We start from the raw sequence: 144,179 nt of genomic DNA, 5'->3' as shown, positions 1-144,179 counted from the left end.
TTGTGGACCTCAGATAAGGAACAAAGAGAAATCACACATTGCTTTTCTAAGAACATGGAACTAGTGACGTGTTCCTAGAGACTCTACTATGAGTTCCACCGGAGATGGGTCCAGGCCTAGAGTCAGACAGCTACATTTTTGGAGAAGAGAGAGAATTCACAAGGCACACTAGGATTAGGTTGGGTAAAAAAAGGACTCAATACATCAGTACTTTGTATTAACTTAATCATTTGTTTACCTGTCTATCCATAACCATTCTTGTTCTCAGGCTGTCCAGGCGGTTTCAACAGGCTCCCACTATCAAGGAGCTGAGGCTAGCAGCAGTTCTTAGAGTGCCCACAAAAACTGTGGCTGCACAGGACGGGGCCTGACACGATGGAGCAGCCAGGAAAGGGAGCTCATATTTGAGCTTTGTGATATACACTCACAGATATCCATTCATGAGGTCTCTGTGTAAAAAGACGGACTGCGTCTTCTGGAAGCTGATATGTCTTCCCCATAAACTCTGCAGAGCAGCCTACGACGTGTGTGCGAGCCGCTCCTAACTTCTACACCAGACAGGGAAAAGCAGTTACAGTCTCTTCTAGAAGGACTCAGAGAGAAGATCCTGATGCAATCGGCATGAGATGCCATGGAAAACGTAGGATAGGTCAAAGCTGGATTTGAGCTCATTACGCTGCCCTTCCCTCCAAATGCCTTTCATTGAGCAAGTCAGAACCTGCAAGCCTGTGAATCCTATCTCTATAAAGAACACTTTTTGGAAGGCATTTCCCATGCTTAGGGGAAAATACTATGGCTTAAGGAAACCACATGACTGTAAATCCACATATTTCAAATTGATTTGGAAGACTCAAGTTGTAAAAATTTACTCTTTTATAAATGACAATAGCTTGGAATGCGTTGGCAAAGGGGGGTTGTACTGGAATGAATCATGGGGTTTATTGGGGGAAAAAAGTCATGTCATGAGTAAAAGCAAGACATCTGTCTGATCATGGAACATGTGTAGAATGGAACTGATGTGTAGAGTTGACGTGAGGGTGTGGGGGGGGGGGGCGGGGGTTGAGGAGGAGGAGAAAATTCCCATCGTATTAGAAAGTTATTAAAACAGAGGACCAGTTCTTCCTGAAGGAGAACTAAGCATGACCCAGGTGGTGTATACCCATGATCCCAGCACATGAAAAGTAGTGGCGGGATCATCAAAGTTATCTGAAGCTACAGAGTAAATTCAACCCTGGGCTATGACACCTTTTCTCAAAAAAGAAAATGGAAAACTGTTGTCTTTTAAGATACAGAGATACCTTTCTTAAAGAATAAGTTCTGGGCTAGAGAGATGGCTCAGTGGTTAAAAGCATGTGTTACTCTTACAGAAGAACCAGGTTCGGTTCCCAGCATCTACATGGTGGCTCACAACCATCCCTTCCTCCCTACAGTTCCAGGGGATCTGATGCCCTCTTCTGAACTCTCAAGGCACCAGGTGTTTTAATCGGAGCAGCGGGCCGCTTTCCCCGGCACCCAGCCGCCCGCACGGCTAGCTTTACCCAAAATAATTACACGGAAACTGTATTCTTTTAAATACTGCTTGGCCCACTTCTATCTAGCCTCTTCTAGGCTAACTCTCGCACCTGGACTAGCCCATTTCTAATAATCTGCTGTAGCCCACGAGCTGTCTTACCAGGAATGATCTTAACCTGCGTCTGCCTGGAGTGGGAGAGTCATGGCGACTCCTTGACTCAGCTTCTTTCTCCCAGAATTCTGTTCTGTTTACTCCACACACCTATATTTTAACCTATGAGGGCCAAGCAGTTTCTTTATTGCTTAACCAATGAAATCAACAGATAGAAAGATGACCCTCCTCCATCATTTCCCCTTTTTCTGTTTAAACAAAAAAGAAAGGCTTTAACTTTAACATAGTAAAATTACATATAACAAAACAGTTTTCAAGTAAGAATTACAGTTACAATATTTATATCTACTTTATCTTTTATCATAACAATGGAAAACTATAACTACCTATCCATTCTTCAACTCCATCAAAGACTCCAGAAGGATATAATATTACCTAAGTAAACAAGAAATAAGAAAACTCTAGAAATGACAGAAACATCTCGCTGCCTGGACAGTCACCCAAAGTTCCTCTGTACAGTTGGGGCATCCATCTTCGGCCTTCAGGCCCATAGTATCCAGCAGACATTTTCATCAAGCAGGAAATTCCAAAGACAGTTCAGTCACTTTCTGCTGTATCCTGCAGAATGTCTCGCAGACTCTTTCATGAGTCAGGAACCCCGAAAGACCATCTCAGCTTTAGGCAAGTTCAGCAGTCCTCTCTCTGCGGGTTCTTTGTGTTCAGTTTATGCATCAGTCCGGGCAAGAGGAGTTTTTTGCCCAAATGGCTATCAAACTCCATAAGGATCCTCTTCGATGCCCATCTTCCTCTCGAAGTAGATTGGTGCCTCCAGGAGCAGACATGTCTCATTGTCATGAAAAGCCCTAATTTATTAAAACAGTAAATGCCATATTCTGCAGTCTTTGAAAGATATGAAGAATGCCTATCTAACTGAAATATATCTCGATATATATAGAAACTCTAACTAACATGACTACAAGCTTGATTATTATCAACGATTATCCATCAACAACCTATATTTCCTAATTATACATTACATTTTAAAAATGAACTACACAATCACAATACCTTAATCAAGATTAGAAATATATATATACATACAACAAAATTGACCTTAAAATCCACACCAATGCAAATTATTCAAATCTATATCATATCCCCCTTTAAATGTTAAAGAACGTTTATAAACCATATTTGGGAACATGGGCGTAGTTTTTTCTCTCCAAACTGCTTCCTGCTGAATGGGGGCGTCGTTAATTAGGTCTTTCATGGTATAACCTGTGTGCTAGTTTCATCTCAGTTGGCAGTTGAGCGAAGCAATTTTCTGAAGATGTTCACAGCAACCCTTCAGGAGGGCGTGGTCCATCATACCATATCGGGATAGAAGAAATGAACAGGGGCTCATCCTCTGTGAAAACAAAAGAAGACCCTCTCCAAAGCATCATATCCTTAGACCCAAATTTTGAAATCGTAATACCCTTATATCCATTCTGGTTTAGCTTGGCAACCCATGTAATGAAGTGTCTCTCTGTACTTAGCTCCTTTACAGTCAAAAATTTTAAAGAAAACACAATGTACATAATCCAGACTCTCTGTGAATTTTTCATTTTTACGTGGCTTATTTTTCTTTATTTTTTTTAATCTCTTAACTATCTGTACTCTGTCTCTTTAAAGACTTTACCCTTTTTTTTTAAAAACCATTAACTTTATTCTCTATATTCTTTTTCTTCTCTCTCTCAAGCCTACGTACATTCATCCAACAGCGTGGTCTTTTATGTCTGAATCTGTTTTATTGTGAATCTGTAACATTTTTTTACTATCTCAGAGCACTCTCCTTCCGGTCCCAAGCGGGAACACAAACATCCAGTCCCATAAAATCCACAGAAATGCTTTAAAATGACGCAGCTTTTTTTCTGCTGCTGTTGCTGAATTAGGAAATCTCTCTATGGCATGCCACCAACAAAGAGCAAAAATCTGTGTTAAACTCTCTCTCCCTTATTTTTAAGCCTTCTCAGGTTTTTAAGTGGATTTAGTCCATCACATCTGGGCGCCACTCTGTAGTAGTATGAGCGGTGGGCTACGTTCAGGCACCCGGCCGCCCACACAGCTAGCTTTACCCGAAATAATTACACGGAAACTGTATTCTTTTAAACACCACTTGGCCCATTATATCTAGTCTTTTCTCGGCTAACTCTTGCACCTGGACTAGCCCATTTCTTATAATCTATGTAGCCCACGAGCTGGCTTACCAGGAATGATCTTAACCTGCGTCTGCCTGGAGTGGGAGAATCATGGTGACTCCTTGACTCAGCTTCTTTCTCCCAGCATTCTGTTCTGTTTACTCCACCTACCTATGTTTTAACCTATGAGGGCCAAGCAGTTTCTTTATTGCTTAACCAATGAAATCAACAGATAGAAAGATGACCCTCCTCCATCAACCAGGCACTTGAGTGGTACACTAGTATACATGCAGGCAAAACACTCAAACACATCCATCAAAATACATGAATCTAAAAAGATTTCAATCCAAAAGAATAAGGAAATTCCAAAGCTCTCCAGGAATTGACTTATTTTCACGTTTCCCAACACAGACACTGAGAAGCAAAAGCAAAGAATCTGGAATAAAATTAAAGTGAAAAGTAAAATCACAAAGTGATTTGTAACCGAGCTTTGGTTAAGTTGTCACGAAGATCCAACAAGACTCCATGGTTTTTTTCTCACAGAATGTTCTAGATTGCATACATTCAGAGATTATGATTGCTGAAGTGATATTATATATTTTAAGATTTTTATTTCTCAAAAAAAGTTATTTTAGGAGACAGGCACTCACTATGTAATACTGGCTGGTTGGAATTCATTATATAGACCAGGATGGCCTCAGGTTCACAGAAATATGCCTGCCTCTATTTCCCAGTGCTGGAACTACAGGCATGTGTCATGGCATCCAACCAGTGATAAAGTTCTTGATGATAATGCCCCCAAAGACTGCACAGAGACGTCTTGAGAACCTTCTACCTGCAGATTATATTTACCAGATCATTGACTTTAAACTGACTCTACACAGATAAGGGCATTGCCAAAGCCCTGTTAGTACTGGTCAGGAGGCAAAGCTGAGGCCACATGGCCATCTCCACATCCCAACATCTTACCATCACTCCACAGCCATCTTTTAAACGTTTCTGGTCAGTTCCAGGGTCCTGATTAGAGTTATGGAAGTATATGTGACTAAGGGAGAGTGTCTACTCTGTGTCAGGGCAGGAAGCTTTGTTGCCAGGTCTTATTTTGTGTGTGTGTGTGTGTGTGTGTGTGTGTGTGTGTCTTGTCTGTTTTCAGCAGTTTAAGAAGGAAGTTGAAGTTATAAGATGTATAGACTATGCTGCCAAGCACAAGAGACTAGATTCAGTTTCCCAGGTCACCCCAGACTAGTTCTGTGACATCACTAAGCCTCAATGGCTTAGCCTGTAAAACAAGAATAAATTAAGAAGATACAGTGGGGTCACATATAAAGCCCTTAGCACGGCAGCTGGCACAGAGAGAGTTCGTTCACTTCACCCCTCTCTCAGGTAAATGGGGCAGCAGTGACATCAGTGTGGCCCTGCCCAGTTCAGGTAACAAGGTGTTGCCAGGCTGGAATGAATACTTCGGTAAAGAATAAAACTGATGGCAGCTTGTACTCTGGAATGTAAGCTCAAAAGATTTTCAGAAACCCCCTACAAAGGGCACCATGCTTACGTGAGGCGCAGAGCTGTTCTACAGCTGATATGGAAGTGTCGCTGTCACTTATGTATCACACGTTAGTTAGATAAAGTTGACCTGAAGCTCCAGAGTCACTTCCCCAGAGAAGGAAGCAAGAAGGAGCAACAGCTCTGATTGTAGCCGGCTGGGCGAAGCTGTGGGGTGCCAGGGAGGCCAAGCGAGGATTCACACAAGAACACTGAGAGTTTTATCACGTGGGAAGAGGAAAAAGGAGATCTGATCAGCTTCGCCAATGAAGTTTAGCTTCTCCGGGAAGCAGAAATGGGAACATACTTGAAAGTGTAAACTAGTTGAGAAGAGAAGAAGGCAGAGTAGAAGGAGGGGAAAAGAAACAGATGGGGTGGTGAAAACAGACATTTAGATTTTTTTTTAAATTATTATTTGTAGTGTGTGTGTGTGTGTGTGTGTGTGTGTGTGTGAGCGCACACCATACGCTCATGCCAAGAGTGTTCAGGTATCAACGGAAGCCAGAAGGCAGCTCTGCTTCCTCTGGAGTTGGAGTCACAGGGGCTGTGAGTTGCCTGACATCAGGGAGAGCACTCTTAACTGTGGAGCCATCTTTTCAACTGACATTTGGGTTTGCAAGAAAGTGATAAAGAGCTCTTTGGAAAACTTTTTGCAAGCCCCAGTCTCTGGCCTCTATCTTTGGAGGCCCGGTCCCTATGTTGGTCACATTTGCGGCTTCTCGGTTTCTCCTCGGTGCCACCCGAGAGTGCAGGAATCCCATTAAACCTGGATATTTTTTAATTTGGCTTGTTGTGATTTGGCTTGTTTGGGATTTTTGCATCAGCAGAGAGTTCATGTTAAGAAAATTCCTAACACTTTAGTTATGGGTAAAAATTGGCAAACATGTGGCATGGCATATTGTTTATGATTGTTTAAGTTTAGTTTCTGTTGCTGTGATAAACACTGGGGAGGGAAGGTTTTATTTGGCTTAAGGGTTACAGTCTGTTGTCAAGGAAAACCAGGGCAGGAACTAGAGCAGAGACAACAGAAGGGTGCTTCTTACTGGCTTGTGTCCCTAAGGTGTGCTCAGCCAGCTTTCTTCTCCTTCCCATGACCACCAGCCCAGGGGTGACACCCCACAGTGGCCTGGACCCTCCCACATCAATCATTAATCAAGAAACTTCTGTATAGACATGATTACAGGACAATCTGATGGAGGCAATTCCTCAGTTAAGGTTCCCTCTCTCCTGGTGACTCCAGTTGGTGTCAAATTGACAAAAAGTAACCAGTACAGTTATTGAACATCTAGCCAACACTGGGGAAAGTCTAAAAGACCTGGGGGACAGAAAAGTACAAAAGATTATAGTCTTCTAAAATAGTCCATTACAGAAGTCCATAGTAATGGCCATTAATGTGGGGAATGATGAGGTGGGGAGACAGATGGGAGTCCAGAGAACTAGCCAACAGCTAGGTGCAAACAGGAGCATGAGCACATGAGAAAGTTATTGTACCAAATGGGTGGGTTGGCATGGACCAAATATAAGTTTACATTATACATATTTAAATTATAGTTTCCCCATTGAGGAGGGATCTCTCTCTCTCTCTCTCTCTCTCTCTCTCTTTCTCTCTCTCTCCCTCTCTCTCTCTTTCCTTCTCAGTTTCTCAGTTTTTGAAGCAGTACTAATCATGACCACCCCTGGATCTAGAGGGAAGGCTCATTCACACAGGGACATTAGGCATGTCCTTGAGAAGTGAGGGACCATACGCAAAAAACAGATTCCTCCCCTTCAACCTAGATATTGTAAAGAGTAAAGAAAGGCTGGGAGTCTCTACACACCACTGACATGGAAGGGGAACTCTTAGCTGTAAAGAAAAGGCCCATTTTATGATGTGTTTCCTTGCAGCTAGCCCTAGAACTGTAGGCTCAATTCCACCAAGTTCAGGCGCACCCAGCTCCTGTGAGGCTTAGGCATTTTGGCAAAGGGATGGCTCTGCCTTGAATCTGATTAGGCTACTTGGTCAATTGACTTGATCCTCTGAAGCATCATCCGTGACAAAGCCAGCCCTAACTACATTAGCAGGATTGCAAAGGTAGTGCCCATCTGTCACGGAAACCTTCCTGTGTTACTTCATACCCAAATTGAACCCCTACAGCGTGATGAACACATCTGCTAACCTCTGACCCGATCTGTATATGTATGCATTGATAGGAAATGAGGCAGAAGATGTCTTGGGAAAGGCTTGATAGCAGAAGTGGGGCTTTAGTTCCATCGGCTGGACAGGGAGGGGATAAAGGGAAGAGAGGCCACAGAGGGAGGAAAGGTGATGGAGAACTGGCCTTCAGAGGTAGCAGGGTTTCTTTCCTTAGGGTAGGGTAGCCATTGTATACTCACAGGAGTTCACTGCAGGCTCTGCCTGAGCTAGTTGGCCTCCAACTGGAGCCCATTCTTCCTCTACATCATGAACCTATAATCCTGTGGCCAGACCTGTTAACTATCTTCATTTCTTGGTTCTGGGCTGACCTCAGAGAGGAAAAGGCCAATGCACAACCCTTCTTCTCCCTCTCCTCTGGGGTGACCCATCTCCCCAGTCTAGAGAAGACCGTATCAGCAAGCAGTCTCAGGACTCGCATTTCTCTGAGTCTCCCAGGGAACACCCCCCAAGTTAGGAGCATGTGGTTTCTGCTGGATGGGCTCAGAAGGTTTGCATAGGAACATTTTCTATACTGGCCCCTTCCTCTACTGTGGGTTCCCTGGTTGTAACCCCCACACAACATCCCTTCTCTGATCACATGGCCATGCTATTTCTCATTTTCCTGAACTCGTACCCAACCTTAGGATCAGTCTCTCTTTGCTTTGCAATGGTAGAACCCAGGACCAAACAGCGATCAATACAGACTCTGATACATCAGTCATCCACTCATGGTCAACTCCCAGCTCTTCTTAGCAACTGTTGAGAGAAAGGAAGGTCTAAAGGGGTTTGATCTGCCAATGAAGATGGTAAGCCACTCTTCCACCTTTGTACCATAAATTACAGCTACAAAGAATTGCCATAATCACCTTTTCAACTCATTTTTCACAATGACCCCTTAAGTTATAAAGGCTGGAGATTATTGAATGAAGTGACAAGAACCGTCATTTCTCATAAGGCCTAAAGCTAGCAAGCCATAGGGCCAAATCATAAGTGAACCACTCTGACTCCTGGTTAGGGTCTTTCTCAGAAGTTGGGGATATGGCTCAGTAAACTACTTACCACACAACATGAGGACCCGAGTTTCAAAATTAAATCCAGAGCTGGTGGCACATGCTTGTACTCCCAGTACTAGGGTGATGAAGACAGGCTGATCCTTGGGCATGCTGGCTAGCCAGCCTAACTGAATTTTCTGAGGCTACCCCAGGCTAATAAGAGGCCTTGCCTGTCTCAAACAACAAGGTCTGATAGCTCCTGAGGAATGATACCTAAGGATTCCCTCACATTTGTGTACGTGTATGTGTTCATGTACCGCACCAACACACATGTTTACTTGAATACACGTGTAAACATACACAAAATAACAAACATCTTTCCCTGGGACCCAGTCTTTCAGAAGTTCAAGCAGTTTAGCTTCTTGGTCACCCCTTACTCTTCTTTTCCAACCTTTATTCTCTTTGGGGAAAGCCAGTAAGTACCTTTCTCCGTGGCTCCTGCTATATTTCTTTGACTGCGAGTGAATTCCTTGGTCAGAGGTAATGCTATGTGGAATAGCAAGCTGACCTGCCTTAAATCCCTGCCTTGAATTCCCCCAGTGATGTACTGCGACTCAGAACTGTAAGTTCAACAAACCCCTTCCTCCCTTCAGTTGCCCTTCGGTCAGGGAATTGGACACAGTAACAGAGATGACATGAGCAAAGAAATTCTTCTGTTCTCATTTCTGGGGTGCAGGGCCTGTTTCTTGCTCTTCGGTAGAGTCTGCCCTGGGTTAGACGAGGAGTTACAGGAGGGAGGGCCGCGGAGGGGCTCCTCGTCCATCAGTCTTCAAACCACAGCAGCATTGAGGGGAAAGAAAATAAACTACCACCCCTCAACATAACTGAGTTATTTTTAATATGGAGCTCTAAACAAAGGCCTCATCTCTGAGGCCCCCTCTTCTCCCCACAGCTGCTCCATACCTCAACCACACAGCCTCAACTAAGCCTTGACTCCCTCCTAGCAGAAACACAGCAAAGCCAGCATGGTGCCATTTCATGGAAATTTGTGTGTTTTTCTAAGCTGGGCTCATGAATTCTGAGTCCTGAAGAATGTGACAAAATTGTGGGGTCACTGCGTTATTACAAGACAGGGAAACCAGACCACTTCCCACATGCCTGTGTAGGCTACACATAGTCTATACTTTGCTTCTTTAATAGACCAAGAATTTCCCCAAAGTGAGTATATTGGCTGACTTAACTTTTGTGGCACTTCCACGACATGTTTTGTCTTTTAAAATATGCAATAAAATTGCTAAAATTGCCTTAGTTTATATATAGAGGACTGGTTCTGGGACTGTCTACCCCGAGATACCGAAATACGATGATGATGATAATGTGCTATATATAAAATGGTATTGGGTGTGTATATAATTTAAGTGTGTCTCCTGTATTTTTGCTTTAGGTTTTTGAAGGCAGGGACTTACTATGTAGCTACAGCTGCCTTGAAACTCACTGTGTAGATCAAGCTGGCTTCAGACTTGTAGGTCCTCCTGCTTCCCCCTCAAAAGTGTGCCTATCACACCAGATATGACACTCCTATATGCTTTAAATTATTTCATATTTACTTACTATACATAATACAACATAAAATGTACTAAGGGAACCAGCTGTGTGTAGTTGGGAAATAAGAACAAGGGAAACCATCTCTAAGTGTTCAGTACAGATGTAAGTTTTAAAGAAATATTTCTTGGCCAGGGGAGGAGGTGAGGATAAAAGACGTCTCGTTCAGGGCTGAGCACTCAATCTTTTAACACTGCGGCCGCTCTGTGTCTGTGTTGACTATTGTCCACAGCTTCTTACAAGGAACTAGAGCTAGTGGCATTGATAGCTGCTGGGCCAAGGAGAAAACTCATTCTTCTTAAAATGTGTTCCCCCTGGCAGTTCCTGTGCTCAGTCTATGGCCCCACACCCATGCATGCATGGACAGCGCTATCTAGACTTAGTAGGTTGTAAGTATTTTTTCAAACACACATACACACACACCCAAAAATATGAATTTAGAAAGGAAACCTGTTGGGGAGGATATTGAGGAACGTGGAGGACTGGAATGGGGGTGGTAGATATAGTCATATTTCGTTGTGAATATATATATAGGAAATTCTCAAGAGTAAGGAAAAAATATAATTAAGAAATATTTCCTCTCTGTTGTTACTTGACTTGGTGATCATAGAAGCCACGGGTGAGATGAGTCAATTAAGTAGGGGCAGATATTGTAACCTTTGCTTTATAACTCCTGGGTTTCTAATTAAATCTATTCCCTGCTTACACGTGACTGTAGGAGTCTGCCTACTTGCACCAAAGGACCTTTGTGCTTATGTCACAGTAACCAGTATGATGTGGGCATCCCCATTTTCATCCAGTGTGCTGGTCCATGGCAATCTCCATGTTTCTGAACACGATCCTGAACCCGTGATCTGTTCCTAGATGAAAGTAGCTGATTTTCAAACCGTTGACCGGAACTTTCGGTTATGCTTTGAGTTCTGGCACTCAAAGAACCCAAGAACACAAGGCTCACTGAGAGAAGACCATGGAAAAGGTGCAGGTGGCAACAGTCCCCTGGAAAAGGGCAGCAGACTAGGACTGCTCCAGGTGTGGCCGACAGACCCCACAGAAGTCTGTGCATGATGTGGTGTGGCAGAACTGAGCATGCTTGGCTACTGGGATGCTGATGCACCTGACTCCCTATAAATGACAAGGAGTGAAGCGCATGACCTACCCCAGAGAGTTAATCTATATGATTAGATAAAATAGCTATCAGGAGGACGCTTCACTCGGGACTGGGAGTGTGGCTCTGTTGATAGAGTATTTGCCTAGCTGTCATGAGTTCCTGACTTCAATCCTCAGCACTGGACAAACCAGATCTGGTGGTGCAGACCTAAGACTAATATTTGGACAGCAGAGGCAGGGGGATGAGAGATTCAGTGTCATCCTAAGCGAGTTTGAGGCTACCCTGAGTACAAAGGCTCCTGTGTCAAATAAGTAAAATTATATCAATGTACCATCAAATAAATATATATTTTAAAGATCTCTCCAAAAGTTTCTCATAGAAGTCTTTGTGACTAGGGACTGTGTCTGTGGGAAAGGAGCCCATACATGAACCCTGGGTTGGGGACACAAAGCAGTGTGTGTTCTGCCAGGTTCCCAGGTATGTCACTGATGGGTAAGAGCAGGAAGGGCTGCTCTTACCAACTAACCCAACAAGTTCAGGCAGACCTCAAGCACGGAATAAATAGCAGCTCTGACCAGCCCAAGGCTTCTCCTCACCTCAGAACCCTTGGCTTAAGCTCCGTGAGAGCAGGGCCTCAGCACCCTTCCCAGGGACTCTAGGTGACACCAACAATGCAGCAGGGAACCAAACGTCTGATTCTTCACCCTGAGATCGCTTTCTGTCATCTCTCCAATCCATTCAACACACACACACATGTGGCAGACGCTGTGAAGCAGGAACCACCACCCTTAATAGCTGTAAAATCGGTGCTTGATGGTGCTGACGGTGATTGAGCTAAGAAAGCTGTGCCCCGTTCTCTCCCATAGATCACGTCCCAGAGTGATGAGGTGACCCCACCCAGACTCCTTAGTTCCCTGGGGGACAGACAGCCTGTTGTGTCCACACCATGAAGGCTCAGGTGTGAGGAGAGTGAAATCAGGTTCCTGCAAGTCCCAGGTCACAGAGGAGTCTCTGCCATGGTCTGTCTTTCCCAGCCTGTTAGACCGGTTTCTTTGGGAGTATTTCACATACAGAAGCCAAACGGTCATGGACGGATTGGGTATTTTGTGTGACTGCTCCTCGATAAAGCCCTGTGGATGCAGGAGTCGACTTTAACCATTTGTCCCTAACACCTGAGCAGGAATATCGCTATTCACACACCTCCTCCCAACACCTGTACACACAACCACACAAAACCCGCAAACACATATGTTCATGTGTACGTATGCACACATACATATACAAGGCACACACATGAATACATTGTATATATACTGTTCTGGTTTGCTTTTTCCTTCTATGATAAAGACTGTGACCAAAAACAACTTGGGAAGGAAAAGATTTATTTCAATGTATAGTTTGGAGATCATCTTGGAGGGAAGTCACGGTGGTATCAAGGCAGGAACCGAAGCAGAGATCATGGATGATAGCTGCTTACCGGCTTGCTCCCAGTGGCTTGCTCAGTTTGCATTCTTATACCTCCCAGGACCTCCTGCCCAAGGGTAGAACTGCCCCCAGTGTGCTGGAACCTCTGACATCAATCATTAATTAAGAAGGTTCACCTACCCCTCCCCCCAGATTTACCTGCAGGTCAATCTAGTGGGGGCAACATTGGGCAGGTTTTTATCGCTCCTCTGCCACATGCAGAAGCCTTCAACTGGCCTTAATGAAGGGCTCGCACTATTTAGCCAGGGCCTTAGTCATTCTCCCTAGGAAGGGTCCATATGTTCTTGAGGATATAAACCGAGGGGACATGAGCTAGGACACACCCTAGGCCAGAGTCCTCCTCTACTACCCAAGCCCAAAGGCTCAAGCCTGCCTGCACACCTGCTGGATCCAGTCTCTCCTTCTGCTAACCACAGACTTACCTCCTTCCTCACTGGTTTTCAGATGTTCCTTATCAACAAATCTTCCTTGCTCAGTTTAGGTTCTCTCCCTCTGAACACATAGCCTGTGTCGCTCACGAGGCAGCCACCTGTGTCAGTCGTCGGCTCCAGGGTCAAAAACCATACCTGGAATAGAGCTGGTGCTATTTTCTCTTCTCGTGATGGTCGGTCAGAGTTTCCTTCTCACGTGTTTCCCCGCTTTGTGACAAGGAGCAAGCCCTATAGCCTTCAGCTACACATGAAGGAATAATTTCGATTGTTTCTTTATTACCTGGGAGCCTCATGTGAGGGGCAGGTGTCATAGCTACAGGCCACCATGAAACAGTGACATTTCTAGTCCCCATTGCTCTCCTTCCTACACAGTCCCACACCGAACCACACTGGCACATTAATTCAGCTAATGAAGAATGGCGGGATTGAAGTGGGTTCGGGCAGCACATGACACATTGTCTCCTTTCTCAACCTATAGTTTGACTCTCTGAGGTTCTTTGAAATGGCCGTCATCACTGATGACTTCCACCCTTGGAAGTTAAGCCATGCAGTTGACAACTCACTTACTGAGGCGGGAGACTTGGTGGGAAGGAATAAAGAAACCATTTCCATGCCTATCAGAGGAAGCAGCGCCCATGTGGCAGGAGGCGGGAGAAGCCTTTCCTATGACTCCTAGTTATAGGTCTTTCCTTCTGAAGATACCATTTCTTCATCTGGAATATGGAATGTGGGCATCACATGATTGCCTTTTCTGTGCTATGACATCGCTCAACAAGATCTTTTGTTTTTGGTTGGTAGTGGGGATGAGGGTCAGGGCCTTACACATGCTAGCTTTATCCTCAGCTTTATCCACCCCTGAACTTTATCCCCAGCCCAGTTCAATTCCTTCCTTCCTTCTGCTCTGGCCGCTCTTTCTGTGTATGTTGTTTGTGTGTGTGTCGTGTGTAGTCATTCATGTGACATCCAGAGGTTGATGCCAGGTGTCTTCCTCTATCGCTCTATTGCTTCCTCTATTGTCTTATTGTTCAAGGCAGTGTCTCGTTATGAACCTGGTGCTCGTGGATTTAGCTCTAGCTGTTCAGAAAGCCCTAGTGATCCTTTTATCTCTACCGCTCCGGTGGTGGGACTATAAACATGTACCTGACTTTTTACAAGGATCCTCTGCTTTCATAGTAAACACTTTGACAACAAAGCCATCTTTATAGATGGCTTTCTATGAAGTTTCATAGATTCCTTTCTAAATAGAGTTGACATTTTAAATGAAATGGCATTTTTTAGCCGAGTGGTGATAGCTCACTACTTTAATCTCAGCACTCAGGAAGCAGAGGCAGGCAGATCTCTGAGTTTGAGGCAAGCCTGGTCTACAAAGCAAGTTCCAGGACAGCCAGAGCTACACAGAGAGACCCTGTCTTGAAACACACACACACACACACACACACACACACACACACACAAACAAACACAAAAAAAGGAATGACATTGGTTGATGTTCAAAATCTGCTAACATTCAGAGACTTGGCCTATTTGATTTATCTACAACCTCAAAGTAGATGTGATTTTTGGTGTTTCTGTTGTTGTTCAAATAAGAAAGGTATGATAATGAAAAAAAATGAGCTCTCCATTCATGTAGATACTGTTTGAGGCTTCCACCAAAGGCAAACCAGCTTGTCCTTGAGTGTGGGGCTTATCATACAGTAGCCATGTTTTCTGTTGGTCTGAACTTTTTACTTTGGCCTTAATTAATCTCCTTAGATATTATAGGTGTATCATCTTTGCTTATGGATGAAAACATTGGGACATATCTGGCCGGATTAGCAATGAATCCAGAAGCAGAATGAGAAAATCTCCTAACATTGAATGATAAGTATTACTTAACCAAAGGAGCATAATAATACAGCGATTATTAAGTATTTGCTTTAATCACAGGCTCAACTAAGATGAGAGAAAAAAGACTTTTCAAGTATAGATGTATATCTTCAAATATTCTTTAAAAATAAACAAAGGAGCTGTGTTGAAGCTTGTCATTAAAGGCCCCACCTTTCCTGTATCTCTCACCAAGCAGGATGCTGCCTTACTCTGTTATCCGGGTTGGAATGACATTCTCCACCCAGAACTGGTTGTCAGCTTCATTGAGAAATTGGTGACTTAATATTTATTGAGGCCGCTGTATTTTTCCAGCACGGAGATGAGACAGCACTCCTTCTTGAAGAGGTTTTTGGGAAATAAACTATCTAACTGGAGCTTTTCTCTTTTCCTCTCCCTCTGCATCTGAGGCTCCCTGGACACAGTGGGGAGTCGAAGTGGAGTGCCAAAGGAGTCTGAAGTGAAGTCTGGCTTCAGTGCAGAGATAAGGGGAATGCTTGGTCCATTTACCTGGTTGAAGCAGAAAAGGTGGAGTTTGTTAAGTTTCTCAGAAAGAGAATGATTAAGTTTCTTCCTATGGTTCGGGCAAGAGTGGAGGATAAAAACCCAAAGGGGCTGACTTGAAATTCATCTTGGGCACTCCATGACAAACGTCCACTCACATGTCCACCCCCCATTGAAAACTCTTAGGGACTATCCCATGGTGTTGAGGTCTTAGTCTAAATCCTACTGCTCCAGGTTGTGTAGGGATGGGTTTCCTTCCAGCAGGCAGACCACACACAGAAGGCTGTGGGTAAGGGTGTCCCTAGTGGATCAGTATGCTTAGGGTAGACACAAAAAAATCCCCAGGGGGTCAAATTACTATTACAGCTGGACTTTGCGGGCCACACATTGCCTTCCAGTGCCCAAGCAGCACCCAGGCAAGATGCTTCAATCTCAGCTGTTTCCCACCCTAAGCATGGAGTGAATGTCTCTCATCTCCAATGGAGAACAGTCTGGAGAACACTGGACTTGGCTGCAGAATTGTAGGTCTCACTAGGGGAGATAAAAAGCCTTTCCTCTCGCCTCTAAAATCACACTTCACATACATGTTTGTTTTTTTATAAATGATGCCTCTGCAGCAGAATGCAACCCAGATCTTTCCTTTCTGGGTGCTAAAGACAGTCCTAGCCTCTCTTCTTGCCCTGGGCAGCAAGTGGAATGAAGACCATGGTTATATCAGAAAGCCTTGGTGCTTTTTCCTCCCTTTTTCCATCAACCTCACCCTTAGGACAAGCTTGAGAGGAGAAATCCTAATTTGAATCCCCATCAGGACTGCTGAGGAGAACCCCCAAGGCAGCTTCTTCAATACCTGTGCCTGCCTCACTCTAGTGAATCTCTGTAAAGCTGGGGAAGCACTCTTGAAACCACCAACTTGGTCAAAGCTTCTATGAAAATCAGTCACAGGGGAAGTATGTCTCAGGTAGATGTTTCTGCAGTGGGGTGGTCTGCCATCAGGGCTAGAACAGGCTGGTAGTCTCTGTCCCATTGCCCCCATACCACTTCCCATCAGTTTCCCCATGGATCTTCCCATCCATCCCAATTACTTCATTTCTTGTCTGCAGCTGGTCCGTCCCTCCCTGGGAGGAGCATCTTGCCTGGGGGCAGATAGAGGGTGGAGAGCCTCCTCCCTTTGCTCCAATTGCAGAAAAGGAGGGGATTCCCATGCCAGGGCAAGGCTACCTATAGCTCAGTCCTCCAACAGACACGGCCTCAGAACCCAGCAGCAGCCCTGTACGCTGGACCACAAACCCCAGGAGCAGTAGACTGACATCTGGTTGACAGCACACTTCAGAAGCTCTGCGAGGTACAGAGAACACAGCCATGTCTCACGGGTTTCCTAAAGAGCAGGTGGAAGAGTTCCACGCAGCCTTTGATAGGTTTGACAAGAATAAGGACGGCCACATCAGTGTCCAGGAACTGGGCGATGTGATGAAGCAGCTCGGCAAGAACCTCTCAGAGGAAGAGCTGAAGGCGCTCATCTCCAGGGTGGACACAGACAATGATGGCACCATCAGCTTCGACGAATTCTTGGCAGCCATGGCCAAGTACAAGAGAGGGAGCACGGAGCAGGAGATGCGGGCGGTGTTCAGTGTCTTTGACAAGGATGGTGACGGGCACATCACTGTGGACGAGCTCAAGCAGGCCATGGCGCAGCTGGGAGAGGAGATTTCGCAGGAGGAGCTGGACAGCATGATCCGTGAGGCTGATGTGGACCAGGATGGGAAGGTGGACTATAACGAGTTTGTGCGCATGCTCCAGGAGAAGTGAGACTGCCGGGGCGCAAGCCCCACCCCATCTCTATCTGCCTGACTCAGGCTCAACAGGCACTGTGCCTTCTTTCAGGGTTCCGCTTTCGTGTTGGGGTTATAAAGGAAAAGTCTTTGTTGGTGTATGGGAAACTACCTCATGAATGAGGAAGACTCTACTGGTCCTGGATGCGGTACCATCCGGAGCTGCTCACTAGTCCCCTCTCTGCCTGCTGAGACTCTGGGCAAAGGATGGTGTCTTTGGGCTGGTCCCTCCTCTTCCTCCTGCTGTGGATTGGGTGCTTCCTACCTCTCAGGGCTCTCATAATGGTTTAAATAAAAGGAATGCAAATTCTGTGTGCTTGGTGTTTGATTAAATAGGGAATTTCCAAGGGCTTCCAAAAATATACTCTTTGGAGCGGCAATCCCTTTCTCAGAACTGGTGGAAGAGCTGATCGAGAGGCCCTTTGGTCTAGCTCCTGCCTTCCCTGGTTTCCAAGGAGGAAAGGTGAGTAGTGGCATGTGATGGGGGATGTCAGCTGGAGGAATCAGGTATTTTGAGGTTTAAGGTCTGCCTGAGCCACTGGGTACCAGTGACTGGGCTGGGCTGGGCAGAACCAACTGCATTCCCACCCAGGAAGGACACTAGCCTTCTCACATAACCTGTTGTGCATTAACCTTGAATAAAAAGGTGGTGAGAAATGTCTATATTTGTGCTCTGTGCATGTCTATGTCCATCTGCACAAGCCTGTGTGTGTGAATTGTGCATGGATGCGTTTGTCTATATTATCCACGTATGTGCACAAGGGTTTATACATGTGTGCCTGTATGTGTGTAAGTATATATGTAGATGCATGCATGTGTCCCAGTGTGCATCTGTATATGTGCATGTGATTTTGTGTGTGCATGTATTCTGTATCTGAAATATATCAGCCTAGAGATTTTTTTTTTAAAGATGGGGCCTTAGTGATGGGATCTCCTTTACAAAAACTACAGTCATGCAGCTGAATGAGAATTGATCGGGCCATACATGATGGACAGAGGATGGAGAGTGGTCCTGGAAGGAGCGGGGCAGTGACAGTTCCCTGGTGAAGGCAGAAAAAGCAGGGAGGGGTTCCCAAAACCACTAGTAGGACATTCATGTTCCCACAGGATAGAACTCTATTGGCCAAGACTGGGCTCCCTCTTGGCCGTGTTTGTGAGAATCTGATGTCCCTTTCCAGGATTCAGTCTGAGGGGTTCATCCAGATCAAAGGTGAAGAAGAAAGACTGAGGGCTGAAAGGGCTCCTCATCCGCGACCAAGACAGACAAGGTCACTATGTGAACTTGGGTGGGGATTCTGCTGCCTAGTTTGGAACACTACGCTGAGACTTGCTTGTTGTTTAATAAACTGGGCTCTTATTTCTTCCTCCATGAAATGGGACTTCTCTCTCTCTCTCTCTCTCTCTCTCTCTCTCTCTTTCTTCCTTTATTTTTCTCTCCTCTTTTCCTCCCTCGCTCCTTCCCTCTCTCCCTCCTTCCTTCCTTCTCTTTCTCTCTCTCTTACTTCATTTCTCTCTCCTCTTTTCCTCCCTCCCTACCTCTCTCCCTTCTTCCTTCCCTCCCTCCTCCTTCCCTCCTTCCTTCCCTCCCTCCCTTTTTCCTTCCTTCCTTCCTTCCTTCCTTTCCTCTCTTTCTCTCTCTTTCATTGTTTATCTAGTGGAACTTAAGCTCAAGTCATCTGTGATAATTGCTCTTATCTTGTCCCAGCTGTGCCAACTCAATGGCTCTCACCCAGCGTGGGGAGAGAGACAGAACCGGCTTCTCTGAAGAGCTATTGCAAAACACTTCAGCCCAGTCAGTCCCTCCCCGCCCTCATTCTGGCACACCTGTGGTGGGTGGGCACCTGTGGAGATATACACCTGTGGGGTGAGTGGACCAGCTTGTCTTGTCTTCTTTTTCCTGGCTTGAGCACAGAGCCTAATGGAGTGAGGAACTGGTCAAGTTCACTAAAGGAAGTCTGCCGTATCTTTGAGATAACTTTTTATCTTCCCGGGGGGGGGGGGGGGGGGGGGGCTCACTCCAGTCTCTCTGGTCCTTACACATTGCTATCTTGTCCCTCACCTCTCTCTCATCAGATATCTGGGCCCTTTGGATACTTTCTAGCCTGCTGGGTGGAGCCTGGTTGGCAGAGGAGGGAAAGACACAAGGCTGGAGTGTGATGGTGCCCCGTGGGTAGAGTGAGCAGGAGAGATCCAGAAGCAGACTCCAGGCTTGCTCACCTGTGCTTCGCGTATGGGAAGGAAACACCATGGGCAGAAGGGCTGGCAGAAACTCTGATGGGAGGATGCAGAGATGGGGCAGGGCTAGCCACAGGCTGAGGATCTAAAGTGGGATTGCTCCACGGTCAGAGAGGAAATAGTACAAGGTTTCTAGGGAAATAAATATATATAGATAGACAAAATAGGCTGCAGACGTACTTGTCAGGAAAGTACATTGTGCTGTCTGTAGGAAGCACTGGTTTCGATTCCCAGCGTTCAGTAAAATCCTGTGTGGTGATATAGGCCTGACGCTTGGGAGGCAGATGTAGGATTAGAAATTCAGTCTTCCCTGGCTACATAGTGAGTTCGAGGCCAGCTTGGGCTATATGAGACTCTGTGTCAAAATAAACACAAGAAGCCAGGGAAAGGCTTTGACTCATTCAGCTTTTGTCTAAAACTGAGAATCTGCTATTCCTGAGTTTGCAGTGTTGGATGTCTTTGCTGTTAGGATAGTAGAGGGTCATTTGGGGTTTGGGGTGTGTTCCCCGTGTCTCCAAGTCTATTTTGAATGTTACTGATCCATGAAATCTAAATATCTGATAACTGCTTAAATCTAAGGAGGACAAAAATTGATTTTCTAAGAATCAAAGCTCCTCTTTATCGCTTAAATATGAATGATTTTGTCTAGTGGGGACAATGCACACAAAATTCAGTTGTCCTTTCTAGTGGGAGTGAGTGCCTTAGAGAAGGAATAAGAGAAGCTTCAAGGTTCTCCTTAATGTTTCTTTTTTTTCCCCTGGTTGGGGTGTAGGCTACATGGATGTCAGCTATTTTATTCTCTATACTTTTGTCTATTTTAAACTAAAAACAATACCTGCAGATCATAGAAGATTAGAAGTTACAGAGGGGCACTTAGAAGGAAATAGCCCTCCAGCCTAAACCACAGCTAGAGAGAATTAGGTGTTTTTTTTTTTTCTAACTGTCCAAGGTCTCCCTGACCCTCACAGTGGGAAAGCTAAATTAATTCTCCTTCTCTGAATCTATGACCTGTTGGATTCCTGGGGATAAAAGAGCTTGGATTTAACCAACTAGGCATCTAATCTTTGAGAACTTTGTCACAAAGGAGCTGAAGACCCAGAAATCAAGGCATTTTCTATAGCACCGTACCAACAACAAGGCATGTGCTCCCCAGATTAAATCTAGTTTTCCTTTCCCATAGTGACCCAAGGGCCAAACATTTTAACATGAAAACACATTGGAACGGAAATTCTTGGGTCTTGCAAGGGAAAGTCTGTCCCAGAGCCTACTCCATGCTGGAACTGTACCTGTACACCCAGCACACACCATCCCTACAATGTTGTGATCAAACCCTGAGACCTGTGCATGTTCACCAGACACCCTAACAACAGAGCTATGTCCCCAGCCTTTGTACATTGAGACCTGTGCATACGTGCCAGACACCCTACCAACGGAGCTCTGCCCCCAGCCTTTCTCCATTTTATCATGAAATCTGTGGTATGTAGAAGAAAACCTTCCGCTTCTCAGCTTCAGCGACTGGCCTTTACAAATTAAACTGACAGAAGACAGATTGTTGGAAAGGAAATTTACTTTGCGTCTATGCAAAAGAGTCACAGAAAAGAAGTAAAAACCCAAAGAAATGCTTAGGCTTGAGAGTTCATATATCGTTTTTTAAAAATTAATTAATTAATAGTTTTTTTAAAAAACTGTTTTTTTTTCCTTTTACATGCCAAATCCAATTTCCACTCCCTCCCCTTCTCCCGCTCCTTCCACGTTCCCCCTCCATCCCACTCCTCATTCACTCCTCAGAGAGGAGTCAACAAGTCCAGCACATTGTTTTGAGGCAGGGCCAAGGCCCTCCCCAGTATATCTAGGTTGAACAAGGTGTCCCTCCAGAGAGAATGGGTTCCGAAAAGCCAGAACAGGCAGTAGGGATAAATCCTGGTCTCACTGCCAGTGGCCCCACAGTCTGCCCTACCCATATACCAAAGGGCTGTATGTGGTGGTAAAATAAGACAAAGGAAACCAAGTTTGGGCTTCTGGGGACAGTAGAGAGTGGGAAGGTGTATAGACGGGAGAGTTATGTAAGATATATTATGTCATTCAAAGCCCACTCTTAGACAGTCTGACCTGATCTGGAGTTGGATTAGCCCACAGATGAGCAATGGTGAGTGTTCCCTCATAAGCCTGGAGGGGCACAGAGTGATCTCACACCATCCCTGCCTTGCAGTAAGTAGGTGTTAAGTGAGTGTTGCAGACAAGGCCCTCAATTACAACACTATCTTGGGTATGGTTAGTCAGTGTTCATGACTGTAACAAAAGGCCTGTGACAGTTTGATGGAGAGAGTCAAATGAAAAGAGGAACGGTTTATTTTGGTGTATAGATTCAGAGTTCTCAGTCCATGCTCTTTGGGCCACATCTCTGTGAGTCTGGAGCTGCAGATTATGGTACTTACTCCAGCCAGGGAGCAATCAAGGAACTAGAGGAAGAGGTGAGGGTTCAGATATCCCCACCAGGGGCACATTTCCAATGATCTAACTTCCTTTCACTAAGCCCCACCTCTTAAAGAGGCAACCACCCTTAGGCAATGCCTTTAGTGCATGGATTTTTGGGGAAGTCATTTAAGTTCTAAACCATAAGAGTGGAAGTGGAGTGTGCATAAATCCCTATCAGAACGTGAAGCCTTCCTTCTTTCCTTCCTTCCTCCTTCCTTCCTTTCTTTCTCTCTTTCTTTTATTGTTTTTATTAAGCTATGTATTTTTCTCTACTTCCCTTCCTTCCTCTTCCCTCTCCTTCTACCCTCTCACATGATTCCCCATGCTCCCAATTTACTCAGGAGAACTTGTCTTTTTCTACTTTCCATGTAGATTATATCCATGTATGTCTTTCTTAGGGTCCTCGTTGTTTAGGTTCTCTGGGATTGTGAATTGTAGGCTGGAATTTTTTTTCTTTGTCTAAAAGCCACTTATAAGTGAGTACATATGATATTTGTCTTTCTGGGTCTGGGTTGCCTCACTCAATATGATGTTTTCTAGATCCATCCATTTACCTGGAAATTTCAGGATGTCATTATTTTTTCGACTATATAGTACTCCATTGTGTAAATGTACCACATTTTCCTTATTCATTTTTCATTTGAGGGGCATTTAGGTTGTTTCCAGGTTCTGGCTATGACAATGTTACTTTGAACATAGTTGAGTACATGTCCTTGTGGTATAATTGAGCATCCTTGGGTTCTGGCTATGACTATGTTACTTTGAACATAGTTGAGTACATGTCCTTGTGGTATAATTGAGCATCCTTTGGGTATATACCCAAAAGTGGTATTGCTGGGTTTTGAGGAAGGTTGTTTCCTAATTTTCTGAGAAATCACCATATTGAAATCCAAAGGGACTGTACCAGTTTGCACTCCCACCATCAATGGAGGAGTGTTCCCTTTACCCCAGAACCTCTCCAGCATAAGTTGTCATCAGTGTTTTTGATCTTGGCCATTCTTACAGGTGTAAAATGGAATCTCAGAATTGTTTTGATTTGCTTTTCTCCAATAGCTAAGGATGTTGAACATTTCTTAAGTGTCTTTCAGCCATTTTAGACTCCTCTGTTGAGAGTTCTCTGTTTAGGTCTGTACCTCATTTTTTTTTATTGGTTTATTTGTTCTTTTGATGACCAATTTCTTGAGTTCTTTGTATATTTTGGAGATCAGACCTCTGTCTGATGTGGGGGTGGTGAAGATCTTTTTCCATTCTGTAGGCTGCTATTTTGTTTTGTCAACTATGCCTTTGCTTTACAGAAGCTTCTCAGTTTCATGAGGTTTCATTAATTAATTATTTCTCTCAGTGTCTGTGCTACTGTGGTTATATTTAGAAAATGGTCTCTGAGGCAGGATTTCTTTGTGTAGCACTGGCTGTCCTGGAACTCGCTCTGTAGAACAGGCTCACCTTGAACTCACAGAGATTCTCCTGCCTCTGGCTCCTAAGTCCTGGTACTAAAGGTGTGTGCCATCATCACCCATCTCACATGGATCATTTCTTTGGAGTTAATTTGAATTCCCAGTGCCCCAGCCTTCTCCAGCCCTCTGGTATAAAGAGGCCCAAAGGCCACATCAAGGCTGTGACCTTGCAGATGGAGGAACCCCGTGATCCCAGCAGTCAGAATGTGGAGGGAGGAGAATCAGAAGGTTGATGCAATTTTTATCTATGCAGTGACTTAAAGGCCAGAAAAATAAAATCCTAAACTAGGCAGTGGTGGTACATGCCCTTAATCCCAGCACTTGGGAGGCAGAGGTGGGTAGATGTTCAAGTTCGAGATCAGTCTGGTCTACAGAGGGAGTTCCAGGATAGCCAGGGCTTCACACAAAAGCCCTACCTCAGAGGAAAAAAAACAACCTGTCTCAAAAAAAAAAAAGGAAAGAAAGAAAAGAAAAAGAAAAAGAAAAGAATGACGAAATTAATCTTAGAGGAGTAATTTTGACAGTGTTTGTAAATTTCTTTGAAGTTTTATTTATTCGGTTTAAATTTTGGGGGTGAGCTTAGTAAATTATTTTAACTGTAGTCAACTTACATAACCATTGTAGCTCCACCTGACTGAAATTAACGTTCTCTGGGGTTTTATTTGTTTTTGTGGTTTGGATCTATGATTTCGGGAAAGAAGAGTTGCTGGTTCATTTCGGTTGACTTGTAACCTTCCTGTCTTCGACTCCCGAATGCCGAATTGCAGGTGTATACAGCCTACCTGACTCTTAGTGCCCCTCTTAATTGGCAGGTGTGTGTTTTTTTTTTCCTCTTTGATCAGTAGGCACTTTTCATGCATTTTAATTATTTGGTAGGTTCTCCGTGTCTGAGACAGTGAATCATACACGCACCGCTGACATTTAGCTGAGCAGAGCTGACCTGAGCCTTCTACTGGAATTGTCTCTGGCGAAACAGCTGTGGCGAAATTGAAAGTATTAAACTGAAACAGAATTTCCCCCAGTGTTCCAAGCCACTAATCAGTCAACTGATTTGAGAGAATTGTTCTGCGTGTTTTGAATTCTGTGTATGGAACAGAATTCTGTGTTTCCATTGGATTACCCTGAAATTCATATCTTTATTTTTCTGTTTTTCCTTTCTTTATTTCCAGGCTGTTATGTAGCCCAGGCTGGTTTCTAATGCAGTTTAATCCTCCTGCCTCTAGCTCCCAAAGCTAGGATTATAGATGTACTCCACCACCACACCAAGTTTATGCCATGTCGCCACGCCTCCGGGGCTTTGTGCATGCCAGGCAAGTGCTCTACCAATTAACTGAGCTACACCCCTAGTGTCTGTATCCATTATTGACAGGCCTGGTGACTCAGTCCCCATCCAAAGTCCCTGTGTCACATCTCCTGGCAGCCTTTCCAAGGTGGGCCTGGCACACTTTCAGTGCTGAGTGAGGCCTCTCTGAATGGACTCTCTTGTTCTTCCTACACTCCTTAGCCAAATAAAGAAAAAGCTCCTCAGACCTAACCTAGACTGTGAAGTCTCTGGCATGTTTGCTGTAAAACAGCCTTCTCCATGCACGTACTGTTACAACAGGTCCCCCCTGGGCTCCAGTACCTGTAGGCACGCTCTCTTGTCTGATGGGGATGGATTTCAGAATATTGTCAAGGTTAAAAGGGGTTGTAAGACAGATGAACTCAACAAGGAGGTGAGTTTTGAGACGAGAGTGGAGAAAGGGGTTTCATTCTTGTTTCCTAGGGTTTAAGAGCCATGACTATCACCATCCTTGTGTAAACCTCCATTCCCAGCAGGTCACTCCTTGGTTTAGAATGTGGAGATTCTACACTACGTGGGATAGATAAAACTTAGACGTCACACCAGCGGGGTGTGGTTGTGCAAGCCTGGATTGCAGCACACTGGTAGTTGAGGCAGGAGGACCGAGAGTCTGAGGTTAGCCTAAGACTACACAGAGGGAATATCTAAGAAAATATTAAAGGAGGGGGCAGTCCGATGACTGGGAGGCTAGAGATGCTTGCCAGCAAGCCTGGAGACCCGAGTCAGAGCCCTGGGATCTACAGTGTGAAGTGGGTGCTGTAAGCTGTCCTCTGTCCTTCGCGAGCACACGCTGTGACCCTGGGGCACCCTCCCGATAAACATGTGAAATACAAACAGACATAATAAATCATACAGATCGGACTGCTTGGGCCCATTCATAGAGTTTCAGGCTGTTGTTTTCACTCCCCACCCCTGAACTTCTTTGCGTGTGTGTATATGATCTATATGTTTGGCATATATGTGAATGAATCTGAGTGCCTGTGGCTCTTGCAGAGGCCAGAGGAGGGTAGCAGGAACCCTCTTCTATCGTGTCCGTCCTGTCCCTCTGAGGTGGAGTCCCTCACTGAATGTGGCGCTTTCTTCCTTTACCTAAGCTGGCAGCCAGCAAGTCCTGGTGATCTTGTCTCCACCGCTCTCAATGCGAAGGTTGCAGGCACGAGGGGGATGATATTCAGATTTTGTGTTGACGCTGGGATCGAAACTCACACGTGGGCAGCAAGCATTATTAACTACTGAGGCATCTCTCCAGTCTCTGAATTATTTTTAAATATTTTATTTTTTATTTTATGTGTGTGTGTGTGTGTGTGCGCGTGCGCGCGCACACACCCAGATGTATGCAGGTGCTGTGGGGGCCAGAAGAGGATGATGAACCCCCTGAAGATGAAGTTATAAGCCATTGTGAGCGACCGCTGTGGATGCTGGGAATTCAGTTGCATTTCTCTGGAAGAGCACCAGGCGGTCTAACACTGAGTAATCGGTCCAGTCCCTCACCTCCAGCAGATGTTCCAGATTCTCAGGAACACCAAAATAAAATATTCTCTTTTGTTTCCTCTGAAATTGTAAGGTCATTAAATGTGGCTGTCATATCCTGCGTTCCCTAAGAGCAGATACAGTCGTCCTGTAGGGGGCGAAGATGAAGTCTTTCCTTGCGTCTCCACCCTGCTCAGTCCACAGATGACGTCACCTTGCCCCTCCCTGGGTTTCTCTCTGTGTTGACAAAGATCTGGGAAAGGGTCCAAAGGCCACTTCTGCAAGCAAGTTCTTGCTTATCTACAGGTGTTTACTATCTCCAGGGATGTACAGCTGCTCCCTCACCCCAGGTGCTCCCGCCTCTACACTGGGGGGTGCTTACTATCTCTAGGGACGCATAGCTGCTCCCTCACCCCCGGTGCTCCCAACCGCTCCCCGTTTCAGCTCAGGCTTTCCCAGTGCCCCTGTCATTATGCTATGCTGACTTAAAAACATCACAACAACTTGGTGGTTAGGGGAAGAAATCAGAAATCCTCAAATCTTGGTGAAGCTATTCGCTGGCTGACAGCTTCGAGTAAGTCTGCGAGACTCCTGTGCCTCAGTTTACTCATCTGTTAAACAGGATAAATGTCATAGGCGTTAGTGTTGTGAGGACAGCCGCCTGTCATTATTGAGTACATGGAAACACCCAGAAGCCTTTAAAAATTGCCACCCGTGTGCCCACCACTACGCTGATCCCCCCCAACAGTGGGTATGGGAGAGGCCTGGGTGTGGTTGTCTTTTTTAACCTCCCCAGGTGCTTGCTCAGCCAAGATTAAGAAGCCAAGATTGAAATGTGCTGCTCTAACTTGCCCCTGGAAACTATGACTATACTAGGCACTCCCCCACAGCCAGCCTCTCTTTCGGTTCCCTGGGCAGGTTGCTTCCAAGAGGATGGAAAGAATCTATGGGGCAAGCGTTCAGCCACATAGCTCTCTAGTAGTGGGAGGCCTGTGGGTTGGCCAAACAACTGTTTGAATCGCTTTGGGAGTATGCGGTGTTGTATTGGTGACCTGTACCCGATGCCCATCCACCAACCCCCTGACGACAAGTTTGTGCCTGGCGTTTTCAGGAATCCCAGAGTTCTGTCTTCATATCCCAGCTGACTTCCTACCGGAACCGGCATCGACGCTCAGTGCTCTCGAAGAGCCGTATTTAGCGCTACCTTTCTTCATTATTGTAGCCTGGCTCATGGTAGTGTAGCGGAGGTGTTGGTGACCTCCATTCACTTCTTTGGTCACCCCACAAGTGACTTCTTGGGTGCTGTGCGTTCTTCTGGGACTTGGAGGAAGGCACTACACAAGCCCGTTCCCTTTGAGGGAGGTGAGATGCTTTGTAGCTATGAACGACCACATACGGGACATGGGGGGGGTGGGGGGTGCGCACAGGTTTGTAGCTAGGAACAACCACATGGTGGAGGCAGGGGGCATGGCAGGTATCTAGTTACAAAGTCCGGGGCTAGGACTGAAAGCAAACAATTTTCTGAGGGGGTTACAGATGAGGCCCAGGGTGGAAACTACTACAGAGAGTCTCAACGGTCAGACGCGTGGAATTCTCAACTCTTGATAAAGCCATTGACCAGCTGTGTAGCCTTGGGCAGGTCAGTGGTGCTCATGTGCCTCAGTTTACTCAAATCTTGACCTTATGCAGAGGCGATAAGCAAAGAGAGGGGTAAGGGTGGTGTGGACCTGTAGTATGTACTCTGCCATTTCTGCGTACTGTGAGAAGAGACGGTTCAGCTGGCAAAGTGCTTGCTGCCAAGCCTGAAGATCTGATGTTCAATCCTTAAGACTCATATGGTGGGAGGAAAACACTGACTCCTGCAGGCTGTCCTATGGCACAGTGCGCGCCCCCTTCCTCCACACTGTGCACCCAAAATCAATAAATAAGCATGCAATGAAAATCTATAGACTGATCAAATAAGAAGCATATCGATTACATTTCTTGTCCTTCTGACAAAATGTCCCCCAAAAGCAATGTAAGTGACCAAGGATGGGTTTGGGCTCACGCAGTCCATCATGGAGGGGAAGGTAAGAGAAGGCTCTGTCGTGTGGTGTGTGAGCATCTGAAGCCGAGAATGCAGACGCAGGCGGGAAGCCTGGCTGTGTGACTCTCCACAACCTTCAGAATAATGCTAGGAATTGAAGACCAGGGTTCAGAACATTAGTTTTGGTGGGAAGTCTAAATTCAAGCTACAGTGAAACTCAGAGCCTCCTGCATGCTAGGTACATGTGCCTGCATCTGAGCCGACGGACACCTCCTGGAGGCTAGAGGAAGTGAAATAGCATGAAGCTAGCCTGGGTGGGTGGGGGGGGGCTGCTTTAGTAACCTGTGGCTATGAGAGCTGAGAATGAGTCAGAGGTAGGGCTTCTAGGAATGGGCTGATTTAGTAATCAGCTGAGCCCAGGGGAGCCTCTGGAGTTTGGGAGGAGGTGAGTGGGTCTAGACATTGAGGGACCAGGCTGAGCCCCACCCCAGCACCCACAGCTCAGGTCAGGTGTTACTGCCACTGTTTGCTGTCCTGGCTAACAGGACACGTGGCCTCTTGCCTCATCCGATGGTGAAAGCTCACCAGAGTTCTCAGAAGCCTGTAGCCACTGAGCAGCCAATGGGTCTCTTGTCCAGTTTTTTGATAGAAACAGGGCAGAACGTACTGTTTCTAAGCCTTTGAGTCAAGCCCAGGATTTCCCTGGTGCCTGGACAATGTTGGCCAAGAGCTGGGAGCGTGGGAGGCACATGTTCCTCATACTCAGTTCAGGGGAGCTGGCTCTCAGGCAAGCCTGTCTCATCTCTCCCCACAAACCCAGGGTTTTCCAGCTCTCCATCACATCCTACCCAAGACAAGTTCCGAATCCCTTACTCTCCCCTTCCCCCAACCGAACATCCTTAGACGTCAAGGGGAGTTTCTGAGATATTACAGGCAACTGGTCTGTGGCAGGCTGACCAAGGAGAGCTAAGATTCAGGAGTTTTCCCAAACACCAGGACAGAAAGCAATGCCCAGCCCAGAGAGGTGAGCCGGTGTGGGAGGGGCAGTGAGCCCCCCCCACCTTCCTCCCCCCTCTGTCCCTTTGTTCTACTTCTTTGCTTTTCTTCCCTCAGCAAAGACTCCTGCAGCCATTAAAGACAGCCACCTGGGTTGGCTAGGCCCCAGGGATTCAGGAAGAACTCCCTTCGGGGGAGCTGGACACAGTACAATCGACTGGAGCTGGGCAAAACTACCAAGATAAAAGTTGCAAATCGATACTGTTGTTGGACTTTTGGAGACTTCTGGTGGTCCCACGCTGGCCTCAAACTTGCCATGTATCCCCGGATGACTTGGAGCTCCCCACCTCTACTTCTTAAGTGCTGGGGTGAAGGTGCCACCATGCCCAGTTTCTAGGGTCCTGGGGACTGAACCCAGAACCTCACATTTGCTAGACGAACACTCTAACTGTACTTACTATACATCTCCAGCCCCCCCCCCCCCCTCCGCCCCGGCTAGGTCTCAAAGCATCTAATTGCTTTCGAGACCAGGGGGGCACTGCTGGCTTAGGGGAGTCAGAGTCTGGGGATTTGGGGCTGCACTGCACTTTGTTTCTATCCCGTCCCTCAGAGAAGATGACCAAGTAGAATGGTGTGACTTTGAGAAGAGTCTCTGGCTGTGTGTAGGTGGGAATGGGGTCACAAGGCCTTTAAGCTACCTAATCCTTTTTTCAAGCGCATTGACATCCTAGTCTGAAATAACTGCCATTAATGGTATCCAGAGGGCTTGTAAAAGACGAGTCTCCTTTCCAGGGTGATTATCAGGGCAGGTTTGTACCTAGTTCAGCCACACCCTTGAGGGTTGGTCTCCTTGGGAAGAGGCCAGGCAGCCTGACAATCTGGAGGACTCTTATCCAGGCTGGCCCAGAGGGTGAGCTAAATCATCAGGAGGGGCGAGGGTGGGGTGTTCCCTGATGCCTCAGGTTCTCTGTTTTAACTGGCCTCACCACCAGGCTCCTTCTTACCTCCCAGATCTCAGCATAAATGCCAGCCCCTCTAAGAAGAGCTATTATCTTGTCATTCTTTACCACAACGCCTTCCTTAACTCTTTCTCACTCTGCTGTTCTTCTTGTTCCTCACTGACTTTCTCACTTCCAGCAGCACGTGAGGGATCGCAGCATTGGGACAACTGGTCTGGCTGACTCAGTTTATCCCAACACCAAAGGTTCTGCTCTGTGTGACAAAGAACTCGGAGATCTTCTTTGCTCTCAGTTCTGGGCACAAGTGAGTCTCCCGAGCCTGTCCAGTCAAGAATGACAAGAAGACCTACTGTGTGTGCAGCAGCGTAGATCTGAGAGGCCATTCCGCCAACACCTTTTGAGAAGACCTGCATCACAATAATGGAACGGATTGAAGAGCAGCTAGCTGCCTTTGAGAGCTATGCCTACCTGCTCCCAGGAGCCTGAAGGCTAAAATTAGGGCTTTGTGTGGAAGCTTCAGAATACTGCATTCTAAGTGAGCAGGAGGTCAAGGGTGTGTGGTCCCTTAGAAGATGGACAGGTGGGAGGGACATGCAGAAAAGATTTCAGCTGTGCCACTGATTCAACCATCCTTCCTTCTTCTGAGATTTGTAGACTATTTCAAGAGCCTTGTTTTATTGGAAATAAAAATTTTGCTCTAATTCTCAACCTTGGGCAGCCGAGTATTTACATCCATTTTAGTGTCTCAACCGTGGCCCTCCTTATGATTAATGTATGTTAGAATGGGATTTTTGTAACTGAATGCAATGGGTTCACACCTCTCAATGGATACAAAACCAAAGTTAGGCACAGTTAAGAAAAGCAGAGAGTAATTTATTACCTGCAGCAGGTGAGGAAAGCATGGGGCTCATTTCCAAAACACTTTCTCCCTCCCCCTCTGTTCAGTATCATGAAGGTCAGGCTGTCCTTAAACAGTCTACTTACCTGAAGACGACCTTGCATGGTGATCTAACCACCTCTACCTTCCTAGGAGTACAGGCACAAGTCACCATGCCTGGTTCATGTGATGGTGAGGACGGAGCCCAGCCAGGGCTTTGTGCATGCTAGGCAAGCACTCTACCAACGGAGCGATATCCCCAACTTGTATTCTTATTTTATAAATGAAATATCTTAGATTACACAACGATACACTGTGTACTCTCCACTGGGACTGAGAAGTCCACATCAACCTTGAGAAATATCGAGATGCCTATGAATGGAATTCTCATACTTGAGAATTTAACAAAACAAAACAAACAAAAATCAGGAAGAGTTTTAAATTTGCAGGGAAGCTTTATAAAAGTCATGTGTTTGTAGAAAACGATGCTTGTTATTTTTCATGCTGTTTTGGATGTTTTTCTCTTTCCTAACATCCACTCTTCCCCTATCTAGCTGAGAATTGAGCTAGACCTGCACCATGAACCCCTTGCTAATGCTTAAAACCAATCATATAGTCTGACCTGTTGCTCTACAGGTTCAATCTCCTGGCCGGGCGATGGTGGCGCACGCCTTTAATCCCAGCACTCGGGAGGCAGAGGCAGGCGGATCTCTGTGAGTTCGAGACCAGCCTGGTCTACAAGAGCGAGTTCCAGGATAGGCTCCAAAGCCACAGAGAAACCCTGTCTCGAAAAACCAATCTCCTGTAAGCAGGAAGGTGACAGAAGTGAAGAGAAAGGGAAGTGTTGGATAGGGGATGGAATGGGATGAGGTGTCACCAGCAAGCTTCAGTACAGGAGCGAGCTGCCCCGTGTGCTCAGGGCTTGATTGGCTCCAATAAACATTTCGAATGCAAAGATGTCCAACTGCAAGTATTCCAAGAAGAGGGAAGAAGAAGCATGTATGCGGTGTATTATGTATGATATGCAATTCAGGGTGAAGTTTTGGGAGAGAGAAACAGAAGGCCAGAATGCGTGCTCTTTCTCCAGCTAGAAGACAGTTGGATCACCGCCATTACTAACATGAACACACTGGTCTTGTCATGCTAGGTCTTGTTGCCTGGACCCACTCATCCAGATGAGGTGGATGTTGATAGTCTCATCTGCTATGATCCATCATTCCTCTATTCTTCATGGTGAGGTCATGGATGCCAGGATAGATGTTTATTCTGAGTCCCTTTAAAAACAACCTTGGTATTCTCATCTTTCTGGTACTGACACTCCCAGGGATATAATCAGCTATGATTTAGAGAGCCTCTTTGTCCATCTGCTGTTGCCATCATAAAATACATGAGTGGGTTCTTTATAAGGAAGAGAGCTTTCTTCCATTTATGGATTTGATGGTTGAAAAGGCCAAAGCCAGGCAGCCACTTCTGCTGAAGGTCTTACGCTGCATCATAGCATGGTAGATGGTAGCGTGTGGTGGGATCATGTGCGAAAGCATTAGTGATGCCTAAGGAAGATGCTGAACATTTTGTGGCAACCCACTCTCAGCCCCTAATCCAATCCCAAGAGACATAACCCACTCCCTTAGGATGTGCATTAAGTCCTACTGAGCATGGTACCAAGTCAGGCCTTAGGGAATTTTGTTTGTTTTGCTTTTTTTATATGCACATGTGTACACTGTATATGCATATTGTACATGTGTATATGCATGTTGACATGTACGCAAGCCCACGTGTATGCAGAGGCCTGGAGTTGATGTTAGGTGTCTTCTCCATCACTCTCTACTGCATTTATTGAAGTAGACCTCTCACTAAACCTGGACCAGTGGTTAGCCTGCTTACCTGGGAACCCTTTGTCTCTCTGTTTTCCAAGTGCTGGGATGACAGGATGTCCCCGAGCCTCCCTGGCTTTGTGCAGATGGTGGGGATCCAAATTCTGGTCCTCACATTTCCACTGTAAGAACTCTATTTACTAATCCTTTTCCCCCATCTTTTAAAGGGCCCATCACCTCTCCATATTGTTACATCGGGGGCCTTGCTTCTACCATAGGAGCTCTGGGCTGTAAACTACATTCAAACCATAGTAGAAGGCACAGCAGCAACTTCCTGCATCCAAACAGAATTCTAGCCTGCACTGATGGAAAATTTTCACATATGGGAGCCTGGGTGGAAACTGGTCACCTCCATTGGGGCTGCTTTGCTTCTTTCTCTGCTTTTCCATGAGGCAGAAGGGGATTTCCTATCAGGAACTACTATGGTATCTGTCTCAGCCAGCAGGAGGGGATTTTGGAAACAGGGTCCTTTATCTCTCTCAAAACACAATGCTGGTCTCTTGTTCTGTGCGCTGGCTGTGGAAAAAAATAAAGGTTATTTAAAGCATGCACTTTCAGACCAGGGAATTGTGTTTTTGCATGTGTTATAATTATTGCAGAAAGTGTCGAGAGCAGCTGGGAAGGAGACATGGGGTGCACAGCCAAGATGGCAGCCCCGAAAAAGACTGCAGAGATGTTCAAATGCAGTGTTATCCTAAACTGGAGACACGTTCTCCTTGTGGTATCTGAGATGATCTTAGGACTTTCGTGGGCAAACAGAAAGAGGAGCACAGACCTTCCCTAGGAAGTCAACAAATGCAGGCTCAGGTCCCATTAACACGATTTTACTTGCAGTAGCTTATTGTTACTCTTTCCTTCTATTTTCAGCAAAGGAAGCTGGTTTCCCACTTATAACAATGACGTAAAGTGCTCATTTAAAATCCACTTCTTAAACAAGGGAAGTGTAGATTAAAAATGTCAAGGAGATAATGTATTTTAAATGTGAAAGTGTGATTATGCTACTTCAATAAATGAGCTTTTGAAAATCTCTCGTGCTACTGAGAAAGGTCAAGGCCACGGTCACAGCGGTGACTGACCAGGGTCTCCTGCAGAGATCATAGCAGAGACAGGATGTCCACGAACTGGAACAGCTAAGGTCACAAGTTCCCCGTTTCTGTTCCTGGTCCTGCACACTGTACTCCGGCTTGGCTTCTGCCACACCTCCAGTGAGGAGGTCGCTCAGAGGGGACAGAACACCACTTGCTTTCCATCCATTGCTCAAATCCAGATAAGAGGTCATGGTCTGTGTCAGGGGTGCAAGACTGGCCCCAGCCACACAAGGGACTTCCTCAAGTTTCTGTTGCAAATTTTCTGATTCATTTTACCAAAGCTTTCCCAGGATTCCTTGAGGTCTTAGAACTGCTTTGTTTGCTCATCAAAAAAGTACGGGGAGTCACTTCTTATCTGTGACCTACAGATTTTCAGTACAGCCAAGGGGAACCAGGGACAGAGGGAGACTTTTGGGGCTTGACACTATTTGACTTAACTTTAAAAAGGAGAGAAAACTTTCTGTTCTTGAGGTCCAGGGAAATTTGACTTGAAGTTTAGCTTAACTGAAAGAAGAAGCTGGGGCCCATGTCCAATAAAACTCAATAGCTAATCGGGTCATCCGGCAACGTGTAGACTCTGAAGCCAGGTGACTGGATGAAAGGCCTCCTAGGAGTCTTACTATGCCCTAGAAGTCTCTCAAGAGATAAATGTCTGACAGAAGTGGCTGGAGAGATATGTTAGTCAACAGAGTGCTGGCCATGGGCATAAGGACCTGAGTTCAGTCCCCAGCCATTGTGTGGAAGGCTGGTTGTGATGCTGGGCACAAGTAACCCACGCTGGTGAGGTAGACAAGTGAACAAGTGAATGCCTGGGACTCTCTCACAAAACAAGGTGGGTGGTACTAAGGAACGACACCTATGACTGGTTGGTTGAACACACACACACACACACACTCACACACACCTTCCTGTGGGAGGATGTGATTTTCTCCAAGGCCAGTCCTTCTCTCCTCTTCCCATTTTCTGCAGGGGGAGGGGGAGGACCAATAGCCACTCAAGGTGTGAGGCCTAGTATGTGGTGGCTAAGACAGTATATCTAAATTCACAGGTTTGCCAGGTGCCTCAAGGTAACATTTGTGGAGGACTAATAATCTCTCAAGGTATGAAGCTGACACCCCTTTGAAATCTGAGCCTTGGATAGTGTTTCTCAACCTTCTTAATGCTGCGACCCTTTAATATAGTTCCTCATGTTGGGGTAACCTCCCAACAATAAAATTATTTTGTTGCTACTTCATAACTGTAATTTTGCTACTGTTATGAATCATAATATAAATATGCAGGATATCTGAGATGTGACCTGTGTGAAAGGGTCGTTTCACCCCCAAAGGGGTCATGACCTCAGCCTAGGGCCAAGTGAACTGCAGACTTTCCCAGAGGGATCCTGAAGGACAGGCAAGCACAGGGACCATGACCATCCCTCGGGGCCTAGGATCTTCAGATGATAGGAGTCCATAGCTGAGCCAGTGTTTCAGGCCCATATTTAGTTGTTTGGATTTCCCTCTAGGTTAGGGAGGTGGGAGCAGAAAGGGTTTGTGAGGTAGAGGGGAATCAGTGAGTCCTCTAATCAGAGAACAGAAGAAACTGAACACACCTCGGGTGAACTGGAGGGGCAAATGGACAGGAAAAGGAGATCTTGACTGAAATTCTTGCAATCCCATCAGCTCTCATATGTGACCCAAGAAGCCAAAGAATTTTGCTTAAATTTTCATAAATTCCCTTAATTTTCTACATACAACGCCCTCCTTCAGATAGTAAGCATTTTAATAGTGGTGAACCTTAAAAAAGGTCAAATAAGGTCTGGTGAGATTGCTCAGAGTAGAGGCACCCATTGCCAACCCTGGTGACCTCAGTTCGATTTCCAGAACCTCCATGGTGGGAGGAGAGAAGCAATTCCTGCAGGCTGACCACTCACTGCTGAGCATGGTCACCCTGCCAATCCACAAGAAATAAAATATGTTAAAAAAAAAAAACCAAACCATGTGTAGAAGGACCCAGGAAGAAATGGTTAGGGATCAGCTTAAATTTGTTCCTAAAATGAACACGAACTTGGAATGAGCTGGCTTCGCTGGCCTTTTCCATGCTAATCATTGGATGAGGTTAAAGGATAGCTTTCAACCTGAAGTACTAGAGGGAATTCAAAGTCACCCTGGCCATCCAGAGATGAGCTCGCAGCAATGGGAATTCAAACTGAAGCTTAGATTGGAAGCCCCACTTTGCTATCTCTGTCTGTGGTATCTTGACATGTAAGTCACGTGTGTCTCCATCACAGACCCTTGAGGGGAGTGAGGTATGGAGAGTCCCTTGTCAATCCCTTTGACATGTCCTTTAGGCACCCTCCTGGCTTCCCAAAGTGCATGTCCAGACTATTTCATCCGTAAGTTTAGGTCACATTATTCCAACACTGATTTCAAAGTTCGGAGAAAATACCAGTTTTATAATAAAAACAATTATACTTAGGGCCACAAGTTAGCATTTGGGCAGTGCAGAGACCTAAAATAAAAAATAATGAAAATGATCATAGGCTCCCACTCGTCACCACATCCCCAGCTTGGCACCTACACTCCCCCGCTACAACAAGTTTGTGTGTGTGTGTGTGTGTGTGTGTGTGTGTGTATGTGTGTGGTGTGGTGATGTCCTGGCAAGCAGACACCATATGGTGGACTCTCTGAAGACTTGGAGTTGAGAGAGTTTTGGGGGTTTGGCTGCAGTAGCCACTGACCATCTCAGGCCAAGACTAGAGCAAGCAGGGCCTTGAAGAGTCTGAGATGCTGTTGGGCCACATTTAGGGAAACTTAAGTAAATGTAGTTAACTTCCTGTGTAAACACACAGTGGGGTGGTTAGTTTCAATTATCAACTTCTCACAGCCTAGAATCACCAGGGATGAGTCTCCAGAGACAAAGTCCAGGGCAGGGTGGCTTGTGGGCTTGTGGGCGTGTCTGGGGGGGGGGGCGACGAAACTGCCCTGATGACTGTAATTGATGTGGGCAGACCATTCTGCAAATCGAAAGCACTAGTCCCCAAACTGATTGTATAAGAGAAGAGACAGTCAGTGGAGTACTAAGAATGCATACGCTTATTTATCTCTGTGTTTGGATGTGACGTGACTGGATTCCTTGAGTTCCCCACAATTACAGAGTATAAGCTGGAATTGTAAGTCAAATAAACCTTTCTCCCCAGAGTTGCTTTTTGTTAGGGTATTTTATCACCGCCACAGAAATGAGACTAAGACACATGGCTTAGTCAGCAGGGAGCAGTGGTGGACAACTGGGGATTTCAGGACCTGAAGGTGAATGTCAAGGATGTCTCTGAGAAGAGCCTCTTCAGTCTTCCCATGTGGCTATGTGGCTGCCATTTACATGATAAGAACAACTTTGTATTGTTGCTGTATATTGAGGGTTAGGATGACCAGACGACTCTACTTTTGGAGAGAGACAGGCAGCAAAGAAACAGAGAGGGAGACAGAAAAATGGGGAGGCAAGGGGGAAGGAAGGTGGAGAAAAAAAAAGCTCATTGTAATAAGTACCTTCAGTCATTAACTTGACACACAACTGAGAAGTCACCTCCTTCAGATTGGCCTTCAGGTGTATCTGGGAGGCATTTCTTTCAATTGCTAATTGTGTGGGAGGTCCTAGCACACTACTGGAGGTATCATTCCTGGGCAGGTGGGCCTGGAGTGGATAAGAAAGGTAGCTGAACAAGCCAGAGGGAGCAAGTCAGTAAGTAATGTTCTTCCAGGTCCTCTGCTTCAGCTCCTGTTTCTAGGTTCCTGTCTTAAGTTCCTGTCCCGACTTCTTTTCCTGATGGATTGTAAACTGTATACTGAAATAGACCTGCCTCCCCAAGTTTTCCTTGGTCATTGTGTGTAACACAGCAACAGAACACAGACTAGGACATGCTTTCAGCAGGGACCAGAGGCAGGTCCACTGTCTCTCAGGAGCCATATGTCCAGGGACAAACTGACTCCCTTTAAGGTCTGCTCACTGTTACAAAAATGTAGACAGATTGAGTACAGTTGGGAAATTTTAGGTCAGGTCAGTTGCCTGTTGGGACATAGGATTTGGCTCCCAAGGATTTAGGCCATGAACAACACCTAATAGATGCCTATGCAGCCTGTTCCTTTGTTTCGGGCCTCAGGAGACAAGGCCTCTGCGTCTTGTCCTGACATTTACTTCTTATTCATTTCCTCTGGTTTGACCGGTATAGTAGGGGACTGATGCGTGGCTTTCTGTAGTTCTGCCACCACAGGTACAACCTGGTATAGTCTTTAGGATATGAATTGTCAGCCCACACACATATATTATAATCAACATTACATTCATGGCTTAAAGCAATAATAAACACACTCTTTCTCTAACATAGTGTGGAACGGTTCCATCTTAACAGTTTTCATGAGCAGCAACTGAGACCCCAGAGGGTGGGACAATACTGAAGGCTTGACTGGGCCTCCTCACAGTAGCATCTACTGGCTGGCTGCTGCAGGCCTTGGTTTCTCCTGACACAGACTTGTGCACAGGGCAGCTTAATGTCTTCATGACATTAATGGCTTGCTTCAGAGTAGAGAATTAAAGCCAGAGTGGCAGCATTTCTTTGTGACTTGGACTCAGAAATCGCACTGTCACTTCCCCATGTGCTGTTGGTCTTATTCTAATGCGTTAGCCCCAGTGCATTGCGGGGATGCACAAGTCTCTGGAGTTGGGATCCTTGGGGGCCATTGTGAAGGCTGGCTACACAGGGTCATCAGGTTTGGAGGGCTGAGTCTTTGATCCGCTGGCTCTTTATGATATAAACTCCTGTTAAGGCATAGCTAAAATCATGCAGCCTCTGTGGTTCGTTCAGGGAAGAACTCGAAACGTATTCTCCCAGTCAGGAAAAATGCTAAGGTGGAGATTCAGAAAGACCTATACACTTGCAGGCTAGTAGAAGCAATGCCTTGCCTGAAAAATAGGATCACAGCAGTAGCAATGGAGACCTTGGCAGGGCGAGAAGGGGCCAGTATAGGCATTGACCAAAGAGCAAGGGTCAGCTGGGTGCTGTGGGATGGGCAGATCACTGGACAGTGGGACGGAGAGATCGGGCATGGATGACTTTCCTGGCTGGAGCCACAGAATGAGAAAAAACTCTGTGACCATCACCGCCCTGAGCCTGACTGGAGTTACCAATCTCTGCTTCTAGAATCATCTCACGCAATACATTTATCATCCTGTAAACCCAGCAGCTGCTCTAGTCTGTTGTTGCAAACGAGAAACTCATCAGAAAGCTCTGGAGTGTTTCCACCATGGCGGACCAGCCTGTCAAGTTAGAACAAAAGGGAATGACACAAACAGTTTCCATTGTGGAAACGACAGCCCGTGCTCCTTGGCTGGAGACAAATGTGATTCCATAAATCCGGACCCCTTCCGGCTTGCTCTCAGGGAGGGAGTGTATATGTGTGTATTTATAGGCCTCAACATTATTTTCCTTTGTTTTGGAAGAGGCCAGTACCTGCTGGGACCAGCGGAGGTCTGCGAAGAGCACGTGGGGCTCACAGGCCTGCTGGGACCGGAAAGTTTGAAAGCTGTTTTGGGTTTCGGCCACCTCAGAAGTGCACTTCTACAAGCCTTTGATTGGATAGAATATATCATGTGCTCTCATTCCAGTGTCCAATATGCGAGCCAGCTCAAGGCTTGCCCTCTGGCCTGCTTTGTGTCTCTCTTAGCTTGTATATTCCTCCAGGGCAGTGGCTCCACTAAACCTCTTCCCTCAGTCTTGTGCACCGAGAGCCCTTAACACACTTCTGAAAGAGATAGAAAAGGGGAAGCAAGTGCAGGCCACCCCCCATGCCTACTTCCCTACTGGCTGGAGTCAGCGGGGCCTCACCTGCTTCCCTCTCCCTCCTGGCTTATTTACTTTACTCTCCTCCTCCTTATTCTCCACAGAATCTCCATGGCCCCCAGGGTGGGGAGCTGGGGAGCTGGGGAGCTGAGCTCACACCTGGCAGTCCCCCAGGATAGAGACTTGCTCGGGCCTGAGCCTTGGGTGGGGAGATGTGGAGACCAGCGGGCTTGCACTCTGTGGTTGGCAGAGGTAAACAATGCCAGATAACAGACAGCCTTTTCCAGCCCTGCAGCACTTTCAGCGTGTGCAGAGAGGCCTAGTCCTGATGCCAATCTCCCCAGTCACATTCAACTGACAAGCAAGGTTTGACGTGCCTGGCGGGAAGAGAGATGCCTTCAACCACAGATGGCAGCCTGCTGGCTCATGGCCTCTCCATGCATGCCTTCTACTGTGGGACAGGGGTGTGCTACTGATATAGTCCAGTCCCAAAGGGTGTCCTTGACCTCAGAGGTGACGTGGCTGCCTCCCTCTCCCTTCGTAGGCAGGGAAGAGAAGGGAGACACAAAAGCAGACATAAATGCTGCCAGATTGGGTCAGCCAGAAACAGAAACAGCCCAACTCCTGTTCGACTCCACTGGAGGAGGATGAAAAGGGCCACGAAATCTCCTCACCCAGATGGGATGCTGTTCTGAGACTCCCACGAAACCTCTCTCCTCCCTCTCCCCTGGTTGCTCTGTCCTCTGCCTTGAAGAACAAGTCCAGTCAGCTTTCTGCACATGGAAGGATGACCAGGGCCTACTGGTTGTTCTTTCAAAAGCTTCGCCTGGCTTAGGTCCTGGTCTTATGGACAGAATTCCGCTGGGAGCCACGGAAGAATGAAGGCTGAGACCCAGACTACCAGGACAGGCTCAGATCACGGTACTGAGCGCTGACATTCGGTTTCTGCCTATAGAGTTTATACAGCGTTATCACAGCTGGGGAGTTAGTAAACAGAAATTCAGACATGGCTTCTGAATCTGAATAGTTTCTATTTGTTAAAAAGAGACTGTCTTTTGGGGGCTGAGGAGGTGGCTCAGTGGGTAAAATGCTCTTTGTGCATGCATGAAGACATGAGTTTAATCCCCAACACGCATGTAAAAGAGTGGTGGTCACGTCTATAATCCCAGAGCTGGAGGGGCATAGACGGGTGATACACGGGGCTCTCTGGCCAGCCACACCAAGTCAGTGAGCTTCAGCTTCAATGAAAGACCATTTCTCAGAAAATCACAAAATGGAGTGATGGAGGAAGATACTTAGCATTGATCTCTGAACACACACACACACACACACACACACACACACACACACACCACACGGTCATGTTTCAAGAAACATGAACAGGTTTATAAGCACATCTGAGTTGTGTGCCTAGTACAGGGAACTCCCATATGCCCCTGTCCACATACATGCACAGCCTCCTTGGCACTGTGAAAGTGTTTGCTTTCACACACAGACTGATCCTACTTCATTACTGTCACCTAGAATCCATGATTTACATGAGGGTCTCCTTGGTGAAGAGCATTCCATGTGCTTTGATCAGTGCTAGAAGTTCTGTATCGACCACAGCAAGCGAATCATGTTGAACACTGTCACTGCTCCATAAACCTCCCTTTCTCTAGTCGCCCTCCCTTTCCACATCTGCTGATCTACTGTCTCCATGGTTTTGCCTCGTCTGCTGTGTGATATAATTGCAATTTATCAGTAACCTTTTCCAATTGACTTTGGGCCCCTGATAGATCACACAACTTATGTTTCTTCGTGTGCTTTCTCATCTTGCTAGCTCGTCTCTTTTTAGGGTGGAATAATATTGTCTGATACATTTACTTAACTCATTTGCACTGCAGTTACAAAATTCCAGAGGCTGGATAATTTATAAAGAACACAAATTTGTTTCTTCTCATTCTGGAGGCTGTTGACAAAATGCAAATAGATCTGATGTTCTAGAGGGGGTTGCTGTTCGCTTTCAAGATGCCTCTGCATGGGAGTAACTACAGGGCAGGAGTGAGCCTTCAAACTGTGTGTGTGTGTGTGTGTAGGTTAAAAGTCAACTGCAAGTGTTGTCTCTTAGGAATGCTTTTACAAGGTAGAATTTTTTTTTTATTGGCCTCTGAGGATCACAGTGAAACTAGGCTGGCTGGTTAGTGAGCACCATGGATCCTCCTGTCTCCTCCTCCCCCGTGCTCAGTGTTCACTACCACCTACAGCCTTTTTACATGGGCTCTGGTGACATGAACTCAGGTCTTCATGCTTGCATGACAAGCACTTTTCTGTCTGAGCTATCTTCCCAAACTCTTATTACAAGCTTTATTTATTTATTTATTTATTTTTTGAGACAGTGTTTCCCTGTGTAACAGTCCTAGCTGACCTGGGACTAGCTCTTGTAGACCAGGCTGGCCTCAAACTCACAGGGATTCACCTTCCTCTGCCTCCCGAGTGCTGGGATTAAAGGTGTGCACCACCATGGCCCGACACAAGCTTCTTTTAATTGGAAACTTTAAAAGCGCTCACAAGTGTCTCTCTCTTTGTGTGTGTGTGTATATGTGTGTGTATGCGTGCCTACCTCTTGTGGGAGTGGGTTCTTTTCTTCCACCATGATGGTCTTAGGGATCAAACTTGGGTAAAGCTTGGTAGCAAGAGCTTTTGCCTATTGAGCCAGCTGACTGGCTCACAAACTTTGAAGACCTGAATCACCTTGTAAAGGCCTTTTTTTCCTTAAGGCTATCAAACTGGCCGTTAAGTTTCATCAAATGAATAACAAGAGATAAGCTCACAAAAGGGGCTGTTCAAGAAAAGGCTCAGGGGAGGAAGGAGAACTTGGAGAATACCAAGGCAGGCACAAAAGACAAGAAGAAAATTCCCACAAAGGAGTCAGGCCCCTGCTGTTGGGAGGCAGGAGTCAAGGAAGTGTCTTTAGAAGGTTGTAGGCTTCTGGAGTGGGAGGCACAGTGAGTTTCCACTAAGTGTAGGGGTAGCTGGAGTATGGGGCGCTTGGACACAGTGAGATGCAAGTGTAGTTGTGAAAGCTCAAGCTAGTGGGGCTGAGGGAGACACAGATTTAGGAGGCTGAGCCTCAAGTCCTGAGCAGTGGCAGCAGAGATCCCGGGTGGGAGGCATGCTGGTCCCTCGAGCATGTGCCAGGATGGGGCTCACCTAACAGGCCATTTGCCAGCTACCTATCTGGACACAGTAGAGCAGGGTTGGGAGGACTATTTACAATGAAAACTTGCTAGACTCTACACAGCAGGACAGGTTGGGGTGAGGGTCTGGAGGGGCAACCAGGCAGCAGGACTTTGGGATCTGAATCTCAAGACAGTTTGGTCTCCACTGGTGGCCAGTGTGTAATGGGACCAGGAAACCAGCTAGCCAGCCTTGCTGACTGACAGCGAAAGACTCAGAACCAGTCAAATGGAGAGTACAGGGTTATACGGAAACCCCTCAATATTTCAAGAATTTGATTTAGCTCCAAATAAGGCTGATGCATTGTAGTTGTTTGATGTTCCTAAAGTCTTCGATTTACTGCCCACTTCCCCCTCTTACCCATGCACTCCATCTCTGTTTTGTTGAAGAAACTCTGATTTATTTTTCTTGGGACTCAATCAGGCTCGGCCTCAGCAGGACTGCTTAGATGCTGCGCCCTGTTTACCTGTGTCAGGCCCTTTATAAGTTACACTGAGATCCATTATTCACGAAGGTACTAGACAGGGATATTACTTCTTCCCTTAGCCAACTAGGCTCCTGCCGTGCAGACCTTCTCTTCCTTACCCATTGGTTAAGTGATAGTTTGCATAGGAAAAGGCAGGAGAGATGCTCCTTTCTTTTCTTTTCCTAAACATAACTGTTTAGGAAATATTAGGTGCATTGAAATATTCAACATGGAGTAAAATGTTTAACTAAAACACATTTATTTTCATTTTGTGTGTATGTACATGTCTATATATTTGAGCACACATATACCATGTTGCATGTGTAGAAGCCAGAGGATAACTTGTGGGAATTGGTTCTCTTCTTTGCCTCTATAGATCTTGGGGATCAAACTCAGGTTGTCAGGCTTGGTGGCAGGTGCCTTTGCTCACCGTGGCCCCACATTCGTTTTTTAAAGAATCATCCTATCTGATGCTCAGCTGTATTTAGATCTTTGAAATCAGTTCCTGCTCTTGTGGTTGCCAGACTGTGGCTCGTCGTGCCCAGGGAGAGATTGGTATTTATCACCCTCTGAGCAGTCCATCTTCCGCAAAAGCTGAGGACATTGGTATCAAATTCAGTTTTACAAAATAAGAAAAATGTACTTCTATTTTTATGTTATCTTGGAGGAAATCATATCTGGACCAGTCAAATGTGTCACAGATGACTTAGAAGACCAGGTTCAAGCATGGAAGATTATAGATTTCAAACAATTATTTACAAAGTGAGGGTAGGGCAATGCTTTGAGAAACTATGGGAAAGACAAATCCTCACTCTATAGGGTTCCCAGAGTCCTACCAGGAAAGACATGGGCAGATTTGAACATGAGTTTAGAGGGATTGTGGGAAATACCCAAGGCTCTTAAGCTGTATGTACGGCTACACGCTTTCCTGGAAACGGTCAAGATTAACAGGTCCTTAGTGATTTTAAGTTATCGCTTCATGAGTAACCATGGACTGGTTAGCTTCTGTCCATTTGACACAAACTAGAGTCACTGGGGAAGAGGGAACCTCAGCTGAAGAACTGCCTCCATCAGATGAGCCTGCCAGGTACTTCTTGACTAATGATAGTGGTGGGAAGCCCCAGCCCATTGTGGGTGGAGCTACCTGAGCAGGTGGCCTGGGTTACGTAAGAAAGCAGAATGAGCAAGCCATGGAGGCAAGCCAGAAAGCAAGCAGTATTTCTTCACATCTGCTTTAGCACCTGCCTCTAGATGTGGGCTCCTGACCTGGCTTCCCATGATGGCGGATTGGGACTTGTAAGGAGCCCCAAGGTGCTTTTGATCACGGTGCTGATCATACTGACAGAGAAGCAAACTAGAATACCATATGCGCATGAGGTCTGTGTCTTGTGGTTGGTTGGAGGTGGCATAGATGTGTGGAAATTAAAACTCCGTATTCAGAAGCTCTAGCTTCCCTCCAGTTCTAGGGAGATTCATATTCTAGTACATTCCTCTCATGGGAACAAGGTGCTCTGGACAAAGGGACGTTAGGTTTGTAGGCTGAGCTATCACCTTGCTTATACATCTGAAATAAGTCTTGTGTTGGATTTGCATATTCACAATATTAAACACAAAATAGACTTAGCTAGCACAGAAGTTGCCCATCAGGTCAGTTGGAAAGTCTCCATTGATTCCAGCGTGACCTGGGGATGCTGTGATCACAACTGCTGTTAGATAACTGGTTTCTCATCATCACTTTGTGTGCACACACCCTGACAGAGTGCTGAGCACCTAGGAAGAGATTATCCTTAGAGTAAGTGAACTCACTGGGGGGAGCTAAGAAAGAAACCTCAGCTTCAACTCTAAACGAGTTAAGGCAATGTAAGAGGACAGATACATTAAGATATGATTTATCATTCATGTACAGAGATCGGCTAGGTCATCATAGTATCGGCATTACCAGAAGGAAACAATGGAAAACATACATGATCAGAGCTGCGTATGGTGGCATGTACCTGCAATCCCAGCACTTGGGAAGCAAAGGCAAGAGGACCATCGTATCTTAAAAGCAGCATGGGCTACATAGTGAGTTCTTGGCCAGTCAGGGATCCCCAGAAAGACTATCTCGGAAAACCATCACTATACTTGAATGAAAATGCCCTTATATAACCAAAAAATCCACGGCCAGCTCCCTCTTCCAGCATCTGGATCTACTGAAATGATGCGAACGAGGCCTAGTCACTCTTATTTCTTAAAGCATCCCTGACTGCTGGTGATGCTCAGACAAGTCTGAGGACTGAGCCGAGGTCACTGAATGTCACCCAACAGAGGAGCCGCTCCTGAAGAATCCTCAGCTCCTGTTATTACTGTTTATTTTCTCCCGTGAGAGAAGCAAAGCAAGACACCTTTAGATAAAACATCACTCCATTTACACCATCTGAACCACTTGCTTCTCTAACTCCGGAAGCTGAACAAGGCGCAACTGTGACAGGAATTAAACTCCAGATACTCTAGATGGGACCAGTGCCTTGCTTTTGGGTGTTGCTGATCCCACACAGGTGTAAGAGACGTATCTGAATTTGAATTTCCACAGTGAGGAAGCTGAGAAACTAGACATCAGAATCTGGGCTTAATCAAATTAATGAAGACATTGCTCTTTGCTTTACTACTATATCCGGAAGATGTCAGCTGTCTGCAATACAATGGTGACTTCTGATTCCACTGTGTCCTTTAAGATCACAGGGCTCACAAGATTTCAGACTATTGTCCTTTCTTATCAATGAATTTCAAAAGGGTAAATTATTTAGGATTTCCTTAACCATTCTAAGGTTTGCATGACCTACCCCCCCAAGCTCTAGAGGATCAAGTTCTAGAGGATGCCCCACCCCACAAATATCAACCAGGCAAGAAATGTTTTGGGTTATTATGTGTGTGCTTTTTTTAATTGTATAATTCATTTATACAAAGAAATCATTTGATTGTTCTATTTACAGCCTTTTCCAATTTTCATTTTCACTGGAGATATATTTCACAGAATGGTTAACAATGACTTGAACTGATCGCCAGTTTAAATCTGGGCTTACATGGGACCTCAGTCCTCCTCCCTCAAAAGCATGACCACATTTCTAATACAAACATTTTGCAGTGAAGAATCACCACCTTCTTTTTGAAACGAAGAAATCCAACCAGAATTAACCTAACATAGTCAAATTTCCAACACATTTTACGGTTTCTTTTCAAATTCAGTATTTGCAGGTATGAGAAACCAAAGCAAATACAGTTCGCACCCCCTCTGGCCTTCTACAACTTCCTACACACCCTCAGGTCAGACTTTTCCTGTCACCCTCTGCTCCTCTGGCCCAGCCAGACATTTACTTTAGACGACTCCTCTTTCCCTTCCCTTCTCTTCACTATTCCAGTCTCCTGCCTTCTCCTGCTTTCCACACAACACGAAAACTTTCACCAAAGTCCTTCTTGTGGTTCCTCTCAGTAGTCTAGAGTACACTAAGTCATCCCATGGGTCTTTACTACCCTGACATGATACATTGTAAAAACTGCAGTTTTCTTAATTGGCTCAACATTATGGCTTGGTTTCACTTAGTAAAATTAATACGATCACACACACACACACACACACACACACACACACACACACACTTACTTTAATCAGAAAGAAAAACTTTAAGGACATGCCAATTTTTAAAAAGGCATCAACGTAAAAAAATAAAAGCAAATACTAAAAACTACTTTACAATAAAAAAATTAAATAGTTGGCAGAATAAATGAATGAGAACTGAGGAATGTGAGGTGAGAACCTGACACAAGGCATTCCAGTTGACAAAACGGAAAACACACCAAGCTTGGTGACTGCTTTCCAAGGAAGCAGTGCTTCACTGTAAATGTGGAAATATTTCAAACTCAAAAATCTTCTATGTAGATTGTAGGTGTCATTATTAAAGTTTCATTCATCATTTGAGGTTTAACAAGGAACACTGATAGAATTTCAGCATTTACAAAACTAAGTTTGGCAAACACTGTAAATATCACATTTGGTTGCAATTGGGAAGTCAAGGTGAACCCAGAGTCAGGACAACACTGGTTTCATATATATTTCTTCTGATAAAAAATACCAGGTTGGTATGTTCCAAATAATCCATGAAAATACCTCTTTAAAGTCTGCAATTTAACAGTAATCTGTATATCTTTAGCTGCCATTAACAACAACGACAATGACAATAACAAGGGGGAGGGAGGGGGAGAGAGTAAGAGAGAGAGAGAATCCCAAACCATGAACACATTACAGCTGGTACAGAGTAACCCTAGGATGCTCCCATTACAAGAAAAAACTGTACAAATTTATAAATAAACAGCCTTCCGCCAGAGAACACACATTTACACCAGAGTCTCTTTCCTGTTGCCACCTGACTGGGCTTTGTCCCTTGCTCTCCGCAAGCCAGGCTGTGCTCGGTGTGCCTTCCCGCTCTTGGTGTCTTCTGTCTGCACGCTGGAGCCACATTCCAGCGCACTTTCACTGTCTACCTGCATGAGCCCCGGAACCATGGACGACCTTCGCTGGGCTTGGAGATTCCCAGCTGGGGGGTTGTTCTCCTCACACTCTTCATGCAGCTCTGGCAAGCCCTGCAGCTCTAGGGGGCTGGCAGCCCGCTGGAAAGGGGCCATGGCAGAGCGAATACAGTTGAACCATTGCTGCTTATGGAACACGTCATTGGCCTGTAGTGTGTGGGACTGGCCTGGACAGGGGTCTTGGAAGCGGACTCTAAAGATATTTTTAGCTGAAGGGAGAAAAAAGGAATCAAGATTAAAAAAGTGGTCATATAATTTAAGCAAAGTTCTAGTATTTATGTGACACACACTCTTAAGATGGCCACTAGCCAGAGGTCCCTGACCAAGTTCAATTTTGTGTCAGTACATAACTGGGGAACGAGTTTATTCTTATACTTAAGGGTCAAGACTAACTTCATTTGGGTACATTCATTTCTTCTCATTACTGTTGTTTTCGAGATGGGGCTCTCTGTAGCCCAGAATGGCTTCAAATGGGCGCTAATTCTACTTCAGCCCTTTTCTCCCCACCCAATCTGGGTCCTTTGTGAACTTTCTAGAACTTATATCTTACCTTTGTCTGAGTTGCCAAAAGCCCCTCGGAAGGAACCACCCATGCGCACATCTCCATCCTGCAGGTCTTCCAGCACCAGCTCCTGCACAGGGATTGGCTGCCGGTAAACCTGGTAAGAGTGACGCTCATTTCGTGTGACGGGCCGAGTCAAAACCAAGATGTCTTGAAACAGGAAAATGTACAGTTTCTGCAGAAATGAAGAAAAAACCCAAACTTCCTAAGTAAGGAACTTGATTGTTAAAGAACTGGATTTGACATTTAGAGTTCTGATTTTCCTTTATAAATGGCATCATAAAATAGTGGTCTCAAGGCCATGTGGGTTTTGCTTGGAGCATTAAACTTCAGGCTACCTGACGTTCTTTTCTTTCATTGGGCCCCACTGACCAGGTTAGGCAACAGCTGAGTAAACACGATGTATTGCCAAGACCTGCAAATCAGCAGGAACAGGTTTGAAACTCCAGTACTGTCTGCACGCTGCTACAGTGTTCATGGTTCATCTGTCTACACAAGCCTAAGTCTGTTGAGAACAATTGGGCCCTAGGATAGAAATCAGATAGGCTGGATTTCAACTTGTTCTTGTTCTTAAACAGCCCCAATTTATACATACAACACTGGGAAGTACATATAAAACAAAAATACCATTCCTGACTCCTATCCAGAAGATTCTTTTGTAATTAATATTTAAAAAATAAAATTGCTTTATTTAATTTGATGCAGAATTTCAGAGTTAAAACCACTAACATCACTATAAAAGATCCATTTTCTGAGGTGTGTGTTTATGAAACATTAACAGGAGACCCCAGCCACACACATTGGTTTACAGTTCACAACTGGATATGAATGACTACTTGCCGAGGTGTTTAAGTATTATTTTATTTTTATTTATTCAGAAACCAAATGCTTGCTTTACCAAAGCTGGTCACATAAACAAGCAGCAACCTTCTTGCGAGCAGTGGGCTTATCTTTACACACTTGCCTCATAATTTTGTGCGGGAAATTAAGCAGGCTGGGAAAAGGGAAGTAATGGCTTCCTTCTGGTTCGTATTCTAAGCACTCACATGGCCACTTTTATTCTTCAGCTCCCCATGGCACAGCAGCACTTTGCTCGCTTCGATCCTGGGGTCCTTCTGCTTCTCGTCCAGGTATTCCAGCTTGTCGATGTAATACTGACACTCGGATTCACCTTTCTTCAAGTTGATGTCAGAAAGAACTCCTTGTATTATCAATACCTAAAAATGATAAGAAAACAAAGCAGATGGAACAGCTGCTGCATGTCAACCTCCCTCCCTCCAGAGAAAATATTCACAAAGGACGGAATCTAAGGCCTGAATGGATCCTAGAAATCAGCCCAGCCAGTCTCTACATTATACACGCAAGGACTCAGTCCCAGCCACACTGAGGGACTACTTCACGGCCTCCGGACAGTGGAAGGAACAAGATTCAAGCCCAGTCTCTTGATGACATGAGAACTGAGAGGATCACGCTATGTTTTTCTAAGGTGATTGATGCCAAACTTGGAATACTTGTTTATTACTTACTGCTTCCTCCAGCAGCTGAACATCTGGGTGGTCTTTTGCCGTGTGTCTAAGGATTTCTTTTAACAGTAAAGGGTATTTGACAAGGCGACTTCGAGGGATATCCAGGAAACTCCAAAGGTCTAGTTTTCGACTGAAGGGAGACTCCAGACAGCGCTGGAGGAAGTCCTGGACTCTTGGGTCTTGTTTCTTCTGATCCAGAAGAGCCTTGGCTGCCAGCTGGTTACTACAGTAGCCTTTGTAGGCATTCAGGCCTGGTAACTAGAGATTAAAAACAAAGCACAACACAACGCTGCTATGACTGGTGCATGAGCAAACGATGAGCACAAACCACAACAGACAGCACAGCTACACGTGTGTTTCACAGGTCAACTGAAGACTCATGACTCTACTTCCCCGCCTCACTAAGATGTCAGCTATTTGTGCTCCCAGACACCCGAGCTGCTTCTATCACAAGCCTCACAATCCTGACACCCCATGCCTGCTCCTTCTCCTGTGCAGTCATAAACATAGAAACAGCTTTCATTTCTGAGTCCCCAGGAATTCTCCTTCAACAGCAGGCACTCAGGCATGTACATGAGAGACTGTAACAGCTGACGCATAGCATTAGGGAATTCTGCTTAATCAAGGACGTTATTTGTAAGCAGGTCTGTAACACAATCAAGCTCTGTATTTTTTACAAGATTATAAGTTCGTATCATCACAACTTTGCTGGAGTCTGGTGTTTCATAGTTTTTAGAATCTAGTGGAGTAACATCCCAGGCTGCAGCATGTCCTGTTACATATGATGACCTGCTGACATACCCAGTTCACGAGGATGTGACCGATCTGTTCCACTGTCCCATCAGGCTTGGTTGCTTCTCCTATTCTTGCCAACAAATCTGAAAAGTGTACAAGAGCAAAAAGAGCAATGATATGCTTACTGAAAAAGAACTGGTAAGTACCACATTATTATTAACTTAAAATAACATGTGTTTAGTTCTAGTCAGAGACAAATGGAAGCTAAGAGCAAAGCTGACCTTCATGCAGAGGTATGTAAGCGTCCAAATCACCAAATATATGTGTGAGTTCCTCTTCTGACATGATAGACAACTTTAACATGGGATCATGGTAGGCCTATTAGAGGGGAAGAAAGCATCACGTAAAGAATGGGCATAGAAAACACTTGAGCAACCTGTCCTTGAGTACACCCTAGTAACTACATAGCAATGACACAGTTTTGGAGAGACTTCAGTTATGTTCATCCCTAAAGGCTTACTAGAGGTCACATTTGAAAAGCTGTGTTTCAATCTCAAGTCAGAGATGTATTCAGCAGTAAAATGCTTTTACTTTCCACTTTAAGGGTTAAGAAGCTGTGAAATGTCTTTTGTAAGACTGGCACATGTCAAATGCCTACTGACCTTCCTAGCAAGCTTGAGGTCCTCGATTAAGTCCTGTTCGCCTCGGGACAATTCATATATTGCCTAAAAACATCCAGAAACACAAGAAGTCAGAAATGAAAATGATGCAATTAATATTTACAGTGCTTGATGTTTTAAACAGCTCTTTTAAAGAGACCTGGTCTGAAAATTCTAGTTCAAGATGGACTCTCAAGTAAATTTGCAATTTTTTCTATCATTTACCCATCAGAGTTGCTGTTACAAACTGTTACAGACTGGGTGGCTATGAACAGTTGCTTAAATAAGAAAATTAGCTTCTATTTCTTCTGGCAAGACATTAATTTAAAAACTCTTTTCTTTCTTGGTGTAACTCAGTAAACACGGTTTGGGTACTGAGTGCCAGCATACCTCCTGACGTTTGATCTCTCGAGTGGTCAGGGACTCCTTCATACTGATGTCTAGCATCTCCGACCATAGCACACTACTTCTTCTCTTGGTGGGTGTTGGGACCGTAGACCTGCTGAATGACTTCTGGGCAGAGGCTGGGGATCTATGGTCACCACGAAGGGTAAATGACTTAAAAGAGGCAAATGAAAAAGAAAATGAGATTTGGAGGCTACAACAATTATCCTATATTAAATAAAAAACACATTATAACAAATTAAAACACATTTTTTGAGAATATTTCAGTATGTAAAGCAATCATTTAAGTTTTAATCTAACAGGCAAAACTACTTATCAACTCCAGTTAGTTTTGGGGAATTAAAATGGTCTAAGAGGAGCCTTTGACAAAGGATCCAAGTGAACAGAGCTTATACAAACACTGCTCTGGTAAGATGTATAACAACGCAAACATGTTTGTACAGCTCAAAGGAAAACAAATTGTAGGCGTCTATAAAAAGCGTCCTAAGTACACTCTTCCTTCTCTCCTTTTTACCTGTATGGTTTGACCAAAGCGCCTGACTGCTCCATTTCTGACGGGAGAGATTAAGTTTGCCAAGGATGTGACCCGAGCTAGAGGCCGAACTCTTTTATTGCTTGGTTCCTGGGAAAACAAAACAGATTACAATAAATATGTGTTGAGGTGTAATGATTTCATACAAGCCCAGACAAAATTAAACCCTCTTACAAAACAGTGTTTGTATAAGACAGGGAGACAGGGAACTACAAAAATGACTGTTGTTCTTCATGTTAAACTAGAACAATACCAAATAACAACAGCTTAAGAAAACCAATGTCTCATCCCTGTCCCAGTATTGTATGATTCCATTCTTAACTACTTTAGCTGGAGGATCGATCACCTTTAAACATGTCTGACACTGAATTAGGTCAAAGAATGCTCACGCCCAGGCAGAGGGGAGGTTCAAAGGACTCCTAGGTTTGGACAGGCCTAGAATCCTGGCTCCAGCTCTTGTAATGGCCCAGCCAGAGCCTCGCTTGTCTGGGCTAAGAACCAGCAAAGCCTTTAAAATATCGCATAGCAAATATGCATTAATATTCATAGATTTCTAAACTTCACAAAGTTAGTGTGAGACACACGGGGGACATATCATCAGATGACTTTAGACTGTCACCGAAATAAGGAACTCCCAATAAGGGGATCTGCAGGGGGAGCATACATTGTTTGCATATGGGACCTTTTAAGTGTCACACATGATAAAATAATTTTGATGAGAGTTCAGAAAGATAATTTAAAATTATATTAAGATCACCAAGGCCAGGCATGGTGGTGTACACCTTTAACTCTAACACTTGGGAGGTAGACTCAGGTAGATCTCTTTGAGTTCAAGGCAAATTTGGTTTACAAAGAGAGTTGTAGGCTAGCAGGGTTAGAGACCCTGCCTCAAAAAGAGACCATCATTAAATTAAAAAGTATAAAAATAACCTTATAATGTAAGAACAAATTGGGAGAAAAGTTTGAAAGTAGGTAGGAGCTTGAATGACTCAAACAGCCCAAGCGGCATGTGGGCACACACACAAAAAGCAACGCCAACGACCGAAGAGACTTCAAAGGGAATTCAACTTTGGAGGCTTTAAGAGACAGAGTTGGAAACCACTCCCTCCCTCCTCCAAATACTAACTGCGAAGCAAAATGTAAACTATAAAACCACGATGAGCTGAGAAAGAAGCCTTTGAGACGTGTAGTGAAATGGCACACGCTGCATGACGGAGGACATGTGTGAATGTCTGCAGCACACATCTGCGCTGACTGAGTGACACACGCGTGTGCAGGGGCAGCTTGAGGCATTCCTTTCCATTTAGTAAAGACAGCACAAAGAGTCTCCTGTTTGAATGGAGATAGAATTACCTCACAAAGCAAGATATGCCAACATTAACCAGACACAAAGCAGCTGCCACGACTCTCTTGTGCTTTGGGAAGCAGAGGTTAGCACCTCTTCCCTGTTCAAAGCATAAAAATTTCACTTCCCAGTAAATCACCAAATCTTTAATTTCCAGTGGAAGGTCCTTAGAAAGGTGCACCTCCCAGGGAGTCAGAAAGTAAAAGTCAATGTGGGATTTTTGATATTATAGTACTAAATAAAATTACTGATAGATTCTTGTCTTTATAAGACTAGTTATTGTAAAACTACTAATTTCTTAGTAATGAAAAGTTCTATCATGTTTAAAGTGAAGGAGGCATAATTATGATTATTACTGTGCTGAGGACTAACCCAGGCCCCTGTGAGTGTCAGGCAGGCATCCTCTCACTAGAGACCTAGAGCATTTAGACTTAGGTAACAATATGTTGATTGATGTAAAAGCACATTTATAGTTTATAATTTATACAGATTTCGCTCATGCATTTCTTTAGGCTAAACATATTCATAGTTCTTTAAAACTAGGTACAATCTCTCTTCTTTATAAAGGATGTCATTATTCAGTCTGTAAAGTCCAAAATGATTTATAAGGAAGTATATTACACTTGGTGGGTTTGGACAGATTGCCAAGAGTTCTAGAAAACCTGGCCTAGCCTGGGTGACCTGAGAAAAAACAAAACAAAATAAAACATGCAAACAAAAATGGCAAACATGGTGGAACAACCACTTGGGGACTCCTACTCAAATAAAAAAAAACTTTAAAGAAAGGTAAAGTGTAACACTGGAAATGGCCTACTGTTAAGTTTTAGGATACAGATACTGTTTGAAGAAAAGAGCATACATAAGAGTTTTTGTGGAGAAGTGGAATGGATTAGGCACTCAAGAGTCACCACAACAGCAGGGACAAAAATCCCTATCTTTAGGAACATGGGTTATAACGTGAACTGTGTAAATCACAAGCAAAAGTAGTTTTTCTTCTACAGGTCCAAGAGAACCACTTTAGTTATATGCATTTATTAAGGACATGAACATCTGTATTATAAGTGTTGTTAAACCCACATTCACTTCTCCCTATAGACAGGACCCAGCAGGGACATTTGGAGGTGATAAAAGTGCACACCCACAGGCACCCACACATAGGGACACACAGACACAGACACACCCACACCCACAACTCCAAAGGCAAGGCTTAATTATATAATGGTGGTGACGACTTGCTTGGAGTGCTGGAAGCTCATTACAGTAAACATAAACAGCTTAAAGACATCCATGGACATTGATACCATACACTCTCCCCTCAAGACAAGCAGCAAATCTGGGAACCTAAGAGTGTTAAGGAGGCTTACCCTCAAGGAACTTCCGTGGGCAACCTTTTATGAGGGCTAAGTTCACTTGGAAGGGAAAAACACTGCTCTCAGAAGTCTATTCTGTTTACACAGGTTAATCTTTAACCAACTATCTAGTTTAGACAGCCAGAGAAATCTGCCTGACCCTGGGCTTTTAAGTTACTGATTTTCACAATTCACCTCCACTCACTTTATGCGCTAAAATATTTTCTGAGTGTCTATAAACAGAAAATGAAGTCTCCTTTAAAGTCTGACTGGGATGTATCTCTATAAACACGGCAGCCTGGATGAAACCCTTCATGAAGTGGGCTTTTGTAAAGTTTTTTACCTAATGATGCCATTACTGGGCATATTTTAGAGCCAAATAAAACTTTAAAAAGAATGTATCTCGCTTTATTCCTTTAGGATTGCTTATACATAATTTCTCATTTGACAAGAACTTTAAAACCAGAAAAAGAATAAAAAAAAGTTGTTTTTTTTTTTTTTTTGAGAAAGATGAAGCCAACATTTGATCACACAGCATCCTCTCTTTACACTCAAGTCATTAAGGCTGTGTTGACAGTTCTAAAGTCTGAACCCCATCCCTGGTGATCTTAATGCTCCAATTAAAGGGGCGAGGAGAACACTGCGTCTCACTAACCAAAAAGCTCATCCTTGATGGCCCAAAAGATAGCTACTTTGAGTATTTCCAGTCATGGCCTTGTAAGAAGCACATTCTCTTCCAAGAAAATGCTTATTCATCTTATAAAACGTAAGTACAATCCAAAACCAAATAACAAAACTCACTATCAGCCCCCAAATAAAGCCATTTTCTGAAGATGGTAGTTTAATACCCCAAACGTATGTATAACAAACAGCTTCCCTGAGACACGAAACAAACTGCTCATGCTTAAAACGGACAATTACATCTATTTTGGCAAAAAAACCATCACTGCCATTAAGAGATTTGTTTAGTTGAACCCATAACCATTTCTACCACGTAAGTGAGCAGGCAGCAGGACACTGAGAGACACAATCAACTGCTAAGATTACATAAAATGCGTAGGATAACTTTTTTCATAAACGTTCATAGAGACTTTTGAAAGTCAAAACCACAGAGAAACCCTGTCTCGAAAAACCAAACAAAATGATTTCAAAGCAAGGCAGGCTGAGCGTCAGGGTTCCACTGGCTTGAATCTTCTTTCAGAAGGGCACAGGGCAAACTGAACTAAGTACTGTGGAAAGGAAAAGGAACACGAATCCCGGGTCAGGCTTTACTCACTTGTCCACCAGCGTCGAGAGGAAAATATTCTTATTTTTACTTCCTCCCCTAAAGCGGTCCCTTAGACTTAGTAATGTAAGTTAAAAACAAAGACCACTCATAAAAACACAGCCATATCAAACATGAGAAATGTTTATTCAGCGACGTATATGTATTTTAAATCTTCTTTGTATGTAAGCAGTACACAATCTAGCGATGTTACATACAAAAAAGCTGCCTAAACATAGACCACAGTTCCTAAACACATTTCAGGCTTGCTTAAAAAGTTACACATTTTAAGATTTAATACAATTAAAAGTTTAAAGTAAAATTTTAAAGTCTTAGAAGTTTTGCAGATCTGTTTTTCTTACCTCTTGCTCCCTGAAGGGCTGGTTATTAACATCCAGGACTCGGATGGTCCTTTTAATGGGCAGAAGACCTCCGATCTCATCATGAGCCACCATGCTTTACAAGTGTCCCTTCAAACCTTTCGGGTTAGTCCCCCTGAGAGTCAGCCCCGCAGGGCAGTACCTCCAAGGCGCCCGGGCTTTTCTTCCCAGTGCTCAGCCTGGCCCAGCAGCCATGCGCCCATGCCTCCTACCCGCGGTGGAGCTCCGCGCTTCTGCTAAGGCAGCTAGCACGCACGCAGACCTCAGGACTCCGGGGCGGGGCCAGGCGCCACGTGACTCCAGATAACTGCCAGAGGGGCGCACCTAGGCTGCTGCCTGAGCCGTGCAGGTTGCTTTGACTCAAAAAGGCCCTGGAACTTTTTGTTCCGGAAGAGCTGAAGCCCACAGGAGACCTAGGAACCTACCTCAGTTACTTCTCTAGCACTGTTACAGACAGGGACACTCTTCCCTAAAACTAATGCCTTGGAAAAAAACTAAGTACAGATTAAAAAACTATGTAGCAAAGAGTTCTGGGTTTAAAAACTATGTAGTAAAGAGTCTAATTTCCCAGCAGTGCAGGCATATGAGCAACTGTAAAACTACCCGCTTCTTGGAACACGGTTCCCATGGTGGTCAGCGGGAGGGAGCATGGGGGGAAAGAGTAATGGGAGAGGAAAGTATGAAAATATCACAGTGAATCCGTTACTTTGTGCAAAGAAAGTCAACTGAAAACTAAAGTAGTTCCTGCCCCCACCCTGCTCCCCAGGGCTGACACGGGCGTAAATACAGCGGACACTCCCAGTTCACTCTATTCCTGCTGGAATGCCCCGGTCCTGGGGATACTGGGTCAGTTAAGATTTTCAGGTTCAGAATGTCTACCACAAGACATTTGTTTGTTTCAAAAATTTTAAGAACTTGGTATGAGAGATTTTTATTTTTCCTAAACTTATCTTGATGTGGCTCTAATAGTGCCAAAAGAACCATTACAAAGCCTTGCATTTGATAAGGGCCCCTTGGAGATGAGGTCACACAGGAGAGGCAAGGCTCTGACTTTGCAAAGACTTTCCTTTACGGAAGGGCAACATTTCTCAAGGTTGGTCCTAAGATGAAGGAGACTTTCTTGTGTACTTGCTTTGCAGAGCAGGCTCATCCTAACAGCGTGCTAATATCACATGCTAGCAATCTGCAAAGCTATTTTTCTTAGTATTTACAAGCGTAAAATAAGCTTGTGTGAAAAAGGCACTATTCTAGATACTTGGGTGATAAAATGTACGCTTTGTAGCTGAGCTCCCACTGTGTAAAGGCACAAGGCAGGTCACATGAAGAGGGATGGATAGAAGGAAGGAAGCGTTTGCAAGTTCCAAGAAAGCTGTGCAGCTATCTAGCAAGTTCCACTTGCGGCAACGCTCTGACCTGACAGGCGGGTGGGAAAGCTCCCAGGGAAAAAGTGTAAGGTGGTGTTTCTGTGGGGCCTGAATGCTGTGCTGCTTCACACAGGCTAGAGTAAGAGTGTAAGGATGAGAGACAGACCCTACAAGGCCACAGGCTAACCACAGACGGCAAAGTGCCTTTGCTGTGAGCCAGGTTGCTAACATCTGTGTGGCTAAAAGTTGACTGGGGAAACAAGGCAAAGCTCAAAAGGCGATGCCAAGACCTCTGCCTAAGGCGGGGGTACTGGGAAAGAATGGATACATGCAAGATGTCAAACAATGATTTCCCACAACAATGTTAATTTCATTTGAGACACTGCACCTGAAGAACAGTGAACACATGAGTGTTCACAAGAACAGAAGAGCATTCAAGTGAGGCTATTCAGCCAGCATTTGGGACTGAGAAAAGAGGTTTGCATAGATTTACTTTGGAAAAGTCCGGATGAAAAGAACACATCCAAATGATATAACACCAGAGGAATGAACACCAAGGGAAAGAGAATTCCACAAATGGATGTGAGAGACAGCAAGAAAGCAGGGGAATAAACAGTGTTAACCATACGGAGAGGTTAAAGGAAGGAAGGAAAAGACCCACGGATCTTTACTGAGGATCTCAAGGGATCTGTCAATAGGGACATGGGTAAATTGCGGGAGGTGAAGAATGAGAGGCAAATAGTGAGCACGAGACTATGGCTGACGAATCTACAGCCTAGTGCCACCCCATTTAGGAAGGGCCACTGCCATCCCCGAGGCTACCAATGTGGTTTTCCTGAGACAGGGTCACACCATGCAGCCATGGCTGGCCCGGAACACACTGTGTATATCAGGCCCTGCCTCTGTCTCCTGAATGAGTGCTGGATCACAGCCCTGTGCTACCATATCCAGGCAACCATGAGTTTCTCACAAGATGATGTTATCTTGTAGTTTTGAAATGTTTAAACCGTGGAATGGTGGAGACTGCTATAGTCTGCCATCCACTCGTTACTTGGTTATATCTGGGTGACATGTGCTTGGCTTTAAAGCTGGATGACTTTTTCTATAAGATGCTTCTATAAGCACCACTCGAAGGTGCCTGGAGATTGTGGACTTTGAGGTAATGTCAAAGGTCTGTTTAAGTTCTTTGAGCTAATTAAATAGTGTAGGCCAGGACCCACTGAGTAGTCTGGTTCTGTTAGCCTCATCAGTTCAGAAACAATGCAAGCGAGGCCAATCCTATGGCCACACAGTCTCATGAGGGAGTAGAAGGTGAAGTGCACTAAGAGTTAGGAAAGAGAAGGCCAGGGAGTTCACATGGGTCTCTTACCCAATGTCTTCTCGAAACTGTTTTTCCATTTGTTCTGTCTGAAGTATGGCCAAGATAAGGAGGGGAAAGGATAGCTTTCCTTTCCTTCTTTCAGCTGGGGACTCAAGAGGCAAAGACCCAAGTCTCAAACAGAAAGTCTACATAGAGCAAATAGGATCCAGCAGTAACAGACCGCTGTAAAACAAAACAACAGCAAAACCTCTTGGCTCAGTCTCCTTTTAAATGTGCAAGTTTATGGTCTAACCATGAGCAAAGACAGCGAGGTACCATTCCCACGGGCACAATGTAGAGACATGCACGCGTTCACCTGGCAAAGATTACTAACCCACTCTCCTCAGTTTACTCAAGGGGCAAACTGAAAGGCGGTGATGAACAGGAGAGGCCTTCATGGTCCTGCCCTATAGCTCTATACATGCAACTTTAGTTAATAATGCTACAAAACTCTAACCACTGTCGTCATCTGAAAGACTGGGAAGATGGGAATTTTAACATAACAAGTTTGTCTGAAGGTGTCTGGTGACTCAGTGCCTGGAGAGAGCTGCTCCTGTTGGACTCTGTTATGGTGTGCCTTTCAGACAAGGGGGCATACACAAAACCCTTAGCATATGTTCTTGTACCTACAAGGTGTCTAGAAAACATCAGCTTTAATTCAGTTCCATACTGATGTTCATTTAATAATTGCCAATAGCTTACAGAGGAAGAGACCAAAGGCAAAGACGGGCGGGCACATTAGGTGATTTACAATAGCAGGGCAGACACAGAAAATTCTAGTTGTTTAACTTTAGGAGAGGTCTTATTTCAACCAACGCTCGTGCCTTATCAGGCTGCCAATAGCAAGTATTTCATAGCTCTTGACTGATGGCACCATGGAGGTGCAAGCTGGTTGAATTTTCCTTGTATGGGAAATAAGATCTGTAAACTTAAAACTTAACATTGAGTTCTCTAGAAATAACAACACAGTCTGGTGAACAGGATCAAGTTTCTGATAAAATGACTGGTTTCCAAGGCTTAGTTATAGTCTTTGTTCTGCCTGGATGGAGAGGGCAAAGAGAAAGGTCACCCTGTATGGACTCTCGACAGAAAGGGACTGTTAGGTGTGCTTACATCCCTCCCACATGTAATTTTAAAAACAGAGTCAAGAAGTAAACTCAATCTTGAAAGGAACCACTACTTTTTGCTGTAAATACTGTTTCCATTTTCTTTTATCTGAAGCAAGCCAAGTTGGAGAGCATTTGTCACAGCTAGCCAAAGACCAACTAAGTTATCTGCTGCCCTCTACAGGAAATACTGTGAGATGCAGAAGCAACCTGCTTTTCTGAACTTGGTAATCACATATGGGTTGTTACACAGATGATTACATCAACAAATTTTTCTTTTGAAAAAATATGGATATCAACTAAATTTATACCTCCATTCCTCATGTGGCTTGTATGTTTATATTACTAAAACATATTTAAATACTGTATGGTGTATGAAACACATTCTACAGGTCACAAGAAATACTTTCGGACTTTTTCTTATTGTAGGGAGATGTTCCATTTTAAGTCTAGAGTTAAAATCACCAACATCTACCATTTATCTAGCTAAAATAGATAAGTTAAAAATAACACTTAAAATCTTACTTAAAAAGGAAGCACCAATCAAAAAATGGGAACTTTTGAGACTAGTGTTCTAAAGTGTGAACAAGCTACAAACAAAAAAAGGGCAGATGAATATGAAAGAAATGAGTTATTTGTGGATTTCTTTAAAAAAAATCAGTGGATTAAAAAGACTGAGTGTATCCAAGCTCTACTAAGAATGTTGCTTCAGGAAAAAGCTCTGTTGAAATCAGTTAAGCGCTACTAAACAAGACAGTCCAAAACATGAGTTTGTATCTTGTTCTTTGCAATGACAACACAAACAGCAAACGAAATGGGCACATATGCTGTTAATGGTGACTTTGTCTCAGATATACACGATAACAATTTCTCGTAAAATACGTCATCTCTTACTCTTGTTTTGAAATCTTTTATAATTCTGTATGTATGATACTTGTGTGCTCCCAAGTATGGGTGCAGAAGCCAAAAAACAATTTTAGGGCTTACTTCTCTCTTTCTGCCATAGGTTCAGGGGATCAAACTCAAGTTATCTGGCTTGAGTGGCAATTGCCTTTACTTCCTGAGTCATCTTGCCGGCCCAGTAGGTCTTCTTATGCATTAAGATGCTGGATTCCTCCCATTTCCTCTGAGCCTAGCGCTAGGGCCCCATGGCGCAGGCTGCTGTCTTCAGCCTGGACTCTTCACTCTCCTCACTCCAGTTCCAGCCCTAGCTTCCTCACAGCATCAAGCCTCGCCTGCATCATATACTGCTTGTGTCCACTTGTGCTTACGCAATGCTGCTGTGTGCAATTTGTGCACGGGGTATGAGGAACAGATGACACGGAGGGCACTGCTGACTAACGCACATTAGGAGCTGGTGGCTAATAAGAGCTTCTCTTTAGTTCCTGGAGAAAACAATTCTGTGGTGCCTCTTACATGGCTCTTCAGTGTGTCCCAGCAAGAACAATTCTGCCTAGTGTGGTCATTAGCTTAATCACACACATTGCATGTGCAGTCTCCTGCCTCACTGCCCCATCCTATTACCTGTGAACACATCTCAAGACCGACCATCTGTCAGTCGATTAACATTCATGGAGGGATCCCAGGTTGAGACACCTAGGGATCATCAATGATACAGTGGTGGTAAGGACTGGATCGAGATGTGAGGCACTATGAGGGAGAGGTAAGACCACGTAAAAGTGGGAACAAATGAATAGAGGGCCAATGGTAGTTTTATGAGTTGCAGAATTGGCTTTTATTAATTTTTAAAAGCCCTGAATAAATATTTAGAAGATCCTTCCTAATGTTTCAGAATCATGGTGACAATAGCCAACTTCAAAGCCCTTGACACTTCAGTCTCTACCTTTAGACTAAGATCTGAAGCAGTACTGCACACTAGGAGTGGACACAGAGAACAGCCATTAGCTAAGGAACTAACTGTTGCCATGGTGGCTCCCTCTATAAACAATCAACTAATTCGTGCTTCTTGTGGGAATGTGGTGAATAACAGTAAATCATGGTAAACTTATGTGCTATTTCTTACTTCATCCATGTGCAAAATGCTCAGTCTTATTGGGACAGATCCTTTGGCATTTGGTCTATGACTATTAATCCTCCATCCGTATGGATGACCACAAGCAATTAGTTTTTATGAGGGAAGGACAGCAGTTCATATTTTCTTTCATGTTCTGAGGTTGTTTTGTTGCTTGCCACAGATTTTGCAGTGACATGGATAGTACACAAACATTATGTTAGTCTACTATGCCAATAGCATCAATATTAAAAAGGCTTAGTAGCCACCTGTGGCAGGCAGGAGAGCTGGCCCTGCCCTGTGGCTGGGCAGCGTATTAGAGATGTCCCTGTTGGGGGGGGGGGGCGGGTGAGCTGGCCCTGAGGGTGTGAGAGCAGGAGAGATGACCCCACCCTTCCCTCATATGCTACACGGTGGCATATGTGAGGGAAAGATGTCCCCCCTTGCCACTTGAGGCAAGCAGGGGAGCTGGCCTCAGGAGCATAAAAACGGAAGAGCTGGCCCTGCCCCTCACCAACTGCAGCATTTGGGAAAGCGGGCTCTGCACCTCACCTGGGCAAAAGCAGCAGAGCTGGCCCCGAGGAAGTGAGAGCAGGAGAACTGGCCCCACTCCTTGTTGCCTGCTGCATTGGGTGAGCTAGCCAGGGCAGTGTTGGAGAGTTCGCCTGGGTGGTGACAACAAGGGAAAGCTGGTGGGCTGACCAACCCAGCTACCAGGGCTATGAGTTAGTGCACCCCAACATCCACCTTATCCATGAACTGCTGGAGCATGTAAAGAGGCTGGATCTGCAGATCCAAAGCTGCAGGATCTCCATGACACTAGGCAACAACAGGATATCTAAGAGTCCCAGTGAGGGCCCAGTATCGATACTGCAGCAGAAGTCAGAGACCTCAGACCAGACCAATGACCACTTGTAAGCAAAGATGTATGAACTAAAGGGTATACTGTGTGACTCACTGGGTTACACTGCAGCTTCCATATATAGAGATTTTTTTATTTCTTAATTTTTCTTTTAAATTTTATTTTTTGGGGGGAGGTTGCAAGGGCAGATGGTAGATATGAAGGGATGGGGAGATGAATGGGACTGGGATGCATGATGTGAAATCCACAAAGAATTAATAAAAAGTTTTTCTAAAAAAGGTTTAGAAATCAAAAAGTGCTCTGGATGCCCTAGGAAATCAAACGCATGCCATGAAAATTCAGAGACTGCCATTGGGGAAGTTTAAATAGAGCCAATGGCCCGAGGCTTTCTGGACTCTCTCCTCTGAAGGACAGGCGTGGTAAGTGGCACCCACCACTTACTAGAACACGGCAGCAGGCAGGACCCAACATCTTTTAGAAGGGGCATCTGCTCTACCTGGGAATTCTCTCATCCAAGAATGAGATAGCCTGAAAGGTTGAATGTAAGTTCCTTTCAAAGTCTTGAGGTTTCAGTGGGTCTCTGAGAAAAAGAAACCTCTGTAGTAGGCCAAGGCTGTGGTTTAAACTACAGGATGCTAACCTAGCACAACTGATCCAGTCTACTGGGTTAAAAGCAGACAAGAATGCTGGGTGATACCTCTGGCCATATCAGGAGCACTTCCAGGATACAAAACCCTAGGATATTAGAGCAAGAAAACTGCTACTTACAACAGCTCCTGGTGTGCTGGTGTAGCAAGTAAGGACGCAACGCCCCAAGGAACAGTGTCAGACAGAGTGAAGTTAAAGGCTGGGCAAGTGTCACAGCAATCTATTATATGACAGTCCATATGGAATCATGCCTGAGCAAGAGTACAGGATATTGGTAAATTATATCAATTCAAGATCCAGACTACCATGCAACCTGGTATATTGATACTTTAACTGTAATTGGCGGTGGGGTAGCCAGCCATTCTTTATAACAAATTGACAGGAGATAAAAACTTGGGCAGCAATTCAGTGGGTTATCTTCCATGTTCCTGTGAGCAGAAACCACCACTGCACTGCATACACTGAGGCAATTCATAAGGAGACGGGCCTAAGAATGCACTTCCAGAAGACAGAGTATTGTGGTCTGAATAAAATGGCCTCCATATGTCCATAGAGAGTGGCACTGTTAGGAGGTGCGGCCTTGTGGGAGTAGGAGTGACTAAGCTGGAGGAAGTGCATCACTAAGTGGTGGGCTCAGAGGTCTCAGAAGCTCAGACCATGCCTAGTGACTCCCAGTCCTCCTGATGGCTCCCGGCTGATCTAGATATAGAACTCTCAGCTCCTTTTCCAGCACCATGTTTGATGCGCACCATCATGCTTCCCACCATGATGATAATGGGCTAAACCTCTGAAACTGTACACCAGCCCCAATGAAATGCTTTCCTTTATAAGAGTTGCCATGATGTTATCTCTTTACAGGAATAAAACCCTAACTAAGACACAGGGCAATAAGGTACACACTCAGCTGTACATCCTATAGGACAGGTAGGGGACAGGGGTATAAGAACAGATTCTTACAGGCTCCTGAGCAGTAGCAAACATTTAAGCTAATTGGTCAGGAGCTTGAGAAGCCACACCAAAAAGCTAGACATAAGAAACTGTGAAAGACACATATGGATGGATGCAAGGGAGTGGTCACAAAATGAGAGGGGCTTTGTTTTGTGTCAATCAGAGCTAGGGAATAGGAGGACTCTGTAACAGAATAATTTAGCTTATGTATCCTAGTCCTGATGCAATGATCCATGATGCTAAAAACTAGACATACAGCATCATTGCAAACAGGAACACCAGCTTATTCCCTTAGGATAATATCTTCAAGGTTTGCCTGTGGTTTAGCATATATCCTAAGTACCTTCATTTTTACGTCTGAATGTTCTATTGTGTGTGCATATATCGTTTATTTATCCTTTCCACTCATTATGGTGTAGCAATAGGAAGGTCCTGGATTATGTGCCCTCTCCCTTTCATTCTCTTAACTTGATGTGTTCACGGGCTGGGTTTATTTATTGAACGTACTTTGTTCTCTAGCAGTGAATCCCACATAGTTATTATTGTACATAATCCTTTTAATATGTGACTGAACCTACTTTGTAAGTATCTTGTTGTGAATTGCTACAGATCATATTTATAAGATACCGGTTTATCATTTTTCTTGTATCATCTTCAGCTTTGGTATCAGGGTGATTCTGGCTTCAGAATGAATTAGGGAGTATTCTCTTCCTTTCTCTTTTAGTCTTTCAGTTTCTCTCTCTCTTTCTGGAGAGTTTGAAAAGGACTTGTGATAATCTTGAAACACTGAGCATAATTTATCAGTGCAACTGTCTTGTTCAGGCTCAATCTTCTTACTGGCCATAGGCATATGCAGCTCCTCTCACTGCTGTTTGGGTTGGCATGACTGGGCACCTGTCATTTGTCTAGCTGATCGACATGCCAGCGTAGCTTCTCACAGTGCTGCTTTAACAATGCATTTACTTTCATATAACTGGTAGTAATGATGGCACAGTAACAGTTTCCCAGAACTTAATCAGTCTTTTATTTATTTTTGGCTAAGAATCATGATTTTCTTGCATCTACCTCCAGGTTTTCTTTACTTTCTTCACTGGTACCAGCAGTTGGCTTTACTTTATGGACCTTGTCACAGAGCAGTAATATTCTGTATTGTACAAGATGATAGAGATATATCAGTTATATCAAAAGGCAGATGGCACAGGGTATTTATCAATTTAAAGTAGCTAAATTCCTAGCTTTTGTATGACATCTACCTTAAAACTATTCATATGTGTGCCTAGGAATATTACCAAATTACTTACCATGGCTGGTTCCAAGAGGTCATTTATCAAAAGAGGTGTTTGGAATGTTAAGTTGAAAGCTGCCAAAACATTATTTTCATACAAAATAATCCTGTTTTTAAAATAATTCTCATTTACGTATTATTTTATTATTTACATATTATTTACTATTTATAAAGGATATAATTCATTATGTTTAATCCCCAAGTGGCGGAGTATACTAATACTCAGAATGTAATTAAATTTTTAAAAGAGCCAGAGCCAGGCTCCCTACATATGAAGAACATAAAAAGAACTAAACATTCATATGGACAAAGATGTTTTTAAATCACCTCTTCTACTTAAAGAACACTTACATAAAAATACAGCTCAGCATTGTTCACCCAAGAACCTTCCTTAGTAATAAAGTCAATGGCGAGTTTTTAGTTGGTAGCAATATAGAAGTGAGAAATGCCGTTCAAACAAAACAAAGCATGGGGCCAGGAAAATGGCTCAGAGGTGAGAGCACCATCAGTTCTCCCAGAGGTCCTGACTTCAATTCTCAGCAACCAGGCTCACAACCATCTGGAAGGAGATATGGTGCCCTCTTCTGGCCTGCAGGCAGACATGCAGGCTGAATACAGTATACATAGCAATTAAGTTAATCTAAAAAAAACAAAAAACAAAACCCCCACAAACAAAACCCAAAGCAAAGCATATACCCCTTTACCTATAATATAGAAGAGTAAAGCTCTTTAGCAACATAATATATATATATATGTAGATATATGTATGTATATGGTTATATGGTATTTTATCTGAAGAAACATAGTTATAGAATAAAAACAATTTTCAACATGAAAATTTAACTGCCATAAATATTAAATTAGTAATAAAAGATGTCCAAAACCAAAACGGATAACCTAATGATCATACTATCTACTTGAGACCACAGTTTTAGTTCATCTGACATTTATTACTTCATACATTCATCTGTTGAGTGTTTGCTGATCACTGACTACACATCAGGCTATGTGGCTACATTACTGAACACAGAGGTAAATAAAATAAAACAGACCCCAGCAATAGGACGGGCATCAAATAATACACATGATTACATTTAGCAAAAACAAAAAGTATACAGCTGCTGGCAGAATACCATTTTTAATGTGTTTTTCTAGAGAGATAATTTTGAAAATGCCATATTCCAACTCAGTGGTTTTCTATTCTGGCTACTAAAAACAATCATTTGGACAGATAAAAAGAAAAGTAAACCCCACTCCCCAAAAGCAGGTCCACATCACCCATCTTCACTCTCTACCTACACCCTAGCATTTACTGACTGTCAAAAACTGGTTTATTCCAAGGAGACTAGACTTTGGATCTAGAACAGTTTTATATTAAAAGAGTACCTAAGTATTTTTTATATAACTGAGTTTCAGTTTACTACCGGATGCATATTTGAAGTCCATGGGCACCTCTGACTTGTAGATTTGCTTAGTTTTTGTTTTAAAGAAAAGGAAAAATAACCTGCTTGATGTGGGATGCCCCTCTGTATGGTATGAACATGTTTTACTGGCAATGGCTCATAAAGAAGCTCTTATGGCTTATGGCAGCGCACAATATAAGTAGGCATGCAGGGAGAGAAGAAGGTGGAATCAAGCAGATGCATTTAGCTGCTGAAGGAGAAAGACTCCTTTAGTTTACCAGTAAGTTAGAGCCTTATTGTGAAACATAAAATAATAGAAATGAGGTAATTTAATATGTAAGAGCTATCTAGGAATATGCCTGAACCACTGGCTAAATGGTGTTGTAATAAATATAGTTTCTGTGTGGCTGGGAAATGAACATGTACTCTCTATTTACATAATGGTACCCAATGTGGGGAATGAACCCATGACCCTGAGATTAAGAGATTTAAGAGTCCTGGGCTCTAAAATGAAAGTGCAGTCTCTGATTACATAATGGTGCCCAAATGTTTGAGGCTATCCAGTGTGGCCAGCCACCCGCTTCTGTCTGGGTGTTTGTACATCCACTTGGGGTTAGAAGAAATGTAGCTGAGAGCACAACTATGGCTGAGCACTCTCCGTGTGGTGGGGTCAGGTCTGCTGGGCGTGCATAGGCAGGAAAAGCACGGCCTATTCCTGCTGTCACACAGAGACATTTCCAGGCCATGCAGTGTGCTGCATGGCAGTTTTAGCTTTTACTCTGACAAAAAAAAAAAAAGGGCTTATGTGCTGCATGCTGCTTCCCAGAGTTGAGGTGGTGAGCACGGCTCCCACCCAGCAGTTCCAGAGCTGGCTGTGATCGTACCTCTGCCATGTTAAAAGGCTGAAAGAGGCCACACTGCTTACTACTTTAAAAGTGCTCCTTATCAGAAAAGATTTCAGATACACAATAGGACAGATCCAGACAAAAGACCTCTAAACAAGACACAGTGTGTTTAAAAAGTGTACTTAGGCTTGGGAGAGAGAGGAAAACGAACACAGACAGTTACAAAAAGAAATAGTTTTAAAAAAAAAACAAAGTCTTTAAAGAGACAGTAAAAGTAATATAAAAAAGCAACATAAAGCCAGAAGGTGGTGGCCTATACCTGCAGACGCAGGCGGATCTCTGTGAATTCAGGTCCAGACTGGTCTACAAGAGCTAATTACATGACAGGCTTTGGAAGCTACAGAGAAACCCAAAACAAAACAAAAAAACCCAACCAACCAACCAAACAAAAGATGAAAAATACACAAAGTCTGGATTATGTATATCATTGTGTTTTCTTCGAATTTTTTTTTTTTGACTGCAGAGAGACATTTGATTCTGGGGGCTATTAAACTAAACCAACACACACACACACACACACACACACACACACACACACACACACACATGTATATATGTATATGGTATCTTGACTTCAAAATTTGAGTCTAAGGATATGTTACTTTGGAAAAGAGGTTCTGCTTTTGTTTCCACAGAAGATGAGAACCTGTGGATTCCTTCCAGGCTAATGTGGTTTGACGGAACATGACTCTCTGAAAGGTCTCCATGAACCCTAAAAATACTTCACCCAACAAAGAGCAGACAGCAGTTTGGAGAAAGCTATACCCAAATTTTCAAAATGATTGTTTATATATGTTTATTTTCATTTAAAAGGGGTTGGGTATAAATCGTTAATGGTCACAGTCAATCTCTTTTTTTTAAGGGGAGATATCACAGAGATGAATACTTTGCATTGGTATAAATGGTATAAATCTTGGTTTATTGATGCAAATTTAAGGTCCATTTCTTTTTTTTTTTTTTCGAGACAGGGTTTCTCCGTAGCTTTTTGGTTCCTGTCCTGGAACTAGCTCTTGTAGACCAGGCTGGCCTTGAACTCACAGAGATCCGCCTGCCTCTGCCTCCCAAGTGCTGGGATCAAAGGTGTGCGCCACCACCGCCCGGCTAAGGTCCGTTTCTTATATATATATTTCTACTCTTGTTTAAGGTTTTAAGGTTTTACAGCTCATTTAAAAATGCAATGTATAATTAAAAATTATGGATTAATAGTCATTTACGATAGTCAAACTTATATTATGTTTTCTAGATATATAGAGATAATATGGCATTTAAAATATTTAAGAACTTAAGACTTTTCTTGGCAGTGAGACATGTTTGCTTTTGGCAGCACCAATCTGCTTCAAGAGGATGATGGGCATTGAAGAGGCTCCTTATGGAGTTTACTAGCTATTTGGGCAAGACACTGTTCTTGCCTGGACTGCTTGATGGTGTACTGTATAAGCTGGACACACAGAACCCACAAAAAAAAAAATGACTACTGAACTTGCCAGAAGAAGGCAAGACAATCATTCAGGGTTACTGGTTCACGAAAGAGTCTTCCAGACATTCTGCAGGACACAGAAGAAAGTGAGTGGTAAACTGCCAATATAGGTGAAATAGTCTTTCAAATTTCCTGCTTCAAGGAAAAGTCTGCCAGATACTATGAGCCTATAGGCTGAAGATGGATGCCTCAATGTTACAAAAGAAATTTGGGTGACTGTCCAGGCGACGAGATGTCCCTGTCATTTCTAGATCTTTGGAAGTTGCTTATAATGTACTTCCTGTTTACTTAGGTAATATTTTATCCTTCTGGGGTCTCTGGTGGAGTTGAAGACAGGTATAGTTTTCCTTAGTTATGATCAAAGATATATTAGATATGAAACTTTAGACTCACAAAGATAAAATAGATAGAATATTTTCTTTAATTTTGCCAGATTCAAAAGACTAAATATTGTAACTGTAATTCTTGCTTGATACCTGTTTTGTTATATGTATTTTTACTATGTTAAATTTAAAGTCTTCCTTTTTATTTAGACAGTAAAGTGGAGATGATGTGGGATTGCCTTCTGTATGCTATGAATATGTTTTATTAGCATTGGTTAATAAAGAAGCTCCTTTGGCTTATGGCAGGGCAGAATATAGGTAGGCAGGAAAACTAAAAAGAATGCAGGGAGAAAAAAGGTGGAATCAGGCAGATGCCATGTAGCTGCCAAAAGAGAAAGACTCTGGAACCTTACTGGTAAGCCAAGGCCTCGTGGCAATACATAAATGAATAGAAACGGGCTAATTGAAGATGTAAGAGCTAGCCAGAAATATGCCTGAACCCTTGGCTAAACAGTGTAGTAATTAATACAGTTTCTGTGTGATTATTCGGGTCTGGGTGGCAGGGAAATGAACACACAGTCTCCATTTGCACCTATCCAATATTTAACACTTGGGAAGTTTCAACTCTGATGAGTCTTGTTCACAGCAATGGGTTGGAGCCCAGAAGTAGTGCTCCCTTGTTCTTATGACTATCCCCGCTACTACCTTCTTTGTTTGCATAGATCATGCCTGGCTCTTTACTACTTACACCTTACCACTGTTTTGAGAACGCTATTCCTCTCATTGTGGAAGAAGAACCACAAAGAGGGTGTCTTAGGATTCTATTGCTATGAAAAGACACAACAACCAAGGAAATTCTTATATAAGAAACATTTAATTGGTGCTTCCTTATAGTTTTAGAGGGTTAGTCCCTCATCATGGCGAACAACATGGTGGTATGCAGGCAGGTGCGGTGCTGAGAAGTTGCTGAGAGCTTTATATCCTGATTAGCAGGCAGCAGAGAGAGAAAGGGAGGGAGGGAGGGAGGGAGGGAGGGAGGGAGGGAGGGAGAGGGGAGAGAAAGAGGGCCTAGTTTTTCAAACTGCTCATTAACCGGGGACTAAGAATGAATATATGAGTCTACGGGAGGCATTCTCATTCAAACCACCAAAGGGTATCTGTAGACAATACTGTTCTGTTTTATATTTAAAAAGATGCAGTGAATGCCTTTTCCCCTCCCAAACTCAACACTCACCATTCCCACAGCATAGGAATAAAGTGCTATCTGTACACATTAAAATGCTTTTCTTTACATGGCAGCAGGGCTTACCTTCAGATCAAGGCTGCTAAGGCTTACAACATCATCATCTTTCTCTCTTCGCTTTCTTTTCTAAGGAAAAAAAAAAGATTTGATTTATACATAGAACTAAATGTTACTGTATTAGACAAAGATTCCACGCAACTAGAAAAAAATCATTCCAAGGAGCTGCAGCAGTTAAGAATGCTGGCTGCTCTTTCATTGGACAGGAGTTCTGGTCCCAGCACCTATGTCAGCAGCTCATAACCACCTGTAACTCCAGCTCCACACTGGACAGGGTTACACACACAATGCCCTTTTCAGACCTCTGTGTGCATACACACACACACATAAAATAAATATTTAAAAAAAAAGTATATTGATTAGGGAAACTTACAAATTATCTCTGGAATTGCACTGCCTAAAACAGTACCCTCTGACTAAGTGCTCTCTTGCTGAAGTCATTCGACACCACTATGTGTGTTTCAGACTAGAACTCATGTAAGTTATGAGACATCTGCTCATAAAAGGAAAGTATTTTATTATAGAAATGCAAGTTTTATGAAAGGAACTTACTGTTTATCAAGGGGTGAGGGAAGTCTGTTTGTGTGTGTGGGGGGGGCATCCTCTTCTCAAAGCCCAAACTCGAATTTATTACCTGAAGCAGGATTTATCAAATGGAAGAGGAACATCTATGTCCTGGAATGACCCGGGTAATCATTTAGCACTGCCTGGTGCAGGGGTAGCATAACTGTGTACATATCTATCATTTATAGTTCTTAATCAATTATGCATAAACACCATTAAGTAGCATTTTATCATTTCACATCTTAAAATAACACATTCCTTGGGACCCAGACTAGCTCTTGAAAACACCTAAAACTAACCATCTAAGGTTCTCTTCAGTTCCTGGCCCCATGAGAAGAGAAGGCTTGGAGTTCAATTACAATTGAACAAAATAGCTAAAAGAGAAAAGAAAACTTCTGGATAGATGCAGGGGGAATAACAGAGCCAGAGAGCAGAAAAAGCAGCACCCATGGAAATGAGAGGAAGTCTGTGACGTTAGAAAAGTCATCTAAGCCCCTTTGTAAAAGGGAAAGAAACAAGAGAAATTAATTTAAGTGGAAAAAAAATCTCAAATTCAAATCCTATAAAAATCATCCTGTGGGAGGTGGCTCAGCTGAGAAGAGCACTTGATGGTCTTGTAGGGGACCCAGATCTTATTCCCAGCACCCACAACTCCAGTTCCAGAGGATCTAATACCCTCTTCTGACCTCCATGGGCACCAAGCAGGAATGTGGTACATACATGTAAGCAAAACACACATAAAACAAAATGAACAGATCTAATTAAAACCAACCCCCCAAACCAAAATTACTCCGGTGGGGGGGGGGGGGGAGCAGAATACCACACTACTAGGCAATGAAGGCACACCAGATTTTTTTTTTTTTAAGTCACCATTCTCAACTGAGTTTAACAAGCACTGGAAAATGATATAAGAAATGAAGAAACATTATAAATCAGAACTGGGAAAAACTTCAGAACTAAAGAGATAGATTTTAAATCTTTATTTACTTGAAGGTCATGTTAAAAAAAAAAAGAAAAAACAGGAAGGTATGAACGATGTGATCATGGCTTTGCAAAGCCAGCTAACCCCAAGTCCTTAAGTATTTCTACCTATCTGAGGAACCTGCACATTAACAGGCAAACAATAGTAATGAAATCTAGAGCAATACGCATGGAGTTGCTGACAGGGGTCAGGAGACACTGGAGACGCACAAGTCTCCAGGGGGAAGGGAGACACTGTGAAGCAAAGGAAGAGAATGAGGGAAAAAGCACATGACCATATGAGTTGTAAATACAGGTGTTCCCACAGGAACAGAGAAAGCTAACAGGATTTGAGATGGTGTACTGTTGCTCTCTTCAAAAACCTTCAGGTTTTATTTGTTTATATCTACCTAGAAGTTACTTTTGTGAATATGCAGCAATCAGCTGCCTCTTTCTACCCTACACTGTTTGCCAAGAGTCCCATTCACTGGTTATCATACCAGTGGATAGAGAAAATTCTCAAGCGTGTGGGTGTTGTGGTTTGGATGTGAAATGTTCTCTGCAAGCTATTCATGAATTGAAGGCTTGGTCCTGACACAAGCAGTGTTTAGAGAAGGGACTTCTGGGTAAATGACCGCATCAGGAGGCTCCTACCTTCATCAGTGATAATCCAGCCATAGGAACAACCCCAAAGACAACTGGGAGTTTAGAACTATAGGAGGAGCCTAGTTGGAGAAAGTGGATTGCTGTGAGTATGCTCTGGAAAGACAGACTATGCCTGGCCCCTTCCTGTCTCTCTGGATTCTTGGTTTTGTTTCCTGGTCTACTTACCAAATGTGTGTCCCTATCATGCTGTGCCTTAACTAGCAGCAGTTACAGGCACCCTAATCTGTACAGTTGTGTTCTGGGTCTCCTTCCATGGGAACTGTAGAAGGGGGGCTAGGGAACTCTAATCAGATCTCTTTTAAAATTACACAAGATATGGAGTCTTTCAAGGAGAACTGACTTTTTGTTATGGCAATCTTTTCCTGCATGAAGATTAGAGGATCTCTCTTCTCAACCAGCTCTTCCATGCTTAATGCTTCCTAGATTTTCCCATAAGTATTATTTTCATGGATTTATTTCTACTAAATTTGATACTATTTTCACAATAAAACATCCTTGCCCTAAAAATGGCAAGGGGATTCCTCTGTCTTGAGGTAGCCAACAGCAGATAATCAATCACTCATTTTTTATATATGTATATATATATAAATACATATAATCTATAGTCAAGCATTTATATATTTTTAAACATAGTATAAAAAGTTGTCAAGAATGTACATAAAACAATGCCTTGCTTTATAGCACTCAAAGGAACAGAAAGGTCCAGCGTTAAAGATGAATTTATATGGGTGCTTTGAAAAATGTTTCATTTACTTGAAATAAAACTTCCAGCTTTTGGCAACAAAGGACTAAATAAGGTTGCCAATAGGGCTTTAGAAGTTCTGCTTCATGAGCTACTCAGAGCACAACTGAGTTGTAGGAAAATGAAAGACAGTCAGGGATAGATCCCAATGTTTTGAAAATCCAGTTATCTACTCACCAAAGTGAAGTCCCAGTGAGGGCCAGGTGTTAAAAACGTGAAGGAGCTGCCTCTCCGAAGGGAGCATCTGTTGACAAAAGAGTCAGACAAACAGAGTAAGTTCCATGTAGTAAGGTGACCAGCAGATAAAAAGCCATCCTGTTTGCAGTCTCCAAACTAGTTAAAACAGTGATCCAGGGCCAGCAGCTGGAGAGCACACTGTCCTTCTGGCCAGTATACATACATAACAGGGCATATGCCGTCCCCAGAATCTCTGCACTGAAAAGACTATATAAAATTAATGGAGGGACAACTATTAAAAAACAATTCTCCAAAGCAAACAGAGTTCATCTTGGTAATATATATATATAAAACTCAACAATATAAAATCTACTAATATACAACAACAGCTTTAATATTTTATTAATAATAAAAAACAGCAAGTGAATTTATAACTATATTTGGTACAATTCAAAACTTATGTCCATATTTAAAAATAAATGAAAAACTAACATATTAAAGCCAAAATGTTATTTACATGAATGCAAATCTCTTTTGATTTTTGCCAATTAGAATTAAAGCAAGAGAGTCCCGTTACAGAATCTACCTTTACCTTTCTAAAATACAGGCCTGTATATACACAAGATGGAAATATCTGTATTTACAAATATGTTTAAAAATAATCACAAAACATGGCACAGGTGATGCTCATCAGCTGTACTGTTAATCACTTGAGAATATAGACTGTGGAACAAAGATGGTTTTCCTCTCATGTGGATAAACGGCAGCCAAATAAGGAGAGCAGAAGCAAGGTAGTTAAGTTGTCATCACTTGCCCTTTGGCAGAGGCTCAAAAAAGTAAGAGGAGTGTGACCTTTATAATGGAACAAAATGGGGGTGGGGAGAGCTCAAGTTTAACCCGGATGGAGCTGACATGGGGAAGCTGTTGGTAGGCTAACCAGAAGAGAAAGACATGGAGTGCTAATCTATTGTGACCGGAGAGAAGGTATGTATTTGGCCTTTTTTGCTTATAAATGTAGGGCTGAAGAGATGGCGCACTGGTTAAGAGCACTTGCTAATCTTGTAGAGGACTTAGGATCCCAACACCCACATGATGGTTCACAACCACCTGGAACTAGAACTCCTAGGATCTGATGTCCTCTTGGCCTTCATGGACACTAGACACATAGTGCACATATACACATACAATCAAAATACAAATTTTATTTTTAAAAAATCTTTAAAAAACAATTTAAGACATAAGCAGGACAAAAATTGAATGTAGACGGTTACTAATAAATTTCTAGCTATTTTAGATCAATTGTTATACAAGTTATTATTTAGCTTCTTAAGGCCAGGTCATGGTCTATTTTTAAATCTGACCCTTACCATGCCTCTCATGCACATTCTTTCTTTACCATAAATTTCCATAACATTACAGATGGCAAAAGCTTCAAGCTGAAATCAAGTACAAGGATTCCTATACTTTTCTGAGTTAAATAGAAAGAAGTCTGTATTTCAGCAAGGACAATAAAGGAAACATGGCTATCAGAAAAGCCTCACCAGACAACAGTAAAGTTGGCTGTTAAGGGAGTTTAGCCTATAAGAGGCACCAGTCATCACAGCTGTCACTCTACATCACTCTAATACTGCATGAAGCTGTAATGAAGATGAAAAAACCCTTTCCTCCCTAAGGTGCTTTTGCTCATGCTGTTTATCACAGCAATAGAAAGCCAACTAGGAAAAGTATGATGGAGAATTATAAAACCAAAGCTATAAATTAATTACATACAACTATACTAACCTTAGAATTTGATGTCTTGACAGTTGGAAACAAAAACTAGCTCTTGAGAATCTTTAAAAACGCTAACTGGAGACGTGACGGCGGCCCTGCGAGCCAGCTCAAACACGCCGGCGTCCCTTTGATTTGTTCACTTTGGTGGCTTTTCTCTCTGTTCCCTTTCCGGCCCAATTGCTATTCATCAGCCTGGTGTCTGCTCCAATTTTTGTTTTTGAGTCATTTATTTCAGACTTAGGCCACGTGGACTCAAGTGGACTCTTTCGCCACCACTGGCAGGAACTGGTCACTACAGATGCGGCGGGGACCGGCGCGGCGGCAGACGCAAGCAGTGGGGATGGGCGCGCGATAAGGAGAGCAGATCGCCCCACTACAATTAAATCAAAGAGGTAGGCCTTTTGTTGGCAAGGTCACTGGCAAACGGGGAGCCTGGTACTGATACGGAAGACCCTTCGGTGGGGTGAGAGGGTTCTTGGCCTGCGGCAGGAACCAGGAAACAGCGAGGGCAGTTGGTAAGTGGAACCCTTGGCCAGTAGGGAAACCTGATCTGGATTTAAAAGACCCATTAGATAGGATCAATAGGAAGAGATGGGCAGGCGCCAAGGCAAGAATTCACCCAATAATCTGAAAAACAACATGAAAACACCAGAACCCAATGATCTTACAACAGAAGTATTTGAACACCCTAACACAAAAGAAGTGGAAAAAATTGACTTTATGAAAGCAATAGAGTCCCTTAAACAACATGTAAAAAACGCCCTTATAGAAATGGATGAGAAGTATAACAAAAAGTTTGAAGAAATGAGTAAATACGTGCATGATACCCTGGGAAACCAAGAAAAAACGATCAAACAGGTAATGGAAACAGTTCAAGAATTGAAAACTGAAATGAAGGCAAGGAAGAAAATACAAACTGAGGACCAGCTGGATATGGAAAATCTAGGTCAGCGAGCAGAGTCTACAGAAACAAGCATAATCAATAGAATACAAGAGCTAGAAGAAAGAATCTCAGATGTTGAGGACACCATAGAGAAAATAAATGAACAGATCAAAGAAAACAGCAAAGCCAACAAATTCTCAACACAAAACATTCAGGAAATATGGGACACAATAAAAAGACCAAACCTAAGAATAACAGGAATAGAAGAAGGAGAAGAGTCACAGCTCAAAGGCCCAGAAAATATTTTTAATAAAATTATGAAAGAAAACTTTCCCAACATAAAGAAAGATATTCATTTAAATATTCAAGAAGCATACAGAACACCAAACAGACTGGATCAAAGAAAAACATCTCCTCGCCATATAATAATCAAAACACAAAATATACAGGTTAAAGAAAGAATATTAAGAGCTGCAAAAGAAAAAGGGCAAGTAACTTATAAAGGTAAACCGATCAGACTTACACCTGACTTCTCTATGGAAACCATGAAAGCCAGAAGGTCCTGGATAGATGTACTGCAAAAGCTAAGAGACCATGGATGCAAACCCAAACTACTATACCCAGCCAAGCTATTGTTCACCATCAATGGAGAAAACAAGACATTCCAGGATAAGAACAAATTTAAACAATACGTAGCCACAAATCCAGCCCTACAGAAAGTAATAGAAGGAAAATCGCAACCCAAGGAATCCAACATTGCCAACACTGCCTACAATAACTCAGGCATCTAGCGACCCTTCACCAGCACATCTCAAAGAAGGGAGACACACAAATTCTACTACCAAAAACAATAAGAATAACCAGAATAAACAACCACTGGTCATTAATATCACTTAATATTAATGGGCTCAATTCACCTATAAAAAGGCACAGGCTAAGAGATTGGATACGAAAACAGGATCCAACATTCTGCTGTTTGCAAGAAACACATCTCAACCACAAAGACAGGCATCTACTCAGATTAAAGGGCTGGGAAAAGGTTTTTCAAGCAAACGGTCCTAAGAAAAAAGCAGGTGTAGCCATACTAATTTCTAACAAAACTGACTTCAAACTAAAATCAATCAGAAGAGATCGAGATGGACACTTTATAACAGGAACAATTCATCAGGATGAAGTCTCAATCCTGAATATCTACGCCCCTAATATAAAAGCACCCACTTATGTAAAAAAATATTACTAGAACTCAAGGCAGACATCAAACCACACACACTAGTAGTAGGAGACTTCAACACACCTCTCTCTCCAAGGGACAGGTCAATCAGGCAGAAACCTAATAGAGAATTAAGAGAATTATTAGAGGTAATGAAGCAAATGGACTTAACAGACATCTATAGAACATTCCACCCAAATAGGAAAGAATATACCTTCTTCTCTGCAGCTCATGGAACCTTCTCGAAAATTGACCACATGCTCGGAAACAAAGGAAACCTCCACAGATAAAAAAAATATCAGTGTCCACCTGTGTCTTATCTGATCACCACGGATTAAAGTTAGAAGGCAACAACAATACTACACACAGAAAGCCGACAACTCATGGAAACTGAACACTCAACTACTGAACCACACCTGGGTCAAGGAAGAAATTAAGAAAGTAATTAAAGTCTTCCTTGAATTTAATGAAAATAAAGAGACAACATACTCAAACTTATGGGACACGATGAAAGCAGTGCTAAGAGGAAAGTTCATAGCACTAAGTGCCCACTTAAAGAAAACGGAGAATGCATACATTGGGGACTTAACAACACACCTGAAAGCTCTAGAAAAAAAAAAAGAGGCAGACGTGCCCAGGAGAAGTAGAAGACTGGAAATAATAAAACTGAGGGCGGAAATCAACAAAATAGAAACACAGAAAACAGTCCAAAGAATCAATGAAACAAAAAGTTGGTTCTTGGAGAAAATCAACAAGATCGACAAACCCCTATCCAAACTAATTAAACGACAGAGAGAGAACACACAAGTAAATAAGATCAGAAATGAAAAGGGGGACATAACCACAGACACAGAGGAAATTCAGAGAATCATTAGATCTTACTACAAAAGCCTGTATGCCACAAAACTGGAAAATACAAAAGAAATGGACATTTTTTAAAATAAGTACCATATACCAAAGCTAAACCAAGACCAGGTGAATGATCTAAATAGACCTGTTAGTCGCGAAGAATTAGAAACGGTTATCAAAAATCTCCCTTAGAAAAAAAGCCCAGGACCAGATGGTTTCAATGCAGAATTCTACCAAAACTTCCAAGAAGAACTAATACCTATACTCATTAATGTATTTCACAATATAGAAACAGAAGAGTCATTGCCAAATTCCTTTTATGAAGCTACCGTTACCCTGATACCAAAACCACACAAAGACCCAACCAAGAAAGAGAATTACAGGCCTATCTCACTCATGAATATAGACGCAAAAATTCTCAATAAAGTACTGGCAAACCAAATCCAAGAACACATTGGAAAAATTATCCATTTTGATCAAGTAGGCTTCATACCAGAGATGCAGGGCTGGTTCAACATACAAAAATCTATCAATGTAATCCACCATATAAATAAACTGAAAGAAAAAAAAAACTATATGATCATTTCATTAGATGCTGAAAAAGCATTTGACAAAATTCAACACCCCTTTATGATAAAAGTCTTGGAGAGATTAGGGATACAAGGGTCATACCTAAATATAATAAAAGCTATTTAGAGCAAGCCGACAGCTAACATTAAATTAAACGGAGAAAAACTCAAAGCCATCCCACTAAAATCAGGAACATGACAAGGATGTCCACTCTCTCCATACCTCTTCAATATAGTGCTTGAAGTTCTAGCAATAGCAATAAGACAACATAAGGGGATCAACGGTATTCGTATTGGAAAGGAAGAAGTTAAGCTTTCATTATTTGCAGATGATATGATAGTATATATAAGAGACCCCAAAAACTCTACCAAAGAACTCCTACAGCTGATAAACACCTTTAGTAATGTAGCAGGATACAAGATCAACTCCAAAAAATCAGTTGCCTTCCTATACACTAAGGATAAGGAAGCAGAGAGGGAAATCAGAGAAGCATCACCTTTCACGATAGCCACAAATAGCATAAAATATCTTGGGGTAACTCTGACCAAGGAAGTGAAAGATCTATTTGACAAGAACTTTAAGTCTTTGAAGAAAGAAATTGAAGAGGATACCAGAAAACGGAAGGACCTCCCTTGCTCTTGGATTGGGAGGATCAACATAGTAAAAATGGCAATTCTACCAAAAGCAATCTATAGATTCAATGCAATCCCCATCAAAATCCCATCAAAATTCTTCACAGATCTGGAGAAGACAATAATCAACTTTATATGGAAAAACAAAAAACCCAGGATAGCCAAAACAATCTTATACAATAAAGGATTGTCTGGAGGCATTACCATCCATTACTTCAAACTCTATTACAGAGCTACAGTATTGAAAACAGCTTGGTATTGGCATGAAAATAGAGAAGTCAACCAATGGAATCGAATAGAAGACCCTGACTTTAACCCACAAACCTATGAACACCTTATTTTCGATAAAGGAGCTAAAAGTATACAATGGAAAAAAGAGAGCATCTTCAACAAATTGTGCAGGCAAAACTGGATGTCAATTTGTAGAAGAATGAAAATAGATCCATATCTATCACCATGCACAAAACTCAAATCCAAATGGATTAAAGACCTCAATATCAGTCCGAACACACTGAACCTGATAGAAGAGAAAGTGGGAAGTACTCTACAACAGATGGGCACAGGAGACCACTTCCTACGTATAACCCCAGCAGCACAGACATTAAGGGCCTCATTGAATAAATGGGACCTCCTAAGACTGAGAAGCTTCTGTAAAGCAAAGGACATTGTCACTAAGACAAAAAGGCAACCCAATGACTGGGAGAAGATCTTCACCAACCCTGCAACTGACAAAGGTCTGATCTCCAAAATATATAAAGAACTCAAGAAACTAGACCGTAAAAGGCTAATCAACCCAATTATAAAATGGGGCACTGAGCTGAACAGAGAATTCTCAACAGAAGAAGTTCAAATGGCCAAAAGACACTTAAAGTCATGCTCAATTTCCTTAGCGATCGGGGAAATGCAAATCAAGACAACTTTAAGATACCATCTTACACCTGTCAGAATGGCTAAAATAAAAAACACCAATGATAGCCTTTGTTGGAGAGGTTGTGGAGAAAGGGGTACACTCATCCATTGCTGGTGGGAATGCAAACTTGTGCAACCACTCTGGAAAGCAGTGTGGCGGTTTCTCAGGAAATTCGGGATCAACCTACCCCTGGACCCAGCAATACCACTCTTGGGAATATATCCAAGAGAGGCCCTATCATACAACAAAAGTATATGCTCAACTATGTTCATAGCAGCATTGTTTGTAATAGCCAGAACCTGGAAACAACCTAGATGCCCTTCAATGGAAGAATGGATGAAGAAAGTATGGAATATATACATATTAGAGTATTATTCAGCAGTAAAAAACAAGGACTTCTTGAATTTTGCATACAAATGGATGCAAATAGAAAACACTATCCTGAGTGAGGTAAGCCAGACCCAAAAAGAGGAACATGGGATGTACTCACTCATATTTGGTTTCTAGCCATAAATAAAGGACATTGAGCTTATAATTCGTGATCCTAGAGAAGCTAAATAAGAAGGTGAATCCAAAGACAAACATATAGGCATCCTCCTGAATATTAACCTTCATCAGGCGATGAAAGGAGACAGAGACAGAGACAGAGACCCACATTGGAGCACCGGACAGAAATCTCAAGGTCCAAATCAGGAGCAGAAGGAGAGGGAGCACGAGCAAGGAACTCAGGACCGCGAGGGGTACACCCACACATTTAGACAATGGGGATGTTCTATCGGGAATTCACCAAGGCCAGCTGGCCTGGGTCTGAAAAAGCATGGGATAAAACCAGACTTGCTGAACATAGCGGACAATGAGGACTTCTGAGAACTCAAGAACAATGGCAATGGGTTTTGATCCTACTGCACGTACTGGCTTTGGGGGAGCCTAGGCAGTTTGGATGCTCACCTTACTAAACCTGGATGGAGGTGGGTGGTCCTTGGACTTCCCACAGGTCAGGGAACCCTGATTGCTCTTTGAGCTGATAAGGGAGATGGACTTGATCGGGGGAGGGGGAGGGAAATGGGAGGCAGTGGCGGGGAGGAGGCAGAAATCCTTAATAAATAAATAAATTAAAAAAAAACAAAAAATGCTAACTGGAAATTACATTTAGTCTGATGGTAAGATTCTTTTAAGCACTGTTGACAATCAGCTTACAGCAGTAACACCTCCCATTTCTATAACACATTTCTATTTATTTTAAACATCATGGGCAGAATAAACTGAAATAATAAACTGTACCTAGAAAATGTGGGTGACACTGCCAACTTCCAAAATTTTTGAACAGACATACTCTTCTATTTTCCCCTTCTAAGTAAGAGTTAGACTCAAAATATAATCACCATTTAAGTCTTGTGGAACAAATCCAGTTTCATAAAACATTAAGAGCATATGTGGTTTTTCTAGAAGAAACACTGAACTCACTTCCAAAGGGACGAAGACTGAGATGTAGAGCTGCGGAGCAGCAGTATCTCTATCCAACAGACACAATGTTATTATACACCAAAGTGATCATGGCATTTAAGGCAGAAGATAAACTAGCACATTAAGGAGCCAGTTTGGTTCATTAAGCTGTGTCTTCCTTAACTCCAGTGTGCTGTCACTGGGCCCCTGACATCCTTCCTTTTCCTATGATGTGCTCCTGAGCAGTGTACAGTACAGTACACTTCATCAGTTTTAGTAGAATTGAAGCATATGAGTGTTTCGCCTGTCTGTAAGTGCATCACACGCAAGCAGTGCCTGTGGAGGTCAGAATGTATCAGATCCCCTGGAACAGGAGTTACATCTGTCACCTGGGAGCTGGAATCAAAATCTGGTCCTCTGAAAGAGCAACAAATACTCTTTCACAGCTGAATCATCTTTTCTAGTGCTCTTCATCCCCACTGGTACCTCATGTTTTATCCTTTCTTGCCCTTGGGATCCTTGACTCCTTTTCTTCTCACTGTTGCCTTCTCTTTGCTTACTTCCCTCAGCGTTATCTGCTTACTCTTGCACAAGAGATTTCTCCAAAGTTGTGTCCCTTTGATTATTAGTGCTTCTCTGCTGGAGTGACATTTCTTGTAATATACACCATGCAGTCATTCTCCAACCAGTGCTAACCATCAGATTAAAATGCTCACCATTTTCCATCCAGGTTGCTAAAGACTGCTCTTTTTGTTTTTAAATCTGGTGTAAACACTTAAGCTTTTGGACCATAAATATGAAATATTTTGTATATAAGCACTTTTTAAGGAAAGAGTTTTTATAAGATTTAGAGTGCCATGAACCCCAGATGTTATTTATTTTTTAAATGAAAGACAGGGTTTTTAAAAAATATCCACATGCTCACAACACTGGCTTGTTTAAAATCTCCCAGTAGTTCCTCTCACCTACCATGACATACTGAACCTCTTCACAATGAGGCTTTTGCCTCACTTTAATTTCTATTTACTTCCTCTTCCATAGCCGTACTTTAGGTTCTGCAGCTACAGTGAATGGGTACATACACCCGGAATTCAGCATGCCCATTTGTTTCAGGGTCTTTTACATAAGTGAAGTTATTAATCTATCTACCTGCTTACTTATTAATCTGCTTAGTGTGACAAGGTTTCTTCTAAGATGACCTTGAACCTCTGATCTTCCTGCCTCTACTTTCAGGGTGCTGTGATTACAAGAAGGTGCCAGCATGCCCAGTAGCAGGAAGTGCTGGGATTCAAACCCAGGGCCTTATGTATGCTAGACAAGCACTCTATTAACTGGGCTGTATCTCCAGCCTTATAGTTACCCACTCATTATGCACCCCAAACCTGTAGGGTTAAGACAGCCCCTTTAGGGGGCGGGGTTTGCCTCGGGCGTATGCCTGCCAATAAATGGGTGCACGGCTCAGCGGCTCGGCCCTTTTTTCCCTCCCTACCTCCTGTACTACGCTGGAACTCTGGTTCTGTAAGTTTATCATTAAAGTGGTAAATATTCTTTGATATCTGCATTGCATTTATTTTGCGCGGATACAATTGGCGCCCAACGTGGGGCTTTGCCGAGAACCGGCCCAAAATCGGAGTCTCTTGCACCCCGGGCCGCTGCGGCGGCGGTCTCTCTGGGCGCGCAGAAGCAGCTGAGATTCTGAGCAGTCTCTCTGGGCGCGCAGAAGCAGCTGAGATTCTGAGCAGTCTATCTGGGTGCGCGCGGAAGCAGCTGAGATTCTAAACAACTCGATTTTCCCTGCTGCTTGCTAGAGAATCAAGCAGCGGGTTTGAAATCTACAGAGCCTTTTTAACACCGCCTAAATCTCTGTTCCCCTCCCACCTCCGCTGGCGCTTGGGTCACGTGACAGTGGCCTGCAAGCCCCGGCACAAAAACGCCGGCATCCCTTTGATTTGTTTACTTTGCTGACTTTTCTTTATTCCCTTTCTGGCCCAATTGCTACTTATCAGCCTGGTGTCTGTTTCAATTTTGTTTTTGAGTCATTTTATTTCAGATTTAGGACACGTAGATTCAATTGGACTCTTTCGCCACCACTGGCAGGAACCAGTCATTACAGGTAAGAGAATTTTTTCTTTTATAAATAATGTCTGAGAACGTGACAATTTCAAATTTCAACAGTTTTTTTGAGTGCACCATTTGGGAGATCTTACAAGAGGTGTCTACCACCCCACATCTATGGATATTCCTGGGATTCTTAATTTTCCTTAGCACTATTTGGTTTGATAATAGGAAAATGATCAAATCTCTTAAGGCAGAGGTTGAACGTTTAAAAACTATTGAGAATGACAGCAGTCTTCTCAAGAATCAGTTTGAAGTTCTCCAGGAAGAAAACAAATCTTTGTTTAACATGACTCGGTTAACTGAGCAAAATCTAGAAAAGGTACAGGCTGATGTTAAGGAGAAACTCATTACTATGGAAAAAGGAACAGCTGAATTAGATCGTAAGTTCCAGCAGTCCCTTTCTGTAGAAACTGAAACATTAACTGAGAGAATCAAAACTGCTAAATGTGACAACCAAATTTTGTCTAAAGCTAATGACAGATTGGCGGAAAGATTGTCAATACAAGAAGGCACGGTTTATGCCATAAAAATTATGTCCAAAGATGACAAGTTATCTCTACTGGACAAATTTCATACTTTAGAATCCTCAATAAAGGCTTTAGAACATAATTCTGGGCAGGAGATTCAGACATTACAAAAAGCAATGCTGAATAGAATTGAAAAGATTGAGGAGTTTCTAAATTCTGATAAAGAAGAGCAAAGGGTAGAAAGGCAAATTTTAACTACATCTGTGGATAAACCCCTCCGGGACAATTTCCACAAAGCTCTACCTACAGTTCTACATGCCTTTCCTGTAATAACAACAGAAAAGGTGATTGGTTCTAGAAACCCTAGGGTCATCAAGGAAGATACATGGGAGCCTGTCCGTATGAATGATCTCAAAGAAATTAAACAGGCCGTCATGACTTTTGGGATGCACGCCTCTTTTGTTAAAGAGATGCTAAAATCTTGGGCCACAACAAGCAGAGCAACTCCCTCGGACTGGCTCCAGCTGAGCTCCGCGGTCCTTGAGAGTGGACCGCAATTAAAATGGAAATGCTTATTCAGGCAAGAGGCTAGACTTTTAGAACAGCAGGAAAAGGCGAAGGGAATTGACGTTTCCCTAGATAAAATTCTAGGTGAAGGGCTCTTTTCCGACCCTCAGGAACAAGCTAATTTGGATGAAAACATACTCTCCATGTGTACTACAGCAGCCTTAAGGGCTTGGGACAGAGTACAAGACCCAGGACAGAAAATGGAATCATTTGTCACAGTTAAACAGGGTCAGAGAGAACCCTTTAGTGACTTTTTACAAAGATTAACTAAGGCTGTACAAATAGGGATATCTGACCCAGAAGCAAGACGTATAATAATTGAGTCTTTGGCTTACGAAAATGCTAATGTGGAATGCAAAAAGATCTTGGGGCCTTTAAAGTTCAGATCAGCGTCCTTGGAAGAATGGGTCTTGCATACACTAAATGTTGACACATTTGACTATGGCACTGAAGCATGGGTAGAAGAAGCAATTTCCAATGGTAAAAGGAGACACCAGAATACCAAATGTTTTAATTGTGGCAAAATGGGTCATATGAAAAGGAATTGTAAACAACGGGTTTTCAGAAATAATAATAATGCATCTTCTAGAAATAACAGGAATAGAAGGACTCAGCCTTCAGGTTTATGTAGAAGATGTGAAAAAGGCAGACACTGGACAAATGAATGCAGGTCTACAAGAGATAGACAAGGCAACCTAATACAGATGGGAAACGTGAGAGGGGGAGCCTCTCAGGCCCCCATGGCAAACATGGTTCAGTCATTTCCAGTTTCTGCAGAGAACATGCCTCGTCAGGACAATTAAAAAGCCACATGCCTACTGTTACAAGCAATAGTAATCAGAAAGATGAGTTACGTGTGTTTTGGCAAACTTCTATAAATGATCAAAGACCTAAGCTGAGAGTGTGTGTAAATGGCATTTTTATTACTGGCCTGCTGGACACAGGTGCTGATGTAAGTATCATTACCCCAGAATCTTGGCATCCATATTGGCCTCTTCAGAATGTAAATGCTCAGCTCCTGGGAATTGGAACCCTATCTCGAATAAGGCAGAGCACGAGATGGGTTGAATGTATAGGGCCTGAGGGACAAATAGGAAAATTAAGGCCATATGTAGCCAATATTGCAATGAATTTATGGGGTCGTGACCTATTACAACAATGGAATACCCAAATTAACATTCCTGCTACTTCTAGAGCCCATATTTCTGAAAATAATATTAAAAGTTATTACAAACGGAGAAAACCGGCCAGTAGGGCTGTGCAAGAACAAGCAATTGAGGTCCCTTCAGAAATGCCAACAGCCTTGCCTCTAAAATGGTTGACTGAGAAAACAATATGGATAAAGCAATGGCCTTTAGCTGAGGAAAAGTTACAGGCTTTAGAACAGCTGGTACAAGAACAACTAGATGCTGGACATATAGAAGAATCTACCAGCCCTTGGAATTCTCCTGTATTTGTGGTTAAGAAAAAATCAGGTAAATGGAGAATGGTGACAGATCTCAGGGCCATCAACAAGGTTATTCAACCTATGGGCCCTCTACAATCTGGAATTCCTTTGCCCTCTTTATTACCAAAAGGATGGCCTCTCATAGTTATTGATTTAAAGGATTGTTTTTTCACTATACCTTTGCAAAAAGAAGATAGAGAAAAATTTGCCTTCACAGTGCCTACTTATAACAATTCTCAACCTTCGAGGAGGTACCACTGGACCGTCCTCCCCCAGGGTATGTTAAATAGCCCCTCCCTGTGCCAATATTTTGTGAACCAACCATTACAAATAATACGCAAGAAATTTCTCAAATCTATAGTATACCATTACATGGACGACATATTGTTATCTGATTCAAACATAGATACCTTGAACAGACTGTTTGAAGAAATACAGATACTGTTACCTAAATGGGGATTACAAATTGCTCCTAAAAAGATTCAGAAGGGAGATTCTGTTAATTATTTAGGTTATAGAATAGGTTTGCAAAAAATTAAGACACAGAAGGCACAAATTCGGAGAGATCGCCTACGGACTCTTAATGACTTTCAAAGACTGTTAGGAGACATTTCCAGTTTACGACCAGCTATTGGGATAACACCTGATCTAATAATTCATTTGAACAAGACCTTAAATGGTGATAAAGATTTGAACAGTCCCAGAGAATTAACAGCTGAAGCAGAAAAGGAACTGACAGTGATTGAGGAGAAATTACAACAGGCACATGTGGACAGAGTGAATCCAGAGCTCGATTGTATTCTTGTCATATTACCATCAAAAATTTCTCCTACAGGAATTTTAATGCAGAGAGATGATATTATCTTGGAATGGATCTTTTTACCACATAAACCAAGTAAGAAACTGAAAACTTATGTGGAAAAAGTCTCTGAGTTAATTATAAAAGGCAAGCTGAGACTTCGTCAACTAGCAGGCATAGACCCAACAGAAATTATAGTGCCTTTCACTGCTGATGAACTAAAGAAATTATGGGAAGATAATGAACCATGGCAAAGAGCTTGTGCTAATTTTTTGGGAGACATTAATAACAACTATCCAAAAAGCAAGCGGCTCAACTTCATAAAGAGAACTTCTTGGATCCTTCCTCGAATAGTCCGTGATGCTCCTATAACTGGAGCCCGTACATTCTATACTGATGCCAATAAATCAGGGAAGGCAGGTTACAAATCAGAAGACTTGGGTAAGGTGGAACAAAGTCCTTATGATTCTGTCCAGAAGACAGAATTATATGCCATTCTTATGGTACTAAGAGATTTTAAAGAACCTATTAATATAGTTACTGATTCACAATATGCAGAAAGAGTTATTTTACATATTGAAACTGCTGAATTTATACCTGATGATACAGAACTAACCTCATTGTTTCTCCAGGTTCAAGATTTGATCAGGAACAGGCTTTGCCCTATGTACATAACACACATCCGATCCCATACGGGTCTGCCAGGTCCTCTAGCACAAGGTAATGCAGAAATTGATCAATTATTGATTGGTAGTGTGCTACAAGCCTCTAAATTTCATAAAAAACATCATGTTAATAGCAAAGGTTTGAAGAAAGAGTTTTCAATTACATGGCAACAAGCTAAGGAGATTGTGAAGAAATGCCCTACCTGCTCTTTCTATAACCAAACGCCTCTGCCAGCAGGGGCTAATCCAAAGGGCACCCATAGAAATGAAATCTGGCAGATGGATGTGTTCCACTTTGCAGAATTTGGCAAATTAAAGTATGTTCATCACACCATCGACACTTATTCAGGCTTTCAGTGGGCAACTGCTTTAAGTTCAGAAAAAGCTGATTCAGTAATCACTCATTTATTAGAAGTCATGGCTATTATGGGTATACCTACACAAATAAAGACAGATAATGGTCCTGCTCATGTCTCTAGGAAAATGAAACATTTTTTTGATTATTACAATATCAAGCATGTTACAGGTATACCATACAATTCTACAGGTCAAGCAGTCATAGAAAGATCAAATCAAACTATAAAGGATATGTTGAACAAACAGAAAGGGGTGGAAAACACCCCCCAAAATAGGTTACATAATGCTTTGTTAACCTTGAATTTTCTCAACGCTAATGAGAAGGGAACGACAGCCGCAGAAAGACATTGGATAATGGAAAAGTCTGCTGAACTAAATCAACCAGTTTATTTCAAGGATGTGCTGACCTCACAATGGAAGCCAGGAGATGTGCTGCGTTGGGGAAGGGGTTTTGCTCTTATCTCCACAGGTGAGGAAAAATTGTGGATACCATCAAAATTACTAAAGGTTTGGTTTGAGGAAGAGAAGTCACTTGGAAAAGATAGATAACAATTCATTCACAAGGATGACCGGCATCCAGATGGTAAGGATTACTGATAGAATGGGGGCAGGGTTCTTTTCTTATCTCCACAGGAAAATATTCATCTCCAAAGAATTTAAGGGACCCTGAATATTTAATTACTGATGGATGGAAAATAGTTACGACCCACTAAACATCAACAATAAAATTCTATACATATTGTAAGTATTGATTTATATATATATATATATATATATATATATATATATGTTTTATTGAACACTTCTTTATAAATGTGTAGAGCTGGTTTTGGAGTTGGACTATGGCTCAGTCCCTCTTCAATTCCAAGCCTGTTAATAAGGGATATTTCAGAGTTTCTGTCTCAGGTCAGGAGCCATGACACGGGACAGAATAAGAATAATTTGATACTTGATAAGCTTTCTTTGCCTTTCCTCATATCTTTGTCTTTCTTTATATGTCGGTATATGTCCTTGTTGTTAATGTTTAAATTTCCCATAACAAGCAACATATTTTCCTACAGTAATCTTTGAAGTTTCCAGGATGAAGATGGGGCCCCACAACATCAACTCAATCTGGTTTTTATGACATCATGAATTTTTTTTTTTTAAGCACTAATTTTAGACCTGTTTTTTGGTACCAACTGCAAGAGACAATTTCGTATGATGCACATTTTTGACAACGCTCTGGCCGGACCTTCTCAAAACACTCAGAGACTAGTTATAATTTTCTTAAGTCAAAGGTTAATTTGGGAATTTTACCATCATTTGCTTTCACAGGGGGCCCTAAGAAGAACGTCGCCCCCATGTCAGCTAGAAGCAATCTAAGAGGACGACGTCCCCTCTCCCAACAGAGTTTGCCCACAGGGTTAGGGACATCTTTTAGTGATTGGTTTAGGGTTGAGGGGATGGGGAGATATTGTATGGAATTAGGGGTATATTCAAAAAAAAAAGAGGGGGATTAACTGGTTTGATGGGATGATTGGTATTTGTGACTTACTGTTTTTAGAAAATTATATTGGTACTGTTTCTTGTATTTTGATATATTGAATATTGAATGTGAGTGTTCCTACCTCTACTTTTGTATAAGAGTATGCTTATATTGTATGGATACATCTATCATATCACAATGTACATTTCTACCTCTGGTACTATTTATGTAATAACATTGTTTACATTCGATAAGTAATGACATTGTTTACAGGTGAAGATCATTGCCTTCATATATTGCACAGTTGTTTATTCTCTTAGTTTCAAATTAGATAGGTATTGAGAATTATATGTTTGTCATATTTATTTTTAGGATAATCAGATCTTTTAAATACATAGAGATTCTTTTTAGTATAAATAGTATAATCTTCAGTCTCTTTGAAGAGCTGTAGAAAATGGCCTTTAATCTAACCTAGAATTCTGTGCCAATGAGACACAATGACTCCTGGCAACACCACTCTACTCCCGAGAGAACGTTGAGCACCAAAGACACTCCACTGGGAGCTTGTCTTCTTGGCAGAACTGGCCTTTGGGTTAAGAAAAGCCCATACCTCAACTACTGACTAAAATATGAAACAGAATTGTCTTATCTTGCCAAGACAGGGTAGGATAATTCTAAGAAAGTTCCTTGCATTTGATAATGGTATGTCAGTTATGTTAGGCCTTAGCCAAAGTTGGTTGACTCAACATTGCAAACGAGATTTTGGGTGATTGCCCAGGTAGTCAGTTGTCTCTGTCATTTGTTGCAAATTTTGGATATCTCTCATTTGTTAAGTAATATTTACTCCCTTCTCAGATCTTTGATGGAGTTGAAGATTATTTAATTGTAGTTACTCTCTAGCAAAACTTTTGTTCTCAATATTGTTTGTTATATTTATCATTTGTTATTATTGTTTATAGTTATATTTGGTTTAGTTCTGCCTTATTTAGACAAAAGGGGGAGATGTAGGGTTAAGACAGCCCCTTTAGGGGGCGGGGTTTGCCTCGGGCGTATGCCTGCCAATAAATGGGCGTGCAGCTCAGCGGCTCGACCCTTTTTTCCCTCCCTACCTCCTATACTACGCTGGAACTCTGGTTCTGTAAGTTTATCATTAAAGTGGTAAATATTCTTTGATATCTGCATTGCATTTATTTTGCGCGGATACACAAACCAACAATCCTCCTGGACTCAGGGATTGCAACAGGGAGTTATTTCCCGTCTTCTCTAGCCAGGATGGAGTATTCCTTTTATTTGCATCTACGCCACTGTCTATCACTAGAAGCTCTTACCAAATACTATTTAACTTACTTATTTGTTCCTACTAGATTACTTCCCATCTCTAATTCTTTGTATCTGACATTCATTTATTTTCTGAATAAATCACACCACATTTTTTTTCAACCCACTGCAAACTATTCTCAGCTCTATATTCTATATAGAGTAAGAAGGGGTTAAAGCCTGACAAATTCTTATTTGAAAGGGCTGAAAGTAGCTAATCACAGTGGCACACACTGGTAACCCCAGCACTCTTGAGGTAGAGGCAGGAGGTTCAGGAGTTCAAGGCTAGCCTTGACTACATATTAAGTCCCAGGCCAGTCTGGGGAGGTTTGGCTTCAAAACAAGTGAATGAACAAAAAAACCAAACTCAAAAAGCTGAAAAATGTATAAAAGAATTTAATACACTCAACCAACTTAACACTCTTAAAAATACGATTGGATAAACATTCTCTAATGTACTGTTGAGTACAAATACCTGTATGCACAGTCACTAGCAACATATACCATACACACAAGCATGTGTCTATACCATTTCCTCTAACTTCCTTCCTAATTTGCTAAATTAAACTTGAAATTCTTAAAAATATTTTTTCATTTATGTATGTATGTGTGTACAGGCCAGAGAACAACGTGGAGGTGGACTCTCTCTTTCCACTGTGTGGGTCCTGAAGCTCGAACTCAGGTCAGCCTTGTCAGAACATGCCTTTAGCTGCTGAGCCAGCTCCTTGGTCTGGATCTGGAGGTCCGACAATGACTGTCCACCAGGCACTAACTACTATAAGATCACCTCTGTCACTCCATTTCCCACATGCCCCACTTGCTTTACTTCACCCTCTTCGCCCATTTTGAAGTTCCCTGAGATACCCAGAATTCTTCTTCCCAGATGAGCACTTGCTGCTCCTCTATGCTCAGAGAAGTTTTTTCCAAATTCCCACATCTCCATCCCTCCCTTCTCTCCAACTGCATTATCAAGAAACTTTCCCTGTGATCTCCGAAAAATAGTAATGATCTCTATGCCTCTCACGAGGCTTTCATTCACTTCATGTGACCAACCCTCCCCAAGAGAATCCCAGCTTCCCAAGAGCAAGAGCTCCAGCTAGCTATTTGTGTTCTAGAGTCCTCACTATCTACAACAGTGTCTTTGTCTGGCAGGTGCAACAGTATCACTGAATGAGTGCAGAACTGCCTCCATCCATCTTTTGGAATCTCTCCTCTTTTTCCCCCCTTTAACTAGTCTTTCCTGATTTTCCTAACTCTCAGTCTTAAGGATGACTTCCTTCTGCACGCTGACTTCTTCTTAAACACAGGATGAGAGGACGATTCAGAAGGTCACAATTCAGGTAAATTATTACCTTAAACTTCAAACTAATAAAAATCTGCACCAAGTGAAAGAATCTAGCTCTTTACGGAGTTACTTAACACACTGGGTTTACCCATGCATTGGTAATGAAAGTAAGATATTCCTCAAAACCATATGGCATAACTGGACAGAAAGTTATATAAAAGTTTAAAATCATAACAAGTGATCTGGGTGTGGTGGCATACACTGTAATCCTAGCACTGGGGGAGGCCAAGGAAGAAAGCTTTTAGGCAGAAAGGTTTGCTGCCTGCTCAGGTAACAATTCTCCTCCTCAGCACTGTTACCCCGAGGTTTGATCTGAGCCCCTGCAGCCTGCTAGTTTTAGTAGAGAACAGCTCCGGTGCAGAATGACGGTGTGAGTTTCTGCTCAGCTTCCTCACACACGGAGTTCTGGGATGATCAAGTTACACAATGAGAACCTGCCTCAGAAACAAAGCCATCACCACCAAACCTAAAACCGCGGCAAGTGGGACGTGGGCTTCTGAAAAGATGGAGCAGATACCGGATGGTCTCCTTCAAAGATAAAAACTGACAGACAAGATTTGTGTGGAGCGTTCTTCGTGCAGGGCTATGCTAAGCACTGAGGTCCACCAATGCCTATGTGAAGCAGAAACTATGGTATCCTCAGTGCACAGGCACCGAGCTCATACAAAGTGATGGGACCTGACACTTCATCCGAGTCCCTCATTAGGATAGGATTAGGATGGGAAACACTATATTCAGTAATTTAAAACAATTTCATATATCACGGGTCAAAAGCATTGCAGAGCAGCACAGACAAATGCCATTCCGATTTCCTATTTGATAATAACATTGTGATTTCCATGGCCTCTCTTCCAGATGCAGGTTTCTAAAATCAATCTAACGTCCACCTTTTCCAGACATACAGAAATGAAGACACAGAATATAAAATGTGCTAATAATCGAAAAGTCAGAGAGTGTCTTTCTCTGATCTCTTCATGCCTGGCCTATTCTGGTCTGGAAAAAAACCCATTTCATTTCAAACAGCCGCTTTTAGGCTTAAAGGGCTGGTGCCTGTTTAGGTGACAATCACTCCCCTTACCACAGGCTCCGTGACAGTCTGGGTCTGCTAGAGTCGCATAGGGGACAGCTCTTGTACAGAAAAGTACGGCTCCCCAGGAAGGGGTTAAAGGAGACTGTCAACAAGTCCAATGGGTTCGCCCCTTCTAAGCAGGGCCGAGCAGTCGCTGTTTGGGGCCTCAGCTCAGGGCTGGTGAGTCCTCGGTGCCTCCGGCCTGGCCAGCAAGCAGCACACTCTCCTCCCGTGGGTTCCCGCATTTCTGCCCGGCCTGCCTCCCTCCGTGCTCCTACCTCCCTGCCTACCTCCCTGCTCCATTCCCAGCGCGCGGTGAGCTCCCTCTTCTCCAGGAGCATCCACCCCTTTCCGAGTCTCTGGATTCCACGCTTGGTGCTCCCCATCCACCCACTTCCCGGTCACCGGGATCCATCTCTGGCTCTCCCCAGCCACTTCCTGCACACTCACCTCCCGTCCGCCGCCGGCCCGGGTGTGTCGGTCGGAGGCCCTGCGGCTCGGTCCTCGCAGAGCACTGAGGCCCTGCGGCTTCTCCTCCGCGGCCGGGGCTGCTTCTGAGCCGCTGGCTCTGGCTCCATGTCCGAGGACAGGGGGTGGGGCGGTGGCCCAGTGCCCGGGAGACCGACCGTGGCGGGCACGGTGCCCGCCAGCTTCTGCGAGGCAGGATGTTGCCTTCTAGCAGAAAGCTGGTACCGCCATCATCCGGGGATTTGAAAATGGCGGCGGCCCAGCGGTCAGCCAATCAGAGAGCGGGTAGCGGTTGCTAGGATATGTGGAGTCCCGCCCCAGTGCCTAGGACCTCACAGCACACTCCAGGAAGCCTGAGGTGAAAGGCGAGAGAAATTAGCATCAGCAGGGTGAAAGTTAGGGGTTTCCTGAATCTCCCAAAGTCAGTCTTTATTCACGTTTGCTGCAGGCCAGAAAAAGGAATAGAAAGCTGTTTACCATTTGATGTTGCTTAGCGTTTGATATGTTGAAAGGAAAGCAAGGTGCAGTGGGCATATAAAGACTAAATTATTCTTCTGGGATATATGCCCACTTGCCAAAAGCAATACCTGTGTTCTCAGTTATGCCGCCAGATAGATAAACCAGTGTCGTATAGCTAGTCCTCCTGTCTTCCAGTGCTTCCTCTGCTGGCAAAACTGAAAATGTGCGGCACGGAACAAAAGGACAGTTCTCAGGTTATTTTATGAAGACTGGAAAATAAAAAGTTCTTTATTTTAAATATCGATAACAGCCTTACATGTGGTCTCTTATTTTTGTGGGAGGTTATCCTAAAAAATAACGCCATATGTGCAGGAAGATGTTAATGGCTTTGTACATAATAGAAAAATTAAAGGCAATCCAAATGAGTGATTGGGAGATATCTAAATACAACTCATTGACTGGAAAGACTATCTTCAGCCTATAAAGAAATAGGAAAGAACACACCAATACCAAGCAGTCAGCCCTGAAAACATATACAAGTAATACCATACAGACTGAGCATGCTGTATTTATGTATTTAGGAACATATAGGTATATATGTATATGTATGTAGCAATAATTAATGAAAAAAAGAGACCACAAATTTGAAAGAGAGCGAGAAGATGTATAAGAGAAGGCTAGGAGGGAGGGAAGAAAAGGAGGTAAGTGATGCAATTATAATCTCAAAAAATAAAAGAAATAATTAAAAATAAAAGGTATGACAGGTGATGGTGTCATGTGCCTTTAATTCCAGCACCCAGGAGGCAGAGGCAGGTGGATCTCTGTGAGTTTATAGCCTGCCTGGTCTACAGAGTGAGCTCCAATGGAGCCAGATCCACACAGAGAAACCTTATCTTGAAACAAAACAAAACAAAACAAAAAAGCATGTAATAAGATTAAACATTTTAATTTTAAATAAAAACATGAGCTGTAGAACTGTGCTGGCTAGGTTTATGTCAACTTAACACAAGCAATAGTCACCTGTGAGGAGAGAAACTCCACTAAAAATATGCTGCTGTAATATCGGGCTGTAGGCAAGCCTGTAGAGCCTTTTCTTAATTGGCGATTGATGAGGGCAGGTCCTGCTCGTTGAGGGTGGTGCTATCTCATGGCTGGTGGTCCTGGGTTTTTATAACAAATCAGGCTTAGCAAGATATGAGGAGCAAGCTAGTAAGCAGCAGCACCCTCCCCCCATAGCCTCTATTGAGCTTCTGCCTCTAGGTTCATGCCTGTCTTGAGTTCCTGTCCCGACTTCCTTTGCTGATGAACTGTGATGTGGAAGCATAAAATAAACCCTTTCCTTCCCAACTTTGTCTCAAAATTAAAACCAGCCCCTTCAAGAAAATGGCATTTTCTTTCTTTCTTTCTTTTCTTTGGGGGAAACCCCAAAGGTGGGGTGGGTGTGGGCTTGGGAAGACTGTGAAGTGAGTGTGATCAGGGTGCATTATGTGAAACTTCCAAACAATCAATAAAAATATTGTATCAGAAAAAGCAAAAAAACTAAACCAGGGATGGAGGGATGGCTCATCAGTTAAAAGTATTGGATGATCTTGTAGAAGATACAAGTTTGGATCTTAGTAACCACATTGGACAGCTCACAGCTGTCTGTAACTCCAGCTCCAGGTTAAATGGACTCCTTCTTACCTTACTCAAATGCTCTCATTTTCCCCATCAATGTTGACTCAATTCTTAATATTAGAGGAAAAATTTAGGAAGACATTTGTGAGGGCTGGGAAGATAATGAGCAAAGCGCTTACTGCAAAAGCGTGAGAGCTCGAGTTGCCCCCAATGTTGAACTTGATATACCAGGGTGGTGGTTTGAATAAAAATGACCCCCATATAGATTGGAGTACTTGGTCACCAGGGAGTGGCACTATGTGAGAGGATTAGGAGGTACAGTCTTATTGGAGGAAGTATGCCACTGAGGATGGGCTTTGAGGTTTCAAAAAGCCCCTTCCAAGCCCAGAGTTTTTCTCTTCTGTTGCCTGTGGATCTGGATGTAGAATTCTTGGCTACTTCTCTAGCACCATGTCTGCCTGGGTGCCACCATTCCTCCCTCCGTGATAATGGACTGAACCTCTGAAACTGTAAACCAGCCCCAGTTAAATGTTTTCTTTTATAAGAGTCCCGGTAACACAACCAAGATGGATGGCTCCTGAAGACCAACACCCGAGGCTGTCCTCTGGCCTCCACACATGTACATACACATGAATGTGCATCCACACCCACACAAATACACATGTGCATGTGCACGCGCACACACACACACACACACTAATGTATTATAGTCAACGTGCATCTAGTTTAGAAGCAGTTGCAGGTAAGCTGTCACTACTGTAGTAGACTAAGCTGTAGTTGGCATAAACTATAACACAGCCTGTTCAGTCCCATTACGGCAACATTGTCATGTGAGAACTGAAAGATTAAAAATTATGTGTGTTGCTTTAAGAGAAGAATGTTTCTAATCCTCAGGTGGAGTTATTTCCGGGCCCAGTGATAAGGCTTGGCTAGAAATGACTGCTCCTCAATCATCACCACAGGGCTGTAGGGACACCTTCAGATCACCATGGTAAGTGGGCACAGTATGCAATTGACAGTGTTGAGTTGGGATGGTGGTGGATTTCATAGATTCTATTTAGGTACTTTCCTCTACCCTAAATCCTTAATAAATCAAAAGTGTGTGGCAGATCAAAGGACACAGCACTGTCTTTAGCTTCTTTAGTTCTGTGTGAGAAGGAACATAGTTACTTGGGGCTGCCTTAGAGGACTGCCTTTAGAGAATTAAGGGATTTCCCTCCCTATGGAAACCACAGTAGTTTTCAGTATCTTAGAATTTTGAATTCTTTAATGGAAGAAACCTTTCAAACTGCTTTTTCATCTTTGTCTCCCCACAGTGGACTTTCCTGTATTCGGGTTGCTTAAGTTGTTTTTACCTTAAGAACCAAGGCTTCCAACACAAAAGATACTTACATTAGAACGTCCTGTGTCTTGACTGGATCAGTATCAGCATTCTGGGTGGGATGTTGTCCTGCAAGGTATTTCCCCTGGGAGCAAAAGAGTAAAGGGTATGAAAGGTCTTTTGCTCATTTCTTAGAACTGCATTTGAATCTGCAGCTCTCCTCACATTAAAATTAAAATTAATTGAAAATTATCCTTTCTCAGTAACTCAAATCAGTTTTGGAACAGCATTTATTAGTGTGCTGGGACTTATCAATGCTGACATTTAGTGGGTAGTTTACAATCTTAGACTATTTAATACTACGGCTAATGTTCTAATAGAGAGTGTTGAAAGATGGCAGAGGCTAAGAGAAGAATAAGGTCTCTACCACCAGATGTGGCTATTTTGTAGAGATGGATGTTTCTACAGTCAAGAACAGGGCTTGTCAGGCCAAGTTGTGCTGTGTTGAGAGGCCTGCTATGTTGAGAAAGAGTAGTACTACTTACTGTGTTGTTTGAGCATGCGAAGGGTGGCAATTTATTACTGTTGGTGATTGTTTTTACTGTGATTTACTGTCAGTGAGTATGCCTCTCAACAGAGTTCCCGGTGTGGCCACTGACAGCTGGCGAAGGGAGTCGCTGGGAGCTGTTTGCCTGTGAATTTTGTAGAGTTTCTTTTGGGTACAGACACAATAAACAAGCTTCCTCTCTAAATCGGTCTTAAACTTAGAGGACAAAGGTCTGGTTTGGTTAATATATTTACAGCTTTTAAAGTCCAAAAGGAGGGAGAGGAATGGAATTGTCCTTTGCAGATAAGGATTTATGAAGCTTGTTCATAATGGAAGGTACTGCTTTGATTGTCATATGCCGAGAGATGTAGGGCTATTAGTTTGTTCTAAGTGATGTTGAAGTTAAGGTCAATAGCCATTGTCACCGGAAACTGATAGTCGTGCAAATTAAACAAGATGAAGTTCTAAGCATTAAATCTGAAATTCTCATGAAGTGAAGAAGTCTATGGTATGCCGAGTCAATTGAGACAAAGTACAAGCGCTTGATGCTGCTGAACATGGCAGAATCCGGATCAGATTGCTGGGGTGTGGCAGGTCAGAGCTCTTGACCTCGTCTCTGACTTCTTGTTCACGCAGGCCTGGCCAGCAATTAGTGGGAGGGCTGAGGTCTGTAGCTGAGTTCAGACTTTGAGACAGTGCATTTGTGGTTGCTACCCCACCCAGCTTACAAGGCCAAGCACCTTGAAGGACTTGAGAATGCAAAAGGCCGGGCAAGCCAGGGCAGACTTGGTACAAGACCACTGGCAATCAAAACGTAGCAACTTTACATCAGATAGTACTATAGATTTCTAGAATTTAACCTTTTCTTTTCTCTGTTAAAAAGTAGTTAATATGGTGTACTGGAGGTTTTGTGTGTCTCCTTGAGATCCAGCCATAAGGCATTTTCTCATTTAGTGATCAACGGGAGAGGGCCTAGCCCATGGTAGGTGATGCCATCCCTAAGTTGGTGGTCCTAGGTTCTGTAATAAGGTAGGTTGAGCAAGCCATGAGGAGCAAGCCAGTAAGCAGCTCTCCTCCATGGCCTCTGCATTAACTCCTGCCTCTGGGATCCTACCCTGTTTGAGCTCCTGTCCTGACTTCCTTCAATGATGAACAGCCATGCTTAAGTGTAAGCCTAATAAACCCTTTTCTCTCCAACTTGCTTTTTGTTATGGTGTTTTGTTGCAATAATAGAACCCCTAACTAAGGAATGTGGCCTCTCTCAACTACTTAAAAAGATGTTTACTTTAAAAAAATAATGAATGCTGATGAGGGCAGATTAAAAGAGTAACATTTACATAATAAAATTCCAATTATTCAGAAATAACTAGAGTTTGTGTAATCATGAATTTCCTTTCTTTTTTCCTTGTGTATGTGGACAGGCGTATGGGGAAGTACCTGCATATGGAGGCCCAAAGTTGATGTCAGGAAGCATCCTCAATTGTTATTCCGTTTTATTTTTGGAGCCAGGTTATTTCAATCAAACCCAGAGTTTAGAGATCCAGCTACCTTTGCTCGATGTCTGGCTTTATGGATCTTCTATCCCTGCCTTCCCAGGCTATAGGTATAGGCAAGTTGCCTCACCCATGCAGCACTTCTGTGGTTCTGGGGATCTGAACTCCCATACATCTAGACACACAAAATGATAGAAAATAAGTATTTGTAAAAAAGTATTTGACAAAATATTCCTTATAAAATTATGCATATGATAGGGGTTTCCTTAAATTATTACATTTATTTTATTCATTGTGTGTGAAGGGGTCAGGGCTCTAGTGCAGGGTCAGATGTCAACTTAAAGGACTTGTTGCTGATTCTCTCTTTCCACCATGTGGATCTGGGGACCAAACTCTGCTCTTCAGGCCCGGAGACAAGCACCTTTACCTACCCAGTCACCTCTTTGGCCTCCAGTTTTTTTTTTTTTATGGAAAATAAAAAACCTTCATTTTTTGAAGAGTTCAATATCATTTTACAATTATTAATAAGTCTTTTAATTCACTAAATACAAATGGATTATACAAGTCCACTCTAAATATCTAAGTGTCTATTAATTCATTTATTAATTCAAAATATGTAATAATCCTGCCAAGATTTTACACAAATAGATTCATTACTCAGAGTTATATCTTTCCATCTCATATTTCTGCATGTTTTCTCAAATACAGCCAACAATAATCTTTATATTCTCTTTCTCTAGTGGGCTGTGGGGAAAAACCAATCAAAAAAAAAGAGAGAAAGAAACATTGGAAAATTTTAGATTTAAATGATTACAAATGAAACTATAATCATGTCAGAGTTAAGCATATGCATTCTGTAGCTCATCACCATTTATACTGAGCTAGAAACCTCACAAAACACTTATTTTTTCTTTTACGCTAAGTATTTTAATATCTTAATATTGGCCTCCAGTTTTTAATGCACAATGACGTGCTTGTTTTGGAAAATAAGTGAAAATTTCTAATAGTTTTAACCTTAGAATATTCTTTCCTTTGGTGAGTACATATGAATAACAAAATTTCAATAATGAAGAAACAACATATTTAATTTGTCTGCAATGAGTTTTACTATTTGAAAAAGCTGGTTGATTTAAAATTTACTCTCTTCTAATAACTTTTTTTCTGGGTAAATTAGTTTGATGTAAAGACCCATTTACTGCGGGCAAATGGACAGAACTATAAAAAACCGTACTGAGTGAGGTAACCCAGACCCACAAAGACAAATATTATATGTACTCACTCATAACTGGATATTAGAAGAAAGCAAAGGTTAACCAGTCTACAGTTCACAACCCCAGAGAACCTAGACATCAAAGAGGACCCTAAGAGAGACATACATGGAGCCACCTAGGAAGGAAGATTTACTTAAGATCTCCTGAGTAAACTGGGAGCATGGAGGGTAAGGGTGAGGGTGGAAGGGGAGAGGGGAGGAACGAAGGAGAGTGGGATAATGTATAGCTCAATAAAAACAATAAAACAAACAAACAAACAAAAACACCCATTTACCACACCCACATTTTACCATTAATTACAGTTCTGTGTTGGTCATATAAGACTATACATATATAGTCTTAACTCAGTTCTCCATCTAGCACACACTAGTAGGGACTTTATAGAGTAGAAAAACTTCTAAGACATTTTTGTCTTGTTTATCATGATTGCATGTATGCATACGTATGTGAATACATGAGAATTTGCATGTCACCAGCCATGTGTGGAAGCTTTGGGTAGCCTGCTGTCTCCTTCTGTCTTTACCTGGGTTCCAGGGATCCAACTTAGGTCCTCTGGCTTTCAAGGCAATTGATTTTACTCAATGAGCTGACTCGCCAGCATGACAGAATTTAGGTACCATTTCCGTCCTTGGTTCCGTTTTCCATGAAACATGTTTACTCCTTGGAATTTGTTATTCATGGAACACTTTTGTGGGGATGGTTATCTTCTTCCCCTTGTATGCGTGTTCTAGGGATTGTATTCAGGCTGTCAGGATTATGGGCTGGCAATTGCTTTTTACCTGCTGAGATACCTAGCTGGTCCCCTTTGTAGAACATTTTAGATTAGTGCTTCTCAACCTGTAGGTCATGACCCCCTTGGAGACTGAATGATCCTTTCATGGGGCTCACCTAAGACAATAAGAAAACATAGATATTTATATTATGATTCATAACAGTAGCAAAATTACAGTTATGAAGTAACACCAAAAATAATTTTGTGACTGGGGATTATTACAAAATGAGGAATTGCATTAGAGGGTCACAGTAGTAGGAGGGTTGATAATCCCTGAATTAGATTACAATGAACTTCCCTTATGATTTCTAAGCTAGTTTGGCCTTTTTAGATGTAACCAGCAGTGTTCATGCTATCTAAACTCCTACTCCAATCTAACTCATTATGGCTTATTCCAGAGGGAGTGTCTCTCCGTTCACATTGGTCAAGCTGGTGTCCAGATCGGGGATGCTTGCTGGGAACTGTATTGCCTGGAACATGGAATCCAGCCAGATGGCTTTATTCTGGACAGTCAACACGATCATTTGGAAAAGGCTAGGACGGAACATAGGAGCGCATCTTTAGATACTTTCTTTGATGAGACAAGAGCCGGGAAGCATGTGCCCAGAGCACTTTTCATGGACCTTGAACCAACTGTTATAGGTAATCTAAATTTGACTTGCTAGTGCTTTAACCAAGTCCCAACTCAAACAAACCAGACAGGTGAGTGATGGTAGAGATATGACCTTCCTGCAGCAGGTGAGATTACAAGATGGTGCTCATCTATATGAATAGGATTGTGTAGACCTTTTCCAACCTCAGTCTATGCCACGACAAACATACCCAAATGGACATTAGCCCACTTTCCTGGGGGATAAACTAAGTAAAGCTTCTAATTTATCCACCCACATATTTCCGTAGAACACTGAATCCTTTCCCTGGTCTGAGAGCAAAACTAGAAGCTATCAGCAAAGAACCTGAAAACTTGTCATTATCTTCTGCAAAAGAGTAGAGTATTTGAAAACTATTCCTCAGAAATAAGATACCACATAAATCTTAAAATTATGGGGGAAGCTAATGCTATTTTAAAATTCTACTTATTTTTCTCTCTCTTTCTCCTTCTCCCTCTTCCTCTCTTCATTTTCTCTCTCTAGAATCAATCCTCTCTCTCTCCCTCTGTCCCTCTTCCTCCCTCCCTCCCTCTCTCTCCTTCTTCCTCTCTCTATCTCTCGTGTGGAGGTCAGAAAACAACTTGAAAGGTCCCAGGAGTCCAGCTCAAGTAACCAGATTTGGTAACAAGTTTTTACCCATTTTCTATCTTGATAGCCAAAAAGCTATTTTATAATTAACAATGGCAGACTTCACAATATCCTGAAAATAAAACTTCTAACATGCAGTAGAAAAATACTGGACATAGAAAGAAGGCATTGTCTTGAGAGAGAGTCTAGAGAGGAGGGTAGGTTTAGATCTGATGTATATTAGTTATCTATTTCTACACAATAAGCTTCCTTCAAATGCAGTGTTGTAAGGCAGTAGTAGCCATTATTTTGTTCATGAATCTATAATCTGTGCGGGGCTCAGAAGATACGAGTGCTCACTGTTCCACATCATTCCAGATTTAAAGATTCAGATGGGAGCCAGGGGACTCACTTGGATAGTGGCCCACTCACCTTATCTGTCAAGTTGGGGTTCTGAGTCCTGAGCCATGGATGCCGCTGGGGCTTTGAGTCCTCTTCATGTGAACTGTCTTTGTGAAGCTTTGACCTCATCATAGCATGGTGGTTAGGTGCCAAGACCAAGTATCTCATGGGTACAAGGAAGATGTTCATGGTGTTTGTTACCCAGTCCTGGAAATTACATAGTTCCATTTTAGCTGTTATCAATGAGTCAAGATAGTTATGAAGACACAGGGAAGGGATATGAACCCCCCCTCCACCTTTTAATGCAAGCATAACAGGCTTCTCGAAGCAATGTGTAATAGGAAGTGTTTTTGTGGCCATCTTTGGAAAATAGTCTGCCCTACTAGAAAAATGCAATCTGTCTATACTAGAGTTGATTTCCTTATTAGAATGGCATTAGAATGCATAATAAATTGATGGGACAAAGTGGGTTGATGCTAATGAATGTTAATATAGTACAAATATTAAAAGTTTTATTTAAATGGATAGGGTGAAAAGGGTAAGGTTAAAGATCCTTATGTACAGGCTCTGCTAGGTGTTATGAACAAATAAAAACTAAGAAATTATTGGGAATGTAGCTCGGTTGGTGTAGTGCTTGCCTAACATGCAGGAATCCTGTAATAACTTCCTAAACTCAACATTAGAACAGACATGGCCATGCACACCTGTAATTTCAGCTCTTGGGATGTGGAGGCTAGATGACGGACAGTTCAGGGTCTTTTGGAATACATAGCACCTTACCAAAAACACCAGCAAGAAGACTTCTTTGTTTTTCTAGACTAAGAAAAGCCGTTTCTACAGAGTAAATCCCATTCCTTTGCCTAACACGGGAAAAGGACAGGGATCAGAGCATAGAGTCCTGTCAGGGTTCGAGAGGAGCCAGAAGTTACTCACTGACCACACTTCCCTCCCTGCAGATGAGATCCGTGTGGGAAAGTACCACTCACTCTTCCACCCGGAACAACTTGTGAATGGAAAAGAAGATGCAGCAAACAACTACGCACGAGGTCGCTACTCCGTGGGCTCAGATGTCATTGAGCTTGTGTTAGAAAGGATCCGGAAGCTGGCAAGTAGCCCCTCTCCACCTATGAATGGGTCAGGGTGGATACTTTTGTTCTTGTGGTAGCAGTCACACCCTTGCTTGCTCCCATCTTCCCTCCCCAATTCTCTGACTCTGGGCCTCCAGAGATACTTAAGGGGTCCTGATGTTGGCTTTGGTTACACAGTTACAAAGGAGGCCTTTACAGTTGTCAGGTGGCACTTCTTTACCCTTGTTTCTCCTATTGCAGTGTGTGTGTGTGTGTGTGTGCGTGCGTGCGTGCGTGCGAGAGAGAGAGAGAGAGAGAGAGAGAGAGAGAGAGAGAGAGCGCGCATGTGTGTGTTAGCAGAGACTTTCAAAGTTCTCTAAAATGAATTACTTTCCAATAGTCACCACTACTTGTGAAGGTGACAAGGGACAGACCTTCTGTTAAGGATACTTACTGCCCTTTCTCATAGTTCTGTAAGGGTTTGACGCTGCAGACCCTTTGTTAAGTAAGTGGTTCGGTATAACCACTGGTAAGAGTACCTTTCATATCTTCCTGGATGTAGTGTGGAAGAGGTACTTTGTCTATAGTGGACAGGACTTTATTTTGCTTCTGTATTTTGCTCTTTTTCTTTTCTTTATTATTGACAAAAACCTTCAGATCTCATGTAGATAAATTCGTGGAAAATAATGAAAGACAGCCAATTGCTTCTATAGGCTGAGCCTCCCTTAGCTGAATGATTGGGACCAGAACTACTTGGATGGGTATTTTCTCCAGGTTTTGGTATATTTGTATACACACACACACACACACACACACACACACACACACACAATTTTAGGGGATCAAGCAAGACAAATGTAAAACTCATTTAAATTTCTAATAACCCATATAGTCATAGGCTTTAGGCAATTTTATGTGGTACTTTTAATGTGCCTGTATGTTGACTGTTACTCACTGCTCTAAGTGCAGATATGGAATTCCCATTAGTGGCATCACATAAGTACTCAAAATGAAAAAAAAAAGAGAGGATTTTGGAGCATTGTGAAGTTTGGGATTAGAACCGCTCAAGCAGTAGTGAAATTCTAAAGTCTTCACTAACGCCAGAAGGATCATTCAGGAATATTTCAAAGTAGCCATGTTTGTCGTGTAGCTGATAAAGACCGAAGAGGCCACTCTGAGGTGTGTATTCCTGTGTGTCTTTGTACTCACAGGTGCATGTGGGGAGGACCCCCTTGCCTGTCGTGCCTTCGATTCCATCTTCTTTGTTGTTTGTTTGAGACGGGGTCTTGTATGACCTGGTACTGGCCAGCCAGGAGATGATGGATAGTCGTCCAGCCCTGGTGATCTGTCTGCCTCCACCTCTTCAGTGCCGGGGTGATGACTGATGACACCATGACCAGGTTTTTGTTTTTTTTTTCTTTTTTACAACGCAGCTTCTGAGACTCAGACTCAGACTCAGACCTGCATGCTTGTAAGACAAGCCCTTTGCTGATGGAGCCATTTCATCAGCCTTGCTTCCCAAGCTTCTCTTCCTGGGAACTGATATTCTACCATCACCCATCTAGTTTATTAGTTTTCATATATCTGGTGGAATTTTCTTTTTTAAAAAATTTATTTATTTATTAAAGATTTCTGTCTCCTCCCCGCCACCGCCTCCCATTTCCCTCCCCTTCCCCCAATCAAGTTCCCCTCCCTCGTCAGCCCAAAGAGCAATCAGGGTTCCCTGCCCTGTGGGAAGTCCAAAAACCACCCACCTCCGTCCAGGTTTAGTAAGGTGAGCATCCAAACTGCCTAGGCTCCCACAAAGCCAGTACGTGCAGTAGGATCAAAAACCCATTGCCAGGTTCTGGCTATTACAAACAATGCTGCCATGAACATAGTTGAGCATATACTTTTGTTGTATGATAGGGCCTCTCTTTGCCCTTCAACGGAAGAATGGATGAAGAAAGTATGGAATATATACATATTAGAGTATTACTCAGCAGTAAAAAACAAGGACTTCTTGAATTTTGCATACAAATGGATGGAAATAGAAAACACTATCCTGAGTGAGGTAAGCCAGACCCAAAAAGAGGAACATGGGATGTACTCACTCATATTTGGTTTCTAGCCATAAATAAAGGACATTGAGCCTATAATTCATGTTCCTAGAGAAGCTAAATAAGGTGAATCCAAAGACAAACACATAGGCATCCTCAGGAATATTAACCTTCATCAGGCGATGAAAGGAGACAGAGACAGAGACCCACACGGGAGCACCGGACAGAAATCTCAAGGTCCAAATCAGGAGCAGAAGGAGACGGAGCACGAGCAAGGAACTCAGGACCACGAGGGGTGCACCCACACACTAAGACAATGGGGATGTTCTATTGGGATCTCACCAAGGCCAGCTGGCCTAGGTCTGAAAAAGCATGGGATAAATCCAGACTAGCTGAACATAGCGGACAATGAGGAATACTGAGAACTCAAGAACAATTGCAGTGGGTTTTTGATCCTACTGCACGTACTGGCTTTGTGGGAGCCTAGGCAGTTTGAATGCTCACCTTAGGAGACCTGGATAGAGGTGGGCAGTCCTTGGGCTTCCCACAGGTCAGGGAACCCTGATTGCTCTTCGAGCAGATGAGGGGGGGGGGACTTGATCGGGGGAGGGGGAGGGAAATGGGAAGCGGTTGTGGGGACGAGGCAGAAATTCTTAATAAATAAATAAATTAAAATAAAAAAAAAAAAAAAAAAAAAAAAAAAAAAAAAAAAAAAAACCCATTGCCATTGTTCTTGAGTTCTCAGTAGTCCTCATTGACATTGCTTGTTCTTTCCGCAGGCAGAACAATGCAGTGGACTTCAGGCGATTTCGATTTACCGAAGCTTTGGAGGAGGCACAGGGTCGGGATTTACATCTCTCTTGATGGAGCAACTCTCCGCAGAGTATTACAAGAAGACAAAATTGGAGTTCTCTGTCTACCCATCTCCTAGACTCTCCACCGCTGTAGTAGAACCTTACAACGCCGTCCTCACTACTCATTCCACCATAGAACACTCAGACTGCACATTCTTGGTGGACAACGAGGCTCTCTATGACATCTGCCGTCACAAACTTGGTGTTGAACGTCCTTCCTATGCTAGTATCAATAGGTTGATAGCTCAGGTGTTATCTTCCATTACCGCTTCACTCCGCTTTGAAGGGCCTCTGAATGTGGACTTAATTGAATTCCAGACTAACCTAGTACCTTATCCCAGAATACATTTCCCCATCCCATCCTTTGCCCCCATCATCTCTGCTGACAAAGCCTACCATGAGCAGCTCTCTGTGCCTGACATCACTGCTGCTTGCTTTGAGTTCTCCAACCAGTTCGTCAAGTGTGATCCTCGGCTTGGGAAGTACATGGCTTGCTGCCTACTATACAGAGGAGATGTGGTCCCTAAGGATGTGAATGCAGCAATTATAGCCATGAAGTCAAGGACCTCTGTTCAGTTTGTTGATTGGTGTCCAACTGGTTTCAAGGTGGGCATCAATCAGCAGCCGCCTACGGCAATGCCAGGAGGTGATTTAGCCAGGGTTCAGCGAGCTGTGTGTACGTTGAGCAATACCACAGCGATTGTGGAAACCTGGGCCCGCCTGGACCACAAATTTGACCTCATGTATGCCAAGAAGGCATTTCTGCACTGGTACATCATGGAAGGCATGGACCAAGGGGAGTTTATAGAGGCCCGGGAAGACCTGGCTGCTCTGGAGAAAGATTATGAGGAAGTGGGACTGAGTTTTTGATGTAAAGATGACAAAGCAAATGGATACTGAGTTAAAATGTCGTTATTTGTTTTCAAGCTATTATATACTTAATGAATAAAAGAAAAACAAAAATCCAATCAACAAGGTCCCAAATTGTGCATTAAATTAAATATATCAGTATCAACAATACAGTCATATTTTCTTGTGCACAGTAGAATTCAGCTCTGCTAATTGAGAATCTTCTGAGGATTGCAGTCATTTGAACTACTAAGTCTCTTCTAGGTAGAGTTATTTTGTTACTAATTCTTATGTCACAGCAAAAGCCTGACTTTAATCTTTGCCCCTCCGCTTTAAAAAAACAAAACAAAACAAGCAAGTATGGAACCTTAATGTTTCTGCTTTTCCTTTCCTGTATCTAAGATGAAAAACAACACAGATTATGAATGTTATTTCTCTATTATTTATGTATTCTACATCAATTAAATCACAAATGTTTTCAGAATATTTCTTTTCCTTTCTCCAAGTGTGGGCTTTAACTCCTTAGTTTTATTTTCAAACAAACAAATGAGAATACTGTTGGGCATTTTTAGAATTTAGGTGTGAGTATCCTGCAGGTAAGAAGCTATGTATCCCCTCTTTATTTGATCTGTCCAGGATGGGCGGTTGTATTTGTTTTGCATGTGTATGTGTGTGTGTGTAGTATGCTCATATGTGTGTGTGCGTGTTTGTATGTCTTCTAGAAGTATGGATATGTGGGCAAGTTCATATGGCATCCAGAAGCTGATGTCATGTCTCTCTCAATTTCTCTCCACCATATTTATTAAGGAAGGGTCTCTTCACGAACTGGGAGCTCACAGATTGAGCTAGTCTGACCCTGTCTTTGCTATCAGGCACTGGGATTATATGAGCAACCATGCCCACTTTGCATTTGTGTGGATACTGGAGATCCGAATTCTGTGTCTCACACTTGTTCAGCAAGCCCTTCATTCATTGAACCATCTCTCCAGTCTTAGAAGGCTTTATTGGTTCCTCTTAGTATTGCTATGAGGACACAAAAGCAACTTAGAGGTAGGGTTTATTTTGGCTCATGGGTTAAGGGGTTAAAGTCTGTCATAGCAGGGAAAGCAATTGCGATTCATGTGTCACGCCTAGAGGTTGACATTCTGCAGCCCTTCTCGCTATCTTCCTGCTCCTACGTTCTTCCTGCTTGCTCATCCTAGGTGCTCCCTGAGCCTTAAAGGGGATGGTTTAAATGTCTTGTTTAAAATTACGTCTTCTATCAGACTCTTCTTCCACACTGTCTTTCCCCAGTGGAGACATTTTCAGCCCTCTCTTGTTGTTTATCTCACAAACACATGATTTGAAATGTGACTGTCCACATTCATATCTCTAAGTTTTATTTCTCTGTTAAGTCTTACACTGAACTTTCTATTTTCTAGACACATTCTCCGAGATGCTTTGTGTAAACTTAAATGCTTTCTTCCTAAAAATGTACTCTTTACCTTGATGGAGGAAGGTCATTGGCTAATAAAGAAACTGCCTAGGCCCATCTTGATAGGCGATCCCTTAGGTGGGTGGAGTAGGCAGAACAGAATGCTGGGAGAAAGAAGCTGAGTCAGAGAGTCGCCATGATTCTCCCACTCCAGACAGATGCAGGTTAAGATCTTCCCTGGTAAGCCACCTCGTAGGCTATACAGATTATTAGAAATGGGTTAGATCAATATTAAGAGCTAGCCAATAAGAGGCTGGAACTAATGGGTCAGGCAGTGTTTAAAAGAATACAGTTTCAGTGTAATTATTTTGGGTAAAGCTAGCCAGGTGGAGGAAAGCAGCCTGCCGCTCCTATTACAACATTACCTGAAATACATTTTCCCTTTAGTGGTCTCTATGTCTGTTTGTGTCATTATTTTCCCACTGATGCAGATTCTAAACAACACTGCTATTTTTTTTTTGCTAACTTCGCTGATTTCTTATATTATATATAGAACCAGCTACTGTTGATTCTGCTTCTGTAATTTTTTTTTCAAAGTCTACCCCTTTCTTTTGGAGTCATGAAGTCCCCTCCTTTTAACAGCTTTTCTGTCTTCCATCCTGTCTTCCTAACCCCTCTTCCACTGCTCCATCATTGAGTATTCTGAAGTACAGTTTGCATGATTTTGCTCCCTGGCCCCAGGATTTAATGAGTTGCCATTTCTTCGACATAGGTATAAACTTCTGCACATGGTGGGTAGTCTTTCCCAACTCATATCACCTACAGTCCCATTCCTATCTGTCACAGTGCTCTCATAAATTACATCCAAGACAGTCTCCCCCAATTTTCTAGTATATACTTGTCTATGGCTGGTGATATAACTCATGCTTTAGAATACAATTCTAAGATTCCCTGAAACTGTGAAAGTCTACTGTCTTGTGTCCTTTGAGTAACCAAAGCAATCTAGAGCCTACATTCACTTCTGCCCAGGATTAGGGATAGCTGAGCTGAGCTATGAAGTTTCTCTCCATTTTAATATATGATATTAAATAATAGTTGATGAGTCTTCCTTTTGAATATACTATACAGTGCTTTACAGTTTTGTTACATTGTTTTTTTTTTCCCTTAATGTACCTGTTAGCTTTTTTCTTGAACCACTGGAGGGCACTAGTGAGTTACATATTCTCTCTCTTCCCTCTCCTCTCTTTCTCTCTCTTCCCTTCCTTCCCTCCCTTCCTCTCCCCCAACAGAAGAATGTTTGTAGATTTTATTTTGTTTTAAAATTTAACAACATAACAATATTCAAATGAACACTGTTTCTTAGTTTTAAAATAAACCTTGTGGATCCCACTATTTATAAGTCTGGTTTACCTTTTCTCACGTGTATATGTGTAGTGTGTGTGCTAATATGCATATGTGCACTTATATGTGGGAAAGCATATGTGTGTAAATGACGTTCCCATGTGTACCCTAGCGTGTGGAGGACAGACACTGTATGTGTCTTCCTTAACCACTCTCCCCATTATTTACTGAGATAAGTTCTCTTAGATGAACACAGAGCTTGCTGATTGAGCTCGTGTAGTATTCGGCTTGCTCTGCAATCCCAGACTTTATTTTCCAAGTGCTTGGATTTGTTTTTTGAGTACAAGCAACTGCTACACAAGTCTAGCCTTTAAGTGAGGCAAACTTACACACTTGCTTTTAAATAATATCCACCTACATCCTTTTGGTACCATTTTTATACTTCAAAAATAGTGTTAAATATTTGAGATTGGCTATGGATTTAACATTTTCCACTTCCTTCAAGGGCTGTAGTATTGTGGCAACCTTTCTCAAAAAACCCTTAGGAACTCTTTCTAAATTTAAAGATTTAAACTATAAATATGGTGAGGACCCTTAACCGTCCCAAGAATGTTCGTCAACTAGAAAAATCATGATTTAACCTTATAAACTTTAGGTTACTTACAAAATGTTCCTATTTAAAATAGGAACTAAAGGGCTTAAATGTGCTTTTTCTGCTAAGTCAGCTGCTCTGATGTGTTGTAAACACTATAGTTTAAAGTCAAATATGTACAACTTCTTTATCACAAGAACTTGGAGACACATAACACTTAAATGCCATATAAGTGATTATCCAAAGCTTAATCACTTAGCAAAGCTGCCAGGGAGATGACACTGAAGAGGGATGACATAACGATATAATCCTTGTTCTCACAGAGGAGACTGTGGTGAAGGTGGTGAATGAAAGTACTAAATGTAATTCTAAAGTCCGCTAGACCAGAGAGATGGCTCGCCTGGTTAAGGGACTTGTTACTGAGTGACCTGAGTTCGATCCATGAGAACTACATAGTGAAAGAAGAGATGACTCTTGTAAGTTTCTCTCTGATGTCCACCTGTGTGCTGTGAAATCTCATGCTTGTGTGTGCACATGCACACAATAAATAAAATGTAATTTAAAGGTGTGTTATACCGCATAATGAATGAATTGCATTCAACTGGGTGCTCCTTCTTAACCCTTTCTTCCATGTCCATGTCACAGTTGCAGGGTTTTGAACCAGACACGGTCATCTAATATTCCCCTAAAGCATGATCAACCAAAGCATGCTTACAGAGGGGAGGCCTGAAACCTCTGTGCATTTTCTGCATTGATCAGTAATTTCCTTCTGCTTGACTGAAGAAAATCTCAGTGACCCCCTTCAAACCATTAATCGAAGAGGGTGCATGACCATTATTAGAGAGTGACACAGTCTCTAAGAGGACATAGACATTGGGTAATCTGTGGGGCTCCCTCACTAGATATTTGAATTGTTCATGAACAACTGTCTTGGAGAATAATTTTAAAAATGCGTCTTAGGGAAATGGCAAATTATGGTCTGACAAGAGCTCATGGATGTTCCAAGAGCAGTGTTTAATTCTTGTGCACTCAAAGTTCCCATTGACACCTACTTATCATCAGGGTTGCTAGAGTAGGAAAAAAAAAAAAACCAAACCTCTTTATCCATAGCAGCTTACCATTGAGTTGAATTGCTATGTTCTTGCAGCTGGTAAGGCCATTTCTCACCTGTGTACCTGCTCTCCTCTGACTGGGGAGAAAGCAGGAGGCCTAGGCAACTTCCTCATGTTAAGACAATAATTGATGCCTGCCCTCCAAAGAAATGCAGCACAAAAGTGAAACTTGGCATGATAGAAAATGATGGTGGTTTTTTTTTTTTTGGATATGGCCAGCTCTACCTCCCATGTATCGAAGTCATTATGACTAGCATGCTTAGAGGCATTATTTAATCTCAAGACAGGGCTTGAGTGTGCAGACAGACAAACAGAACTCTGGAATGGGAGCTTGCCAAAAAAGAATGCTGTGTTTTAATCTTCTCTCCAAGATGAGTTTCAGATTTGGGCAATCCTCCTAGTTCATGAATTATCTGCACATTTCATCATCATGTTGAGTCCCAGTACCCATGGTTTTTTTTTTCAGTTTATTTATTTATTTTTTTATTGAGAAAAGGAAAAAAAAAGTTTCCCCCTCCTCCCAGCCTCCCATTTCCCTCCCCCTCCTCCCACCCTTCTCCCCCTCCCCCCACTCCTCTCCCTGTCCCTCTCCAGTCCAACGAGCAGTCAGGGTTCCCTGCCCTGTGGAAAGTCCAAGGTCCTCCCCCCTCCGTCCATGTCTAGGAAGGTGAACATCCAAACTGGCTAGGCTCCCACAAAGCCCGAACATGAAGTAGGATCAAAACCCCGTGCCATTGTCCTTGGCTTCTCATCATTCCTCATTGTTCGCCATGTTCAGAGAGTCCGGTTTTATTCCATGCTTTTTCAGTCACAGTCCAGCTGGCCGTCGTGAGCTCCCAATAGATCAGCCCCACTGTCTCAGTGGGTGGGTGCACCCCTCGTGGTCCTGACTTCCTTGCTCATCTTCTCCCTCCTTCTGCTCCTCATTGGGACCTTGGGAGCTCAGTCCAGTGCTCCAGTGTGGGTCTCTGTCTCTATCTCCATCCATCACCAGATGAAGGTTCTATGGTGATATGCAAGATATTCATCAGTATTGCTATAGGATAGGGTCATTTCAGGTTCCCTATCCTCATCTGCCCAAGGAACTAACTGGGGACATCGCCTTGGGCTCCTGGGAGCCACTCTAGGTTCAAGTCTCTTGCCAGCCCTAAGGTGGCTCCCTTAACCAAGAATTGTGCTTCCGTGCTCCCCTCTTCAGCCTTCCTTTATCCCAATCATCCTGTTTCCCCAAGTTCCCCCCATCCTCCTTTTCTCACTTTTCTCTCCCCATCTCCCCTTACCCCCATCCCACCCCACCCCCAAGATCCTTCTTTCCTCCCCGGCAATTTTGTCTACTTCCCATAGGCAAGAGGATAACTATATGTTTTTCCTTGGGTTCACCTTTTTATTTAGCTTCTTTAAGTTCACCAATTGTAGACTCTGTGACCCTTATTTATGGCTAGAAACCAATTATGAGTGAGTACATCCCATGTTCATCTTTTTGGGTCTGGGTTACCTCACTCAGGATAGTGTTTTCTATTTCCATCTATTTGCATGCAAAATTCGAGAAGTCATTGTTTTTTACCGCAGTGTAGTACTCTAGTGTGTATATATTCCATACTTTCTTCATCCATTCTTCCATTGAAGGACATCTAGGTTGTTTCCAGGATCTGGCCATTACAAATAATACTGCTATGAACATAGTTGAACAAATGCTTTTGTCATATGATCGGGTATCTCTTGGGTATATTCCCAAGAGTGGTATGGCTGGGTCCAGGGGTAGGTTGATCCCGAATTTCCTGAGAAACCGAAACACTGATTTCCAAAGTGGTTACACAAGATTGCATTCCCACCAGCAATGGATGAGTGTACCCTTCACAGATCTTGAGAGGACAATAATCAACTTTATATGGAAAAACAAAAAACCCAGGATAGCCAAAACAACCCTATACAATAAAGGATCTTCTGGAGGCATTACCATCCCTGACTTCAAACTCTATTACAGAGCTACAGTAATAAAAACAGTGTGGTACTGGCAGAAAAACAGAGAAGTCGACCAATGGAATCATATAGAAGACCCGATTTTAACCCACAAACCTATGAACACCTCATTTTCGATAAAGGAGCTAAAAGTATACAATGGAAAAAAGAAAGCGTCTTTAACAAATGGTGCTGGCACAACTGGATGTCAACCTGTAGAAGAATGAAAATAGACCCATATCTATCACAATGCACAAAACTCAAGTCCAAATGGATTAAAGACCTCAATATCATTCCGAACACACTGAACCTGATAGAAGAGAAAGTGGGAAGTACCCTACAACAGATGGGCACAGGAGATCACTTCCTATGTATAACCCCAGCAGCACAGACATTAAGGGCAACATTGAATAAATGGGACCTACTAAAACTGAGAAGCTTCTGTAAAGCAAAGAACACTGTCACTAAGACAAAAAGGCAACCTACTGACTGGAAGAGGATCTTTACCAACCCCGCAACAGACAAAGGTCTGATCTCCAAAATATATAAAGAACTCAAGAAACTAGACTTTAAAATGCTAATTAACCCAATTAAAAAATGGAGCACTGAACTGAACAGAGAATTCTCAACAGAAGAAGTTCAAATGGCTAAAAGACACTTAAGGTCATGCTCAACCTCCTTAGCAATCAGGGAAATGCAAATCAAAACAACTTTGAGATATCATCTTACACCTGTCAGAATGGCTAAAATCAAAAACACCAATGATAGACTTTGCTGGAGAGGCCATGGTTTTTTTTTTTTTTTTTTTTTTTTTTTTTTTTTTTTTTAATGCCTCTGCATTTGCAACTCATTTGAGTCTCAGGATAGCTCTATGACTTCGGGGGTTGGCTGGTGCTTCTATTGCTTGCAACACTGATTAAGAGAAAGTTCATGAGCAAATGGATGTGGCCCCACCACTTCATGGATGGAAGACCTTGCTTATCATTCTGATTACATTCTCTGGTCTTCAATCTCTGTCTTCAAAAGGGAAAAAATATATATACCTTGAAATATACTTGTAAGAATTGAGATAATATTCATATATACTTATCATGGTTTCAGCAACAGCAGTGACCAAGGAACTTCCAAGATTTGATCATAAACAGGTAATATTGAGAAAAACATTCGTTTCTCTGTGTTTGGAGTATTGATCTAAGAGTTAGGATGATTAAAACTTAAAAAGTTAAAAAAGTTTAAATTTTCCAGTAGTGCTTGCAAGAGGATGATTGTTAAATCTAAGGATGTAAAACTTCATAATGTCACTGAGTATTGCCAAATTGTCTCTCTCTGGCTGTAGGGACATGGTGAGTAACGGAGGATAGTGAATGCTAGCACTGCCAATGTAGCATGTTGTGAAACTTACCCTTGCCAGTATGTGGTAGTTATAACAGTGTCACTATTATGAAGCTGAACACTTTTTCGTAGCGGTAAAGCTCATTTGCATATGTATGTGTGTTTATGGGATCTGTCGTGTCCTTGCTTGTTTTTCTTTTGGATTAGTCCCTAGTGAGCTTATTTTTTAAAGTAGCTCTTTATGTATCGAACAGGAAGCTGTGTGCCTTTTACATGAATGACAAACTTTTTCAAAATTTGTTATCACTTTATCTGTAGGTCTCGCTGTGTCTGTCTGTCTTCATGTCTCTATCTATTTTTTGTCATTTGATTATTCTGAGATTCAGTTTACTAATCTGTACAGAGAAGGCATTATTATCTGTACAGAAAGATTCTCATAAAAGAAGATGATTACATGCAATTCCACCTTGATCGCCACAGTTAAAATAACACAATTTTTCTAGTGTTCCAGTCACCTAACAAACTGAGTGGCTTAAGAATGAGAGATTAATTGTATTACAGCTCTGAAAACTAAACATCAGAGATAAGGGGTCAGCAGCCCAAACTCCCTAAATTCTTAGGAAGGCTCCCCTCCAGACTATCCTCCTAATTTGTGATTATGTCTTGGGTTGTGACATAACTTCAATCTTCAGATGATATTTTCTACTTGTGTGTCTCTTTGGCCAAAATTCCTCCTCTCACAGGACACTGGTCATACTGAATTAGGGCTTATGCTACCCAGTATGACCTCATCTTAAGTAATTATATATGTACCGATTGAAGACCTGGGGATCAGGAGTTCAAAATGCCAACAGGGGAAAAAAGACTCACAGTTTAAGTCAACAATTAGAGTGAGAAAACTTTGAGAGCCTAAAGATTTGATAAAAATTGTTTGAGTGCCAAGACTCCAAAGAAACAGTACAATGGGCCATGTCTAAATCACTCAGCTGCATTTCCAAGCTGATTTGTTTGTTTGTTTGTTTACTATTTGTGTCGTTCACATCCTGCCTCCCAATCCCACTCATCTCCTGCCCCACCCCAAAATAAAACAAAATAAAATTTTAAGAGAAAAAGGGGGAAGAAGAATGAAAAAAGGAAGAAGGGGAAATCTCGTCATGGAAGCTGCAGTGTGACCCAGTGAGTCATGCAGTAAACTCCTTTATCTGTATATTTTTACATTCAGGCATTTATCCAAAAGAACCATTGGTCTGGTTTGAGGCCCCTGTTCTCTACTGCACCATCGATGCTACGCTCTCACTGGGACTCTTCCTAGACATCCTGTTGCTGCCCTGTGTTGTGGAGATCCTGTAGCCCTGATTCTACAGGGCTGAAGTGTGTTTGTCTTTCTCTCTATGCATGCATTGGACGTTTAATCAAGGGCTTCACACATAACTAGGCCCACATCTACCACTGAACTATAACCCCAGTTTCATTTTTATATTTTGACTTTACCTCTGGTAGTCGTGCTGTTGTGTGTGTGTGTGTGTGTGTGTGTGTGTGTGTGGTGTTATGTTTTCTCATTCAGAAATTCATTTTACATATTAATGATTTGTCACTGTGTGGACGTCTGTAGGACAATGGTCTCTTTTCTGATAATCTGGCCATTGAGTCTTGCTGCGAGGAGGCCACAGAGGTTTGTTTTTGTTTTTTTTTTTTGATGTGGTCCAGTTTTAGGAAAATTTTGCTCATATTAAATATTCTCATCTTTGAATTCTTCATATAAATCAATGTATCTATATGTACAACTGCTGTCATTCTCAAGTTTACCATTTGTAGCATTGTGGAAACACTGGCTTCTTTCCAAATTTGCTTCTGTTTATTTACTTAGCTTATTGGCTTTCAGACAGCAGAAGCCTCCCCTTGCATCACAGAAATGTCAGGATCTGCCACAGTGCCCTGCACAGTACCGAGAAGGTATGTGGGTTCAGGGAGGGTTCAAGTCAGGGAGATGGCTCAGTGGGTAAGTTAGTGGAATTGGTTGGGAAGGATTAGGAGGTGTGGCCTTATTGGGAAAAGTGTGTCACTGGGAGCAAGATTTCTGTTTCAAAACACAATTGCTATTCTCCCTCTCTGCTTCCTGGCTGGTCCTGTCTCAAGATGTGTGTTCTCGGCTACTGTTTCAGTGCCTGCCTCCATCTGCCTGCTGCCATGTTCCCACTATGAACTCTCTCCCTCTAAAACTGTAAGCACCAAATAAACACTTTCTTTCATAAGTTGTCATGGTCATAGTGTCTTATCATGGTAATAGAAAATAACTAAGACACCATGCAAGCTGAAGGACAAGAGTTTAGATCCTCAGTGTCTATATAAACATGCAGGGCCGGCATGGCGGCCTTTTTATAATCCCAGATTCTGGAAGGTGGAGATAGGATCCCCAGAGCGTGCTGGATAACTAGACTATCTGAGCTCGGGGTTCAAGTGAGAGATCCTGCCTCAGTATGTAAGGTGGGGAGTTATCCAGGAAGACAAGTACATCAACCTTTACTTTCACGATGCATAATCACATGCAGGTACACCCACCAAGATACAGGTGACCCTCAATGCTAATGTGATTACACTTATGCATGCATACCACACACATACACATAAAGCCCAATAAGAAATTAGTGACTCCATACTCGACTGAGCTATGGGAGAATTTGGAATGTTATGGCCTCCTGCTCATCCACAGCCCAGTGCCCACTCTGAAACAAATCCTAAATTTTGCCACTTTTGTGGGGCCGGCTTGCAGAGGTGACTTGAGATAGAACCAAACAAGTTGACCAACTTTTGAGCTTTTCTTTACTCTTTAGTAGATGCGGTTCCTGGGAGGAATGGGGAACTGACCCCTCAGCAATCTCCCTCATTAGCAGTTCCTGTTCTAGGATTAGTTTGAAAGAAGAAAGGCAGAGACAAACAAAAGTTCAGGAAGCCACTGGCTTTAATCCAGATTGGGACAGAGTTGACATTTTTGGGGGCAAGAGGGTGAGCTGTGCCTCTCTTTGTCTCTGCCAGGGCAGGGGTGGAACAGGGAGGGAGCCTCAACAGTCTCTCCTTAGATGTGTGGATAACAGGGAGGAGCTTGGAGAGGAGGGGCTCTGTGTGAATTTAGCCTGTTGCTACAGGGAACCAGAAAGCAGACACAGGACACAGGGAGATACGCTAACCTCCATCATCTGCACAGGCTGAACAATACTGTGATGAAGTGAATATGTACAGAGGAGAGGGGAAAACAGGCTGGAGGGAAGAGAGGATCAGAGGGGCACAGCAGTCCTTTGAGAGTCAAGGGCATGTCCTCAGTTTCCCTCACCCTCTACTCTGGGGCTCCTGTCTTGAAGTGTTACCCTCCTGCCCCAGCCTCTGCTTTACTTCTTCCCAATCTGTGCCATCAGCTGGGCGTTGGCAGCTGCCTTGGCTCGCAAATTCTTGGCCTTGTCAATGTTGAAGAGGATGTTCATGATGTTAGTGGGAACATCAAGGGAAAGAGTGAACTTGGTGCCCCGGTCACTTTTGACCTTGTCCTGGTACAGCTTCCCCTTGTGCTGTGCTTGAGACTGGTATCTGTACCGGAGGCTTCCAGCTCCACTCCCACCCGCCGGGCCTGAGAAAGTTCTTTTGCTCTTGCCATGCTTTTGTTTCTCCTCTTCTTCTCCCAAAGAGTCTTGTGGGGGCAGGAGGTGGAAGCTGTTCTTGCTCAGCAAGGGCACATCCTCCAGCTTGTTCTTCTTGACCTCAGACAGGGCCATGTTGAGGCAGCTGAAGACTGGTCCAGTGTTGTAGAACTTGCGGGAGAGGCTTGTCCCTGGGGACCCCAGGAGCAGTAGGAGGAGCAGCAGGAAGTAAGTGGGCATCAGCATTGCTCCCTGCAGCGGAAAAGAAGGACATGGAAATAGGTGTGAGAGGAACTTAGGTCTGAGAAGGACATGCAGTAACGGCCAATAGATCATTTTGAATGTTCTTCTGAGAGGCTTTCTCGAAGGTGGTCCCCAGACCAGCAGCATCAGCATCACCTGGAAATTTGTTACAACTGCAAACCATTCTCAGGTCCTGCCCTAGAACTGGGGAATCAGAGCTCGACTCTCTGTGTTTTAGCATAGTCTTCTGATTCATCTGAATGTGTACTGTGTCTGGAGGCTTGTGGATCTGAAGGCTTGGTCTCACGATTGAGCTGCTTTTCTGGAAAGTTCTGGAAACTCAGAAGGAGGAGAAAGTAGGTCACTGGGGAACAGGGGTGTTCCTAGGATGTATATTATGCCTGGTTGTTTCCTGCTTCCTAACTGAATCCTCTCCATCGTGATGGAAGCCTCTGTAGTCTGCCCTGTCATGATGGGCTGACATCTGGGACTGTGAGCCAAAATAAACCTTTTTTTCCCTTAGGTTGTTCACGTCAGAAATTTTCTCACAGCAATGCAGAACAGTTCACCTGCTGTTACTTCTAATGGTCTCTACAATCTGAGAATTTGCCAGTATGGTATTTCTATCTTGTTTAATTCAGCTTTGCTACTGGGCCAAAAAGTGAATAGCTGATGTACTAAGTAAGTGTGTGGCCGCCTTCCTGGTCTTCAGAATTTGTCATCTGTGCTCGGTCTCTACAATAATGGTAAAGTGGGCAGAAGCTGCCTCCTGCGTACAAGAGCCGACTCCATTTCCACCCTATCCCCCTTTGCCTGTTCTGTGGATGTATATTCTCTCCCCCCACCAGAAATAAAGACATGGGCTTAATTAGCTTCATTATAGCCCCCCACCATTCATAAGAAAAATGGAAATGGCTGGGGTTTCATCAATGGCTGGGGTTTGTCTAAACACCTCACAGGGTAGCCATGGCCGTTTTGCACCCTTGACATGCTGATAACCAGCATGTGTGTTCTCGACCTGTCCTCAGAACAGACTGTCCCCGGGGTGCACACGCAGTGCAGGTTTCAACTGCTTTCATCTGGGTGTGCTCCTGGACTTTACTTTGGGCGAACTATGAAACTCAGGTCATTATTTTCTAGTGGCAGCAATGGAAAATTCAAGAAATATTCTGTAAATGAACAAACACCAGGATCCTGCTGAACACTCAGCAGTGAGGAAGGTTGTTTCGTTAGCTGCAGTCATGGTGCACAGTGTCTCAGTTGCAGTCATGGTGCACAGGGTCTCAGCTGCAGTCATGGTGCACAGTGTCTCAGCTGCAGTCATGGTGCACAGTGTCTCAGCTGCAGTCATGGTGCACAGTGTCTCAGCTGCAGTCATGGTTCACAGTGTCTCAGCTGCCATTGTTATGGTGCACAGTGTCTCAGCTGCAGTCATGGTGCACAGTGTCTCAGCTGCAGTCATGGTGCACAGTGTCTCAGCTGCCATTGTTATGGTGCACAGTGTCTCAGCTGCAGTCATGGTGCACAGTGGCAGGAAACATGTAATCAGAGGCCTGAACTCTAAATCACCTTAATCACCAATGTGACCTTGGCCATGCAGCTTCCCAGCTGATGAGTAGGAATGGACCCAAGGCCACCCCGAACTTCTTTAGGCTGTAAAACTGAGTTTTACTCTTTAGCTTAGGCTGGTCTGTAACTCAGAATGTAGCCCATGCTAGGCCCAGACTCCTGCTTCAGAGAACTAGGATACTATGGACAAGTCATTCCCCACTCCCCAACTCAGACTGCATTTGCCCAAGTTCAGTTCTCTGAAGAAACCTGAAAGTCCCACACATATTCATGACACACACACAATCCCACACAGACACACATTAACGCACATGCGTCTATATAATGCATACAGGTACATTCATCCGCATGCATATATACCTGCACACAAATGCATGTGTACACACATATGCACATACATACTGCACTCACTGCGATTTCCTGTAAAAGTTGCTCCTTTCCCAGGAGTACATTGTAGCTGCCACCTTCCTTTTATTTTAAAGTAACTTATTTATTTGCTCCCCTTTTTAACATCTTAAGCATTTTTTCATTTTTTTTAATATTTCATGACAAAATATATGAGCTTTGCTTTAAATATTCCAGGTTTATACACAGACTGGATATAAGCACGTCACATTTTGAAATTAAACAAAAATTGGCTCAGATGCCATATGGTCCTTTACCTGAAGGCCTTGGGGCAGATTCCTTAGCCTCTGTGAAATTCAATTTCCTCATCAGACAAATGGGTGACAAATAACTATCCCACAAAAGTTAAGGGATGAATTAAAGTCAAAATACCAGTGTGTGAAAATGTATGCTTTAACCACATACTCACTAGGTTGCTTCATTCTGTTCACATGTAAGTAATCTCTGCATCTAATAAGACAGAGGTGTAGTCTTTACACAGACTTTTAGTCATGTGTTTTAAGCAACAAGAGCATGCCAGATATTCTGAGTCAATAATTTGATCTTCCAGACTAATATATTTGTTGCAATCCATCTCTGGCTTATAGTTTTTGTCTGCATAATGCTCTTTCTACCACAGTCTATGCAGGCTTGGTTTGCCTTACACTTAATTCAAGGAAGTACATTGCTTCAAGTTAGAGTGCTCCAAAATTCCATGGAAGGATCATTTCATCACACACCATGGACCTGGGTGCTGAGACCGAGAACTTGCACCTGTAGGTGATGCTGATGCTGTGGGCTCATCTCTGTTCTATTCATTTCAACTCCTCTTTGTGATCATTAGAATTTCTAGAGCTGGGTGTGGCGGTGCCACACACTTGTGCAGCACAGAAGTAGCTAAAGCTGGAAGCTTGTGAATTTGAGGCTAGCCCGGACTACCTACCTATCAAGAGCTTGATTCAAACAACAGCAGCAGCAACAACAACAGCCACAAGCTTGCTGGAGTTTCTGGGGAAATGTTTTACAGAGCTGTATCATTATTCTCTGTGAACAAAGACACACTGTGTTCAATAGCCAGACCTTTGGCTTGACCGTGTCCTGAGGATCCAGCTAGTCCTGTGGAGAGTTAGTGAGTGTTTGTTGTCTGCGGCCTTGAAGACATCTTAAAAGTTAGGAACAATTTTGAGTGACATCTTAATCCTGAAAGAATTTTAAAAAGCAAAACAAAACAGACAACAGTTCAGAAAGTGTTAATGCTGGTGGGAAAGTGATAGAGGAAACTCCCACCTGTTCCGTTGCTTTGTTCACTGGTTCCTTCCAGAGACTACAAATGAGCTCTTGCCCAAGTGCCCAAGAAAAGAACCCCAGTTTCACCTGTGACGTCAGAGGGCTGAGTTTGAGGGTCTCTTTGTCCTGATTTCTTTCTTCTTTCACTCTTGAAAGCAAGAGGTCCTCCTCCACAGAGGACGTGGAAGGTGAGGCGACCCACTCAGTTTAGAGTTGGTTAGACTCTTGAGTGAGTGTATGCTGTCGAGGGGATACTAGGCACACACAGCCTTGACACAGTCCCAGTCCTTCCTGCATCGTGAGGCTCCTCCTCTTCTGCCTAAAACTGCTGCAGCATAGTGGCAGGGACCACCTTAGATTTTTATACAAGAATCATAAATATTGCTGAAAACTCAATGTATTTTGGTGTCTAAATCCATCGTGAGACTGAATCCACCAATACTGGCTGCTCCTTCAGTGTGATCTAAACCCTGAATTTACAAACCAGCACCTTTGATGGAATCACTTTGAACTCTGTATTTCTTTGGCATGTATAGTTTTTTTGTGGTGTGTCAGCTTTTTTGTGATGCAGAGAATTTTTTTTTTTGTCCCTGTGCTTCCTTGGGGGCTCTTGGGATCCTTGGTAGCTGCTGATAGAGTCAATAGAGCCTTATATTAAGTCATATCCTCAATAAATATTTGTTATATAAACTGACATACAGATTAGCATTCAGGCACTTAGCGAAATTAATTTCCCCTAAGGCAGAACAACTTGTTTTCAGGTCTCTTTTTTGATGTATTTTCTCTGTGCATATATATGCTATTGTGTATTACTGAGGAAATACTACTTGATGAGGCACAGGGGTTTGTTGTTCTTATTCTGAAGTCATGCATGCATGTTTACATGAGAAAGTTCTGCCAAAATTACCGTCTACAGTTTTTCCAGATTACTGTCTACAGTTTTCCCAGGAAAAACTTTAAAATTTTTCTTGCTATGACCTGGCCTCCATGGAATCCCTGTTACGGATTTGTGTCCTGCTCATCTCAATTACACATGTAATTGACCTTGGGACTGAGAGGTGAGACCCCTGTTTATCTATTTAAATCCTGTGTGTGTGTGTGTGTGTGTGTGAGAGAGAGAGAGAGAGAGAGAGAGAGAGAGAGAGAGAGAGAGAGATACAGACACACACACACACAGAGAAAGAGAGAGAGAGAGAGAGAGAGAGAGAGAGACAGAGAGAGCGAGCAATTTTTTAAAGTATGTTATTTTCTTATTCTTTAAATCCTGTGTTTCTATCAGAGAAGAAAATCATGGCTAGGAGGCCAAGGATGTCTGAATGAAAGCTAAGATGTGTCTGCAAGCAAATATCCTGTCCGGGACGTCATTTGCAGACCCCAGTTCCTAGTGTGTGTGCATGAGAATGTGGGTGTTTTGGCTGACAAAGAAACACCAGCCTTGGCACTGATGGAAAGTTGTCACAAAGACAATTATCCTGAACATTGTGCATTACGGAGAAGCCTAGCTCTAGCCCTGCATTATCTAAAATATAAGGCTTCTTGACCATTTTGGGTATTTTTACCATTAACGTTATGGTTAGCAGTTGGGAGACAGAGTCACATTTCTCTTCAGGGATTTTCTTATAATGCTTCATTTACATTTTCCTGAGGCTCATAGAATCAAAGGAAAAATGCTTTCTGTCAGGTATAGACAGTGGCACATGGCTCTAATCTCAGTCCTGGGAAGTAGAGATGGGGAGGTCAGAGTTCAAGGCCATACTTGGCTACATAGGGGGTAGCAGGCAACCCAAGACTATGTGTGACTCTGCTTTGAAAAGCTGAAACAAATAACCAATCAAAATAAAGCAAAACTACGAAAAAGGTGCCCATGTTCTCTAGGTAATGCTTAGTTCTCCTGTTAACTTCTTCAGGACCATTTACCTCAACTGAAGCAACATCAAGTTTCAAGATGCCCCTGTTTCTCCCTATGGAAACATCAAGCCCCGGTCAGTTAGACTTACGGGGTAAATTTGTGCACTGATTTTTTTTTTTTTTTATCTTCAAATGGCTAAAGCTCCTTGGGGTTATTTAAGCAGGGCTACCCCATGGGACCTTTAAAGAGATACAATCACTTAAGACACCTGTAACAGAATCAAGCTTAAACATGAGACAGTGAAGGACCTGGCCAGACCGAGGAAAAAGCACAGGACAGAGAAATCATGGATTCCACAGATTCCCAAGTGTAGCAGTAAAGACAGAGCTGGACCTCTGAGTCCCAGAGTGTCTGCAAACACAGACAAGAAACTCAACGAAGAAATGAGCCAGCTAAAACCTTTTTGTGAATCTACGCGGCAGGACTTAGGGAACACTCAACATTTCAGATATAGGATGACACTTTTTGAAATATTTTACTTTTGGAATGTTTGTATGGAACCCCCTCCAACCTAGATCCAGACCTAAGCAATTCCCCTGAACATGAAAAGTGAGTCTTATGGATGGCAGGCTCTTCTCTTCCCCCAAAGACAGAGGATACATTTGTCATGTTATAAACCAGGAATGGGTGTATCTTAATTATTCCATTCCTAGAAGAGTCCCCACCCCCTTTACACAGCTGTGTTTAGAAAAGGATAAGGCAAATGGAATTCTCAGGAAACCCGAACATAAAAGGTAGACACGAAACATTCCTCTCTATGCGTCCTTGCTCTTTTGCTCCCACAGGTGCTCGTCACTCAGCTACTGCACCCCAATTCCAACCCCCTCATAGTCCCAGCCTTGCAAGATGGAAATGATTCCAGCCTGCTCCCAGGTGAATTCTTCACCTTTTATGTTGTATTGGGTTAGCCTCTTAAACTCTTGGGGTTGTTGTAGTAACTGCCCCCTCCCCTGGCATGCCAGGGATGGGAAGGAGATGCCACAGGCAAGACGCATGTACACGTGAACGACATACCTATGCACTCTTGCTGCTCTGAGGCACTGTGTAATTTGGGACTCTAGCTTCTGAGCATTAGTATCCCCATCTAGTTGTAAACTGTCACCAAAGACTGCTTTTTTGTATGGGTGGACTGTATTTAGAAGCAAGAGGTGTGTGTGTGTGTGTGTGTGTGTGTGTGGTTAGGACAAACTGCACTGTGTATGTCACCTCTTCAAAGCAGGGCTCTGTATACTAACAAAGGAATGGTCATTTTTGCCCCCTGAATAACGTCTCCTTGGTGTCTTAGGTACCCATTTCTGCTGATTTAAAACAAGCCTGGGAATGGAGGTCAGCACTCCCTACACATGAGCTCCCACTGAGGGTCGGTATCAACTCTCTCAGCCGGCTAGCACCCAGCCCTTGTTGAGAGAAAATTCATTTACACTTTCTAAGTCAGTCCCTAAGAACAGCCTTACCTGTAAGCGGACTTTGCTCCGGAGTGGAACTGCTCAGGGCGAGGGGCACAGCTCCAAGGACCGGCAGGGCTGCTCCAGGCAGGTCTTCTGAACTTCTGATTGCTTGGGGTCGCAGCTTTGTCTTCTCTGGTATTGTTCGTAGGTGGGTTGTGATATTTCCTCTCTATGGAAACCGCTCCACTCCCCTGTGCACATATATATAAAAGTGACAGATCACAGGGTGGATCGTAATCCCAGACGTGGTGCCTACATTAGGGTGAGATTTCATTTAAAATACAACTAGAGGCAGCTGTCTACGTCACAGAGATGACAGGTACTCGGGGATTGCAACCTCTCCTGCCTCTCCCTCCTCTAGTCACCTCCTTCTTTCCCTCCTGTCCAGGCAACTTGCTTCATTAATTAAATAACAAAAGAAGTCAAACAATAACAGAACCCAGAGCTCAGGTAAGCGGAGAAGCAGTGTCTTTGGACAGGGTTTCATGACTGATATTAATTCCGGCTGATTCCAGCTTCTCTTACCTCTCCTTCCCGCTAACCCTCCCATTGGAAATCTGGGGCCAGAAACTGCTTTGCAAGCAGAGAAGGTGGTTTGGAGTTCATCTGTTGCCCTGTCCTTTTGTAGGCTCTGTGAGTGTTAGCCGGCTGCTCACACAGCTCATTATCATTGTTTGTGTTGGTCAAATATTCCGGGGTCCAGAGCGTTTTAATAGGAAATCACTTAATTTTTACTAGTTTATGCACCCAGCATTTACTGGACACCTACTGTGCTACTGGTATTTTTCAGATGCTGAAAATTAAGCTAAGGCTAGTCTAGAAAAGAATGAGAGAGAGAGAGAGAGAGAGAGAGAGAGAGAGAGAGATCAGAAAACAGAACCTGATTACCAAGCAGCAAATGCCATTGTTTAGAGAGTAGCAGGACTGCCCACTGGAGAGTTTCCTGTGCTCTGTGAGAGGAAAGCAGAAGTGCATATCCAGGAGGGCAGTCATCTGGTGTGGACTGAGCTAAGGGAGGGAGTCAGCTGGGAAGGAGTCAGACAGAAAGAAGCTAGGAGCTGATCTACACCGAGAAGTGTTTGGAGACTTGATTAAAGAGTAAACATCACTTAATATGGTCCTAGGAAGGGGCTGGAGAGATGGCTCAGTGGTTTAGAGCACTTGACTAGCCTTCCAGAGGTTCTGAGTTCAATTCCCAGCAACTTCATGGTGGCTCACAACCATCTGTAATGGGATCAGATTCCTTCTTCTGGTATATACATAAAGTACATGAATAAATAAATTTTTAAAAAATATATCCTAGAAGATGTGGAGGGGAAGGATCCAGACAGGTGACCCTTAGTTCATAGATGAGGAAACTGAGGCCATGAGAATGAACTTATTGCTACCACCTAGACTCTGCATCAGAGTCAGTATGAGAACAAAGCACAATACTTTTTCTAATCCACCTTAGACCTTGTGTTGAGTAGATTTTAAAGGAGCCATGTGACTGGTTGGGTCTCCATGGCAAAACCAGAGGCCAAGGCCCAGATGAAGGTTCCTTAGTTGGAATTCTTCTAGGTCAATGGTTTTCATCCTTCCTATTGCTGCAGCCCTTTAATATAGTTCCTCATGTTGTGGGGACCCCAACCAAAAAATCGTTTTTACTGCTACTTCTTAACTGTAATTTTGCTGTCTGTGTTTTCTGATGGTCTTAGATGGCCCCTGTGAAAGGGGTTTGAGAACCGCTGCTCTAGGTGATGAGCTAGGTGGTCTTCTTAGATGATCAAGACCTTTCGGTGTCCTCAGATATTTAGGAGAAAAGTAGAGAAGAAAGAGAAAGGGGGAAGGGGAAAGGCAGAGACTACCTCTCCAGAAGAATGTCAAACACACAGAGAGAGATGGAGAGAAGGCAAGAGATCTACATGCCTCAGTGGAAAGGGGGAAATTGGGAGTGGGTGGGGCTTGTCTCTTAAAGGGACAGGGTACCCAGGTAACAGGGCAGGTCAGCAGTTTTATTATTACAACACCTAAGACATATATATTTTGAAAAAGATTTATTTATTCATGTTCTTTTTGTATACACCAGAAGAAGGAATCTGATCCCATTACAGATGGTTGTGAGCCCCCATGTGGAATTGAACTCAGGACCTCTGGAAGGAGCAGCAGAGGTGGGCACCTCAGCCTTAATCCTCCAGAATGAAAACTACCAGACCCTGTAATTGGTCATTAATTTGGATCTCAAAAACATAGAACAGTCTATACTCAAGTTAGAGACCTCTCTAGATTCCATGGCTGAGGTTGCCTTACAGAATTGGAAGAGGTCTGCACCCCCTCTTCATGCAACAAGGAGGCCTGTGTGCTGCCCTGGGGAAAAATGCTGTTTCTATGTCAATCACTCTGGGGTAATTAGAGATTCAATGGCCTTGTTAAAAAAAACAAAAACAAACAGATTAATGACAGTAAACAGAACACTCACACTGGAAGCTGAATGGTACGAAAACTTGTTCTACTGGTCTCCTTGGTTAGCCATTTTCCTTCCAGCTCTAACAGCCCCCCTAATGAGCTTGCTCCTAGAACTTCCTCTCAGCTCCTGCCTCATCAACAGACTAATGGCTTTTATTCAAAAACAGGTCAATAGTGTTCAACTATTGAGGTCCTAATATCAACCCCTTGAACCTCTGGACAGAAAAGACCCATGATTGAGTCCTGTCATCTGTACTTGAGAAGAGGCAAATGTAGGACCCAGGGCAGCTTGGTACACACCTTCCAAGACAGGCCTTATAGACCAACAGGAAGGTAGGCTTGAGTCTCAGTTTACCATAACACAATACCTGATTCCAAGAAAGACCACCAACTGAGACCACCCATGCTCCACCCAGGAGCAGACCATCCAAAGGAAATTCCTAATGTTCTAGCTACTGTAAATAGGATCACTTGGTGTCGCTCAGCGCAGCATACAACCATTCCCTTTTCACCAGGGTACCCCTGGACAAATATCAGCTAACCAGGGGTCCTGAACCTTAGAAATCCCTCTGCTATTATAAAAACCCCACCCCAACTGTGCTTAGGGCTCTTCAATCGTGCCAATATGTTGGACACATGGAGAGTCTGAGTTCATGAATTTGTGTATGAATAAAAGCACTTTGCTTTTATTCAATAAAAGCTCGGTCTCCTTGTTGGCTTTTAGGGGACTATGAGGATCTGGGTATAACATGAAGAGACACCATGACCATGGCAACTCCTATAAAAGAAAACATATAATTGAGGGGGCTCGCTTACAGTTTCAGAGGTTCAGTCTGTTATCATCATGGTGGAGAGCAGACATGGTGCTGGAGCTGAGAGTTCTGCATCCTGACTCGAAGGCAACAGGAAGCCTACTGTCAGTCACACTGAGGAAAGCTGGAGCAAAAGGGACCTCAAAGCCTGCCCCTACAGTGACACACTTCCTCCAATAAGGCCACGCCTCCTAATGGTGCCACCCCCTTTGGGGGCCATATTCTTTTAAATCACCACACTGGGGGAGCATAGCAGGTGTAGTTTAGGTATACACTTTTGTTAAGGATGTAAACCTCACTAAGTAATCATTTGCTTTACAGCTTGAAGGACAGCCCTGAACAACACAAAGGTGATTAGTGGGGAAAGCTCCCCAGGTATCACTTAGACGTGAAGAAGTGGTGGTTTCCTCTCCCACCCTCTGCTGAAGCCTTCGCCAGACTTGCTGCTGATCTCGCAAGTCTCTCTGGCCTCTGTGAGCCATTAGGATCTTTTATGAGTTCAGCAACAACATTTAGAATGTTGTTTAAGGGCGTAAATACTCTGTGGAGACTATGTGGAGGGCTGGGGTGAGAAGAGAAGAGAAAGCTACCCACTCTCATGTATGAGTAGAAATGGCTTTATATTTATAACGTTCATTTTCCAGGGTGCCCAAAGTGCTTAGATTAACAATGTAACTACTAAAATCCGAGCTTGTCAGTAGAGAAAAGGGAACAAGACATTAGGGAGCTGTAAGAAAGTTTCACAGATATAGAAGAGTTTTACCTTGGAGCCAAGACAGGGAAGTTTCCATTTCTGCCTCTTCCCAGACCAAGACGTAATATTTTAGCATAAAAATTATGATGAGTTGAAGGCAATTAAGAAAAGGCCTTAGAAAAGCTCTCTATCCCCTCTGTTATTTGCCTGTCTCATTTTTCCCCCCAACATTTTGAGGCTCTGTTATGAGCGTGCCCCTTGCTGATTACCTCTCCTTACCAACGGACAGTTTTGCCATTATACGATTTTCTTCATCTTTGGTAACATCTACATTTCCCTTTATCTTTCCCTTCTCAACGTCCCCCTCTTCTCTTGGGGCAGAGTCTCATTATTACAGCTCAGTCTTCTCTTGAACACTCAGTCCTCGTCTCTATCCCCAGACTATGGAGATTACAAGTGCACACCACCAACCGCAGCTCTGAGCGCAGCTCACGTGAATACTCTTTTTTTCTTCAAGTTCGTTTTCACTGAATTTTTTTTTTTTATGCTGAGCATCAAATTCAGCACGACGTAGTGTTTCCCAGATCATCTAGGGCCACAGTGTGAGACTCTGTCTCAGAAAAATAGAAATAAAATAAAATTTTGTCTGCTGGTACTGTCTTCCTGAGGAGAACACGGCTATTCTCTCCTAAAAAGATGAGGAAACACAAGAAGCACATGGTTCCTTCTCCATGGGTATGAAGTCTCTGGATACTGTAAAATCATCCTCAGCTGTGCATGAACTGTGGTCTTGTGTGCTGACTCTTCCATGGTCCTCTAGTAACAACAGGAGGGAAAACAGAAAGTGGTACAATGAGCACCACGATTTGAGATGACTGGGAAACCATTCCAATAAACACATTTGAATTTTGAAGTCTCTCTTCCTTCTGTCTATCTGTCTGTCTTTCTATTTGTTGATCTATTTATTTGGTCTGTCATCTACAGTTTCATTTTCTTTGTCGAAATTCGGGCACTTAAAATTGCATTGTCACCCATCACTTCTTTTGGACTGCACCTTTCCAGATAAATAGTATATTTGGGGTGGCCATAAAGCTGCCATAAATGCTCTGCTTTGGAATCATACAGGCTGACTGCGTTATCAACCCCTGCGGTGGTGAACACGGATGATCTCTTGCCGGTTACCTGGACTCTTTATATTTTGGATTCTCTTGGAAAACGAGAGCCACTGCACCCGTGGGTCCTGTTCCTGAGAGACTTAAAGGAGACGACAGTAGTGGGACTAGCATAGGATCTCACCCAGCACGAAGTGATTTCCTCCTTCCCTTTTGGCAAAATTAAAAAGTCCATCAACTAAAGCAAACAGGATACCCAAGTTCTCTCCACTCTTTACCCTCCTCCTGACTGTGAACATGGAGACCATGGCTTTCTTTTGTTCTCATTTACATTTCTTCGGATTAAAGACATGGTCATTTTTTCAGACAGCCTTGGCAGCCGGGCAAAAATTTTCTGAAATGATTTCACTAAGAATTTGGAAATGCTCATTTAATATTTTCTCTGTTAATGTGTGTTCTCTGGATTTATTCTAAAAATCAAAATGAGTATAAGGTATTCTTGCGTATGTTCCGAAATCTTCGTGTTAAAGATCATGGTTAAAAGTGGTAAATGCAGGGACAGGGGAGACAGCCCAGTTGGCAAAATGCTTGATTTGCAAGCAGTTAGAACCTGAGGTCAATTTCAGAACCCGTATAAACAGGCAACAACAGCAACAAACACCTAAACCGAGGTAGGGTAGAATGCCTTGTCATCCCAATGCTGGGGAGGCAGAGGAAGGTGGATCGTGTGACTATGTTGCTAGCTACCCTACTTGGCCAGTTGCAGGTCACTGACAAATGCTGTCATAAAAAATGAAAACTCCTGCCGGGCGATGGTGGCGCATGCCTTTAATCCCAACACTTGGGAGGCAGAGGCAGGTGGATCTCTGTGAGTTTGAGGCCAGCCTGGTCTTCAAGAGCTAGTTCCAGGACAGGCTCCAAAACCACAGAGAAACCCTATCTCGAAAAACCAAAAAAAAAAAAAAAAAAAAAAAAAAAAACAAAACCAAAAAACAAAAAATGAAAACTCCTGGCTGGCACTTTTTCTTGGGTGAAATTTTGGATTTCAGCATGTTAGGCAGGTACTTTTTATTCAGAATATGGTGTGTGCCTAAGCAGGCAAGCGGTTTGTTATCAATAAACCTGAGCTTCACTTGATGTGGCTAAGATGATGAAGTATGCAAAATAAAAACATTAAAGAATATTTTTGTTTGCAGAAGACAGAAGTAGACTTTTAAAATAGCATGATCCCATTTGATATAAGTATTTTTAAAGAATGTTTTTGATGGGAATTAGATGGCTTACAGTGAATAAAGGTACCCAGGGCCAAGACTGATGACTGGGATTGGTTTCCCAGACCCACACGATGGAAGGATAGAACCAGCTTTCAAGAGTTGTTCTCTGACATCCACATGTAGGGCATGAAACACACACACACACACACACACACACACACACACACACACACATTAAAAATCCCGAAAGAACCCTTAAAAGTGCTGGGATGGAACCTAGGTCTCCAGCATGCTAAGAAAGCACCGTGTCAGTGAGGTGCAGCTTCCATTCACTGTTTTTCTATCTTCTGAGTTTATGGTTCATTTTATATAGATTTTTTTTTTTGAGACAGGGTTTCCTCTATGTAGCTTTGAAGCCTGTCCTGGAACTCACTCTGTAGTCCAGGCTAGCCTCAAACTCAAAGAGATCCACTTGCCTCTGCTTCCCAAGTGCTGGGGTTAAAGATATGTGCCACCACCGCCCGGCTCATAGGATTGTTTTAATAAAAAAGAATCACCAAGGAGCAGAATTGTTAGTTTTGAACCAATTAGATTTACCCCCTCTCCATTTTCTCTTCCTGGAAATGAGCAGCCGTTGGGGGAGATGGGAGCTTTAGGCTTCTGTGAAATATTTCTAGGAGAGAATGATTTGGGAGTGGATTTAAGAGGAGACAGACGGGGCAGAGTTTCAGGCTGCTTTCTACACAGTCAATAGCATTCCGGCTTTTCTCTGTTTTGTATAATAGGATTTTGTACAAAATTGTGTTTGGAACACAGCTTTGATTACTAAATTAAGTTGAATAACATAAGCCCAAGCCAAACCCAAATAAACAATTCCTCCAGCCACAATTTTGAAAATACTATGACCGAAAGAACATTGGAGCAATGCAGGAGAAATATGGTGCTTGGGGTGGTTGTATATGTATATTTGTATGTATGTTGGTGTATGTATTTCTGTATGTACATGTGTGTACATGTCTCGTGTGTATGTGTGTGCCTGTGTGTATGCATGTAGGTTTATGTCTCTCTGTCTCTCTCTGTGTTCATGTAGGTGTATATCTGTGCATGTGTGTGTGTGCAATGTAGTTGTATGTCTGTGTGAGTGTGTGTGTGTGTGTAAGACCCTTACTTGACTCTCACATGTATTTATTCATCACCACGTGGGAAAGGAGGCAGTTCATTTGAATCTTATGTCTGTGTGATATATGTTTTAGCCAGCTTGCTCTGTGATATGTGTGCTGGGGTAAAACTAATAAAATTACATGTTCACAGTAATCACATCTTATACTGAACAGATATTCTGTAGGGATTTTAATTGTTTCTGAACTTTGAATAAACTTTTCTAGCATCATCGAACATTTGGTCCTACTATCTAAGTCAATCTTTTTTTTTTTAAAAGAGGAAACTGAGATCCAGGTGTGTTAAAAAACTTAGTCAGGATCACACATGGGTGTGTTAGATCTCAGGCCCTGGACACAACTATGCCCTGTGGCTTTGTCTTTTGCAGCAGCCGCTGACCACGAGGGAGGAACTGAGCCTTGCCATGAGAGTGAGTGATTGTTTTAGCCATAGGGCCTATAATTGAAGATAATATTATTAAAATAAGGTAAAGATGAAGGATTATTAGATGTTTATCCAGAAAGACAAGTGTGGGGAGTCAGATGGCATTGTGATTGTATTTTATCTTTAACAATCCAGGAAGAGTGTAGGATTTTATTTTAGGAAGATCTGGTGCCAGGTAAAATAGCAACACCACTAAGAGTTTGTTTTTGATAGTGGAAAACCATGCAAAATTAATTTCTATTGTAGAATTCACAGGAGAACGTGTGTGTCTGCAAGGGCACATGTGTATACGAATGCAGGAGTTTTGTGTAGGGAGCAGGTGCTGATGCCTGGTGTTTTCTTTAATCACCCTCCACTTTATTTTGGGGGGACAAGATCTCTCGTCAAACATGGAGCTCACCAATTGAGATAGAGTGATTGCCTTTCGGGTCTTAGGTATCCTCTCTCTGCCTCCTTATGACTGCAATTACAGGGTTTTCCCACTGTGTCCACTTTTACTATTTGGACTTTGGAGATCTGATCTAAGGTACACATGCTTCTACATATATTTTACCAAATGAGCCATCTCCCCAGCCCCAGCATTACATACCTTTTTTTTCCATTTTATTTTTCTGTTTATCCATGTTTTTCCTGTGTGTATGTCTGTGTACCATATGGATGCAGTGCCCACAGAGGCCAGAAGAGGGCATTAGATCTCCTGGGACTAGAGTTAAAGATGGTTGTGAGCAGCCATGTAGGTGCTGGGTGCTAGGAATAAAACCTGGGTCTTTTGGAAGAGTAGTTAGTGCTCTTACATGCAGAGCTATCTCTTTAGTCCCTGCATGCCCTTTAATAAATCCAATGACTACAAATAAACGTAACTTTGGTTCTATAAGCTACCATCTATGTTGCTCCTGTTCCCAGAAGCATGGAATCTCTAGTAGGCTATTCCTGGTCATCCAATATGAACTACTAACCAGTGGCTTTTCATTCTTCCACTTCTTGGTATATACCATGATTCCACAGATTATGCCGAAGCTGAGATGCTACTGGTACTAAGGAAATTCTCATAACCTTTCTCTCAACTCACCACGTTAAAATATTTTTATTATATTATAAAAATTTTATTAACTTTGTTATTAAAAATTTTCAAATAAATAAAAAATATCTCCCATCAAAATTAATAGACTCTAAGCCTATATAAGCCAATAAACATCTATACTGTTGGAATAGGCATTCAGAATGGAAGCTGTGGGACTTCCTATTAAATTTTAGACTTTCAATATGGATTATATTTTACACATGTATCCACCATCACCAAAAATATCTGTGACTGAATTAGAAGTATAGCTTCATATGCTCTTTCATAATTCATGTCTACTACCTGCATTCAGCCCTTCCTCTATTCCTTCTATTTTGCCTTCCTTGTTCTCCTTTAATGTTAGATGGTGCCCACATGCACATTGGTTTACATCTCTATATATGTATTATTGGCCACATTCTGCATCAGAGAGAAAACTTCTCTCTCATCTAGTTTTCTTTCTGGGTTTGTATGACCTCACTTGAACAAGATCATTTGCTCTTCTTAAGGGTCTCATTTCCCACTCAAGTCCACGATTTCTCAGTCTTCACAAGTGTTCCAGTAAGAAGCCACCCTCCTTTGCTACTGCTCACCACGGAGGTTCCGGTTCAGTGTGTCTGGGATGGGGGCTTCTGACAAGTTCCTGATGCTGCCAGTGTTGCTGGCCTTTGGACCACCCCAAGTAGCTGGATCAAAAGTACTTAAAACTAATCACCATAGAGCCTCAGACCTCTGCATTTCATCCATAGTAAGTTTCCATGTTCTGAAAGGAGCGATGGATTCTACAATGGTTGGAGAAAGCCAAAGGCCTTACCAAACTATCTGCCCTGGTTCTCTTTATGCTTCACTATTTTCTTGAAGCTATAGGACTATGATTTAGGTGGAGGAAGAAATAGCTGTGGGTCTCTAAAGAAAAAGAAGAGAAAGAACCAAGAGCCAAGGACTGTCTCATCTTGTCTAGAGATCCGACATCCACTTTTCCAAGTTGTAGCAGCTTCTGTTTCTATGCTCAGTAACTGTTATTGTCCTAATTTTCAGAGTTATCACAATATACAGTTTAACATTTGCCTATTAAAGCAGACACACTAACAAACATATATACACACTCACCATATGTAAATACTTACGCACTCATAACACATACATACTTACTTTCACGCACACAAATCACACATGCATACTTAGATGTACATAGACAATTTTTAATGAAATACCCTCTTTGGAGGCCTGAAGAGATGGCTCAGCTCATGAAGTGCTTGCTCCAGAAGCATAAGACACTTGAAATCAGATCTTGGAAACTCATAGGAATGTAAGTGTGCCTGTATTCCCAGCCCTGGAGAAATGGAAGCAGTGGGCTCCCTCCTGCTTGCTGACCAGCTAGTGGAGCTCAGGCAGTGGGGTCCAGGTCCAGTGAGAGATGGTGTTTCGAAAAACAAGGATGAGAGTGGAGAAAGACAGTACCTGACAACTTGTACACACCCATATATTCTCACAGCAGTGTATATACCAGAACACCACACACACACACACACACACACACACACACAATGTATGACAACAGTGGGAAAATTTTTTATGTTGCCTTTGCGAGTTTTATTTTTCCAATCACTTTCCCACACTCATTTTACACTCTGCATGTCAGGCAGATGGCACACTGAGCCCATGGGATCTTTGAGTTGAGTTTCTTGCTGGAAGAGAAGAAACACCAGACCCTGGCGAGCAGCAGGTGTGCAGGTTGGTCGTAGTATTTGCAGAAGGTCTGCTGACATCATACCTGTATGGAATACAGAGCAATCTGGGCAGAACTGAGCTGCTAATGAGAACTCCACCGCACTCTCTGGGCAGCTCACAAGTGAGAATGAGATTTCCCCAAGTGATTATTCATCGCTTGCCTTTGACTTGCTCTTCCTTTGTTCCTAGGCTTATTTTTTTCAAACATTCAAAGTTCACTTTGAAGACAGCTATCTGCCAGTGATCTGTCTTGTGAAATAAGAGAGTTGACCGTGTAACTCCCTGTTCAGGATGTTTTTGACTCCAGGCTTTCATTTTGGATTTTCTGGTCCCTAGAACAGTAAAGAATAAGATGAGCAACATCCACCGTTATCTCACCTTCTTAAAATCCACTCCCATATATATTCCCCAGACTTCTGATCAAATGAAACAACAAACTCTTTAAGCTCTTTAGCAGTGTAGCACACCTGCTCACGGATGACACCTTCTACGTCCCTCTTCCTCAGGAGACTGCTTTGCCTTAAGTCTGAGTTATAAGTCTAGAGACAACACCTCCTTCAGAGAAGGGAACGGCTGATTTAGCAGACAATGAAGGATCGATTTCTTCAGCCAAAGAAGAAAAAGGTAGTATTTTGGTGTGTTTATGTGTGTGTGTGTGTGTGTGTGTGTGTGTGTGTGTGTGTGTAAAAGAGAGAAAGAGAGAGACAGACAGACAGAGAGAGAGACAGAGAGAGACAGAGAGACAGACAGAGAGAGAGAGAACACCTGCTGAGCATAGAGAGACTATTTCCTCAGGTGAGATAAACCCTTGAGACTCTACAGATTCAAAGTTCTCATCTTCAGTAGGCTCCTCACACACATTTCCACCCCAAATTAACTGCCAACACCCTCAGATTGGAATTGGAATATTTGCTGTAATTCAACCAACCAAATAATAAGGGTTTTGGTTCAGTTTTTCACAATTTAAGTTCTGTGGCTGTTGGAGAGAAGATTCTCTTCAAGGGCACACTTAGAAACCTTAGACTGTTGATGTGCATCTGGAGCCAGTCAATTTTACCACAAAGTTCTTTGCTTCCTTCACTGTATTTTGAGATGTTAGAGCTCCTCTTCTGGCGACTAGGCTCCCTTCCTGATTGAGCAGAGGGCTGTTGTCTGGGACGGTGATCTGTAAGTTTTCCCCCTTTAAATAAATAGCTTCTCTATTGGTCATAATTCCAAACTGGTGTGGGATTGTTTGTGATTTACGCCTTCATACATACTCACTTTCCACAAATATATATATATATATATATATATATATATATATATATATATACTCACACACATATATTTCATATATATGGGATTTATTAGAACGATTTACTGGCTGTGGTTCAGTTGCCACACTGGCTCTCTATAAATGGAAAGTCCAAGAATCTAGTAGTTTCTCAGGCCACTAGGCTGGATGTCTCAACTGATCTTCAGTGTACACTAAAATCCCAAAGAAGTAGGTTGTAATGCTAGAGGAGGAATGGTCTTGCCTGCAAGCTGAAAGCAAGCAGGCAAAGAGGAATGTCTCCTTCTTCCACATAGGCTTCCAGGAGAAGATGCGGCCCAGATTAAAGGTGTGTCGTTTCCCAGCACAGAGGATTTGAATTAAAAGCGTATTTTACTATGTCTAATAAATCTTCAAACTAAGTAAACATCTCTCACAAGTGTGTTCTCCATTTTTGGATTTTAGTCAATTCCAGATGTAGTCAAGTTGATAACCAAGAATTTATCACATATGTATAAAATAATAAAGAAGAGATCATGGATTTAAGAGGAGTGTCGGGAGGAGTTGGAGTGGGGAGAAGGGTGAATGAGAGAGATGCCTATACTACTCAAGTATGAAATGCTAAAAAAAAAAAATCAACCCCCTAATAACTGTTTTGGAAAAATTAACAACTTGATGTTAAAAAAAATCCAGCATAGCTGAAATAATCTTGAAAAGTGGTTACAAAGTTTAATGATTTACAGTGCCTGAGCTTAAGACTTGGGTCAGGTTTTTTATCTGTCCCCGAAATGTCCCTGCTTTCCAGTACTCTCGCTTAGTACTCTCCTCCTTGATCCTCGCAACCCAATCACTCATGTTCCCACTCATTTACTGTTTTATAATTATACACACACACACACACACACACACACACACACACACACACGTAGTGTTCTTCAACCAAAGGCCCATTTTTCTTCTCTCTTCTTTCCTCTCTCACCAATCCTATCTTTTTTTCCAACATTGCTTCCTACTTTCATGTATTTTATCTTTTGTGATCTGATGAATTTAACTAGGGTTGCTTCATGAGCATAAGTAGGATTATTTGTAACAGTGGACATACCACTGGGGAATATAATATTTGAGACTTGGGAGAATGGCTCCAGAAGGCTATTTGTTTTTGCTTTGGGTCAAAGACACAAAACAGCCCAAACCTTAGCTTGATTTATAATTCCATTTTTGGGTCAAGGAACCCAAGCTGTGGTATAATAAACTCGAACCTTTCCTGAAGGGTCTTCATGTACAACTCTTGTGGAATCACAGTGAACCCCTGACAAATCTTCCATCTCAACTCACTTAGTGAGTTAAAAAAATTAAATAAAGAGATTCATCTCTGTATCAGTGCATTTGAAATAACAGGAACTTAGTAATTAACAGTAACAAAATGAATCACGCTTTTTGTAGCTATATATTGTAAGGGAAAAGACATGAATGAAAGAACAGAATGTAGAGAAAAGATCACTGAAAGATCACTAAGAAGCAGAAAACTTTAGCCATGGATGGACCACCATAGGACTTTGGGCCATCTTGAAGTGTGTATTTTCCATACATCAATTCCTTTACTCCTCTCAATATCCCTACAGGGTAGAATATAACCATCCTATCTTAAATAGATGGAATGATGAATGATTCCCCAACAATTTCCTCTAAATCTTTCCTTAATCTCTCTGTCACTTATTACTTCCTTCTTAAAACAATCTCTTGGATCTGGAACACTACTCTCAGCTGGTTCTTGATCTTTCCTGGCATCTTAGAAATACAGTGTTCTTCACAGAATTCTTTGCTTTTTTTCTTAAAGATATGTTTTATTTTTAATTGTATGTATCTGAATGGGGGTTTGCACATTTAAGTGCAGGTGCTTGAGAGACCAGAAGAGGGCATTGGATCCTCTGGAGTTGGAGTGACAGGTGGTTGTGAGCTGTCTGACGTAGGTACTGGAAACTGAATTTGGATCCTCTGTAGAAGCAGAACGTGCCCTTCACTGCCAACTTCAGCTTGCACAGAATTCTCATACTCACATTCCAGCTTGTCTTGTTCTTTGCATCTTCCTGGGAGGATGCTGTCTAAGCTGAAGCTTCTTCTGCTGTGTGACAACTCATCCTGAGGTTTCAGCGCAGGCATTTCTTTGAGGAGAGCCCGAGACCACATACCTAACAGCCATCTAGATATGACTGTTCTAGAAGCAGGTCAAGTGCAGAGTTTTCAAAACTGCATCTCTTATCTTTTCTCAAACTATAACTTTTTTTTGGCTCTTTATAACAGCCATGTATACTATTTCAATGGGTTTTGAAGCCATTATTTTCAAAGAGGTTTTGGGGGCAAAATAGTGGGGCTGAAATGTAAGTCATGGGTTTTGGGATGGAAAAAATACCCTCAAAAATGTCCAAAAGCTGAATTTTGGGATTTCTTTCTGCAAGAAACTGCCTTTATTTAGAAAAATACTCTGAGGTTTTGGAACAGAATGTCAAAAGCCCAAGCTCGAGTTTCAGGTTCTGAGACAAGGTAAGGGAAACAAAAAAGGGCTCAGAAAGAGATCAAAATGTGTAGAAGGAGGGGTATAATATTGTGTTGCAAACACACTAAATAAAAAATATAAAAATTAAACGTGTAGAAGGAGGGGTACAATATTGTGTTGCGCACACATACTAAACAAAAAATGTAAAAATTAAAAAAGTTCTCTCACTTAAATGTGTGTGTCTTTCTCTCTCTCTCTCTCTCTCTCTCTCTCTCTCTCTCTCTGTGTGTGTGTGTGTGTGTGTGTGTGTGTATGATTCTGTAAGAAGTGCTAGACCAGGTTTGAAAGTATCCAGGGGCTCGTCACAGGGCTGACAACTTCTTCCTCACCCCAGTCTTCTCATTACATCATCACCCTCAGGATAATTTGCTCAGGTTTATTTCTGTGCATGTCAATTAGAGGAAAACTATCTGAATGTCCCAGAGACCTCAGGACTGTATTAAGATTTGCATTATGGTTCAACAGAGCACCTTTAAAAGCCATCTTGTTACTCTGGTGTTTACAAATCTCTGTTCCACTGGACAATACATCAGAGGTAGATGCTGGAGAAGGATATTAAGCTGTCCTTCAGAGGCCACTGCTTAAGGGAAATCCAATCATAAGGAAAGCATTTGTTAAGAAAGTGCTTTTTTAAAGTGAATGACCAAGATGGGAAAAAGTACTCCCTGCTCTTTTTACCCAGAAAGATAAAAATATCTTTGTTCTGTCTAGTATTTGGGTGGGAAAAAATTAAAACGAAAATTTATAACCAGAAGCCCAAGGATTATGCTAATATGGGTTCATATTAAGACTTTCAAGTGGTCCATAAACACTCTAAGATATGTATATATATTTAAACGGGGCCCTGCCTAATAGCATCAGCTTGCTGCTTCCAAATACAAGCAATAGTAGTGAGGTGTGGTGTCTGTGGCCATATATATGACAAGAGCAGCTCAAGGGAGGAAGAGTTCTTCTTGGCTCATGGTTGAGACTTATAGGCCATTATGCTGGAAGACAGGCAAGTCGCCTCTGTTGAGTTTAAAAATGTTCAAAACTTACAGATGATGGACAATAGGACTGAGAGTTGCTTTGAGGGCAAGGAAAGGGCTCTCTTAACCTAAATGACTTTCTTTATATGAATATTTTGGGACCAGAGTTTCTGGCATATAAGAAACAGAGCATTTTATTTCATCTTTATCATCCTCTGCTTATTCATTTTAATGGCCTATTACATTGCTTTCCAGGGATAGAAATAGCGGAACATCAAAAAGAAAGTTGGGGACTGGGGTATGGCTCATTGGTTAAGAGTACTTGTTGATCTTACAGAGGACCATTGTATCTCAGTATCGTACATCAGGAGGCTCACAGCTGCTTATGTAACTCCAGCTCCAGGGGATTTGGTGCCCTCTTCTGGACTCCAAGGACACCTGTATTTGCAAGTAAACACACACACACACACACACACACACACACACACACACACACACACACAGAGAGAGAGAGAGAGAGAGAGAGAGAGAGAGAGAGAGAGAGAGAAAGAGAGAGAGAGAGAGAGAGATATCTTTTTAAAGACACTTGAACTTCAGGAATGAGAGCGATGGCAATATCAGGACAGGGAAACTTAGTGCTGGGAAGCCATTGCTCTTTTGAACAATTTTCCCTAGGGCTGAATTTGAGACATTTTGCTCACCTGTAGATTAGGCTGATTCCTTGGATGGGTTCCATTCCGCCACTTTTAAACATTCATCAACTGTTTTCATTTTGTTCTTTCAGTCAGTTGCTGTCATTGCAGGAAGGCAGAATCCCCAACAAGGCTTGAACAACTTACCCAAAGGGTACACAGGCATTACTCAGGTTCATGTGAGCTGAGTCATTTTTCCACCTGACTGCTGACTTACAACTTTGAATTCCTTAGGCCTTTAACACTTCCAAATGCTTCTATGAGATGCTGTGCTGGCCTTCTGTGAGTCTAGGCAATGTGATAAAAAGAAAGGTCAGGAAACTGGGTTGACTTGCAATTATTTGCTCCTCTTTTGAAACCATCCCCCCAAACCTTGGATTTTGTAAAAAAAAAAAAAAAAATCTATTTTTTCTGGCTGTAATGAGCCCCTAGTTCTCAGGAACTCTCTGTGATCAGCTCTGTCAGGCTATAAATGACTTCAATTTCCTAAGTATCTCTTCTATTGTTGA

General features: G+C 42.9%; 4 protein-coding genes across 6 annotated transcripts; 2 read left to right on the top strand and 2 right to left on the bottom strand.

Moving 5' to 3' along the window:
• The first annotated feature begins 16,863 nt into the window (after positions 1 to 16,863).
• Positions 16,864 to 17,310, top strand: Calml5 (calmodulin like 5). Of its 2 annotated transcripts, XM_041630546.1 has the most exons (2): positions 16,864 to 16,890; positions 16,930 to 17,310. In XM_041630546.1, exons 1-2 carry the CDS (start codon positions 16,864 to 16,866, stop codon positions 17,308 to 17,310), a joined length of 408 nt encoding a protein of 135 aa, XP_041486480.1. The 2 variants fall into 2 exon arrangements, with proteins under 2 accessions (XP_041486480.1, XP_041486479.1); XM_041630545.1 differs by having other exon boundaries at positions 16,864 to 17,310.
• A 29,208-nt stretch (positions 17,311 to 46,518) lies between these two features.
• Net1 (neuroepithelial cell transforming 1) lies at positions 46,519 to 95,644 on the bottom strand. 2 transcript variants are annotated; one of them, XM_041630782.1, is made up of 12 exons: positions 95,387 to 95,644; positions 75,048 to 75,114; positions 71,948 to 72,007; positions 52,591 to 52,698; positions 52,062 to 52,229; positions 51,675 to 51,737; positions 51,294 to 51,390; positions 51,079 to 51,155; positions 50,278 to 50,535; positions 49,798 to 49,968; positions 48,740 to 48,926; positions 46,519 to 48,398 (listed from the first exon to the last, which is right to left on the bottom strand). In XM_041630782.1, exons 1-12 carry the CDS (start codon positions 95,512 to 95,514, stop codon positions 47,998 to 48,000), a joined length of 1,785 nt encoding a protein of 594 aa, XP_041486716.1. In that variant the 5' UTR covers positions 95,515 to 95,644; the 3' UTR covers positions 46,519 to 47,997. The 2 variants fall into 2 exon arrangements, with proteins under 2 accessions (XP_041486716.1, XP_041486717.1); XM_041630783.1 differs by lacking the exons at positions 71,948 to 72,007; positions 75,048 to 75,114; positions 95,387 to 95,644 and adding an exon at positions 56,929 to 57,191.
• An 881-nt stretch (positions 95,645 to 96,525) lies between these two features.
• On the top strand, positions 96,526 to 109,333 carry Tubal3 (tubulin alpha like 3). The gene is made up of 4 exons (XM_041630605.1): positions 96,526 to 96,564; positions 103,283 to 103,526; positions 105,460 to 105,612; positions 108,393 to 109,333. The coding sequence occupies exons 1-4, from the start codon at positions 96,526 to 96,528 to the stop codon at positions 109,331 to 109,333; spliced, it is 1,377 nt and encodes a 458-aa protein (XP_041486539.1).
• An 11,112-nt stretch (positions 109,334 to 120,445) lies between these two features.
• Positions 120,446 to 120,937, bottom strand: Ucn3 (urocortin 3). The gene has a single exon (XM_041630547.1). It carries the CDS (start codon positions 120,935 to 120,937, stop codon positions 120,446 to 120,448), a length of 492 nt encoding a protein of 163 aa, XP_041486481.1.
• Positions 120,938 to 144,179: the final 23,242 nt, after the last annotated feature.

The sequence above is a fragment of the Microtus oregoni genome, unplaced genomic scaffold, assembly GCF_018167655.1.
Source record: "Microtus oregoni isolate MIOR12 unplaced genomic scaffold, Mior012 000035F_ref0000213, whole genome shotgun sequence".
NCBI lineage: Eukaryota > Metazoa > Chordata > Mammalia > Rodentia > Cricetidae > Microtus > Microtus oregoni.
Note: the sequence above shows the minus strand (reverse complement) of the source record. Positions and strands in the feature narration are given on the sequence as shown.

What these genes read in the sequence shown, in the direction of transcription:
- Calml5 (XM_041630545.1), top strand. Translation starts at nt 16,864, where the DNA reads ATGTCTCACGGGTTTCCTAAAGAGCAGGTGGAAGAGTTCCACGCAGCC.
- Net1 (XM_041630782.1), bottom strand. Translation starts at nt 95,514, where the DNA reads ATGGAGCCAGAGCCAGCGGCTCAGAAGCAGCCCCGGCCGCGGAGGAGA. An exon ending in GGGCCGGCGGCGGACGGGAG is followed by an intron (nt 75,115 to 95,386) that starts GTGAGTGTGCAG and finishes TTTTGTCAACAG; the next exon opens with ATGCTCCCTTCGGAGAGGCA. An exon ending in GAGAGATCAAACGTCAGGAG is followed by an intron (nt 51,738 to 52,061) that starts GTATGCTGGCAC and finishes GGATGTTTTTAG; the next exon opens with GCAATATATGAATTGTCCCG.
- Tubal3 (XM_041630605.1), top strand. Translation starts at nt 96,526, where the DNA reads ATGTATAAGAGAAGGCTAGGAGGGAGGGAAGAAAAGGAG. An exon ending in GAGGGAGGGAAGAAAAGGAG is followed by an intron (nt 96,565 to 103,282) that starts GTAAGTGATGCA and finishes GGCTTATTCCAG; the next exon opens with AGGGAGTGTCTCTCCGTTCA. An exon ending in AAGGATCCGGAAGCTGGCAA is followed by an intron (nt 105,613 to 108,392) that starts GTAGCCCCTCTC and finishes TTCCGCAGGCAG; the next exon opens with AACAATGCAGTGGACTTCAG.
- Ucn3 (XM_041630547.1), bottom strand. Translation starts at nt 120,937, where the DNA reads ATGCTGATGCCCACTTACTTCCTGCTGCTCCTCCTACTGCTCCTGGGG.